The sequence below is a fragment of the Pantherophis guttatus genome, chromosome 17 (genome assembly GCF_059756535.1).
Source record: "Pantherophis guttatus breed Tessera chromosome 17, ASM5975653v1, whole genome shotgun sequence".
In the NCBI taxonomy this organism is placed as follows: domain Eukaryota; kingdom Metazoa; phylum Chordata; class Lepidosauria; order Squamata; family Colubridae; genus Pantherophis; species Pantherophis guttatus.
In genome coordinates, this window is record NC_142079.1 from 8,603,077 (window position 1) to 8,712,500 (window position 109,424).

The window sequence follows — 109,424 nt, forward strand, 5'->3', positions numbered from 1 at the left end:
ATTAGAATCCTTAATAGAATAGAATAGAATAGAATTCTTTATTGGCCAAGTGTGATTGGACACACAAGGAATTTGTCTTTGGTGCATATGCTCTCAGTGTACATAAAAGAACAGATACGTTCATCAAGAATCATAAGGTACAACACTTAATGATAGTCATAGGGTACAAATTAGCAATCAGGAAACAATATCAATATAAATCATAAGGATACAGCAACAAGTTACAGTCATACAGTCATAAGTGGGAGGATTGGGTGATAGGAACGATGAGAAGACTAATAGTAATAGTAATGCAGACTTAGTTTGACAGTGTTGAGGGAATTATTTGTTTAGCAGAGTGATGGCGTTTGGGAAAAAACTGTCCTTGTGTCTAGTTGTTCTGGTGTGCAGTGCTCTATAGCCTCGTTTTGAGGGTAGGAGTTGAAACACTTTATGTCAAGGATGCGAGGAGTCTGTAAATATTTTCACAGCCCTCTTTTTGACTCGTGCAGTATTCAGGTCCTCCATGGAAGGCAGGTAGGTAGCCCTTATTTTTCCTGCAGTTCTAATGATCCTCTGAAGTCTGTGTCTGTCTTGTTGGGTTGCAGAGCCAAACCAGACAGTTATGGAGGTGCAGATGACAGACTCAATAATTCCTCTGTAGAACTGAATCAGCAGCTCCTGGGGCAGTTTGAGCTTTCTGAGTTGGCACAGAAAGAACATTCTTTGTTGTGCTTTTTTTGATGACGTTTTTGATGTTAGGTGTCCATTTTAGGTCTTGCGATATGATATGATAGAACCTAGAAATGTGAAGGTCTCTACTGTTGATACTGGGTTGACTGTTGACTGGGTGACTTCAGCAGAATTATTAGGAGTCAGTGAGTTCTAGTTGTGCCTTAGGCATAAAAAGCTGGCTGGGTGATTTTTGGCCAATCATCAGGAGATGGTGAGTTCTAGTCCCACTATAGGAATGAAAGCCAGCTGTGTGACTTTGGGCCAGTCACTCTCTTTCAACTCACCTCACCTCACCGGGCTGTTGTGGGAAAAATAGGAAGAGGAAAGAGTATTAGATATGTTCACCACCTTGAATTATTTATACAAATAATAAAAGTGAGATATAAATAAACAAACCCAGGATTTTTTTCTCTCTAATAGCTTTTTATGCTTTAGACATGAATTTCCAAAATAAATAATGATGTTTTATGGAATAAATTATAATGCTGTTTCACACAATAAGCCTTACATCTTCATTTGGTTGGATTCGGACAACAAAACTTTGTGCTTTAAGTGGATGCTTCAGTGTAGCCCATGACTGTTCCCTTCAGTTTGGAATAATTGTTTAATAATAAGCCAAGATTTTTTAAAATATGTTGATCTTAGATCATTTACAGTTGGTTGATTGTATTGCACAAAGCTAGGTAAGTAGGATGATGAAGTAAATAACGGCTCACTTAAATCATGGGTAGCATATTATATAATCTGTGGTCACTGGTATCCTTTCCGGAGCCGAGAGAATAAGAGAGAAATTTGTCACCCTGTTTCTTTAGATTAGTCACTAAGATGAATATCTCTGCGGACCTTGTAAGCGGTTAGGCATTTCCTGGAAAATGGCTGCATTCATTTTGCACCCTGAGCAGGCAAATTGGAAGTTTACCAGGATGACTGGAAGAAGAAAAATGTTTGAAAAGCTTCAATGCCATGCCCTCGATTGTTTTTTTGCTTGCAGGATATGGTCTTTTCTCAAGAATTCTGGACCTGACATGTTTTGACAGCTTAGGTAGGAAAGTGCTTGATTTTTCTAGGTAAGAAAAAAGGATATATATATATATATATCTCCCTTTTTCTTAGCTAGAAAAATCAAACACTTATATATATATAAAACACGTGCCAGCCACATGACCAGGGAGATGTCTTCGGACAGGATTTGTAGGATTTGGACACTAGATCGCCGAAAAACAACAGCCGGGGAAATCTCGAGAGAAATAAAATCACCGGCCTCTACTTTGTGTGTTTCAAGCTGGCGCTTCTCAAAAGACTGCTAAAAAGCTGAAAGGTGACATTCTTGAGAGCGTACAGTTTCAGCTGGTCGTCAAGGAGCGATTGTGGACGTCACCGCAATGTCCATTTCGGGAAAACGTGTGTCTTTTGTCACTTAAACGGGGCTGTATTTGCATTGTTCTCTTTCTCTCTCTCTCTGTCTATAAATCAGAAACACCAACAGCTAACCCTCTTGCTTAAAGAGGGTAAAGTAAGATGATATTTATCTAGATGGTTGTGAGAATGCAGCCTGATTCAGAAGAACGGAGGCCAAAATCTTTCGGGGACCAGAAGTTACCCGACTCCTTTTAAATGCAGTGAACCAGATTTCAAAAACGTTGGTTGAGCCAGAAGCGAAGAACTGGTCATTTTTAGGACAAAGAGCTACGTTTGATTTAGTGTGTGTGTCTTCTCTCGGGAACAATTGCAACTTGTCCTCCAGCTGCATATTACCTCCCCCTCAGCTTGGCCTGCTGTTGACACGCTGCTGCTCTGTTTCCCTCTTAACAATGGCTTACTACGTCCGCATTTGCTGGGTTCCTGCATATATTAAGGGAAACCTGGGTGTGCGAACCCTGTCATGTGAGTTCCCACAGCGTGAAGCCTAACCCACACTGTGGCTTCATGCAATCTGGAAACACTTGAGCATTTAGTGATTTTCAGTCATCCCGGACATGGTTGTCCCAAAGGTGCTTTTTTTCCAAAAAGCAACTGGTCTTTATTTTTTTTCCCCCTTTGAAAACGTTTTGTTCCTCATACAAGAAGCTTCTTCGTGGGTTGAGAAGTCCAGCTGCCCTCTGGTAAAAACATCCTTGGGCATTTATTCTCCAGGGCTTCCCAGAGGTTTCAGATCAGCCCTGGTTGAAACCCAACCCTGGATCTGATGAGACTCTCTTACCTGGACTTTTGTGACTTTCTAAATACGGGCGGTACAAGAGGGACGTGGTGGCTCAGTGGCTAAGATGCTGAGCTTCTCGATCGAAAGGTCGGCAGTTCAGCGGTTCGAATCCCTAGTGCCGTGTTACGGGGTGAGCTCCCGTGACTTGTCCCAGCTTCTGCCAACCTAGCAGTTGGAAAGCACATTAAAAAAATGCAAGTAGAAAAATAGGAACCATCTTTGGTGGGAAGGTAACAGCGTTCCGTGCGCCTTCGGTGTTGAGCCATGCCGCCCACATGACCACGGAGACGTCTTTGGACAGCGCTGGCTCTTCGGCTTTGAAACGGAGATGAGCACCGCCCCCTAGAGTCAGGAACGACTAGGACGTATGTGCGAGGGGAACCTTTACCTAAATACAAATAAAAACAAATAATTCCCTCAACACTGTCAAACTATTCACTAAATCTGCACTACTATTAATCTTCTCATCATTCCTATCACCCATCTCCTTCCACTTATGACTGTATGACTGTAACTTTTTTGCTTGTATCCTTACGATTTATATTGATATTGTTCCTGATTGCTTATTTGTACCCTATGACTATCATTAAGTGTTGTACCTTATGATTCTTGATGAACGTATCTTTTCTTTTATGTACATTGAGAGCACATGCATCAAAGACAAATTCCTTGTGTGTCCAATCACACTTGGCCAATAAAAAAATTCTATTCTATTCTATTCTATTCTATTCTATTCTATTCTATTCTATTCCTCAATTTACAACAGCTTGAGTGACCATTCAGAGTTACAAAGGTGGTGAAAAATGTGATTTATGTCCGTTTTCAGTTTTGTCTGTGGTGGCATCCCTATGGTCATGTGATCAAAATGCAGACGCTTGGCATCTGCCTCATATTTATGACGGTTGCAGCATCCATCTGATCCCCTTGTCCGACCTCTGACAAGCAAAGTCAATGGCGAAGCCAGAGTCACTTAACTGCCGTGTGACTAACTAACGTAACAGCTGCAGTGACTCCCTTAACAACTGTGGCAAGCAAGGTCGTAGAACGGGGCAAAACGCGCTTCACAAATGGCTCGTTTAACAACAGAAAGAGGGGGCTGGATTGTGATCGTAAGACGAGGACTACCTGTAAAAGCGAAATCCCCCTCAGTCATTGCTTATTGGTGTCGGCAATCCGCCGCCACCGTTGGCAACGGTCTTGTTTGAAAAACTTTCTTCAAAGTTGATGATCTGTTTGGCTGTAACTCTGCTCAAGCCGCATCTTTTTTTAAAAAAAAAGTAAAAATAATAAATGGGGGAAAGGATATCTGTTGGGTGAGCCAGGAAAACCCTTTGGCCTTTCCTATCAGCTAAATAGCCTATTATGGGGGACAACGATAACAGTCTTTTACTTCCATACAAATAGACTTTGCCCTTATCTCCAAACAGAAGGCAAGGATGAGGGGGGGGAAAAAAAAGAAAAGATAAAAAAGCCTTGCCAAGGGAGATAAGCAATTCCTTCTTGCCAGATTTCCTGCCAATGATTTCCTTGGACGTGTCAGCCAAGATGTGGCCTGCCCAAAATGTAGCGTGCTGAACAGTGGTAGAATTCAATTTTTTTTTTTACTACTGGTTCTATGGGCGTGGCTTGGTGGGCGTGGCAGGGGAAGGATACTGCAAAATCCTCATTCCCGCCCTGGGAGAAGGCTATTGCAAAATGCCCATTCCCTCCCCACTCCTGGGGGAAGGATATTGCAAAATCTCCATTCCTACCCCACTCTGGGGCCAGCCCGAAGTGGTATTTACCGGTTCTCCGAACTACTCAAAATTTCCACTATCGGTTCTGCAGAACCTGTGAGAACCTGCTGAATAGCACCCCTGGTGCTGAAGCTGTTCCTACTCTCAATTTCTGTCCCTTAGACCCAGACCCAGAATAAGAGAATTATTAACAACACTGTCAAATAATTTACTAAGACTGTATTACAATTATTCTTCTCTTCCTTACTAGTATCTATCTCTTCCCATTTATTACTATAACCATGTTGCTTGTATCTTTCGATTATATTGTTTTTTATTTGTTTCCTAGTACGATTTGATAGCTTATTAGTAACCTTGACTATCATTAAGTGTTGTATCTTTTTATTCTTGATGAACGTATTTTATTCTCCTTATGTACACAGAGCTGATGCACCAAAGACAAATTCCTTGTGTGTCCAATCACACTTGGCCAATAAAGAATTCCATTTTATTCTATTCTCTTCTTTTCTCTCTTCTCTTCTCTTCTCTTCTCTTCTCTTCTCTTCTCTTCTCTTCTCTTCTCTTCTCTTCTCTTCTCTTCTCTTCCTTATTTCTCTTCTCTTCTCTTCTCTTCTATTCTATTCTATTCTATTCTATTCTATTGCAAGGGACCTTAGAGGTCTTCTAGACCAACCCCCTATACCCATGATGGTGAACCTATGGCACGTGTGCCACAGCTCAGCTCCAGCGTGCATGTATGCTCTGGCCAGTTAATTTTTGGGCCTTCCGGAAGTTGGGAAATGGGCTGTTTTCGCCCTTCCCAAGTTCCAAGAAAGCCTCTGAAGCCTGGGGACGGCGAAAAAAGAGACTTCCGGGCCCACCAGAAGCCAGGAAATGGGCTGTTTCCAGCCTCCTGGGGGTGGGGAAGGCTGTTTTCGCCCTCCTCAGACTCCAAGAAAGCCTCTAGAGCAGTGATGGCTAACCTTTTTGCCATTGCGTGCCAGGAAGGAGGGGGGCGGGGGAGGTTCGTGCACGCACGTGCCCACACCCATAATTTTATGCACCCCGCTCTGCGCATGCGTACCCAACCTCCCCTCCCCCCTTGCTCCTGGCCCGTTTTTCTTTGTCACCTGGCTCCAGATCCTCTCTATGCATCTGGGGAGGGTGAAAATAGCCTTCCCCACCTATTCCCAGGCCCTCCGGAGGCAGAAGACAGCATGTTTCCCTACTCCTGGTGGTCCCAAAAGGCCTGAAAATCAGGTGGCCGGCACGCACATGCGCGCCAGAGCTGAGCTGGCGTGCCCACTGATATGGCTATGCATGCCACCTGTGGCACGCATGCCATAGGTTCGCCATCACGGCTCTAGTGCCTGGGGAGCGCAAAAAGTGGGCCTACCAGGCCCGCTGGTAACCTTTGTGCCATCGCGTGCCGGGAGCGGGGGAAGCGCGGAGGAGTGTGTGCACATTCGTGGGGTGGCGGGGCGCAGGGGGGGGCATTGAATTATGAGTGTGGGCACACACACGTGTGGACCCCCCTCTGCGTGACCCCCACTTATGGCACACGATGGCAAAAAGGTTCGCCATCACTGCCCTAGACCATATTCCAGACAAATGGCTGTCCAACCTCTTCTTGAAAACCTCCCACGATGGAGCACCCACAACTTCTGGAGGCAGGCAGTTCCACTGGTTCATTGTTCTCACCATCTGGAGATTTCTCCGTATTTCTAGGCTGCTTCTCTCCCGGATTCTAGATGAGAGAAATCCTGCGGTCTTGAATGTAAACTGTCTATTTCTATCCTGCAAACAGTTTCAAGGGCGTTTCTTTGGTAATCACAGTATTTCTGTCCTGAAGGCCACTGGATCCCAGCAAAGGATCTTCCAGGCAGGCTTATAATACCCATCTAACCTCATAGTTAGACTCTGCCTGTCCCCTCTAGTTCCTTAGTCAAATCTTTAATTACAACACAGGGCAATTGCAGCCAGTACATTTTTTGGGGGGGGCAGGTGGATAAATGTCCCCATGGTAACTAGGAAGCTTTTGACGGTTGCTTGGCTACCCAACCCTTGTTAGGCCAGAGAAACCAAGCCTCTGGCAATAAATCAATCCAGGGTTTGCATTATCCCCTGGCATTTTGGGGGAGCTTATTTGCAATCCACACTTTCTCCTCGCCGTTCCCCAAATAGCCTTTATGGTGACCCTTAAGCTGGGCAGAGCAGGGAGGAAATTCAAGGTTTAAACAAGGAAAAGAATAAACGCTTTTCCTGTCATATCTGGGGGGAGGGAAAAACGGCTCTTCAAATCTGCTTTGAGCCCTTGAGGCTTTGTCTGTTTTTATGAGTCAGGAAACTCAGAATTGAAACTGCTTTTAACGCCTTTCTTTCTTTCTTTCTTTCTTTCTTTCTTTCTTTCTTTCTTTCTTTCTTTCTTTCTTTCTTTCTTTTTCTTTCTTTCTTTCTTTTTCTTTTTTTCTCTCTCCTTCCTTCCTGTCTCCTTTCTTCTTTCTTTCTGTCTATCTTCTTTCCCTCCTTTCTTCCTTTCTCTTTTTTCCTTTTTCCTTTTTTCTTCTTTCTTTCTCTGTCTCTTTCATTCATTCTATCTCTCTTTTCTTCTCCTTCCTTTCCTTTTCTTTCCCTTCCCTTCCCATCTTCTTTCTTTCTGTCTGTCTCTATGTCCTGTCCTTTTCTTTCTTTCCTTCCTTCCTCTCTCCCTCCCCCTTTCCTTTCCTTTTCTTTCCCTTTCCATCTTCTTTCTTTCTGTCTGTCTCTATGTCCTGTCCTTTTCTTTCTTTCCTTCCTCCCTCCCCCTTTCCTTTCCTTTCCTTTCCTTTCCTTTCCTTTCCTTTCCTTTCCTTTCCCTTCCCTTCCCTTCCCATCTTTCTTTCTGTCTCTATGTCGTGTCCTTTTCTTTCTTTCCTTCCTCCCTCCCTCCCCCTTTCCTTTCCTTTCCTTTCCTTTCCTTTCCTTTCCTTTCCTTTCCTTTCCTTTCCTTTCCTTTCCCTTCCCCTCTTCTTCCTTCCCTTCCCTTTCCTATACATCAATATAAAATTATGACGAAAATCTATGCGCTCACTAAGAGAGTCAACAACAATTTGATGCCGCATAATCAAACGCAATCCTTTGGGCATCTCAAGAAGGGGCCACAGTCTGGGTCATAATTGCTTTGACATAATTGTCCTATGGATGTACGTGCTTTTCATGGCCTTACAAGTTCCTTTGATTCCTGTTAGGTGATATGGAAAACTCCCTATCCAATTCTTTACATTGCTATATCTCCTAGCAAAACAAAGGGGGCCCTCAGTCGAGGAATGGCAAATACATCAGCATTACGATATAACGGAAGGGGGAAATGCTGTCCTAAACATTCTGTTGAAAAAAAAAATGACCTGCTATTTCCTTTTTCCTTTGCTTGGTGACTGTTGCATTTCCTGGTCAGAGAACAGGCAGGTTTGAGCTGGATTTGCTAGGCTATCCGGAGGATACGGTTAAACCCTTCCATGGATAACTTAACCTTTCATCAATGAAGGCTTTGATTGAAAAGGAAAAAGAAACTGAAAATAACCTGCAAGAAAACCCCCCAACGTTTATCTAGGTCAGCTTAGAGACGGAAACGGGCTGTCACGAGAGTGAAAGCAAGGAACTGGGATTCACTCTAAAATAAATCTATTTTTGCAGGATCCAATCTAGTGTCGGTCACCGGAACCAGAAATTTTGTTCTTCCGAGCTTTCGGACTCATGCTGGAGCCCATCCTAAAGAGAAATTCCCTGAGGATGGGATCCGAAAGCTCGGAAGACAAAACCTCTCGTCCCGATGACCGACCCAGATTGGATCTCGCAACATTATCCTGGGACACGTATATTCGCCTTCCTTCATGAAATCTATTTTTGTTTTAAAAGCAATTTCCAAACGGGAAGTCAAGCCTTGAATTAGATGGACGGAAAACATGTTATAGGCCAGGAGTCTCTAACCTTGGCAACTTTATGTTTTCCCGAACGCCATCACTCTGCTAAACAAATAATTCCCTCAACACAAGGGTGAAATCCAGCAGGTTCTGACAGGTTCTGGAGAACCAGTAGCGGAAATTTTGAGCAGTTCAGAGAACCGACAAATACCACCTCTGGCTGGCCCATGGAGATTTTGCAGTATCCTTCCCCTGCTACGTCCACCAAGCCACGCCCACCAAGCCCAGGAGACTGTGAGTTCTAGTTCCATCGTAGGCATGAAAGCCAGCTGGGTGACTTTGGGCCAGTCACTCTGTTAATCCAACTCACCTTGTTGTTGTGGGGAAAATAGGAGGAGGAAGGTCCGATGGATATGTCCGCCACCTTGACTTATTTGTAAAAAATAATAAAGGCGCAACAAATAAACAAACTTTACTTTTCATCACAGTAGGTACGAATACAACCTTCCCTTACTGACGCCTTCCAGATGTGCTATAACGCATATAAAGTAAAGGTACCCCTTGCACATCTGTGCTAGTCGTTCCCGACTCTAGGGGGCGGTGCTCATCTCCGTTTCAAAGCTGAAGAGCCAGCGCTGTCCGAAGACGTCTCCGTGGTCATGTGGCCGGCATGACTCAACGCCAAAGGCGCACGGAACGCTCTTCCCTTCCCACCAAAGGCGGTCCCTATTTTTCTACTTGCATTTTTCACCTGCTTTCGAACTGCTAGGTTGGCAGAAGCTGGGACAAGTCACGGGAGCTCACCCCGTTACGCGGCACTCGGGATTCGAACCGCTGAAATGCCGACCTTTTGATCAACAAGCTCAGCCTCTTAGCCACTGAGCCACCGCATATAGATAGCACCAATTTGGAGAGCTTGATGTGGGTGCCTTCCCTTTCACTATTCCTCTCCTTAACTTAACAGCCTTCATTCAAAACACAATCTTGTTGAATTTGGCCAGAAAACCATCTATGCCTCCTGCTTCCTTTCCTCCCTCTTTCATCTTTGTGCCCCGTTGCCCTTTTTTTCCTTCTTTTCGCGGTGTTGAAAACATATGGATCCCACTGCGCCAAAGAAGTCCATCCTTAAATCCACCTGCTCCTTTTCCAAATATTCTTGCCTGGGGTTATATATACTCCAACTGAATTTCGAAGGTTATTCTGAGCTGTACGTTTCTTCAACCAGGGCTTGAGATATGAATCGTAACTTCTTGAAGTCCGAAAAAAAACATTCTATCTTAATCCGCAGAGATCGTACTATAGAGCAGGCGTGTTGTGACCCAGGCCCAAGTAGGTAGTATCAGACGCAAACAGTTCCAAAACAAACAGATTTTATTAGAACAGCTGAGAATTAACTCATTCTCAGCGCAGTCCAAACTAAATTAAAACAAACTCTTCGTAACACAAATTCTTCGGTCTAATCACCAACCTTGGTATAATTAGGCAAACTGCCAAAGGCTTTTCTTGGCAAAAGTTCAGAAGCAGAAGACACCGACCAGAGATAAGTGCAGCAAGACAAGAACAAATCTTTTCCAACAAAGAGCCGAAGAGCCATTGCTGATCTTTTAAGCCTTATGGGAGAGGCCAATCATCTCTTGGCCTTATTCCCGAGTTGTCCTCTTTGCTTGAGCTGCTCTTGCCTTCTGGCAGCTCTTCTCCTACGTGCACTAGGAACAGGCTCCTCCTGTTCCTCTGCCTCTCTATTGTCAGCCTCTGGATCTCCGGAGTCCGTGCATCACTCCCCGATGGCCCTGGCCCCATCTCTGCCTCCGACGCAGAGCCCTCATCCGGGCCTTCCCTTGACTCCAGGACTGGCCCATGTTCTTCCTCAGCCTCCTCACTGTCCGACTCCGCTGCCAGCTCCGCAGGCTGCTGGCGAACCACAACATGGGGTGTCAAACTCAAGGCCCGTGAGGTGCTTAGATCTGGCCTGCGGGGCCGCCCTGGAAACAGCAAAGGATTGCCCCGCGGTGCCTCTGCCAGCAAAAATGGAGCTCAGGAGGGCTGTGTGCGGCCCTCCCGAGCTCTGTTTTCACTGGCAGAATGTTGCAGGAGGCCGTCACAGCTGAAAACGGAGCTCAGGACCCCCGTTTTCGCTGGCCTGCACAGGTGCCCCCGACAGGAGTGATGTCGAGCTGGCCACGCCCCCCTCCCCGCCGGCCCCCCCGCGGTCAAACGCAACCCTGATGCGGCCCTCCAATGAAATCGAGTTTGACACCCCTGCTACAGAGAGTTACCATCAGTGGAGGCTCCGCTCACCTGCCTGAATGTCATCACATTGCGTTTTTGATTCTCTGCGCATGCGCGGAGGTGGTCCTACGCGCGCACGCTTACATTTGCAAACCGGTAGCAAAGGTAAGTGAATGTAACCTCTGGTTAGTGTGTTTTCTGGACTTTTATCCAGTTGTCTTGTTTTGTGAAACTTTTGATTCTTTTTTTTTTTTTTTTTTTAAACCTGTTGCTGCTTTGCACCAATGCCGACAATTTCCCCACTTGGCTCTCTACTCTCTCCTCGGCTTCCAACTAAGATAGATTTAGTAACCTGAGATTCTCAGATCCAACTAAAGACAGCCTAGCTCTCAGTTCCATCCCATTTACTATTTCTGGGAATTCTGTGTAAGCAGTTTAAGCCAAACCACTCATTTCCTTCCTTGTTCCTTCTCTCTATCTGGAGATTCCCCGATCGCCTTCACCAAGCCTGGATAATGTCGTTTTCTGCATCTCAATCTACGTTGCCCGGACGATGATCCAAACCAACAAAGCAAAGTTTAATCAAGCGTGGTGGCATCACAGATTATATCTCACTTTGCCTGACCTCTGGGGTCCTATCTTGATTTTATCCATATTCAAAAATTTGATGCCCTAGGAAAGGTTAACCATGTCCTGCAAACGCTCACCTGCCTGAATGTCATCACATTGCGTTTTTGATTCTCTGCGCATGCGCGGAGGTGGTCCTACGCGCGCACGCTTACATTTGCAAACCGGTAGCAAAGGTAAGTGAATGTAACCTCTGGTTAGTGTGTTTTCTGGACTTTTATCCAGTTGTCTTGTTTTGTGAAACTTTTGATTCTTTTTTTTTTTTTTTTTTAAACCTGTTGCTGCTTTGCACCAATGCCGACAATTTCCCCACTTGGCTCTCTACTCTCTCCTCGGCTTCCAACTAAGATAGATTTAGTAACCTGAGATTCTCAGATCCAACTAAAGACAGCCTAGCTCTCAGTTCCATCCCATTTACTATTTCTGGGAATTCTGTGTAAGCAGTTTAAGCCAAACCACTCATTTCCTTCCTTGTTCCTTCTCTCTATCTGGAGATTCCCCGATCGCCTTCACCAAGCCTGGATAATGTCGTTTTCTGCATCTCAATCTACGTTGCCCGGACGATGATCCAAACCAACAAAGCAAAGTTTAATCAAGCGTGGTGGCATCACAGATTATATCTCACTTTGCCTGACCTCTGGGGTCCTATCTTGATTTTATCCATATTCAAAAATTTGATGCCCTAGGAAAGGTTAACCATGTCCTGCAAACGCCAGCACCGGCAAATGTTGCAGGTGGTGCTTGACTTACAACCCCTAGTATAGCAACCGTTCAAACGGCGCTGGAAAAAAATAAGTGGCAACTAGTCCTTGCATTCATGACCGTCGTAGCATCTCTAGGATCACGGGCTCAAAATCCAGGCCTTGAGCATTCGGCATGTATTCAGGACAATTGCCATGTTCCAGGGTCGTGTGATCTTCCCAACTGGCTTCCGACAGAGCAAAGCCTTTGGGAGGTGCCAGATCTGCTTAGCGACCACATGATTCACTAAAGAACGGCAACGATTCGCATTTACGACCACGGCAAAAAAAAAAAAGATTGTAAAATTGGACACGATTCAGTTTAACAACCACTTTGCTTAGATACAAAATTCTGGGGTCTCAATTGTGGTGGTGAGTTGAAGATTACCTGTACAGGTAGTCCTCAATTTACGACAGTCCGTTTAGTGACCGTTCGAAGTTGCAACAGCACTGCAACAAGTGACTGGTGACTATTTTTCCACACTTACGACCGTTGCAGCCTCCCCATGGTCAGTCACATGATCAAAATTCAGACGCTTGGCAACTGGTTCATACTTATGACTGTTTCTGTGTCCCGAGGTCACATGATCTCCCTTTTGTGACATTCTGAGAAGCCAAGTCCATGGGGAAAGCCAGATTCACTTAACAACCGGGTGACTAACCAATCAACGGCAGCGATTCCCTTAACCCCTGAGGCAAGGAATGTCGTAAAAGGGGGCAACATTCACTTAAGAAATGTCTCGCTTAACAACAGAAATGTCGGGCTCTGTTGTGGTCATAAGTCGAGGACTACCTGTAATCTTATTAAGGCTCAGATGCGTTAATATTTTGCTGTAATAGGCCATCTAATTAAAAGAAGGGAGTTGCAAGACCAGAGAGAAATGAAGAGCAGAAATGCAGAAGAACGATTCTTTTTGCATAGAAAGAACTGCTAAGAAGTCCATACCGTGTTTCCCCGAAAATAAGACCCTGTCTTATATTTTTTTGAACCCTGAAATAAGCTCTTGGCCGTATTTTTTGAGTCGGTTCTTATTATTTTGGGGCGCATGCAGCGAGACGGGGATTCTCTTGCCGTCTTACCTGATTTCCAGCTCTGTCTCCCTAACCCTAACCAGAGGAAATGGCGGGGACCGGCTGGGCGTGCATTTAAATATTTTCGGGGAGGGCTTAATTCAATTCAAATCTTTATTGTCAGTGCACAACATATGTACAATGAGATTGAGCTCCCTCAGTGCACACACACCCCAACACAATACAATTCACCGTGAGTTTTTTGGGGGGAGGTCTTATTATGGGGGGGAGGGCTTATTTTCGGGGAAACACACTAGTTATTAAAAGCTAAATGTTAGTTTGATGCTTTTCCTCCCTGGTTTGAACTTATCATCTCATGCAACCATCCAAACTGGAAACCAAACTAATACTTTTTAAGTTCCAGGCTGGAAACATCTGGAAAGAGACAGTGGGCTAAGTAAATATCTCCCACCCACCCTAAATACCTGGCAATTCACAGACTCTTGCCAATCTCGTCTTCCCCAGTTAATCATACTAAGTGTCTTAGTCTTTACAGTGATGGAAGGCTTTAAAAAAAAACAACAAATTAGTCATTTAAAAAAAAAAGTTCAAATAACCTTGAAAATACATACTTCAAAAGCAGGAAGAGCGTAGAGGAAAAAAATATTGTTCACTCTTTTTTTTTTTTTTTGCTAACTGAACAAGTCATGTTCTTTACGGATAACCACACTAACACATAAAAAGGAGACATGTTATCATTTCATATATAATATATATATATATTATAAATATGCAGCTATATAGAATATATACCAAGATCTTTGATTTGAGAACACTGTTGATGAAGACATATTTTCTTAAGTTACAGTGTGAAATAATAATAATCATTATCATAATAAAAAAAAATACAGTACCAGAATTATCCCTGCTCCGAATCCACTGAAGGGAACTAAAAATTGATGGTTACAAACGGAAAAGAGAACCGGGGCAAACTCTGAATCGGAAACTTCGACAAACAGAACATTCTCTGCTGGATTTTTAAAAAAACTCCCAGGGTGGATTTTTATTTGGCACACAAAAAAGAAATCAATATTGAAACGGATATTTGGAAACAAAAACATCCAGTCCAAATTTCACCGAGTTGTCCCATAACTTAAAGATGATAGTTACATCATTTAAAAACAAGGCAGTGCAATGATGGAGCACAGACAAATGGCAAACACCCCCCTAATTTTGAAGTTAGCCTGGTGAAAAACCCAACAAGAAGACAGACATTTTTATTTTCTTGCAATAAAATCTGTTTTAGAGGAGAAACCGTAAAAGAAACGGCCATGAAGTAAGAAATTGCTAGTTAAACTAGGCAGCTCTGAATGCCAAGTCATTTCTAATTTTGTTCAAGGGATCTTTCACCCGGTATTAAAAGAGAGAAGGAAGGGGAGAAAAATAAAAACAAAGTAGTGATAGGAAAAGAAGGGAAGTTTAGAAAGGGAAGAGAACATCCCCACCCCAATAAAATCCCATTAAAAAAAATGGTGCAGGCTCAGGACTTCCTGAAGAAGTAGCCATCTCTCACACCTTCACATTACTCCTAAAACACAATTCCCTCTGGTCATCTCAGTAACAGGGTTGGAAGGGACCTTTGGAGGTCATCTAGTCCAACCCCATCTTGGCAGAATACACCCCAAAGTCAGAAGCCGCCCCCCCTATATTTACAAGATCAGCGTCCCTCCCTCATCCCAAACAAAGCATCCTCCTCTGATATATATTTTTGACCCCCCCTCCCCCGCGTGAAAAATACTTAGGAATCATCTAAAAACTTAACTTTTTTTTTTATTTTTTTACTAAGGGAGAGCTGAAATACCCCCAGGAGCTTCTTCCTCCGAAGAAAAGCCAAGCAGCCGAGGTACTCAATGAGGGCTAGTACAATTCGAAGTCCATACAGAGAAGAATTCTCAAAGCAAAGGAAGAGTCTCGGGTGCGAATTTTCCTCTTTTTTTCTTCTTCTTGTTGTTGTTGTTTTCCCCAAATAGTTTCTCCCTCCCCTCTAAAGTCACAAAAGCGAGGAGTAAGGTCTTCATCCGAGGACCAGCTATCCCTCGCCTCTTCCCCGTCCAGGAAACTCTTCCCTCGGCCCCGCGACGGGGTGGATGGCGCTCTTTTTTAAAAAAAAAAAATTAAAACAAAATCCCTAAAGCGGACGACGCTTTAACAGTAACAAGAGTCGGAAGGTCCCTTGGAGGTCATCTAGTCCAACCCCCTGCTCACTGCAGGAGTACCCCGCGTAGGGATTCGAACCGCCGACCTTTCTGACCGACCTAGCCAGAAGTTTTTTCAGACGTAGTTCTTTTTGTCGTATTCTGCTCCTCCTCCGTTGGAAACCGGGGCGGCGGAACGGCGGGGGGCCGAATATTTAACCGGGAAGCTGCCGCTGTCGTCCTTCCAAGCCGATGCCCCGCAGATGAGCGCGCCGCCCATCAGGAGAAGCGTGGCGGCCGCCCACCCGAGGTACAGCGCGGCTCCCATCTCTCGCTTCTTGGAAGGCTCCACGTTGGGGTCGTAGAAGTTGCTGATGATGGTGTTGGCGAACCAGGAGGGGGGCACCAGCACCAGCAAGCCGCAGAGGAGGAAGAGCCCGCCTCCGATGCCCGCGATCCAGTCCTTGATCTTAGCCCCGCGCAGGCAGGTGGTGCACTGCGCTCCCGTGACCGTCACCAGCAAAGCCACCAAACCCAGCACCGCCCCGATGACCATCAGAGTCCGGCCGGCTTGGATCTGCGGGCTGAGCGCCAGGATGGAATCGAAGACTTTGCATTGCATCTGCCCGGTGCTTTGCACCACGCAAGCCATCCAGAGTCCTTCCCAGGTAGTCTGCGCCACCACCAGGTGACCCTCGATGAAAGCCGAGACTTGCCACATGGGCAGGGCGGCCACTAAGATCGCCCCTGCCCAGCCCAGGATGGACAGGGTCAAACCCAGCAGCTGGATCCCTGTAGACGCCATCCGGGTCAAAAGCAACGCCTTTAGATGCGTGTAGGTGTGTATGTGCGCGCCTTCCTCTCTCGCACTGGCTTTCTCGCCGTCGATCGATCTCCCTCTTTGGGTTAGCAGCGCCCTGAGACGTTCCTTTTCTCCGGCCCGTCGGAGGAAAATCTCCGCTTCTCTCCTCTCCGCTCCCGCTTCACAGGTTCTCTCTTTGGCTTGATGCGCAAAGGATGCCCGGCTCCACTTTATATAGGCGCGATGCAAGCTGCCCGGCTGGGCTCGTTCTGCCCTCCCCGTCGAAGGGAAGGCGAGAGAGACGCGCCCCCTCCCCTCTCTCTTTCTCCACCGGCCAATAGGAAAAAAGGAACGGCTTCCCCCGCACCAATCAGGAGGCTCGGAAGACAGGAGAAAAAAAAAAGTAGCATTACAATCTCCAAAAAAAAAAAAGAAAAGAGGAATATCAAAGGATAAGGCGGGTGAGTCAGGATGGGGGCGCTGGCTGGGGAGAGGGGAACAGGGGAAAGTGTCTGGGGAGAGGGGAGCGGATGCTCCGGTCAGTGACACACCACTGGCCCTTCTTCCCCTTTGTAAAGCCGGGAGAGGTGATGGTGAAGGCGAGGAAGGTACTTCCCGAGTTTGCAAAAAAGCATCGCTGCGCGCGGGCGAGACCAAACGGGGAACAGCAATGCCTCCGTGCGCGACGTGGGTCAGGCAGGGCAGCGGGAAGAGATGGGGCAGGATGCGCGTCTTGCAAAATCTTGTCTCTGCCCCTGATGCCCCTTATGAGAGAGAGTCAGACAGACAGAGAGAGGGGCAGACGGACAGAGAAAGAGAAAGAAAGAGACAGAGAGAGGGGGGAGGGAGGGAGAAAGAGAGAGAGACAGAAGGAGAAAGAGAGAGAGAATGAGAGACAAATTGAGAGATAGAGAGAGAGAGAGACGGAGAAAGAGAGTGACAGATAGAAAGAGGGATGGAGAAAAAGACAGAAAGATAAAGAGATAGAGAGGGGGGAGGGAGAAAGTAGAGAGAAACAGAGAGAGAGATGGAGAGAGAGAGAGAGAAAGACGGAGAAAGAGAAAAAGAGATGGAGAGGGGGAGGGAGAAAGAGAGAGAAAGAGGGAGAGACGGAGAAAGAGAGAGAGAAAGAGTGACGGAGAAAGAGAGAGAGAAAAAGAGAGAAAGAGAGGGGAGGGAGAAAGAGAGAGAAAGAGGGAGAGACAGAGAAAGAGAGAGAAAGAGTGACGGAGAAAGAGAAAGAAAAAAGACAGATGGAGAGGGGGAGGGAGAAAGAGAGAAAGAGGGAGAGACAGAAAGAGAGAGAGAAAGAGTGACGGAGAAAGAGAGAGAGAAAAAGAGAGATAGAGAGAGGGGGAGGGAGAAAGAGAAAGAGGAAGAGACGGAGAAAGAGAGAAAGACACAGAGAGAGAGACAGAAAGAGAGAGAGCGTCAAAATCAGTTCGTTTTATTTTTATTTTTGCAATATTATTTTCCGGCAGTGGATTTTTAAGTGGGAATTTTTGCTACCAAAAGAAAAAAAAATCTGTATCCAACCAGTTGGTGTTTTATTTAAATCACTCTGATAGCTTTGCTTTGCGCTCCCTGTATATATACCCAATAATCAAGATACATTTATTTTTCTAAAAGAAACACAAGGTTGTTACCTGGGCGTAAGCTTCGCCCTCAAAGGGTTGCTAATATTTCTTGTGGATCGGCCACGGTTTTGGGTGGCTTGTTCTATGTTTGAAAAACGTGCCTTATGACCCTTTTTCACACTTACGACCGTTGCAGCATCCCCGTGGTCGCGTGATCAAAATTCAGCAGCTGGGCAACTGACTCATATTTATGACGGTTGCCATGGTGTCCCTGGGGGGGGGTCATACGATCCGCTTTTGCGACCTTCTGACAAGCCAAGTCAATAAGGGAAGCCAGATTCATTTACCAACCGTTTTACTAACGTAACAACTTCAGGGATTCACTTCACTTCAAACTGTGGCAAGGAAGGTCGTAAAAGAAGGCAAAACTCAACTGTCTCACTGAGCAACAGAACTTTGGAGCTCAATCATGGTCGTGATTCGAGGACTACTTGTATTTCGAATAATTCGTTTTGCGTGCGTGTGGTTGGAAAGCACCCACGATCAAAGTTGTTTCTTTCAATTCTCTTTTTTTTTCTTTCCAACTAGGCTTTTGAGGGACGCTTGGTCAGCAAACTCCTTTCTGAGAATTGATGTTGCTATTATTATTATTATTATTATTATTATTATTATTATTATTATTATTATTATTATTATTATTATTATTATAAAAATGATTTATAAGGTTTACAAATCAGCCGGCTCTAAGATTCTAGATAGTTTTTGGATTCATACGATTTCAACCTTCCCAGAGTGCAACTTGTGGAATTAAAGTACAAAAAAAGGCAGATTTCAGATTAATCCAATTAACGTTAGGAGAAAAACTGCTTCACGTTGAGAGAAGCTAGACCGTGGAAAAGGGGAGTTGAGTTTCTTGGCTGGATGTTTTTAAGCAAAAAAATAAAATAAAAATCTTTTGGGGAGGATTTTTTTTTTGTTTTTTGAATAGCAGGAAAGATTTGACAGTTTCAGTGAAAGATTGGACTCTTCCAACTTTATGATTTAAGAATTCTGGGCCATTATTTATTGAATCATTTGGTGTTTAGATCATCTGCCATGCTTCTTCAGAGTTCAGTTCAGTTTTGAAATATCTAGTGTTTATCTGTTGATTTTTCCCCCCACATTGCCTGCTATCCTCGTCTTTTAGCTGTTTATAATAAAACACACACATACACACCCAAAACCAGAAGTACGAAACACAGCGATCAAACAGCAGAGAATATTTGTAGACTCCGGCTTGAATTGTGGAGTCCTTGATAACTTATTTTCTTGTAAATGAAATGTCTGCCAGAAAACAACCAAAGCTCAGAGAGCACCAAGGACTCCACACAAACAATCCAAAAGAATTGAAACCAACAATTAAAAATCTTCTTTTCAAGAGTTGTGTTTTGCAAGTGGCCCCAAAACATTAGAATTGACATGTGTAAGACTGAAATGAAAAAAAACAAATCACCAAACCATAGACCTTCAAAGTGAGTCAAAATATCTCCAGGTCTCAGATATAGTAGAATAATTTAAAAAAAAAACAATTATTCAGACAATCTTCTTGTTGTTGTATTTTTGTCCAAAAAACATCAAGTAGAATTGTTGATGTATTTTTGCAGCCTCTCCCTTTAACCATATCTCACTTCAGGGGTGAAATCCAGCAGGTTCTAACAGTTCTGGAGAACCGGTAGCGGAAATTTTGAGTAGTTCAGAGAACTGGCAAATACCACCTCTGGCTGGCCCCAGAGTGGGGTGGGAATGGAGATTTTGCAATATCCTTCCCTCAGGAGTGGGGTGGAAATGGAGATTTTGCAGTATCCTTCCCCTGCCATGCCCACCAAGCCACACCACGCCCACCAAGCCACGCCCATAGAACCGGTAGTAAAAAATAATTGAATCCACTGATCTCACTTCCCAACTATAGATCTCAACTCAAAATAGAGAGGATAAAAAGATTTTTTGGGGGGAGTGTGTGGGGGAAATGGACTGATTGTTGGAATATTGGATTCCCTTGGGAATATTAAAAGATAGTCGGGATGGGAAAATTTATCATGGTGATATTTGTCCATATATATTTTTTTTGGTGGAAGAATTATACTGATGGCTGTGCCAAAAGCAATTTTCTTCTGTTTAGCTTGTTCGCAAAGGGATATAGTAAATATTTATTAATCCAGCAATGTGCCATCTTGTTATCTTAAGTTTGCAAGGAAGGCTACCCCATAGAAACAGACAACAATGTTGTTTTGAGAACACCTAATTCCTTTTGGCAAAGAAGGATTGGGGAAAGGAATGGGGGGTGGGGGAGGCCGATTTTACAGTTGAAAAGTCTTGGGAGATTTTTCTTTCCCCCTGTTTGTTAGGATTAAAGCATTAGATCTCTCTCTCAAGATATATTGGTTTGTTTCAGGACAAGTCCGCTCTCAATAAAACTACATTTCTTGCATCTAAGCTGCTTTAAAACCCGCTCGAGGCTCAGGAAAGGAACTTTTGCTTGCTAATAATACAATCGCTGGTACAAATACATTCCATTGAGTCTGTCGGTTAATATTCCTCAAATATATTTTTTTTAAAAAAGCAGCATCTTTGAACTAAGGAGTGATCTTAAGTGTCCCTCGTTTCTTGCTCCCAAACTGTTACTGTATTTCCATTCAGAACTGATGAAGCTTCTTGGATGAGGAGTGAAAAGTCTTTTTCTTCCTCAGGGGAGGGAATCCAGAGTGAATAGAACAGCTGAGGCGCGGCAATCCGCTCTACCGCACCTATCAGCTGGGCTTAAAACAAAAATAATATAGGTAGATTAACCGATTCATCAGAGTGAATCGGTTCGTTCTCAGCTGATCGTTAGAGCTACCGGTACACCAGAAACCGGTCAAAACCGGCCGAATCCCACCCCTGGTTAAACGGGGGTGATTTTTCAAACCCATTCCAGCATCTGAATTTTTGATCCCACAACCACGGGGGCACTGCAAGGTCATAAGTGTGAAAAACGGTCCTAAATCCTTTTGTTTCAGTGCCGTTGTAACTTTGAACTGTCCCTAAATGGACTGTTGTAAGTCGAGGACTATCTGTAGTTGAGAGGAGTTTAATTTTTAAAACACACACACACACACACACACACAATCCAACACTTTATGAGTGAACCAGCTTGGATGACAACATGAGACGTGTCCCAGGTTTGACTTATAAGGAAGCCAAACCTGCTCATCATCAGAGGTGGTCTTCAGCCGGTTCGGTGCGCAGAAGCATTTTGATGACGTCGGGATCGGTGGGCGGAGCCTCCCGCCGGTTTTACTACCGGTTCTATAGAACCGGTGCGAACCGGGGGCAACCCACCACTGACCCCAGCGCTATGCCTTCCTATTTAGCCATGTTTTCTTTTTTTTTCCTATTTTTTTAAAAGAAGTTTTTTATTTTTTCCCCCTCATAAACGTATCTTAAATGTACCATTTCTTATTTGACATACATATTTTCTTTTAACTTCATACTAATACAATCTTCATCCTGAACAATTGAATTATATTCAGGGTTGCTCTTGTACCATTTCATCTCCCTTATTTTACAACAAGCCTTCTTCTCCCTCTCCTCTCTTTCCTTTCCCTCCCTTCTTCCATCTACTCTTCTACTTTCTTCTTTCCTCTTCTCCTTCTCCTCCTCTCCTTTCCCTTCCTTTCCCCCACACCTCCCTCTTCCTCCCTTCTAACCTTCTCTCCTACTCTTGTTTCCCCTCTCTTTCTTCCTCTCCTTTTCCCTTTCTTCTTTCCCTCTCTCTCCTTCCTCTCTTCTCACCTCTATCCCCCGCCATTCTCTCTCTATTGTTGCATTCATTTTCAATTTAGTATCTATTTAGCCATGTTTCCTAAACTGCACGCATGCGTGCAAGCCACAAACACGAACAAATAACATGCACGGAAGACTGCATGTATGCATGGAAGGAATGCATGCTCATTTTCGGTGCTGGGGTGAGCCGGTTGTTAAATTATGCGAAGCCATCTCTACTCATCACATCCTTCGATGTGCAATTTTCAAGCATGGACCTCCTGATTTCCGCTGCCAGTTCATGTAATGTGGTCAGCTGGTCATGCCTAAAAAGGAAACACTCCAGAAGGGTGCCCATTTCAACCACAAAAGCTTTGTCATTTGTGCACAGAGGGAATTGACGCAATGCACACACCAATGGTACATGCGAGCAACGATAAGCAGCTGTGTAGAAACAGGATCATAAGGTTGACTTGGTCATCGGAAGTTCCACCTCCAGGTTTTTTTCCCCAGTGTGGAACATCTGCAAATATGGGCTTCTTCTCTTATTCTTCTTCTGTTCTGTCTCCCATTCAAGAACCCAGCGAGCCCAAAAGGGTAGAAGGACTTAATTCGGACCAAAAATGCCAGCTGAGTTGGGGGAAAACAGACCCAAAATGCACAGACGTTTAATGAGAAGTTGATTGCAAAAATATGAATCACGAAGAGATAATATTGTTTTCGGATGTCCATATGGTGAGCAGGATTTGAAGCTCCGCTTGAGGGAAATGTTGCAATTACTACTAATAACAAAAAAAAAAAAGTAGAAAACATGTTTTGTAGAAAGTCGTCTCAACTAACTCACCCTCAAAGATAGATAGATAGATAGATAGATAGATAGATAGATAGATAGATAGATAGATAGTTAGATAGATAGATAATAGGTAGGTAGGTAGATAGATGATAGATAGACAGATAGATAGATGATAGGTAGGTAGATAGATAGATGGATAGATAGATAGATACTAGATGATAGGTAGGTAGGTAGGTAGGTAGATGATAGATAGATAGATAGAAAGATAGATGTAGGTAGGTAGATAGATAGGAAGGTAGGTAGATAGATAGATGATAGGTAGGTAGGTAATAGGTACGTAGGTAGGTAGATGATAGATAGATAGATAGATAGATAGATAGATAGATAGATAGATAGATAGATAGATAGATAGATAGATAGATAGATAGAATAGAATAGAATAGAATTCTTGATTGGCCAAGTGTGATTGGACACACAAGGAATTTGTCTTTGGTGCATATGCTCTCAGTGTACATAAAAAGACAAGATACATTCGACAAGAATCATAAGATACAACACTTAAGGATAGTCATAGGGAACAAATAAGCAATCAAATCATACTAGGAAACGATCAATATAAATTGTAAGGATGCAAGCAACAAGGTTACAGACATACAGTCATAAGTGGGAGGAGGTGGGTGATAGGAACGATGAGAAGATTAATAGTAATGCAGATTTAGTGAATAGTTTGACGGTGTTGAGGGAATTATTTGTTGAGCAGAGTGATGCCGTTCGGGGAAAAATTGTCCTTGCGTCAAGTTGTTCTGGTGTGCAGTGCCCTATAGCGTCATTTTGAGGGTAGGAGATGAAACAATTTATGTCCAGGATGCGAGGGGTCTGTAGATATTTTCACAGCCCTCTTTTTGACTCGTGCAGTATACAAGTCCTCCATGGAAGGCAGGTTGGTAGCCATTGTCTTTTCTGCAGTTCTAATGATCCTCTGAAGTCTGTGTCTCTCTTGTTGGGTTGTAGAGCCGAACCAGACAGTTAAGTGTGAGCAAATGAGCATATATTAAGTGTGAGCAAATGAGAAACTATTAAGTGTAGTTATGAAGCAATTATGGTCGCAAGCAACATAATATCTAGCATAGTCCTGTATGTCAGGAGGAACTGATGATGTTGTACCGTACAGGTAGTCTTCAACTTACGACAGAGAAGGTTGCAAACGATGATCACATGACCTTAGGATGCGAAAACATTGCTGGTTGCCAAGGGCTTGAATTGTGATCATGTGACCATGGAAATGCTACTGTGATGTTTGTAAGTGTGAGGACTAGTTATAAGCCACTTTGCCATTGTAGCCGTCATTAAACGAATGATTGTAAGTCAAGGACCCCCTCTATATTGTAGCCTTTCTCAAACCAACTTCTCATCCCTATTAAGCTTTAAACTGAATATTTTTGCTTTAACCCGATACAAATGATCAACAAAACTATAAACAATCAGCAGAATAAATCAATACTCGAAGTTATAGATCAGATTAAAATATAATTCTATAGGTAAGAAAACCCAGATTTCGGAAAATATTTCTTTGCAGTTATTCTTTTTAAGGCCTCATGACATATCCGCCTAGATGTGACAACCAGTTGAGGAAGGAGCATGACTCCACAAAGTTCTCAATTGCTCAATTTTGTTCCTCTAAAAATAGACATCTGGTATCAAAAATACCCATGTTGTTTCCTAAATTCGTAACTTGTGAAATATCTGTGCAAAACGTTTAAGTGAATTCAAAGCTGCTGATTCTCTTTCATAATTAATCAGAGCCTTTAAAAAGGATTCTTCACATGTTCTACCAACCAGAGGGGGAAAAAAAACTAAATTCATATCATACATTTGCTTCCGTAGAATTCAAAGTAACAGTTTTAGGAGAGGAAATTAAATGATCATTCATTACCAAAGAGAAGCCGATTCCATTTCAGTATAGTATAATATTTCAGTATAGTCAGCATCTGCAAACATTTTTTTTTCCCAAGGGGAAATGGCATAGAATAGAGTGGAGTGGAGTGAAGTAGAGTAGGGTAGGGTTGGATAGGGTAGGGTAGGGTAGGGTAGAATAGGAGTAGGGTAGAATAGAATAGAATAGAATAGAATAGGGTAGGGTAGGGTAGGGTAGAATAGAATAGAATAGAGTAGAATAGAATAGAATAGAATAGAATAGAATAGAATAGAATAGAATAGAATAGAATAGAATAGAATAGAATAGAATAGAATAGAATAGAATAGAATAGAATAGAACAGAAAATGAATAGAAGAGAAGAGAATAGAATAGAACAGAACAGAACAGAACAGAACTAAGGAATAGAATAGAATAGAATGCAATGCAATGGAGTGGAGTGGAGTAGAATAGAATAGAACAGAACAGAACTAAGGAATAGAATAGAATAGAATAGAACAGAACAGAACAGAACAGAACAGAACAGAACAGAACAGAACAGAACAGAACAGAACAGAACAGAACTAAGGAATAGAATAGAATAGAATGCAATGCAATGGAGTGGAGTAGAATAGAATAGAACAGAACAGAGCTAAGGAATAGAATAGAATAGAATAGAATAGAATAGAATAGAATAGAATAGAATAGAATAGAATAGAAGAGGAGTAGGGTAGAAGAGGAGTAGAGTAGAATAGGAATAGGAATAGAATAGAATCTGGAGGGGACCTTGGAGGTCTTGTAGTCCAGCTCAAGCAGGACACCCTATATCAGTGATGGCGAACCTTTTCGGCATCGAGTGCCCAAACCGGAACACGCGTGTGCACACGTATACGCACACTGCAGCCCCAGAAACCCGAAGACCAGCTGACCAGTGTGCATGCAGGCAATAAGACTGTGATGGCGAGCCCTCTCTGTGGGCATGTTCACCGGCCAGCTGGTCTTTGGGTTTCCGGGGCTCTGGCATGCGCAAAAATCAGCTGGCACACCGAAAACCAGAAGAGCAGCTGGCAACAGCGCGCGTGCCCACCGAGAGGGCTCTGCATGCCACTTCTGGCACGCGTGCCATAGGTTCGCCATCACAGCCCTATACCATTTCAGATAAGTGGCTGTCCAGTCTCTTCTTAAAAACCTCCAGTGGATGGAGCACCCACAACTTCTGGTGGCGAGCTGTTCCACTGGTTAATTGTTCTCCCTGTTAGGAAGTTTCTCCTTAATTCCAGGTTGCTTCTCTCCTTGGTTAGTTTCCAACTATTGTTCCTTGTCCTAGCGTCTGGTGCTCTGGAGAATAATTTGACCTCCTCTTCTTTGGGGCAGCCCCTCAAATATTGAAATACTGCTATCATGCCCCCCACTTAGTCCTTCTTTTCTCTAGACTAGCCCACCCCAAATCCTGCAACCGTTCTTCCTATGTTTTAGTCCCCATCGATCATCTGAGTTGCTCTTCTCTGAACTCACAAACTCTGCTCTCAAGGGATATCCGAGGATTATTTCCTCTGACTCAGTAACAACTGCTTTTTTAAGAGCTTCTAAATACCTTTCGGTTTTGGTTGTGGAAACGACACAAATCTTTTTACATGCAGCCTTCCCTTTTGACTTCCAAAATCTCATTTTTAAGGGAAACCCGGGCTTTTCTCTCCGTGCAAAAGGAAGGTAGAATTTATTTTCTGGCTTCACAGATTGGGCTAATAATCCATCATGGGATTGGTTTGCTGTGGTTTGGCTTTGGAAGGGACCTTGGAGGTCATCTAGTCCAACCCCATGCTCATGCAGGAGACCTGTACTAGGGATTCGAACTGCCAAACTGCCGACCTTTCTGATATTGACAAGCTCAGTGTCTTAGCAACTAGTCGTCCAGTTTAGTGCTTAGGGCTGACATCTAACCATCATGATCAGGGTCTGCAACCTTAAACACTCAAAGAGCCATTTAGACCCGTTTCCCACAAAAAGGAAAACACAGGGAGCCACAAAACCCTTTTGACATCTAAAATGAAGATAACTCTTCATATATCGTTTTTTTATCTTTATGCTACGTATAAAAAGACCATAGCGTGTTGCATTTATGAAATCAATGAACTGCTACAGAGAACACCAATTTTTATTTCTGCATGCAACAAAAACATTTTGAACTCCGGAAAAAAAGATACCGTATTTTTCAGAGTATAAAACGCATCTTTCCACCACCCCCCAAAAAAGAGGGTGAAAATCTGGGTGCGTCTTATATTCCAAATGTAGCCTTGCCCAGCCTCTCAAACTGAGGTTTCGGAGGCTGAAAAAAGCCTCAGGAACGAAGCTTCAGAAAAAAAGCCTCCAAACAGAGCTTCAGGAAAAAAAGCCTCTGAAAGGAAGCTTCAGAAAAAAAGCCTCCAAACAGAACTTAAAAAAAAAAAAAAAAGACTGAAAGGAAACTCCAGAAAAGAAGCCCCCAAACAGAGCTTCAGAGGCTTTTTTTCTGAAGCTGTTTCGGAGGCTTTCAGAGGCGGAAATTTTTTTTTTTCCTGAAATGGAGTTTCAGAGGCTGAAAAAAAAGCAAAAAAAAAAAAAAAGCAAGGCACAGAGCTCACAGCCAAGGAACCTGTTGCTCAAATTCACCTCTGGGAACAGCTGATTGGGGGTATTCCAGGAGGCCGATCCACCTGCCAATCAGCTTTTTTCTTATTTTCCTCCCCAAGAACTGAGGTGCGTCTTATACTCCGAAAAATACGGTAGGTCAAAAAGCTCAATAAAGCTCGCGTGCTGGCGGGTGTCACACCTTTGCAGTTGTGACACATATCTTGAGCGACAGGGAGCCGGAGCAGAGGGATGAAAGAGCAACAAGTAGCTCCAGAGCTGCAGGTTGCAGACCCCGATCATGATGATGGTTTTAGCCCAAACCGGGCATTCTCAGCTTCTATGAACCCAGTATTTAATAATGATGGCTTGTTTCAGCTGAAGCAAAATATCAACTCAACTGTTTGCTTGCGAGGGATATTTGTGTCTCAGGTGGACAGATGCAGTTCTTCACTTCACCATTCATTTAGCCATTGTTTAAAGTACCAACTGCACTGAAAAGTGACTTTTTATCACCGGTCCTCGCACTTATGACCGTTACAACATTTACAGTCACATGATCAAAATTTGAACACTTGGCAACCCAGCATAAAGACTCCAACAGTTCAACCCTGAGCTACAAATAGTCTCTTCTATGGGTTTTTTCATATTTATTTTTATTGATTCAAATTTGCTTTTCCGTCAAGAAAGGGAACCAAGAGCCAGTTTGGATTACTGGTTAAGGCACTGGTCTAGACAGCCGGGGATTGAGAGTTCTAGTCCTACCTTAGGCATGAAAGCTGGCTGGGTGACTTTAGGCCAATCATTAGGTGACTGAGAGTTCTAGTCCCATTTTAGGCATGAAAGCCGGCTGGGTGACTTTGAACTAATCACCAGGAGATGGTGAGATCTAGTCCCGCCTTAGGCATGAAAGCTGGCTGGGTGACTTTAGACCAATCTCCCACAAGCATGAAAGCTGGCTGGGTGATTTTGGACCAATCACCAGGAGACAGTGAGATCTAGTCCCACCTTAGGAATGAAAGCCAATTGGATGACTTTGGGCCAGATTTTTCTCAGCCCCACAACCTCACAGGGTTGTTGTTGGGGGGAAACTATAGGACGAGGACATTGTGTTTGCCCCCTTGAGTTATATGTAAAAATAATAAAGGAGGGTTATAAATATAAATAGTGGGACGCGGTGGCTCAGTGGCTAAGATGCTGAGCTTGTCGATCGAAAGGCCGGCAATTCAGCAGTTCGAATCCCTGGTGCTGCGTAACAGGGTGAGCTCCTGTGACTTGTCCCAGCTTCTGCCAACCTAGCAGTTTGAAAGCACGTTAAAAAATGCAAGTAGAAAAACAGGGACCACCTTTGGTGGGAAGGGAACAGCATTCCGTGCGCCTTTGGCATTGAGTCATGCCGGCCACATGACCACGGAGACGTCTTTGGACAGCGCTGGCTCTTCGGCTTTGAAACGGAGATGAGCACCGCCCCCTAGAGTCAGGAACGACTAGCACAGATGTGCAAGGGGAACCTTTACCTTATAAATATAAAGTAAGTAAGTAAGTAAGTAAATAAAATAAGGGATGCTAAGGTGTACCCCTTAGCATCCCTCATTTTAGCTACTTATCCCTTAGCTACTGGCCAATTGCCATCTATCTGAGTGGAGATAGAATTTAACCCAACGGACCTTCCCACCGACGAAAATTCAGCTCCAGTTGCTAGTTCAGAGAAGCAGTCTATAAGTAGCATATTAATTTTCAGAATACTGGAAATAAACATCCTATGACCTTCAGCACCACTTATCTAAACACTATTGTATTAAGAATCTGGTGACAGAGATCAAAAGACAATAGTCTACGCAGACACTTTTTGCAAAAATTAGATTAGAACTTATCTGCATGCAGCCATACCGGTCCAGCCTATTTTTTATTTTATTTTTTCTCTCCAGCTTGCCTAATTTCCCAAGGGAATAGATGAACTTGAGGAAACCTGAAGGAATGCCATCCTTTGAGAAACTCTCTTGCTCAGGGTTTAGGTTACGAAAATGAGCAGAGCTGCTCATGTCTGCATGAAAATTACATTGTAAAGTTTTCCTTCTAATTAGGTTGTTCCGTACGAGATGGGGGAGGGCAATCTGTACAGTTGGTCCTCGGGGTATGACCCCAGTTAAGCCCAAAACATCATCTGTTTTTTTTGAAAAGTTTTTCAGTTTTATTGTCAAGTTTCTGAAAGATGCTCTAATTAATTCATGAGTCATGATCCAAACTTCAAAGGAAATATAGTCATTTATTAGGAGCACCATTCCGGCAATACTGGGATGCAGTTAGGACTGATCCTATGTAGATTTACGTTCCCCTATGACCCTGTCTCTCCCCTCCTCTCTGGCCATGTCATAAATCACATTCTCCAATTAACCACTTTGGCTGGCTGTGAAATCCAACACCCTCCTTCTGATTGCGGTCAGGAAGAATGTATGGAATGCACTTCAGTTAGGGAAATCAATCGGCTCTATCACTTCTCCCTCCCTCCTGCTCATGGCAACTTGAAAGCTTTGCAAGTTGACATTTATTTCTTATACACATAATATAAAATGTACATTTTCTTATTTATTTATTTATTAATACATAATTAATCCTACATATACAGGTTTTCCTTAAAGAAAGCATTAAAATAAGGCATTTTAATTTACATTCGGAGTTGATTTTCTACCTTTCTTTCCTCATTTCACAACAACCCTTCTTCTTCTCCTCCTCTTTCCCTTCCCTCCCTCCTCTCCTCTCCTACTTTCTCCTTCCTCCTCTCCTACCTCATCCTACTTCCCCTTCCTTTCCTCCACTCCTCTCTTCTTTTCCCCCTTTTCACCTTCTCTCCTACTCCTGTCCCTTACTCTTCCTTCCTCTCCTTTTCCCTTCCTTCCATTCCTCTCCCTCCCTCCCCTCTCCCTCCCCTCTTCTCCTCTCTCCTTTCTATCTTCTTTGCTGTGGAATATTCTCCTTGTTTGGTATCCGAGCCCAAAACTTCTATTGTTAAGCAAGATACTTGTTAAGTGAGTTTTGCCCACGGGTGAAATCCAGCAGGTTCTGACAGGTTCTGGAGAACCGGTAGCGGAAATGTTGAGTAGTTCAGAGAACCAGCAAATACCATCTCTGGCTGGCCACAGAGTGGGGTGGGAATGGAGATTCTGCAATATCCTTCCCCCAGGAGTGGGGAGGGAATGGGGATTTTGCAGTATCCTTCCCCTGGAGTGGGGTGGGAATGGAGATTTTGCAGTATCCTTCCCCTGCCATGCCATTTTTTTACTACTGGTTCTGTGGGCATGGCAGGGGAAGGATACTGCAAAATCTCCATTCCCACCCCACTCCAGGGGAAGGATACTGCAAAATCCCCATTCCCTCCCCACTCCTGGGGGAAGGATATTGCAAAATCTCCATTCCCACCCCACTCGCATCCTGGACATAAACTGTTTCAACTCCTACCCTCAAAACGACGCTATAGAGCACTGCACACCAGAACAACTAGACACAAGGACAGTTTTTTCCCGAACGCCATCACTCTGCTAAACAAATAATTCCCTCAACACTGTCAAACTATTCACTAAAACTGTATTGCTATTAATCTTATCATTCCCATCACCCATCTCCTCCCATGTATGACTGTATGTCTGTAACTTTGTTGCTGGTATCCTTATGATTTATATTGATTGTTTCCTAGTATGATTTGATTGCTTATTTGTACCCTATGACTATCATTAAGTGTTGTACCTTATGATTCTTGATGAATGTATTTTGTCTTTTATGTACACCGAGAGCGTATGCACCAAAGACAAATTCCTTGTGTGCCCAATCACACTTGACAAATAAAAGATTTCTTTCTTTCTTTCTTTCTTTCTTTCTTTCTTTCTTTCTTTCTTTCTTTCTTTCTTTCTTTCTTTCTTTCTTTCTTTCTTTCTTTCTTTCTTTCTTTTCCTTCCTTCCTTCCTTCCTTCCTTCCTTCCTTCCTTCCTTCCTTCCTTCCTTCCTTCCTTCCTTCCTTCCTTCCTCTCTCTCTCTCTCTCTCTCTATCTCTGGGCCAATTCTCCGAACTACTCAAAATTTCCGTTACTGGTTCTCCAGAACCTGTCAGAACCTGCCGGATTTCACCCCTGACGTGAACTTAGAAAAGAGCTGAATTCAGCCACTGCATTGTTATGCACACATTGCAAAATAAAAACTAAGAGGAAATTAAATGGCATTGCACTGAAAAGGTAATTAAATCTGGGAGGAGGACACCCAACGCTTGACTCATCCCTGCATTCCCATTCCAAAATGCCACCCTCCTGTTTATTTGTTGTTTTTTTTAAAGAAGAATAGAATAAGAATAGAATAGAATAGAATAGAATAGAATAGAATAGAATAGAATAGAATAGAATAGAATAGAATTCTTTATTGGCCAAATGTGATTGGACACACAAGGAATTTGTCTTTGGTGCATATGCTCTCAGTGTACATAAAATAACAAGGTTATTAATAAGCTATCAAATCACATTAGGAAATAAATTAATATATCTATCTATCTATCTATCTATCTATCTATCTATCTATCTATCTATCTATCTATCTATCTATCTATCTATCTATCTATCTATCTATCTATCTATCTATCTATAATTGAAAGATACAAATTTTTTTAAAGCCCCTCCCCTGATTGGCAAAAGCAAGCAAAGGGGAATCGCCTCCCAGAGTAAAGATGTCCCCGGTAGCTTCGTTAAGGGCAAAAAGGACCGCAGTAAGAACGCCGCTCTAGGCCTCGCTTTCTATGGCTCTTCTTCCCCCCCCCCACCTCCCCGAACCGCTCTCATTCATTTCGAAGCCCGGCTTTCGGACCATAGAGTGGAGAACCCTAGAAGGGCCCGCGAGGGATGTGGGATAGAAGCTGGCTTTGGGAGACCGAATTCTTCGCCTCCTTCCGCATTTCTGGGCCCAGCTGCAGACAGAGCGACGGCTCGGGGCAAGGGGAAGGTAAGGGGATGCTCGGCCCGGCTTTCTGGCCTTTCCCGGGACGGACAAGCGACGGTTTTGCCGTCAATGCACCAGCGGCTGGCAGGAGCAAGGTTGCCCGGGCTGCAAAATCAATGGGTCTGTTTGCCAGCGAAGTTGGGGGTGTGGGTGTGTACGCGTGTGTGAGTGTCAGAAGCAGATATTAGGGGGGTGGGAGGGGTGGGCGTGCAAGAACGCAAAGGGGGGAAGATTGCACAAGGCGTCCTCCGTTGCATTGAGCATCCTTGGAGAATGCTTTCGACTTCTCGTCTTTGCCAAAGAGAGGAGCTCTTTGTTCATTTTATTGATTGATTTATTGGTTGGTTGATTGGTTTAAAATTAGGAAAGCGCTCAAAGGTGCTTTTTTTTCCCCCAAGAGGCAACTGAACAATGAATCAGTGGAACAACTTGCCTGCAGAAGTTGTGAATGCAGGCAATTTTAAAGAAGATGTTGGATAACCATTTGTCTGAAGTGATGTAGGCTTTCCTGCCTGGGCAGGGGGTTGGACTAGAAGACCTCCAGGGTCCCTTCCAACTCTATTATTCTATTCTATTCTATTCTATTCTATTCTATTCTATTCTATTCTATTCTATTCTATTCTATTCTATTCTATTCTATTCTATTCCTTATTCCATTTCATATTCTATTCTATTCTATTCTATTCTATTCTATTCTATTCTATTCTATTCCTTATTCCATTTCATATTCTATTCTATTCTATTCTATTCTATTCTATTCTATTCCTTATTCCATTTCATATTCTATTCTATTCTATTCTATTCTATTCTATCCCTATCCCTATCCCTATCCCTATCCCTATCCCTATCCCTATCCCTATCCCTATCCCTATCTTGGAAGACCTCTTTCACTTCTCATCCAAGAAGCTGCTTCAGAGCCGGTTGGGATTTAATTCGGTGGTTGGATTAGAAAATCTGATTTGGCGAATTAATCTGATCGTTTTCAGAGGAATCACTGAATCCTGCTTATATTCGCTATTACTCTGTTGAAGTAATTGTAGCCTTCGTGCGACATCTGCCCGTATTGGCTTAGTTTTTAAGCTAGTGTAAGCCAACATTATGAGGAATTCTGCCTTAATGGTGACTGCATAACTGTAACCTTGTTCTTGTATCCTTATGATTTATATTGATTGTTTCCTAGTATGAGTTGATTGCTTACTTGTTCCCTATGACTATCATTAAGTGTTGCACCTTATGATTCTTGATGAATGTATCTTGTCTTTTTACGTACATTGAGAGCATATGCACCAAAGACAAATTCCTTGTGTGTCCAATCACACTTGGCCAATTAAGAATTCTATTTTATTCTATCTATTCTATAGGGCCTCCTGCTTGAACAGGGGGTGGGACTAGAAGACCTCCAAAGTCCCTTCCGACTTTGTTATTCTGTTAATGTCCACAAGTTGCGTGACTGCCCCTAATGCCAGAAACAACTCTAAACCATAAAGCACCTTTGTAAGTTTACAAATAAACCACAAACAAACAAACGAAGCTTAAAGCAAACCATAGTTTTGATTCTGGCTTCTTACAAGGGTGCCCGTTTAAAGCCCCTGTGTCTTATCTCCATAATTTGCTGAACTAATGCCATTTGATGTGAAAAAACCAAATGAAGGCACTTAAGGATGGGCCAATCAGAATTTTGGATCACCTCTACCATGCAAACACAATTACTGATGACCAAAAAAAAAAAAAATGCTTTTGAAGTCTGGCTGTCCAGCTAGCTATTCTGAATTTTTTGAACCTTCTTAACTCTCTTCTCTCCTTCACTTTTCCTCACCAGCTCCCAATCTATGCTCCCTTTTGCAATTCCAAAAGCATTTAAGGAATGCCACATCCATTCAGAACTTCCTGCTTCGGTCCCCGCCCACTTCTAAACTTTGGGATATACAGCCTTTAAAGGTTTTTGCAGCTCTTTGCCAAATAAATGAATCTTTGACTTTTGCAGAGATCCTTGCTGTTGTTTGAGAAATAATTTTAAATCAAAAGGAGCTAACATTTTCTTTTGTCTTGCCTTTAATGGCGTCTCCCTTCCAGTTTCATGTCAAATGTCTGATTTAGACATTAAGATAAAGATGTTGAATTAGGCAACCAGGTTTTGAAAACATCAGGATAGTTGGTTATCTGTGTTAAATGTTAAATCCAGGGGTGAAATCCAGCAGGATCTGTCAGGTTCTGGAGAACCGGTAGCGGAAATTTTGAGTAGTTTGGAGAACCGGCAAATACCACCTCTGGCTGGCCCCTGAGTGGGGTGGGAATGGGGATTTTGCAGTATCCTTCCCCTGCCACGCCCACCAAGCCACACCATGCCCACCAAGCCACGCCCACAGAACCGGTAGTAAAAAAATTTGGATTTCACCATTGGTTAAATCCCTTCCTAATTGCAGATGCTTGAAGCCATTATCTAGTGACTGTGACTCCTACAATAGAATAACAGAGTTGGAAGGGACTTTGGAGGTCTTCTAGTCCAACCCCCTGCTTAGGCAGGAAACCTTACACCACTTCAGACAAAAGAGCCGAGGTGGCGCAGTGGTTAGAGTGCAGTACTGCAGCTACTTCAGCTGACTGTTAGTTCAGCAGATCAGCGGATCAAATCTCACCGGCTCAAGGTTGACTCAGCCTTTCATCCTTCCGAGGTGGGTAAAATGAGGACCCAGATCGTTGGGGGCAATATGCTATTTAGTATACTGTCTTTGGTATAAGCCGCCCAGAGTCCTCGGAGAGTGGGCGGCATAGAAATATGACTAATAAAATAAAATGGTTACCCAATATCTTCTTAAAAACTTCAAGTGTTGGAGCATCCACAACTTCTGGAGGCAATAACAGGCACTATTTTCCTAAGTCTGTTTACTACTAAACTCGGGCTTGAAAATTGTATTCGTTTATCAGAATACAAAATGCAAAGGAAATGAACACAATGGGGAAGCTAAGGGAGGAAAAAGGGAGAAGGGAAAAGTGGGGGGGGGGAGTAAAGAAGAAGGAAAAAAGGCATTTACTTCTGACTTACTTTAGCACAGAAGAAGACAAAAGCATTACAAACTCAAGTCTTTACTTTTACACAATAATATAAATTAATATAAATATAAACCCGGAGGCTGCAGCCATCATAAACTCGGAAGGCACATTAATAAAATTTAACAGATTTAACAGGTTAACAGAGTTGGAAGGGACGTTATAGGTCATCTAGTCGAACCCCCCCCCGCCCCCGCTCAAGCAGGAAACCCTACACCCGTGATGGCGAACCTATGGCACGCGTGCCACAGGTGGCACGTGTAGCTATATCAGTGGGCATGCAAACTCAGCTCTGGGGCGCATGTGCTGGCCAGCTGATTTTCAGGCCTTCTGGGCCCACCAGAAGTAGGGAAACAGGCTGTTTACTGACTCCAGAGGGCCTGGGGCGGGTGGGGAAGGCTGTTTTTGCCCTCCCCAGGCTCCTGGAGAAGCTCTGGAGCCTGGGGAGAGCAAAAAACGGGCCTTCCAGTCCCACTGGAAGACGGCAAATGGGCCATTTCTGGCCTCCGAAGGCTGGGGACGGCCATTTTCACCTTCCCCAGGCTCCTAGAGAGGCTTTGGAGCCTGGGGAGAGCAAAAAAACGGGCCTACCATGCCATCGCGTGCCAAAAGCACGGGGAGCTCAGGGTGGTCACACGTGCATGCGCGGGGGGTGGGGCACATAGAATTATGGGTGCGACCCCCCCCCTGTGCTCCCCCTGCTTTTGGCACGTGATGGCAAAAAGGTTAGCCATCCCTGCCCTACACCATTTCTGACAAATGGTAGTTCAATCTTTTCTTGAAAGCCTCCAGTGATGAAGCTCCCACAACTTCTGAAGGCAACTTCTGTTCCATCGGTTGATTGTTCTCCCTGTCAGAAAATTCCTCCTTATTTCCAGGTTGAATCTCTCCTTGATCAGTTTCTATCCATTATTCCTTGTCTGGCCTTCAGGTGCTTTGGAGAATAGGTTGACCCTTTCCTCTCTGTGGCAGCCCCTCAAATATTGGAAGGCTGCTATCCTGTCTCCCCTGGTCCTTCTTTTCATTAAACTAGATATACCCAGTTCCTGCAACCGTTCTTCATATGTTTTAGCCTCCAGTCCCCTAATCATCCTGGTTGCTCTCCTCTGCACTCTTTCTAGAATCTCAACATCTTTTTGATAGTGTGGTGACCAAAACTGAATGGGTGGTTCCAAAAATATGAAAAATAAATAATAATAATAGGATGTTGGATCAAAAGCAGGTCTCCCTACATGGAATCTTGTTTCTTTTAGAACAACCCCTGGTTCATGGACGAGCACTAGGCCGTGACATGCCAGAAACCGAAGCGCCATCCGCGGGATGCTGGCAGCACGGAAAACCACGGCCCCTCCAGTCCACGGAAAAATCTCTCTCCACGGAACCGATCCCGGGTGCCCAAAAGGCTGGGGGCTGCTGTTTTAGAGTGTAGGAAGTTAGCACTCACCCATCTTTTAGAAGAATGAAATATTTCAGGAAATATTAAAAGGGCAGAATATTTCCCCTAAAAGGGAGGCAGAAACTCAGCCCCCCCCCCTTTGTCAATGGGCCAGTCTACATAACAAAGATCTACCTCCTTCAGGCAGAGCCATTTAATTGCGCTTCATTGCATCACCCAACTAGATTCAACCAAACTTAGCACGCAGACAACCTACAAAGCTAGCCATGACCTCTGACAGCAACCAATCAGGATACTCTTCCTGTGACCCAGGAAGTTCAAAGCCAGAGGGGGTATAAAACCCAGCATCTCTTCCCTTTTTTCGCCCAAGATCTCCAAGGCATGTGATCCTGTTCATCAATAAACCTTCTTTCCAAGCAACTTCCATAAATCCAGTGTCTTTTCCCCCCACTTGGAACGGAACCCAGAAGGATATTTCTTCCAACAAGAGTAGAGACAAAAATCAGATGTTGCTAAACTACAAATCTTACTATAGCCAGTTGTAGCTGATGAGATAAGAGGTGCTGGGAATTGTAGTTTCAACAGCAACTGGAAAGTTCCGGGCTCTCCACCCTGTCCAAGAACATTCATGGGAAATGTTTTGAGCACAACAATATTCTTGCTGAGTCCATTGTTCAAAGAGAAGCGTGAGTCTTGTTACAGAACCAACAACGTTGTAAATATTTGAGTTGCTGGCAGAAAAGCTTCAGTAGCTAATACCAGGGTACCCAGCCAAATACGGAGTCATGTTTCTTTTCTTTTTTTTTTAAATCAAGGTTTTATTATTATTTTTTAAAATTTATACATATCATTGTGTGAATGGCGCTGATATTTGAGTATCATACATTTCAATACATATAAACATATTCCTAATGATTACATTTATTTCATATTATTCACTCCTACCTTTTACACAAAATTTTAATTTTCATATAAATATCAACTAGTATGCAATAACATCTAAACCAATGTACTTTAGCATCCGTCTTATCTTCCGTGATGGTTTCAATAGTATAACCCTCAAGGAAAAAAAAACGAAATTATCCGGCTGTTTTCTTTTCTCCTGTACACCATATTTCATCCCTCTCCTTTCTCCTCCCTCTCTTCTCTTCTCTCCTCTCCTTCTCTCTCCTTCCCTTTCTCCTTCTCCTGTCCCCTCTCTTATTTCCCTTCTCTCATGTTTCTGAGACAGGCAGGCATATACATTCATTGATACATTAAGATTTAGTAGCTGCAATTTTTGGCTTCTGACATTTTCTTTTGACTGCAAACTTAACCTGCAACATCATTTCAGTTTCCTGGTTTTTAGAATTTTGCTAAGGTGTAATGAAAAAAGGGATGCGGTGGCTCAGTGGCTAAGACGCTGAGTTTGTCAATCGAAAGGTCGGCAGATCAGCGGTTCGAATCCCTAGTGCCGCGTAACGGGGTGAGCTCCCGTGACTTGTCCCAGCTTCTGCCAACCTAGCAGTTCGAAAGCATGTAAAAAAATGCAAGTAGAAAAATAGGGACCCCCTTTGGTGGGAAGGGAACAGCGTTCCGTGCGCCTTTGGCGTTGAGTCATGCCGGCCACATGACCACGGAGACGTCTTCGGACAACGCTGGCTCTTCGTCTTTGAAACAGAGATGAGCACCGCCCCCTAGAGTCAGGAACGAGGGGAAGCTTTACCTTTTCCTTTTTAAGGTGTAATGAAGGAGTTGGACCACATAATGTCTTATGGAAAAGATGAGTTTGAAGGACTGGGGGAATAAACCATGGTTTATTCTGACACAGATGCCTGCTTTTTTTCCCTAGGTCCATACGGCATTTGTCCGAGGCATTTTTATTTTTTATTTTTTTTAATGCTGTGAACTTGAACACTTTATATAATATTTCATTTTGCTGCGGTCAGAGAGGGAAATCCTCAGATGCCAGCTGGTATATTTATTTTTTTGGTATCCTGGAGTTACAGAGGAAATGAGTTGGCTTCCTTCCTGCAGGAGGAGGCCACCATCTCATACTGGGATTCTGGCATGACGGCATCTTCCAGGGGGCTCGAGTTGGGCTGAATAAGAGACAGGCTGCCCTTGATCTTTGACCTTTTTTTAGTCTCTCAACACTCAAAAAGGCTTTTCCTGCCAAAGTCCAGAAGCCTCTTGGTACAAAACATTCAGTTCATATGTTCCAATATCTCAGGGGCTGCCACAAAGAAGAGGGAGTCAAGCTATTCTCCAAAGCATCTGAGGGCAGGACAAGAAGCAAGGGATGGAAGCTAATCAAGGAGAGAAGCAACTTAGAACTAAGGAGGAATTTCCTGACAGTGAGAACGATTAACCAGTGGAACAACTTGCCTCCAGAAGTTGTGAATGCTCCAACACTAGAAGATTTTAAGAAGATGTTGGATAACCATTTGTCTAAAGTGATGTAGGGTTTCCTGCCTGGATAGGGGGTTGGACTAGAAGACCTCCAAAGTCCCTTCCAACTCTGTTATTCTATTCTATTCTATTCTATTCTATTCTACTCTACTCTACTCTACTCTACTCTACTCTACTCTACTCTACTCTACTCTACTCTACTCTACTCTACTCTACTCTACTCTACTCTATTCTATTCTATTCTATTCTATTCTATTCTATTCTATTCTATTCTATTCTATTCCATTTCATTCCATTCCATTCCATTCCATTCTATTGTATTCTATTGGCCAAGTGTGATTGGACACACACAGAATTTGTCTTTGATGCATAAGCTCTCAGTGTACATAAAAAGAAAAGATACATTAGTCAAGAATCATAAGGTACAACAATTAATGATAGTCGTAGGGTACAAATAAGGAATCAAATCATATAAGAAATAATCAACAAGTTACAGTCATGCAGTCATAAGGGAGGAGATGGATGATAGGAATGATGAGAAGATTAATAGTAATGCAGACTTAGTGAATAGTTTGACAGTGTTGAGGGAATTATTTGTTGAGCAGAGTGATGGCATTTGGGAAAAAACTGTCCTTGTGTCTAGTTGTTTTGGTGTTCAGTGCTCTGTAGCATCGTTTTGAAACAATTTGTGTCCAGGATGCGAGGGGTCTGTAGATATTTTCCCAGCCCTCTTTTTGACTCGTGCAGTATACAGGTCCTCCATGGAAAGTAAAAAAAACCCAAAACTCCTTTAATTTTCTTGCTGGTCTTTTCCTTGATTAAATTACAAATATTTTACTTCAACTCACAGTGCCGAGTGTCAGAACTTTTGGAAGCAAAAGGCTTCAGGTTGGCTCGCATTCAGGGCTTAAGCAAATCTGATTTAACTATCCAGCTGACCTCCGGGAAAAATATCTGGGAATTAATCCAAAGACTACTGAAAGCTGTGTTTGTTCAGCTGCGGTACTTTGCTGCGTGTGTGTGTTTGTGGGTGGGGGGGTCAGGGATAAAGCGACAATCGAAAATGCGTTGGGGCTAAAATAATTGTCTTAATCGATCCAAACAAGATGCTGGAACGGGTTTGGAAAAAATAAGCCCCGTTTAATTGCTTGTTTGCTTTCGAAGGAAACTGTATCAAAGCGTTTTGTTCCAAAAGAAGAGTAGTTGATACAGAAATGGAAGCGTTTGATACAAAAGTATTGGCTACAAAGCAGTGGTGAAATTCTATTTTTTTTTAACTACCTGTTCTGTGGGCGTGGCTTGGTGGGCGTGGCTTGGTGGGCATGGCAGGGGAAGGATACTGCAAAATCTCCATTCCCACACCACTGGTTAATTGTTCTAAATGGCAGGAAATTTCTCTTTGGATCTAGGGTGCTGAAGAATGGAATAGAGTAGAATTTAGAGTAGAGAGTAGAGGAACGGGACGTGGTGGCTCAGTGGCTAAGATGCTGAGCTTGTCGATCAAAAGGTCGGCAGTTCAGCGGTTCGAATCCCTAGCGCCGCATAACGGGGTGAGCTCCCGTGACTTGTCCCAGCTTCTGCCAACCTAGCAGTTCGAAAGCAGGTAAAAAATGCAAGTAGAAAAAATAGGGACCACCTTTGGTGGGAAGGGAACAGCGTTCTGTGCGCCTTTGGCATTGAGTCATGCCGGCCACATGACCACGGAGACGTCTTCGGACAGCGCTGGGCTCTTTGGTTTTGAAATGGAGATGAGCACCGCCCCCTAGAGTCGGGAACGACTAGCACAGATGTGCGAGGGGAACCTTTACCTTTTTCAAGAGGCGAGTAGAGTAGAAGAGAAAAGAGGAGAGAAGTTGGGAGGGACCTTGTAGGTCATCTAGTCCAACCCCCCGCCCAAGCAGGAGATCCTACCCCATTTTTGACAGATGGCAGTCCAGTCTGTTTTTGAAAGCTTCCAGGGATGAAGCTCCCACAACTTCCGAAGTTCCATCGGTTGATTGTTCTCACCGTCAGAAAGTTTCTCCTTATTTCCAGGTGGAATCTCTCCTTGATCAGTTGTCACTGTTGATGGTGTGTATGTGTGTGTAAAGACTCGCACTGCTTGGCAATAGGCGAAGCTGAAAAAAAAGTGCAAAACACATGCCATTTAACCATTTTCCTGGAGTGCGAGCAGTTCCCTGACCTGTTGGGTCTTTTCCCCACCCACCCACCCCCTCTACAGCTTTGCGTTGCATCCTGCCTTCTCCTTGGAACAGGAAAACATCTGTGTTGAGCCTCGCAGGTGTCTTTCTATAGGTCACTTCCTCCTTTTCAGGCTGAGGGACGTGTGACAAAACCCCGGAGCGCTGACATGTCTTGTGCCTTTCCTCTTCAGCGGCTTTAGGTAGTCTAAATAAAGAAACAATCCATTTCGTATATTAAAAAAAAAAAAAAAAGCCCAGGCACGTCCTTAATGCACGTCTACGCCTAAACAGTCGCTAACTCCCATCCAAAATTAGCATTCGCCTGGACCATTCAGATGTTAGTGGCGTTCCCTTGGTTTGAAAGTTTCGTGCCTGTAAATTTGAATTTTTGCAATCCGGGATTCCAAACATGGCAGATAGCCCGCAAGTTACGACTGGCTGCTTAGCGGCCATTCGAAGTTCTGACCCAGGGATGTCAAACTGGATTTCTTTGAGGGCTGGATCAACATTGTAGTTCTCCTTTGTGTGCCAGGGAGTGGGGTTATGGGGCGGACGCCTCTGTTCTGACCTAGGCCTCCTGAGTCAGTAAAACACACAAGGAATCCCAAAAACCTCTTTTATTGCAAATTCTGTTCATTCACAGATGAGTCCCCAATAGCTGTAAAGAGTCCTTCGGGATAAGGCTGATAATCACCCACCTTTATCTCCCTTGACATGCTGCCAAAGACCTAATTGGCAAAGCCACACAGAGTCCAGAATCAAACAGAGCTTCAGACTTTAAACTGCACAGAATTAATAATGTTGCTTCCTGCAAAAGCCCATGTGCCTTTGGTCCTCTTTTAAGTCTTATGGGAGGGGCCAATCATCTCCAAGCCTTACTCCTGAGTTGTCCCTTTTGTTTTAACTGTTTTTGCCTTCTGGCAGCTCTGCGCATGCGCGCACTGGGAACAGGCTCCCCCTGTTATTCTGCCTCTCTGAGGTCTGACTCTGGAGGCTCCGGAGGCAGCATGTACCTCCCAGATGGCCCTTTCACTGCCTCTGACGCAGAGCCCTCGTCCGAGCCTTCCCCAGACTCCAGGACTGGCCCATGTTCCTCCCCAGCCTCCTCACTGTCCGACTCTGCTGCCAGCTTTGCGGGCTGCTGGTGGACCATAACAAGCTGGAATATGTCAGCGAAGCTTGTTATCCTTGCTTTGCTTCTTAAAAAATATGAACAATCGAATTTTTAATCAATAGGGAACCAAACTGAATTGGTTTCTCTTTACTCTCGCTATGAAAGGAGATGCGATTGTCTCTTTCATGGCTTATGAAACAGAATTGTATGATTCTCTGCATATGAACTGAAGTGCCCTCTCTGCCCAAATGGATTAAGTAATTCGCATCCTGTGTGTAGCCAGCCTCTGTGATGTTACCAAAGAGTGTTCAATTTGTACTTTGTTATTACTAAAACACAAACATGACCCATTCTCTGGAATTAACACCCTCTTGGGCAGGCTCGGATGAAAAACTTAAATATTTGTCATTTAATGATGTATTTCCATGTGACTCATCCCTGAATATTTAGCCTTCTGTTTTTTAATAGCTCACTTTTATTTGAGTTCCGGAAAACACACATTCAGTGTAGATGAATAGGTTGGTCTCTCTGTATTCCAAGAATCATAAAATGGAAACATTAATAAATAGGATTCGGATTTAACATCTAAATGTTCTGTGTTTTTTTCTCTCTCTCCCCTCCCCTCCCCTCCCCCCCAGCTTTAGAAATTTGGTGTGCAGGAACATGTCTCAGTCGGCTGAAAAAGTAAAGGTGAGTTAGAAGTTGGGACAATAGCCCATCGAAACAATTCTTAGCTTTCAACTTTTTTATTTGGGGTTTTAGGGTTTAAGTCAGTGGTGAAATCCAAATTTTTTTACTACCGGTTCTGTGGGCGAGGCTTGGTGGGCGTGGTGTGGCTTGGTGGGCGTGGCAGGGGAAGGATACTGCAAAATCCCCATTCCCACCCCACTCCAGGGGAAAGATACTGCAAAATTCCCATTCCCTCCCCATCCATAGGAATATCCACATTTCCCCTTCTCCCACAGCCCGATACTTTAGCTATAATTTCTCATTGTGAGTTTCCAAGCAAAAGGATAGTTAACCAAAGATTTTTCTCGGTTTTCTCCACTTGTTATCTGGCAATGAAGGAGTAGGAACAGCAGCATGTTGTAGATGGCAGTGGCTGTTGTGCAGCCAATCCAGTTTGATTTTTAAGTGGGTTTTGGTTGCAAAAAAAGCTCTTTTGGGGACAGCATCGACTGATCGTCGCACAGGAATAGCTTTTTTCCCAAATGCCTTATTTCCTTGGAGAACCTTGGGAGTTCTAGGCAGAATTTGGAAGGCGCTTGCTTTTTAAAAAGAGAAGAAGAAGAAGCTTCTACGCAAAACATCTGGGATGGATAAACGTAATTGTGGACCGACAAAATGGAAAAGGCTGCCATTTTCTGGACCCTCATTTGGTATTTAAACTCTTCCTGTAATTGGAGAAAAAAATGGTTTGGTACTCTCGTGACTGCGCCCCCTCGCAGCAAAGGTTGTCTGATGCCCCCTATATTATGCACGAATAGTCCTTGACTTACAACCATACATTTAGTGGCCATTCGAAGTTACAATGACACTGAAAAAAGTAATTTACAACCAGTCCTCACAGTTACCCAATGGAACAGAAGTTGCCTTCAGAAGTTGTGGGAGCTTCATCCCTGGAAGCTTTCAAGAAGCTATTGGACTGCCATCTGTCAAAAATGGTTTAGGGTCTCCTGCTTGGGTGGCGGGTTGGACGAGATGACCTACAAGGTCCCTTCCAACTCTTAATCTGTATCTGAGTAGAAAGCTGAGGCCTTTGAACTCTGGTGCTGGAGAAGACTCCTGTGAGTCCCTTGGACTGCAAGGCGATCCAACCGGTCAGTCCTAGAGGAGATCCACCCTGACTGCTCTTTAGAACGCCAGATCCTGAAGAGGAAACTCAAATACTTTGGCCACCTAATGAAGGACTCCCTGGAGAAGAGCCTAATGCTGGGAACGTTTGAGGGCAAAAGAAGAAGGGGACGGCAGAGAACAAGATGGCTGGATGGAGTCACTGAAGCAGTCGGCGTGAGCTTGAATGGACTCCAGAGGATGGTAGAGGACAGGAAGTCTTGGAGGAACATTGTCCATGGGGTCGCGATGGGTCGGACACGACTTCGCAACTAACAACAACAAATTCTCAAGAAGTAGTAAGAGAGGAAGTAAAACTAACCCCCTACTTCCTTACAATGAGAGTCCACAGAGACCTTGTATAATTGTTACAAAGAGATCTTCTCCTAAATCATGTTCCTCATCCTTTCCCACTTGCATATCAGACAGGAAAAAGGAACGGGAATCACATGACTTCTGTTGTAACAACGGTCTGGAGTGTTTCTCAACCGTGGCCGTTTTAAGAGGTGTGAGACTTCATCTCCCAGAATCCCCCAGCCAGCATAGCCACACATGAAGTCCATACCTCTTAAGAAGTCGCCCATGGTTGAGGAACACTGGTCTAAAGGCTTTGGTTGAGCATGCTCTCCTTAGTTGTCCTTGTATGTGAAAATATCTGTGAAAATAATTCAGCCGGTTTGGGCGAATCAGTAGTTAAATTGCTGGCTGGCCCCTTTCTGCCCTGCCCCTTCCAGGAGTCCCCACGCTCCCCATTTTGCCTCCCAGGTAAGTGCAGGGAGGCCTCCTAGGCCCAAAATGAGGCATTGGGGGGGAGCGGTCCCCCCTCCGTGGCCCGTTTTCACTCCCAGGGGGGGTGCAGGAGGCCGAGTGCTGCCTATCACACCCCCTGGCCACGCCCACCATGGCCACACCCACCCAGCCGGTCATTAGGGCAGAGGACCGGTTGTTAAATTATTTGAATCCCACCACTGCTACAGACCCCTCACATCTTGGACATAAATTGTTTCAACCTCTACCCTCAAAATGACGCTATAGGGCATTGCACACCAGAACAACTAGACACAAGGACAGTTTTTTCCCGAATGCCATCACTATGCTAAACAAATAATTCCCACAACACTGTTAAACTATTTACTAAGGCTGTATTACTATTCTTCTTCTCATCCTTCCTATGACTTTTTCTATTTATGATTATAATTTTATTGGTTGTATCTTTACGATTTAGATTGTTTTATTTAGTTTCTTAGTACAATTGATGTTGATTCTATCACTAAGTGTTGTATCTTATGATTTACGATGAATGTATTTTTCTGATGACTATGATCATTGATTTATCACTGAGAGCTTATGCACCCAAGACAAATTCCTTTTGTGTCCAATCACACTTGGCCAATAAAGAATTTCCTAATTCTATTCTATTCTATTCTATTCTATTCTATTCTATTCTATTCTATTCTATTCTATTCTATTCTATTCTATTCTATTCTATTCTATTCTATTCTACCCTACCCTACCCTACCCTACCCTACCCTACCCTACCCTACCCTACTCTACTCTAATTCTATTCTAATTCTATTCTTATTAATTCTATTCTATTCTGTTCTATTCTATTCTTCATTCCTCTGTTGTATTCTATTGTATTCTATTAATTCTATTCTATTCTTATTCTAATTCTTATTCTATTCTAATTCTAATTCTAATCCTCTTTGAAGAAACTGCTCTCAAGCTTGCAACTTTCCAATGTTGGTGCGTTTTCATGAATTCCGCCTCCCAATTTGCTGCTTTCATTCTTGATTTCTCATTCCAGTTTTCTGACTCGGCTGGATATGTGGGGTTTGCCAACCTCCCCAACCAAGTCCACCGGAAGTCGGTCAAGAAAGGGTTTGAATTCACTCTCATGGTTGTCGGTATGTGGATTTGATTTTCCAGATCATGCAGGTTTGACAATTAAACCGTGGCAGTTTAACTATTGAATACAGGTAGTCCTTAACTTACAATAGTCCATTTAGTGACCAAAGTTACAACGGCACTGAAAAAAAGTGACCTATGGCTGTTTTTCACACTTATGACTGTTGGGCATCCCCATGGTCACATGATCAAAATCTAGACACTTGGTAACTGACTCATAGTTATGACGGTTCATAAGCAAGAGACGCTGACAAGAAACCAATGTAGTAACGTTGCTTTCCTACAAAGATCCCAGGAGCCGTTGCTGCTCTTTTAAGCCTTCTGGGAGGGGCCAATCATCTCTTGGCCTTACTCCCGAGTTGTCCTTTTTGCTTTAGCTGCTCTTGCCTTCTGGCAGCTCTTCGCATGCGTGCGCTAGGAACAGGCTCCTCCTGTTCCTCTGCCTCTCTGCTGTCTGCTTCTGGAAGCTCTGGAGTCAGTGCATTGCTCCCAGATGGCCCTGGCCCCATCTCTGCCTCCAACGCAGAGCCCTCGTCCGGGCCTTCCCCTGACTCCAGGGCTGGCCCATTGTCCTCCCCAGCCTCATCGCTGTCCGACTCCGCTGCCAGCTCCGCAGGCTGCTGGTGGAACAAAACAGTATCAGAGAAGTAGTGTGGTTAACAATTATGGACTCGTAACCTGGATTAATATAAATCGAACCAATAAATAAATAAATAAATAATCAATCAATCAATCAATCCCTTTGTGACTTTGAGATGGTCCTTAGCATCCAGGATCAAATTGATCTCTTCCCCCTAAGATGATTTGACTTTTCCTTTATTTCTAAATGAAGAAGAAGAAGAAAGAGAATTCTTGGTCAGTGGAGAAGCTGTTCTCTTCTGTTTTGGGCTGTTTTCCAGCTGTTTCTCAACAGCTTCTGCTTTTCAGATAGCGCAGAAGTTTATATAAAAATGGTTCTAATCTGAGTCAATTTCACAAGAATGTCCAAAGGAGACGCGAGCCAGCGCCTGTGCCAAGAGGGACATCATTACTTTTGCTCATTCCTTCCTGTTTTAGAGAAATGACTCAAATCTTTTTGGGTCAGAAGCAGTGCATCGAAACAGCCATGTGACAAAAAGAAGCCACTGAGTTCACAGTCCTGTTTTTGGCACAGGGTTTAGAAAGAAGGGGGGGGGGTGTTAGAAAAGGGACTTTGGTGGGTATGATTCTGACTTCACCAGTGGTGGGTTCGGCCCGGTTCTCCCGAGCCGGTAGCGGTGACGATATGACGTCACCGAACCAGTTCTGCCCCGCGCCCCCACCCCCACTCCCTGCGTTATTCTTACCTTTTATTTGGCCCCACCCCCAATCTATTGCTGCCTCCTGAGTCCCAGCTGATGGCTAGAGGGAAAAAAAACTGTTTAAACTCTTGCCCTGGTGCTTCAAAGGGCCGCCCTACAGCTGATCAGTGTTAAAAGAAAACAAATGAGTAGACCGGTGCCTGCAAAAATAAATGGGTAGACCAGTGCCTGCAAAAATACGTGAGTAGATCAGTGCCTGCAAAAATACATGAGTAGATCAGTGCCTGCAAAAATACATGAGTAGATCAGTGCCTGCAAAAATAAATGGGTAGATCAGTGCCTGCAAAAAATAAATGGGTAGATCGGTACAGCTCTGCAAGCAGTTAAAAACCTGGTAGACCAGTACCTCTGCTAAATCCTAAAGAATTGTCACATGACCATCAAGCCACGCCCACAAAATAAGCCACGCCCACAGAACCGGTAGTAAAAAAATTTAGAACCCACCCCTGGACTTCACTCTTCCTGGGTTGCAGCTATCTTAGGCTGCCATATGAAGTTTTTCCCATGATGCATTAGAGCCGTGATGGCGAACTTATGGCACGCGTGCCACAGGTGGCACACGGAGCCATATCTGTGGGCACGCTAGTGTTACCCTAACTCAGCTCAGATGATTTTCGGGCCTACTGGAAGTTGGGAAATGGGCTGTTGCCGGCCTCCAGAGGGCTTCCGGGGGAGGGGAGGCTGTTTTCGCCCTCCCCAGGCTCCTAGAAAGCCTCTGGCGCCTGGGGAGGGTGAAAAACAGGCCTACTGGGCCCACCGTGCCAAAAGCGTGGGGAACGTGGGGGGAGGGTGTTGCGTGCATGCACGGGGGGGCGGGGTGCATTGAATTATGGGTGTGGGCACGTACACGCGCAACCCCCCCACGCTCCCCCTGCTTTTGGCGCATGACGGCAAAAAGGCTAGCCATCACTGCATTAGAGGGATAAGAAGTGACATTAGGTGATTGAAATAATTGTGGCACAAGCAGTCCTTGACTTACAACAGTTCATTTAGTGCCGTTAACAACGGCATTGGAAAAAAGTGACTTTTGAATACTTTTCACACTGATCAAACGGTTGCGACATCCCAAAAGTCAGTGATCAAAATTCAGACGCTTGGCAATGGGTTCGTGTTTATGACCGTTGCAGCATCCTGACCAGCAATAGGTCAATAGGGAAGCCAGATTCACTTAACAACCATGTGGCTAACTTAACAACTACAGGGATTCACTTAACAGCGGTGGCAAAGAAAGGCTGTAAAATGGGGCCAAACTCATTTCATAAATGTCTCACTTAGCAACAGAAATTCTGGGCTCAGTTGCGGTCGTAAGTCGAGGACTACCTGTATTTCCTAGAAATCAGTTGACCAGATTTAAAACGTGAACAAAAGCCTGCATTTCTAGGTTACTTTTAAAAGACTAATATAATAAGACCTTTTGATAATGCTGTCTTGTAAAACAAAGGGAAAAAAGGGGAAATTTGATCATTTGACAAATATGCCCTTTACATGGAACGATAAAAAGATTATCCCGGTAATTAAAATATTCCCTCTTGTTTACAGGAGAATCTGGTTTGGGCAAATCCACTTTAATCAACAGTTTATTCCTGACGGATCTGTATCCTGAACGTTACATCCCTGGAGCTGGAGGTAATTTCGGGGTTTTTTTTTTTTTCTTTTCTAAATCGGAGTTTCTCCATCTCAGCAATTTTAAAGATGCCTGGGCTTTATCTCCTAGAGCCAGACATATGTGACTGGGGAATTCTGGGAGTTGAAGGCCTCACTTCTTAAAATTGCCAAGATTGAGAAACAAGAATAGAATAGAATGGAATGGAATAGAATAGAGTAGAGTAGAGTAGAATAGAAGAGAGGCTATAGAACAGAACAGAAGTAGGAGAGGAGAGGAGAGGAGAGGAGAGGAGAGGAGAGGAGAGAAAGAGGAGAGAAGAAAGAAGGATGTAAAGAGAGAAGGAGAAGGAAGGAAGGAAGGAAAGAATGAAAGAAGGAGGAAGGAAGGGGAGGAGGGAGGAGCGGGGAGAAAGAAGAGAGGAGAGAAAGAAGAGAGGAGAGAGAGAGAAAGGAGAGAAGGAAGAAGGAAGTAAAGAGAAGGAGAGGGGAAGGAAGGAAAGGAGGAGGAAGGAAGGGGAGGAGGAAGGGAGGGAAGGAGAGAGGAGAGGGAGGGAGGAGGGGAGGGGAGGGGAGAGGAGAGCCATGATGGCGAACCTATGGCAGGTGTCCCAGAGGTGACATGCAGAGCCCTCTCTCTGGCCACGTGCACCATTGCCAGCTGCTTTTCTGATTTCTGGCACACCAGCCAGCTGCTCTTCATGGGTGCCAGAGGTCCGGAAAACGGCCTGAAAAACAGGCACGGAAAAATGCCCAAAAAACGGTCTGAAAACAGCCCGAAAAGCGGCCTGAAAACGGCCCCCAAAATGCCCCCAAAACAGGCATGGGTGCGCCAGTCAGCTGGACTTTGGTTTTCCGGCGTGTGCACATGCATACACGCACGTTTTGGTTTGGGCACTCAGTGCCGAAAAGGTTTGCCATCACTGGAATAGAGAATAGAAAATAGAATAGAACAGAATGGAAATGGAATAGGAAGAGGAAGAGAATAGAATAGAACAGAAGATAGAATAGAAATAGAAATAATAGAAATAGAATAGAATAGAATAATGGAATGAAGAAATAATAGAAATAGGAATAGGAATAGGAATAGGAATAGAATAGAATAGAATAGAATAGAATAGAATAGAATAGAATAGAATAGAATAGAATAGAATAGAATAGAATAGAATAGAATTAGAGTAGAGTAAAATAGAATAGAATAGAGTAGAGTAGAGTAGAATTAGAGTAGAATAGAATAATGGAATGAAGAAACAATAGAAGAGAACAGAACAACAGAACAGCATAGTTGGAAGGGACTCTTCTTCTAGTCTTCTAGTCCAACCTTTCTAAATGATTTCACATGATTCCAGTTTCACCTTCCTTCCTTTAAGTTGAAAGGGCCAACCCTCAACCTTGCTGAGGTCCCAAGTCCCTTTCCGTAGCCTTTTCCAACCGGGTTTCCCAACCTCGGCCACTTCTAGATGTGTGTGTGGCCCTTTTTAAATCCCCCCCTCCCCAGAATTCTAACGAATTCTAACATCCAGAACTCTGGGAATTCTGGGGTTTTAACCTCGATGGAGATTCTCAATCCTCCGGGCTCACGGTTGTCCCAAAGGTGCTTTTTTCAAAAGGCAACTGGACTTCGGGGGGAGTTTTTTAACATTTCCTCTCTCTCTCTCTCAGAAAAAATCGAAAGGACAGTTCAGATCGAAGCTTCGACCGTCGAAATCGAAGAGCGAGGGGTCAAGCTGCGTTTGACGGTGGTGGATACTCCCGGCTACGGAGATGCCATCAACAGCCAAAACTGGTAGGTGTTGCTCTGGTTTTCAAAGTTAAAAATAAAATAAAATAAAATTGACCGATATCTGGGCTTCCTTGTGTTCTGACCTAGGCTTCCATGAAGCCGAGTCCTCACCCTGACAAACCCCTTTTATTTAATTGACAGTGAATTAATCTCCAGCAAAGTCTTTCCTCTTCCCACAGTCTTTCAAGATAGTTCACAATTACCGACCTTGATCAGGCTTGGAGAGTGGCCAGGCTGATATCTTTCAGATGCCCGCAATATTTAAGAGCCTTGATAGTACAGTGGTCTAAGCACCCTGTTATTAACACAGCTGCCTGCAATTTACTGCTGGTTCGAATCTCTCCAAGGCTCAAGGTTGACTCAGCCTTCCATCCTTTCTAAGGTAGGTGAAATGAGGACCCAGTTTGTGGGGGCAATAAGCTGACTTTGTATAAATATACAAAAGTATGAAGGCTATTGCTTAATGCATTGTAAGCCTCCCTGAGTCTCCGGAGAAGGGCGGCATATAAATCAAATTAAAAATATATATATATATTTGGCAAGGATGCAGGAATAGACTAATTGTCTCCTGAAAACTCCACTCCCCTTTCGCTCCTCTTTTATTCCCTCCGGGAGGGGCCCTTCACTGTCCACCTGTGGCTTTACTCCTGAGTTGACCCTTGTTCTTTAGCTGTTCCCTTCGTCTGGCAACTCTGCGCATGCACACACTAGGAACAGGCTCCAGCTGTTTGTCTGCCTCACTGATGTCCAACTCCGAAGGCAGCTGATAACTGTCAGACGGCCCTGGCCCCCTCTCTGCCTCTGACGCAGAGCCCTCATCAGAGCCTTCCCCAGACTCCAGGGCTGGTCCATGTTCCTCCCCCACCTCCTCACTGTACGAATCTGCTGCCAGCTCTGCTGGCGGGCCAGAACACCTTGTGCCATTCTCCGCTCTGCCCATCCTTCCAATGACGTCGCCTTCTCGTTGCCAGTAAATCTCGCTTGACCCTTTCCTTTAAATCTCTGAATGGCTGGACCTCGGCCATTGTGTGGCCAGAAGAATTTCCTGTTGATTGTATTCCGCTGCTTGTGTTTATTCTTTGGAAAGATTTCTTGAAGTCCTGCAGATCTGAAAATTCTGCTTTTCTTTTCTTTTTCTTTTTTTTGGGGGGGGTGTCTGGGAGGGAGACGCTAAACATTGGGTGGGAGCAACCAGACATTCTAAGGCCCTGCCGTTAACGTCGCACGGTTGAACTTGCTACAGAGAAATTCAAAGGCTTAGAGGAACAATCATTTATTTTTTTTAAAAAAAAAAATTCCCTGTCTGCTGGAGTCTTCCTTTTCCCTTTCTCTCCCCAGCCAATAGGAAGGCGGTGTTTCTTTTCTATTCATCACCTTGGAAGGTTTCTCACGGCATTGAGGATGACGCAGGACCCAATCTGGGTCGGTCGCCGGGACCAAAAGTTTGGTCTTCTCAAACTTTCGGGACTCGTGCTGGGGCCTCATCCTCAGGGAGCTTTTCTCCCCCACCGGAATGTGTCGTGAGGAATGGGCTCCAGCGTGAATCCAAAAATTTGGAAAAATAAAACTCCGGTCCCAGTGACCGACCTTGATTGGATCGTGCAACATTATTATCCTGGGATACGTATATCAGTAGTCCTCGATTTATGACCGCAACTGAGCCCCCAAATTTCTGTTGTTAAGTGAGACCGTTGTTAAATGAATTTTGCCCCATTTTACGACCTCCCTTGCCACAGTCGTTAAGTGAATCACTGCTGTTGTTGGTAGTATGGTGGTTAAGCGAATCTGGTTTCCCCATTGACTTTTGCTTGTCAGAGGGTCGCAAAAGGGGGTCACGTGACCCCGGAATACTGCAACCCGCCATAAATACGAGTCAATTGCCAAGCTGGGCTGAATTTTGATCACATGATCACTGGGATCCTGGAGTTGAGCCCGGCTGAAGCCATCTTGGAGGCTTCCGGGTTGCACACAACAGAGGGAGCGGGGAAATAGTTAGATGGGGTTTTGTAGCCAAAACAATAACGTTTTCCTGTGGGAACCAAGGTCATTCTCACAGGTGGCTGGCCAGAGGAGGAGCCGGTAACCCAGCAACGAGCCAGCACCTGGATTGGACACCGTGACCAGTGACTTGGGGGGAAAAGGGAAAAGTTTTACTTTTAATTAGGTGAAAGCCGCGGGAAACCTCAGAGTCGGCTTTCACCGGTTTGTGCCAATATGATGTATCCAATAAACTGTTCTTTGAGGCACTCGAGTGCCTTGGCGTTTGTTTTCTATGGGTTACTTGGAACGCTGACAGATAGACTGTAATTGCCATCATTCGTTCAGAATGAATTGCACATTCATAAAAATCTCTCTCTTGCAAAGCGGTTTTGAGCATGAATGTGTTCCCCGAACTTCCTTTGGTGCGGAAGAGTTGATCTATCTCCCTGATGTTAGATGCGTGCCGATTTTTTCCCCCCAAGTAAAAAAACGAAACTCGGCTCCCTTCGCTGTTGTAATGCAGAGAACAGGATATGGCCTCATCTCATGAAGGCTGGTGTCTCATTTAAAGACAGGTGCTTCCCCCAGTCACAAAGCCAGGTACCGTTTAAGAGGAACAATGGACGATTCCTTGAAAATTACTTTTCCCCCGAATTTCGGAGCGCAAGAGAAGCTCTTAAACAAAACTGGTCATCTGTGTGTCAGCTTTGATTTTCTTTTGTATCCAAATTTTATTTCATTTCAAAACATGAAAATGCAAACTCCCCAAAAAAGGGGGGAAGAAGAAAAAGCAACACAAAAGCAAAAGGCTAGATAAGCTTACATACAAAAAAATGTGCATTTAAAAAACAACAACCAATATATACATCAATTATCTCCCCTGTTTGAATACTGATCAATATATTTTGAAGATAATACCTCCTCTCCCCTTCTAAAGCAGGCACACATTTCTACAACACTGTTTACCCAACCCACTTAGCCTGGCAGCTATCTACTATATGGAAACATAAGTTAACTGGTAAAACCAGGGGTGGAATTCAGCCAGTTCGGACCGGTTCAGACCGGTTCGGGAAAACCGGATGCTAATTTTACATCTGATTCGCCGAACCGGTAGTTGCAAGGACTGACTGGTCCCGCTCACCCCTCCCGTCCCCTCCCAAGAGTCTCCATGCGGCCCATTTTAGGTGCCAGGTAAGTGCAGCATCCATGTGGAAGCTCTGGGAAGTTGAAAAACAGGCCTCCTGGAAGGACCAGAAGTCTGGAAACGGGTCCGTTTCCGGCCTCTAGAGGGCTTCTGGAGCCCATGGGAGGCCGTTTTTGCTCTCCTGGAGGCTGAAGAAAAGCCTCTGGAGCCTGGGGAGGGTGAAAACCATTGGTGAAATGTAAAATTTGTTACTACCGGTTCTGTGGGTGTGGCTTGGTGTGGGGGTTTAATATGACTGGGTGGGCGTGGCCACTTTTTTTTTTTACTTTTAAAAGCATTTTTTTCTACAACCTCTTCAGCCGAAGCAGTTGCAGAAAAAAATGCTTTTAAAAGGTTCTGACGATCCCAGCTGAGCCACACCATCATCAGAACCTTTTTTTTTGTTTTTTTTAACTTTTAAAAGTATTTTTTTCGGCCGAAGAGGTTGTAGAAAAAATGCTTTTAAAAGTAAAAAAAATGATTGCGTGTCTCAGCTGGGCATGGTGGGGTGGGGGGCAGGGATTTTTGCTACCGGTTCTCCGAATCACCTGACGCCATCACTACCGGATCGGGTGATCCGGTCCGAACCGGGAGCATTTCACCCCTGGTGAAAACGTCCCTCCTCGCCATGGTGCAGGAAGCCGAGTAGGCCACACCCCCATGGCCCTCCTACCCAGCAACTGGGCAGAGAACCGGTTGCTAAAATTTTTCAATCCCACCCCTGGATAAAACCAACAGCCAAATTAAACTTCAAAGCAGTTAGCAGTCTGTGGTTATATTTCACTCGCAGAGAGTCCACGGCGGCTTGTGGTTTCCCACACGTCACCACAATTGCCTTACGTGTCATCTTATGAGAGGTAGTTCGGACTAGAAGTACACCCAAAGTAATAGCCTTGTAAAAATTGTGTCTTCCCCCCCCCCCTCTCTCTCTCTCCTTGGCCCAGTTTCAAAACCATCATCCATTATATCGACAATCAGTTTGAACGATACCTTCACGATGAGAGTGGCTTGAATCGGCGCCATATTGTAGACAATCGGGTGCATTGCTGTTTTTATTTCATTTCTCCTTTTGGACACGGGTAAGTATTAAGGTGGTTTTGGGTTTTTTTTAATATCCCAGGATAAAAGTTTCACTCCTAAGCCGCTCTGAATAACTTTTTGCAAGAAGGCCTTAATCGCCGCTTTTCGTATTGTTAGCCAATTCAATTAAAATCCTCTTTGGATGTATTTTTTTTTTTTCCATCTTGGTTTTGCCTCTGTTTCAGAAGGGATTTATGCAGAAACTTCCCAGGGGTACGTCCTAAAATTGATGACGAGCAAGAATATGCAACCATCTATTCCTTAATACGGGAAATTAAATCACTTTATACAGCCCAGGCTTTTAAAGCACGTTGAGTTTTTGTACAATAGAATAGAATAGAATTCTTTCTTGGCCATTCTTTTGATATGGATTTTAAATTGATAAATTTTAAACTATGGGCCAAATTTAATTATTTTAAATCTATTTTTAATCGTATTTATGTATAAATGTTTTTATTTTGGCTGTTCACCGCCCTGAGTCCGAAAGGAGAAGGGCGGTATAGAAATTCGAATAATAAATAAATAAATAAATAAGTGTGATTGGACACACAAAGGATTTGTCTTTGGTGCATATGCTCTCAGTGTACATAAAAAGACAAGATACATTCGTTAAGAATCATCAGGTACGACACTTAATAGTCATAGGGAACAAATAAGCAATCAAATCATATTAGAAAACAATATAATTTATAACAATATAAATTGTAGGGATACCAGCAATAAGGTTACAGTCATACAGTCATAAGTAGGAGGAGATGGGTGATGGGAACGATGAGAAGATGAGAAGATTAATAGTAGTGCAGACTTAGTAAATAGTTTGACAGTGTTGAGGGAATTATTTGTTGAGCAGAGTGATGGCGTTCGGGGAAAAAACTGCCCTTGTGTCTAGTTGTTCTGGTGTGCAGTGCTCTATAGCCTCGTTTTGAGGGTAGGAGTTGAAACAGTTGATGTCCAGGATGCGAGGGGTCTGTAGATATTTTCCCAGCCCTCTTTTTGACTCGTGCAGTACACAGGTCCTCAATGGAAGGCAGGTTGGTAGCCATTGTTTTTTCTGCCGTTCTAATTATCCTCTGAAGTCTGTGTCTGTCTTGTTCGGTTGCAGAGCCAAACAAGACAGTTACAGACATTTTATAGAGTTATAAAAATTATATATTTATCGATATAAAACGTAACTTTCCTGAGTTCGTCAAGAAATGCCTTAGTGGAGTTTTAAATTTTGCAGGACCCCTTCCCGTTGAAGTGCTGATTTTTCAGTATCCTTCCCCTGGAGTGGGGAGGGAATGGAGTTTTTGCAGTATCCTTCCTCTGGAGTGGGGAGGGAATGTGGATTTGGCAGTATCCCTCCTGGAGACTCCAGGAAAGCCTCCGGAGCCTGGGGAGGGTGAAAACACCCCCCCACCCATGGTGCAGGAGGCTGAGTAGGCCACGCCCCCATGGCCATGCCCACCCACCAACGGGCAATGAACCGGTTGCTGAAATTTTTCAATCCCACCCCTGTCGATTAGGTTTCCTAAATATATGTGATCCAGGTAGTGTGGCATTTCGGACAATCCATAAATAGATCCTGGCTTGATGTTACGTGAAAGCAGCCGGTGCATTTTGTTGTTGTTGTTGTAAAACTTTTTTTTTTTTAAAAAAAATTCATTATTTTCCAGACTGAAACCTTTGGATGTGGAATTCATGAAGGCAATTCATGGAAAAGTGAATATTGTTCCTGTCATAGCGAAGGCAGACACTTTAACTTTGAAGGAAAGGGAGAGACTGAAGAGAAGGGTAATGTGTCAGTTTTTCTGGGGAATTCTGGGAGTTGAAATCCACCCATCTTAAACTACACTGACTAGGGAATTCTGGGAGTTGAAATCCACCCATCTTAAAGCACGCTGACTAGGGGATTCTGGGAGTTGAAATCCACCCATCTTAAAGCACGCTGACTAGGGGATTCTGGGAGTTGAAATTCACTCATGTTAAAGCATGCTGGTTGGGGAATTCTGGAATTTGAAGTCCACCCATTTTACAGCACGCTGACTGGGGAATTCTGGGAGTTGAAGTCCACCCATTTTACAGCACGCTGACTGGGGAATTCTGGGAGTTGAAGTCCACTCATCTTAAAGCATGCTGGCTGGAGAATTCTGGGAGTCGAAGTCCACCCATCTTAAAGCATGCTGACTGGAGAATTCTGGGAGTTGAAGTCCACACAATGTTGCTAAGGTTAATGAAAAACACTGAATTAAGTCGTCTTCTTTACATTTAAAGAAATGGAGAGTTTTAAAACTCTTTTCTTTGAGCATCTTGCCCTCCAGAAAACCCACAGTTGCTCAGTTAGTTTCACCTCCTTTCGCCTCGGCGTTACCAGCTTGTAAATCCTTCGGTGCTTATTTTTGCATTAAATGTTCACGGATAGTTTAACAAAAGCCTCGGCCCTATATAGAGCAGCAAAAGGGCAAATAAACATCTAAACCATTGTTTGAATTTTGGTCCATTTGAATCAGCCTTTTTTTTAAAAAAAATAAAATAAAATTCCCCCTACAAACTGGCTTTATAAAGCAGAATGTTTCATGTTGATCCAAAGCTTTGAAATTTCAGCTACTGTATATTTTTCTTCCTGCAAACATCTCTTTAGTGCAAAATCTCTAATCAAAGCAGGGGATCAAAATTTGCCTTTCTTGGCACAGCTTCGAAGGTTTTTGGGTTGGCTTTTTTTATTTTATTTTAGATGTTTCTGCCATTTGGCAATCCATCTAAAGTAAGGATTAGGGGTTTTTTTCTTTCCCCCACCCCTTTCTGTTTTTTTTTTTTTTTAAATATTTGAATAAGCAGAAACCTGAATGGTGGGTCTTTCAGTTAAGGAAACCCATCCTGAAGGAATTCCTGTTTTGACTTCGCGGAATCGAATCTTCATTTTCTTCCCTTTTTCTTTAAAAAAATAAAAAAATTGAGCCTCTCGAGTGGGAAGCAATGCGTGCCCGATTCACAAGTCACACAGTGGCGTTTTTTTTTTGAGGAAGTTCAAAAAAAAAGAATTATTCTGTGTGAAGGGAAACTTTACATTTTGACTTCTTTTTATTCTTTTTCTTTTTTTTTTTTCCTGGGAAGCCTAATCTTTAAGACGCACGGAGCCTCTAGGGACCCATTAAACCGAGGTCTGAAGAAACAAAATGCAGTTTTATTGTTGGGGAGTATGAAATGCAGTTTGTTTTCCTTGCGATTCTTCCTTTCTTTTTTTTCTTTTTTTTTCTTTTTTCCTTTCAGGAAAGCACTCGGCTGAACAGCTGCGATATATTATTCGGGCACCCTTGCTGGTTTTCCCGCCATTGTTTCGGTTTTACAGTTTATCGCCAAGATCTCTGCCCGGAGAAACTGGGCTTTCTTAATCCCCATCATTGACAAACAGCAAACCGATGTTGGCCTGTCCCGTCATATTAGGCTGTTCCTGGGAGGGTCTTTGTCTCTTGCAACCTATGATTAAAACTACTGTGTGCTGTTTGCTAATTCTTTTAAGTCCCGCCTTTGGAAAATAGCCTGCCAGATTGGCAAAAATGTTGTGTACGTTTGTTTGGATGGATTAGGTCTGGATGTTCTGTTCTGTTGATCTTTATTCAAGGGGGGGGCAGGGGGGCCTTTTATCAGGTTCGCCTGATTTGCCAGTTGCAGCCCTTTCTGGACCGGGACGCCCTGCACACGGTCACTCACGCCCTTGTTACCTCCCGGCTGGACTATTGTAATGCTCTCTACATGGGGCTCCCCTTGAAGAGCACTCGGAGGCTCCAACTGGTCCAGAATGCGGCCGCGCGGGTGGTTATGGGCGCAACTCATTGTGCCCGCGTGACGCCCCTCCTGCGCGAGCTGCACTGGCTCCCAGTGGTCTTCCGGGTGCGATTCAAGGTGCTGGTTACCACCTTTAAAGCACTCCATGGCATAGGACCCGGGTACCTTCGAGACCGTCTTCTGCCACAAATAGCCTCCCACCGACCAGTCCGCTCCCACAGAGAGGGTCTCCTCCGGGTGCCATCGGCCAAGTTATGTTGGCTGGCGACACCCAGGGGGAGGGCCTTCTCTGTGGGAGCCCCAGCCCTGTGGAATGAACTGCCCCCGGAAATACGTAAGATCTCTGATCTCCGTGTATTTCGCTGTGCCCTCAAAACCTTGTTGTTCTGCCAGGCTGAGCTATCAACATAATAATTTTAAATTGGGGTATTTTAAATTAGTGGGGTTTTAAATTGAGCCAAATCTATTTAATCATTTTAAATTTTAATTGCTGTTTTGTCTTGTGTTTTTAAATAGGCTGTACACCGCCCTGAGTCCTTCGGGAGAAGGGCGGTATAGAAATAAAATTATTATTATTATTATTTTGCGGAGAGCTATATTTTCCTCTAAGAGAATGGGTAAAGCTTGAGTGGAGACAATGATCCCATTTGGAGTGGGGATATGTCTTGTTATGAAATCCCGGGCAAATGAATCTGGAAACCGTACAGTGATGGGAAATTAAGAAGGATTTGTGGTTTGACTTTAAGGTTTGAAATTTCCTGACAGTTAGAACAATTAATCAGGGAAACAACTTGCCTCCAGAAGTTATAAATGCTCCAGCTCTGGAAGTTTGAAAGAAGAGATTGGATAACCGTTTGTCTGAAATGGTATTTCAGGGTTTCCTGCCTGAACGGGGTTGGACTAGAAGGCCTCCAAGGTCCCTTCCAACTCTGTTATTCTAAATTCTAAATAGGGCAGAAACTCAAGCAGCCATTGTGCAAATACAATTAAAGGCTGAGGACACTTTGTATAGAATGGAAAATGATGGCTCTCTTTTCTTTCTTTCTTTCTTTCTTTCTTTCTTTCTTTCTTTCTTTCTTTCTTTTCTTTTCTTTTCTTTTCTTTTTTTCTCTCTCCTTTCCTTTCCTTTTCCTTCCTTTCCCCCTTTCTCTTCTCCCTTCCCTTCCCTTCCCTTCCCTTCCCTTCCCTTCCCTTCCCTTCCTTTCCCTCCCCTCCCCTTTCCTCCTATTTTGCTTCCTTTCCTTTCCTTCTTTCCTTTCCTTTCCTTTCCTTTCCTTTCCTTTCATTTCATTTCCTGTCCTGTCCTGTCCTGTCCTGTCCTGTCTGTATGTCTCTTTCTTCCCTTCCCTTCCCTTCCCTTCCCGTCCCATCCCATCCCTTCCCTTCCCTTCCCTTCCCTTGGCTTTCCTTTCCCTTCCCTTCCCTTCCCTTCCCTTCCCTTCCCTTCCCTTCCCTTCCCTTTCCTTTCCTTCCCTTCCCTTCCCTTCCTTTCCTTCCCTTCCCTTCCCTTCCCTTCCCTTCCCTTCCCTTCCCTTCCCTTCCCTTGGCTTTCCTTTCCCTTCCCTTCCCTTCCCTTCCCTTCCCTTCCCTTCCTTTCCCTTCCCTTCCCTTGGCTTTCCTTTCCCTTCCCTTCCCTTCCCTTCCCTTCCTTTCCTTTCCTTTCCTTTCCTTTCCTTTCCTTTCCTTTTGACATTGGCAGGTGTTAGACGAAATATCTGAGCACGGCATCCGGATTTACCAGCTGCCCGATGCCGACTCCGACGAGGACGAAGAGTTCAAAGAACAGACGAGGGTCCTGAAGGTGAGTGGATGCAACCGTGTCATTGCCGACAGTCCTTGACTTACGACCCTTCGTTTAAACAACAGTTGAAAGTTGGAACGCTGCGCAGAAGCGAGGACCAGTTGTAAGTCCCAAAGGTGCTTTTTTTCAAGAGGCAACTGGACTTTCTTGTTTTTCTGCGAAGACCTTGAAAACAAGATTAAGTCCAGTTGCCTCTTGAAAAAAATAGAATAGAATAGAATAGAATAGAATAGAATAGAATAGAATAGAATAGAATAGAATAGAATAGAATAGAATAGAATAGAATAGAATTTTTTATTGGCCAAGTGTGATTGGACACACAAGGAATTTTTCTTGTGCATAAGCTCTTAGTGTACATAAAAGAAAAGATACGTTCATCAAGAATCATAAGGTACAACACTTAATGATAGTCCTAGGGTACAAATGATACAAGCAACAAAATTACAGTCATACAGTCATAAATGGAAGGAGATGGGTGGTGGGAACGATGAGAAGATTAATAGCAGTGCAGACTTAGTAAATAGTTTGACAGTGTTGAGGGAATTATTTGTTTAGCAGGGTGATGGCATTCGGGGAAAAAAGCATCTTTGGGACAACTATGACCTGGATGACTGAGAATCTCCATAGACACCAGTCATAAGTCCCCCCCTTTTTTTTTTCTCCCAGCGCCATGGTAACTTAGAAAGGGAGTGGTGTGGTGGCCTAGCGGTGGAGCTCTCCCCTCACAATCGGGAGGCTGTGAGTTCAATCCTAGGTAGAGGCAGATATTTCTCTCTCTGGGCACAATGAGAATATATCTGCCGAACAAAACTCCGCACTGGCGACAGGAAGGGCATCCGGCCAGTAAACACTCAACTCCATTCAGTTCAGACTCCACCCCGCAAGGGATTATGGGGTCGAATTAAGAAACTTAGAAAAGTTGCGTAATGAATTAACCTTTCAGTGTTTACGCCCTTGGATTCTTTCTAGAAAATCTGCATCTTAAGAACGTTAGTTCCTGGATGCTTTTCCCCAAAAGGAAAGGATGCATTTCTGAAGGGGGAGCAAATTTTTTGTTGTTTGTGGGGAGTCAAATCATGGGCTTTTGGAAGTATGAGTTGTAGTTTTTCAAACCTGCGACAAGGGCTTCTAAATCTGCCAGCTTTCAGCCTGTGTATTTATGTATTTTATTATTTATTTGTCAAATTTATTTGCTGCTTATCTCGCCATGGGGCTACTCTAGATGGCTTCCAATATAGGAAAATCCTCGACATATGATCAGAACGCAGCCTGGCATTTCTGTAGCTAAGCAAGACAGTGCCTAAATTGAGTTTTGCCCCATTTTATGACCTTTTCTTGCCACCGGGACACCGCAACCCGTCATAAATACGAGTCGGTTGCCAAGTGTCCAAATTTTGATCACGCGAAACGCGGAGATGCTGCAACGGTCGTTAAGTGTGAAAAAATGGTCCTAAATCACTTCTTTTCCAGTACCGTTGTAACTTTGAACGGTCGCTGAGCGAATGCTTGTAAGTTGAGGACTGTCTGTGAAACAAAGGAAGAAAAGGAAAGGAGTGTAAATGCAACAGAAGTAAAACAACAGCACAATAAAAGACCAAGGAACACAACGAGAATAATAACGTCAATAGGATCATCGATGGTCTCTCTCAGCTTTCCGATTTGGTGTGTGACATGGATTTTCTTCCTGCTCTTGACTCATCCAGGCCAGTGTTCCTTTTGCTGTCATCGGGTCCAACCAGCTGATCGAAGTGAAGGGGAAAAAGATCCGAGGTCGCCTCTACCCCTGGGGTGTGGTGGAAGTAGAGAACCCTGAACACAACGATTTCCTCAAGTTACGCACGATGCTAGTGTAAGTCCTGTGCCTTCTTTGGCCTCTGTCTGTAGGCAAGTCCTGTGGATTATGTCAGCTAGCAAAATCTCACGGATATCACAAGAGAGAGAGAGAGGGAGAAATGGATAAATAAGGATGGATGGAGGGATGGATAGACAGATGGACAGACAGACAGGCAGACAAGGATGACAGATAAGATAGATAAAACACATAAGAGATGAGATACTAGATGGACGGACGGACGGATGATAGAGATGGATGATAAGCTATAGATGATAGATAGATAGATAGATAGATAGATAGATAGATAGATAGATAGATAGATAGATAGATAGATAGATAGAGATAGATATGTATAGATCGGGATGTATATAGGTAGGTAGATGATGGGGGGATGCATGGATGAATAGATAGATAGGGATTTATAACTGCATGTATATAGGTAGGTAGAGGGTGGCTCAGTGGCTAAGACACTGAGCTTGTTGATCGAAAGGTCGGCAATTCAGCGGTTCGAATCCCTACTGCTGTGTAACTGGGTGAGCTCCCGTGACTTGTCCCAGCTTCTGCCAATCTAGCAGTTCGAAAGCACGTGAAAAAAAAAGCAAGTAGAAAAATAGGGACCCCCTTTGGTGGGAAGGTAACAGCGTTCCGTGCGCCTTTGGCGTTGAGTCATGCCGGCCACATGACCACGGAGACGTCTTCAGACAGCGCTGGCTCTTCGGCTTTGAAATGGAGATGAACACCTGCCCCCTAGAGTCGGGAACGACTAGCACATATGTACGAGGGGAACCATATACCTTTAGGTAGGTAGATGATGGGTGGATGGATGGATAGATAGATAGATGGATAGATAGATAGATGGATAGATAGATAGATGGATGGATAGATAGATAGATAGATAGATAGATAGATAGATAGATATGGATAAATAGATATGGGTAAATATGGATAGATGGGTAGGTAGATATAAATATAGATATAGATATGGATGATAGATATAGATGGAAAGAAAGAAAGGAATGGATAGACTGATAGATATGGATAGATAGAGATGGATGGATGGATGGAGAGAGAGAGAGAGGCAGAGAGGTAGAGCGAGCAATTCCTGGTTGTTTATTCTTAAATTCCACTTTGCATTTTTGGAAAGAATAAATTCTGGTCCAAGCGTTCCCTCTACTGGACAATTTTCATGCTACACTTGAAGATTTTGTCCTGTTTGTTGCTAACAGTTGTCCAGGCTGCAGAAGCCTTTTTTAAACAAGCCATTGGCTTAATATCCCATTCTGATCAGCCCCTATTGTGTTTCTCCTTTAAGGACGCACATGCAAGACCTCCAGGAGGTAACCCAGGATTTGCATTACGAAAATTTCCGGTCGGAGAGATTAAAAAGGACTGGCAAGTAAGTTCTTTCTTTGGGTCTCGTTTGCTTTCCTACGTTGGCTGCAGCTTCGAATCTCTCTTACAAAGTTTCCTAACCTTGCCGTTCAGATCTCCAAGAGTCACCACCTCCAGTATACACTACATAAACACTGACTAAAGAAATAAATACAAAATTACGCATATGCCCACATATATGACACAGAGAAACAACACCGCCTAGTTTGGATGTACACACGTACTTGGCTAGAAAAACGGATCTTGCATTTTCAGTAGTTCTCTTTTTTTTTATTATTATTGAAAAGTTTTACAAAAAAAGAATTTTTTCCCCCAATATTCCCCCCACCCTTTTTCCCTCCCCCCCACCCCTTCCCCCCATCCCCCCAGACTTCCCAGAGCAAAATACAGGGTATTTCAATAACAATCATAAGCTAAATTAACCTATCTATCCTTAAACTACCAAATCCCCCCCTGAAACCTTAACTCCACTATAGATAACATAATACTTCTAAAATTTAACATCCATTCATAAGCTATTTATTTATTTATTTATTTATTTATTTAATTTGATTTGATTTGATTTATATGCCGCCCTTCTCCGGAGACTCAGGGCGGCTTACAATGCGTTAAGCAATAGCCTTCATACTTTTGTATATATTTATACAGTCAGCTTATTGCCCCCACAAACTGGGTCCTCATTTCACCTACCTTAGAAAGGATGGAAGGCTGAGTCAACCCTGAGCCTGATAAGATTCGAACCTGCAGTAATTGCAGGCAGCTGTGTTAATAACAGGGTGCTTTAGACCACTGTACTACCAAGGCTATTTGATATTTTCTTGTCTGATACTTATTTTGAATATAATCAATCCATCTTCTCCATTCCGATACGTATCTTTCTTGTGTATAGTCCTTCAAGTACGCTGAAATTTTCGCCATTTCCTCTAGGTTGGCTACTTTCAATGTCCAGTAGTTTTCAGTAGTTCTCTTGATGTACTTACAAGACCGCCTTCTGCCACCAGTAGCCTCCCACCGACCAGTACGCTCCCATAGAGAGGGGCTCCTCAGGGTACCGTCGACTGGCGGCCCCCAGGGGGAGAGTCTTCTCTGTGGGGGCACCTGCCATTTGGAACGAGCTCCCCCCGGAGATACGGAGGATCCCGGATTTACGTACTTTCCGCCGGGCCCTCAAGACCTTTTTATTTCAACAGGCTGGCCTGGCCTAACTTCCTTTTAATTGTTAATTTTAAATTTGTTTTAAAACAATAGGGGTGTTTTAACTTGTATGGGCCAAATTATTTAATGTGCTTTTACATTGTTTTTTTAAATTTTGTATTATGTGTGTTTTATCCTGTTGGCTGTTCACCGCCCTGAGTCCTTTGGGAGTAGGGCGGTATATATAAATCCAAAATAAAGTAAAAAAATAAAGTAAAGATGTTGAATTTGGCTTTCCCTGCCAGTTTTTTACAGGGAGGGAAAAAGTCTACAATAAAAGCCTCCAACTCTGTTCCAACTGAGATAAGGCCCGTTCTTTGCCTCTAATTCTCTGGTCCATCTTATATTTCACAGGCCTGCGGAAGAAGAAGTCATGGACAAAGACAGAATCCTTCAGCAGAAGGAGGCTGAGGTAAGGACTTCAAAGCCAAGCCAGAGGTTTCCTGAGGTTGAGTTCAAATTTAGATAGTGTTGATAATAATAATAACCTTTATTGTCACTGCACAACATATGTACAAGCAGGGATCTCCAACAGTGGTGAAAATCTATTTTTTTTTTTACTACCAGTTCTGTGGGCGTGACTTGGTGGGCGTGGCGTGGCAGGGGAAGGATCCTGCAAAATCTCCATTCCCACCCCACTGCAGGGGAAGGATCCTGCAAAATCTCCATTTCCACCCTATTCCAGGGGGAAGAATACTGCAAAATCCCCATTCCCACACCACTCCAGGGGAAAGATACTGCAAAATCTCCATTCCCACCCCACTCCAGGGGAAGGATACTGCAAAATCCCTATTCCCTTCCTGGGGGAAGGATATTGCAAAATTCCCGTTCCAACCCCAATCCAGGGGAAGGATACTGCAAAATCCGCATTTCCTTCCCACTCCTGGAGGAAGGATATTGCAAAATCCCCATTCCCACCCCACTCCAGGGAAAGGATGCTGCAAAATCCCTATTCACCCCATTCCAGGGGAAGGATACTGCAAAATCCCCATTCTCTCCCCACTCCTGGGGGAAGGATATTGCAAAATCTCCATTCCCACCCCACTCCAGGGGAAGGATACTGCAAAATCTCCATTCCCACCCCACTCTGGGGCCAGTTAGAAGTGGTATTTGCCAATTCTCTGAACTGCTCAAAATTTCCGCTACCTGTTCTCCAGAACCTGTCAGAACCTGCTGGATTTCACCCCTGGTCTCCAACCTTGGCAATTTTTAACCTAGAGGACTTCAACTCCCAGAATTCCTCAGCCAGCTTTGCCAGAATTCTGGGAGTTGAAGTCCTCCAGGCTTAAAGTTGCCAAGGTTGGAGACCCCTGTTTTAAAGGATGCACATTTAACCATGGTTATAGAGCCAAGAAAAAAAACAAACAGTAAAGAGGCAACAGATGCCCTCCAAACTTAGTGATTAAATTTGTTCTGTACCATATCTCCATTTATTTATTTATTGGGAATTTTATTTAAGAATTGCAGAGTTCTTCAAGGATTTAAGAGTCCTCTTTTGAAAATCTGGTAGGGAAAAAAAGATTACCCAGATCTCTTTCTTGGGTTTCTCATTTGTAATTTCCCTTTTACATTTGGAGAATCTGAGCCAGTTTCTTTTGCCGATCCAGTGAAACATTCTTTTCTAAGTCATTCTCCTGGCCCTTCTGACGTAAATCCATTTTCAGTACCATCTCTAGTGAAATAAAATTTCTTCTACATCCTCCATGACATCTTTTAGACGTAATCTATCCATAGAAGCAGCAGGGATGCAGTGGCTAAGACGCTGAGCTTGTTGATCAAAAGGTCGGCAGTTCAATCGTTCGAATCCCTGGTGCTGCGTAACGGGGTGAGCTCCCGTGACTTGCCCCAGCTTCTGCCAACCTAGCAGTTCGAAAGCACATTAAAAAAATGCAAGTAGAAAAACAGGGACCACCTTTGGTGGGAAGGGAACAGCGTTCCGTGCGCCTTTGGCGTTGAGTCATGCCGGCCACATGACCACGGAGACGTCTTCCGACAGCGCTGGCTCTTTGGCTTTGAAACGGAGATGAGCACCGCCCCCTAGAGTCGGGAACGACTAGCACATATGTGTGAGGGGAACCTTTACCTTTACCTTATCCACAGAAGCAGACCTCACTACTGAATTTGTTGATATTGTGGCTACTGATTCCGTTCTTCAAAAACGTCCTTCGGTATTTTTTTTTTAGTGTTGTAACCCTCTTGCAAGCCAGTTTATCCTTCCTCTTACCTAAGAAACTGCCAGTTCTCTAAAGCAGTATTTATAATGCTCGAGGAAGATGGAAAAGCAGGACTAAAAAAGACACAGGAAATGGGTTTACATTCCTTGGACTTTGTTGGGAGCGCAAGCATCAATTTCCCTTTTAGTGATTTACATTCTGAGCAGTAACAGTGCTTGAAATTCTGTTTACAAATCTGGATAGTTTATATAACCTTCTGAGCTTGTGTCTCTGTGCATGTGTATAAATGTGCGTGTACATATGTGAGAGAGAGAGAGACAGACAGACCTTGGAGAGTGCCAGATTCACCAGGATCAAGATATCAACTCCTGCTCAATAGTCATTCTGGATTTTATCAAAGGATAAAAATCCTTGACTTTTGAGAACAATTAAATCTTTTCCATGCTTTGTTTCAGCTGCCAAACTGGCCTTTATCCTTACCGGCCTTCGTTTAGTGTTTTGTCTCCTGGATTTTCGCTTCCTGAACTGCCTTTAAATACCTTCTTCCAAATATAAAGCTAACTACTTTTTTCAAAAAAAACCAAACGAGTCTTGAGACAGGAAAGTTCTCCAGAAACAAAAAGCATGTTTTTGTTGTGACCCAGGCCCAAGTAGGTATTATCAGACGCAAACAGTTCCAAAACAAACAGACTTTATTAGAACAGCTGAGAATTAACTCATTCTCAGCGTAGTCCAAGCTAAATCAAAACGAACTCTTCATAACACAGATTCTTCAGTCTGATCACCAACCTGGGTATAATTAGGCAAACTGCCAAAGGCTTCTCTTGGCAAAAGTTCAGAAGCAGAAGACACCGACAAGAAATAAGTGCAGCAAGACAAGAGCGAGTCTATCAACGTTGTTTTCCAACAAAGAGGCCAAGAGCCGTTGCTGGTCTTTTAAGCCTTCTGGGAGGGGCCAATCATCTCTTGGCCTTACTCCTGAGTTGTCCTCTCTGCTTTAGCTGCTCTTGCCTTCTGGCAGCTCTTCTCCTACGTGCACTAGGAACAGGCTCCTCCTGTTCCTCTGCCTCTCTACTGTCAGCCTCTGGAGGCTCCGGAGTCCGCACATCACTCCCCGATGGCCCTGGCCCCATCTCTGCCTCCAACACAGAGCCCTCATCTGGGCCTTCCCCAGCTTCCAGGACTGGCCCATGTTCTTCCTCAGCCTCATCGCTGTCCGACTCCGCTGCCAGCTCCGCAGGCTGCTGGCAGACCCCAACAGTTTTGAGTCTCTCAGGTCTCAAAAAGTCTACCGGTTTTTAATCTTGGTCTCCGAAATGGGAAAAGATGCATTCTCCTCCTTTAACTCAGCATCCTCCGATAACTTTTCTCTGTTCATTTGGTTCAAATAATTCCGATCGAAAAATTCACTGGGACTCGAAAGAAAGCCAGGGCAAAAAAGTAATTTGCACTTGAGCACTGAGCTGATGCCGATATTGGCTACAGATCAGGAGTGAGATTCAAAAATTTTAGCAACCTCTTCTCTGCCCGGTTGCTGGGTGGGCGTGGCCTCACTCGGCCTCCTGCACCACGGCGGTGGGGGGGGGATTTTCGCCCTCCCCAAACTTCGGAGGCTTTCCTTGAGCCTCCATGAGGGCGAAAATGGCCTCCCCTGCGCTCTGGAGGCCCTCCAGAGGCTGTAAATGGGCCTGTTTCCGGACTTTTGGGAGGCCTGTTTTCGCCCTCCCCAAGCTCCGGAGGCTTTCCTCAAGCCTCCGGGAGAGTGAAAATGGCCTCCCCCGGGCTCCAGAGGCCCCACGGAGGCCACAAACGGGCCCGTTTCCAGACTTCCAGAACTTCCGGGTGGCCTGTTTTTTACCCTCATAGAGCCTCCGTGCGGGTGCTGCAATTACCTGGCATCCAAAACGGGCCACGTGGAGAGTCCTCTGAGGGGTGGGCTGAGTTGGGCCAGCCAGTCCTTGTAACTACTGGTTCGGTGAACCAGATGTAAAATTAGCATCCGATTTGCCCGAACCGGTCCGAACCGGCTGAATCCCACTCCTGCTACAGATAGTCCTTGATTTACGACTACAATTGAGCCCCCAAATTTCTGTTGCTAAGGGAGACATTTATTAAGTGAGTTTTGCCCACAATTTGATGTCTTTTCTTGCCACCGTTGCTAAGTGAATCGCTGCAGTTGTTCAGTTAGCAAGACGGCTGTTAAGTGAATCTGGCTTCTCCATTGATTTTGCTTGTTGCAAAAGGGGAAATCACATTGATCCTGGGAACCCTGCAGCTGTCTTGCATACGAACCAGTTGCCAAGCGTCTGGATGATGCGAGAGTTATAAAGCCACAAGAGAGCAGGATGTTGTACAAAGTTGGTGGCTGCTAAAATCCCTGGGCCTCTTAAATATGTAGAGAATGCAGGAATTTGGAGAAGATAGTGCTGATGATAATGAATAAACCAGAAAGTGAAGTAGGAACGAGAATAGAGATGTTTAATCTGCGCTGAAATTACTGTTCATGCTTGGATATAGGAATAGCCCTTAGATCAGGGGTCAGCAACCTGTGGCTCTGGAGCCACATGTGGCTCTTTTCTTCTCTCTGCTGCGGCTCCTTGTCGCTGGTCAGCTCCACAATTGATAGGGCTTTCAGTTAGGACAGGTAGAGGGAAAAGGATGCTGCGATAGGAGGAGACTCTACGGTGGGGGAACCAGACTTCTGGTCTGCTCCAGAATTGAACCGGGGGGGGGAGGGGGGGAGGGAGGGCTTCCGGTTAGGACCTTTGTGGCTCTTTGAGTGTTTAAGGTTGCCGACCCCTGCCTTAGACTTATATACCGCTTCACAGTGCTTTACGGCGCTCTCTAAGCGGTTTATAGAGTCAGCCTCTTGCCCCCAACAATCTGGCTCCTCATTTTACCGACCTCAGAAGGGTGTCTAGTCTGATGAAGAGAAGAACTCGGGGTGACAGGAAAGCAGTCTTCCAATATCTCAGGGGCTGCCCCAAAGAAAAAGGAGTCAAGCTCTTCTCCAAAGCACCTGAGGGTAGGACAAGAAGCAATGGATGGAAACTAACCAAGGAGAGAAGCAACTTAGAACTAAGGAGAAATTTCCTGACAATGAGAACAATTAATCAGTGGAACAATTTGCCTCCAGAAGTTGTGAATGCTCCAACACTGGAAGTTTTTAAGAAGATGTTGGATAACCATTTGTCTGAAGTGGCGTAGGGTTTCCTGCCTAAGCAGGGGGTTGGACTAGAAGGCCTCCAAGGTCCCTTCCAACTCTGTTATTCTATTCTATATGGAAGGCTTGAGCTGGTGAGACTCAAAATATATTCCCATTTACGAAGCCACTAGGAAGTAGATTTTTTTTTTAAATGTTTTTATAGTAACACAGACATGCTCTCGGCTGAATTCTTCGTCGTCCCTCCGCCCCCTTCCTGCCGCGGTTATTTTTATTAAAAAATTCTTCTAGTCTTTTCTTGTTCGGCTTTTACCGTAAATGCCAGAATGGACGGGAAAAAAGAAAAATTGCAGTCCATAAATAGCATGGAGTGAGCAGTGGGTCATACTTGAAAAATGTGGCTTCTGCAATACCCAAAGAGGTCCCACGGGAGAAAATGATTCCCACGGGAGAATCGAAGAAAATAATAATTGCAAGCAGCCTGTATGTTTTGGCTGTATGCCTCCAGATTAGTGGCTAGTTAAAACATACCTTGAATACCAAACAGCCTGTTAACAGCATCGTGGGAACGTCTTCCCTGTTATTGGTGGTTTTCTGAATGGGAATTCTTGGGTTCTTCACTCTGTAGAATCCAGTTGATTGAGGGGTGAAATTCAGCAGGTTCTGACAGGTTCTGGTGAACCGATAGCGGACAATTTTGAGTAGTTCGGAGAACCGGCAAATACTACCTCTGGCTGGCCCCAGAGTGGGAAGGGAATGGGGATTTTGCAGTATCCTTCCTCCAGGAGTGGGGAGGGAATGGGGATTTTGCAGTATCCTTCCCCCAGGACTGGGGTGAGAATGGAGATTTTGCAGTATCCTTCCGCTGGAGTGGGGTGGGAATGGAGATTTTGCAATATCCTTTCCCCAGGAGTGGGGAAGGAATGGGGATTTTAAAGTATCCTTCCCCCAGGAGTGGGGAGGGAATGGGAATTTTGCAGTATCCTTCCCCCAGGACTGGGGTGAGAATGGAGATTTTGCAGTATCCTTCCGCTGGAGTGGGGTGGGAATGGAGATTTTGCAATATCCTTTCCCCAGGAGTGGGGAAAGAATGGGGATTTTAAAGTATCCTTCCTCCAGGAGTGGGGAGGGAATGGGGATTTTGCAGTATCCTTCCCTCAGGAGTGGGGAGAGAATGGGGATTTTGCAGTATCCTTCCGCTGGAGTGGGGTGGGAATGGAGATTTTGCAATATCCTTCCCCCAGGAGTGGGGAAGGAATGGGGATTTTAAAGTATCCTTCCTCCAGGAGTGGGGAGGGAATGGAGATTTTGCAGTATCCTTCCCCCAGGACTGGGGTGAGAATGGAGATTTTGCAGTATCCTTCCGCTGGAGTGGGGTGGGAATGGAGATTTTGCAATATCCTTTCCCCAGGAGTGGGGAAGGAATGGGGATTTTAAAGTATCCTTCCCCCAGGAGTGGGGAGGGAATGGGAATTTTGCAGTATCCTTCCCCCAGGACTGGGGTGAGAATGGAGATTTTGCAGTATCCTTCCGCTGGAGTGGGGTGGGAATGGAGATTTTGCAGTATCCTTCCGCTGGAGTGGGGTGGGAATGGAGATTTTGCAATATCCTTTCCCCAGGAGTGGGGAAAGAATGGGGATTTTAAAGTATCCTTCCTCCAGGAGTGGGGAGGGAATGGGGATTTTGCAGTATCCTTCCCTCAGGAGTGGGGAGAGAATGGGGATTTTGCAGTATCCTTCCGCTGGAGTGGGGTGGGAATGGAGATTTTGCAATATCCTTCCCCCAGGAGTGGGGAAGGAATGGGGATTTTAAAGTATCCTTCCTCCAGGAGTGGGGAGGGAATGGAGATTTTGCAGTATCCTTCCCCTGCCACGCCCACCAAGCCACACCCACACAACCGGTAGTAAAAAAATTTGAATTTCACCATGGAGTGGATTTTTTTTAAATACAGGTAATCCTCAACTTAGGACCATAACGGAACCCAGAATTTTACTTGTAAGTCGCTGCGGCCGTAAGTCGATTTGTCATCACGTGACAAATTCGATGTTACAACCATTTTGATAATGGTCATTAAGCAAGTCGCCACGGACATGAACTCTGTAGAGCTTGCTTAGAGAGGGCTGTAAAGCACTGTGAAGCACTATATAAGTCTATTGGCTATTGCTATTAAACAATTCACATGGTCAATAAGTCCAAATCGATTTTATCCAATGGGCACTTTTTGGCCAAAAACATAGTAAAATGTGATCAAGTGATCCCAGGACCGTAGGGGGTGATGTGGCATTCGTAACTTTGAGGACCGGTCATAAGTAATATTTTCAAGTCCCTTTGTAACGGTCGTTAAGTAACTGGTTTTAAGTCAAGGACTACAATGCATTAACATTTTCATATTGCATTGCATTGCCTTACATCACATATACTCCCTGGGGCGCAGTGGTTAGAATGCAGTATTGCAAGCTAACTCTGCCCACTGCCAGGAGTTCGACCCTGACTGGCTCAAGGCTGACTCAGCCTTCCATCCTTCAAAGGTCACTAAAATGAGGACCCAGATTGTTGGGGGCAAGAGGCTGACACTGTAAACCGCTTAGAGAGGGCGGGGAAACACTGTGAAGTGGTATATAAGTAAGTGCTATTGCTATTGCTCTGTCATTCCTTCCTTCCTTCTTTCCTTCCTTCCTTCCTTCCTTCCATCCATCCATCCATCCATCCATCCATCCATCCATGGTACACAGTGGTTAGAATGCAGTATTGCAGGCTAACTCTGCTGACTGCCAGGAGTTCAATCCTGACTGGCTCAAGGTTGACTCAGCCTTCCATCCTTCTAAGGTCACTAAAATGAGGACCCAGATTGTTGGGGGCAAGAGGCTGACACTGTAAACCGCTTAGAGAGGGCGGGGAAACACTGTGAAGTGGTATATAAGTAAGTGCTATTGCTATTGCTGTGTCATTCCTTCCTTCCTTCCTTCCTTCCTTCCTTCCTTCCTTCCTTCCTTCCTTCCTTCCTTCCTTCCTTCCTTCCATCCATCCATCCATCCATCCATCCATGGTCCACAGTGGTTAGAATGCAATATTGCAGGCTAACTCTGCTGACTGCCAGGAGTTCGATCCTGACCGGCTCACAGTTGACTCAGCCTTCCATCCTTCTGAGGTCGCTAAAATGAGGACCCAGATTGTTGGGGTTTGCAAGATGCTGACTCTTTAAACCACTTAGAGAGCACTGGAAAGCATCGTGAAGCGGTATATAAGTCTAAGGGCTATTGCTAATTGGACTCACCGCATTTTCTCTCTTTTTCTTCCCCATCCAGTTGCGTCGTATGCAGGAGATGATCGCCCAAATGCAAGCCCAGATGAGGATGAAACCTGCGGACGAGTAAGGAGGTATCCTAAGACTTTTGACGGTAAGCACGGCTTTACATTCCTTCAGAGATGCACACCGGTTTATTTTCTTGGGAGTTGATGCAGAGACGAACAGAGATCAGGTTCCCATCCCTCGAAGTACGGAGAGCAACAGCCGTCAGCAAGGGAGGCTGAGGGTAGCCGAATAACCCCCTGATGGGTGAGATCAAAGGTCTCATCAACCCTTTGCACAGCAGTCGAAGAATCTGCTGGGAATCAGAATACAAATACCTGATTGTACACGGTACACAAAAGATGCCGAGACCCTAGAAATGAGTGCAAGAGAAGAGCCACAAAGATGATGGAGGATCTGGAGGCTAAACTGTATGATGAACAGTTGAGGGAGCTGGGTATGTCTAGCCCCGTGATGACAAACCTATGGCACACGTGCCCAAAGTGGCACACGGAGCCATGTCGCCTGGCTGTTGTGACCTAGGCTTACTGAGTCATTACAATACACAATTAGTCCCCAAAAAACCTATTTTGTTGTAACAGCTGAGAATTACTTTCATTCCCAGCTGAGTCCCAATTAGTTGCAACAAAAGTCCTTCGGAAGAAGTCCTTCGGGATAATCACTAACCTTTGTCGTCTTTGACACCCTGCCAAACTTGGCAGAGCCCCACGGAGTTCAGAAACAAACAAGAGACGCCGACTGGAAACAGAGTTAGCAACGTTGCTTTCCTGCAAAAGGCCCAAGTGCCTTTGTTTCTCTTTTAAGCCTTCTGAGAGGGGCTAATCATCTCCCAGCCTTACTCCCGAGTTGTCCCTTTTGCTTTAGCTGCTCTTGCCTTCTGGCAGCTCTGCATATGTGTGCACTTGGAACAGGCTCCTCCTGTTCCTCTGCCTCTCTTATCGGGGGGTTCTGGAGTCCGCGCATCACTCCCCGATGGCCCTGGCTCCATCTCTGCCTCCGATACAGAGCCCTCATCCGGGCCTTCCCCTGATTCCAGGACTGGCCCATGTTCCTCCCCAGCCTCCTCACTGTCCGACTCCGCTGCCAGCTCTGCAGGCTGCTGGCAGACCACAACACTGGCATGCGTGGCGTCGCCTGTTCCTCCTCTGGGTTTCTGGCACACATGCGCGTGCGACGATCAGCTGGCCTTTTTACATGCGGCAGTGCCGGAAACTAGAAAAGCTGGTTTTCCGTTTTCCTGCATGTACGCCGGCCAGCTGATCGTCAGGCGCGTATGCATGCCAGAAACCCAGAAGAGTAGCTGGCTGAAACCGGAAGTTCAGTAGTTGAAACCGGAAGTTCAGTAGTTGAAACCGGAAGTTCATTTTCGGGTGCGCGCATGCACCCTGGGCAGCTCCTCTTCCGGGCTACGGCCCAGAGGGCAGGGTAAGAAGTAACAGATGGAAGATTATCAAAGAGAGATCCAACCTAGAATTAAGGAGAAATTTCCCCGACAGTGAGAACAATTCACCAGTGGAATAGCTTGCCTCCTGAAGCTGTGGGCGCTCCATCACTGGAGGTTTTCAAGAAAAGGCTGGACAACCATTTGAGTGTGAGATGGTATAAGGACGACAGGAGCCGTGTTGGCACAGTGGTTAGAATGCAGTATTGCAGGCTAATTCTGCTGACTGCCTGCTGCCAGCAGTTCGAGTCTCACCGGCTCAAGGTTGACTCAGGCTTCCATCCTTCCGAGGTCAATAAAATGAGGACCCAGATTGTTGGGGGGGGCAAGAGGCAGACTCTATAAACCGCTTAAGGGACGCGGTGGCTCTGGCTAAGACACTGATCTTGTCGATCGAAAGGTCGGCAGTTCAGCAGTTCGAATCCATAGTGCCATGTAATGGGGTGAGCTCCCGTGACTTGTCCCAGCTTCTGCCAACCTAGCAGTTCGAAAGCAGGTAAAAAAAATGCAAGTAGAAAAACAGGGACCACCTTTGGTGGGAAGGGAACAGCGTTCCGTGCGCCTTTGGCATTGAGTCATGCCGGCCACATGACCGCGGAGACGTCTTCGGACAGCGCTGGCTCTTCGGCTTTGAAACGGAGATGAGCACCGCCCCCTAGAGTCGGGAACGACTAGCACATATGTGCTCACCTTTACTTTTACCTTTTAGTAGGTTGGGTGCTGTTTAAATGGTCAATTTTGAGCACCAGCTGGGTTTTGCTGACCTGTTAAAATGTTAAAACCTTAAAACAACGTGACTTGTATTCTTCCTACCTTAAGGGTTTGTAACAGTTTCCACATGGAAGGGAGTTTATTTATTTTTTTCTTTCGTTGCTTTTTTGCTTTCCTTGTTTGAAGTAAATACGAACTCAAAATATTTGTGTGGTTGGGAGAACGTAACATTCATGTCAAGCATTTCCCGCAACTTGGAAAGTTATTGCAACGATTGAAGTTTAAAAGCTTAGATTTTTCTTCCGATGATTTTATTCCAGTCATTATGGCATCTGCACAACTTATTCAGGAGCAGAGGTACAGGATTTCCTGGAACTAATAACTGAGGTTTATACATTTCTTTTAACCATGTTGCTTTTTAACATAGTTTGCTGATTTAGCTGCCACAATGCTGGATGGAACCAACACGCTGACCAGAACCAAGAAACATCCCTTATCATGTCTTTTATTTTCATAAAGATTGTATAAAAATATAATATAAATCATGAATAAAAATAAAGATAGCAGGGAAATGGAAAAGGGAAAGGAAGGAAAAGAAGGAAAGGAAGGTGAAAGAAAAGAAAAAAAGAGAAAAAGAAAGAAAGAAAGAAAGAGAAAGAAACAAATAAAGAGAAAGAAAGAAAGAGAAAAAGAAAGAGAGGAAGAAAGGAAGGAACTATAAGATAAAGAGAAGAAAGAAAGAGTTGACTTCTAACTTTTTTCAGCGCAGTAGAATAAAAAAATAAAATTATAGCCTCAACTTTTTACTTTTACATACTTGGTGAACCCTAGCCTTTCTATAACCACAAACTAATCAGCAGATCCCCGAGTCAAGATTTCATTTTTGTTTTCTGCCTTGAGCACAAAGTCTAGAAATGGTTTCCAAGGAGAAACCAAACTCAATATATCCTGTAACATCCATTGTTAGTCTGAAGATAATAGATTAGAGTCAGAATCAGAATAGAGTTGGAAGGAACCTTGGAGGTCTTCTAGTCCAGCCCCCTCTTCAAGCAGGAGATCCTATACCATTTCAAACAAGTGACTATCCCGTCTGTTCTTAAAAACCTCCAGTGATGGAGCACCCACAACTTCCTGGTGGCAAGCTGTTCCACTGGTTAATTGTCCTCACTGTTAGGAAGTTTCCCCTTAATTCTCCTTAATTGCTTCTCTCCGTGAACCTCGACACAGAACAGCCAGGATGGAGAAGACGACTTTCGGCTTTCGATTGGGAGACTTTTGGCTTCAACCAAAATGGGAACAGGTTTCCCCCCCACCCACCCTCCATGCCAGAGGTGGGGTTTCAGCAGGTTCTGACCAGTTCTGGAGAACCGGTAGCGGAAATTTTGTGTAGTTCCGAGAACCGGTAGTAAAAATTCTAACTGGCCCCGCCCCCATCTATTCTCTGCCTCCCGAGTCCCAGCTGATTGGGAGGAAATGGGGATTTTGCAGTACCCTTCCCCTGCCACGCCCACCAAGCCATGCCATGCCACGCCCACCAAGCCACACCCACAGAACCGGTAGTAAAAAAAAATTGAAACCCACCACTGCTCCACGCCCTGGAAGAATAGAAAATTAAAATTTGGGAAAGCAAGCTCCTCCCCACACTTATAGCTCCTCCCCACTTATAGCTCCTCCCAGGAAGTTGTTGCCGATTGGCTGGCCATCCATTTCAAATTGATGATGGGCAGAAGCATTCTGAAAGAGGCCATTGAATCTTCATTTTGCTTCCTGAAGAGGCCTGTTTCCTAACAGAGAGAGAAAGAGGGAGGGACGGAGGGTGGGAGGGAGGGAGGGAGGAAGGAAGGACGGAAGAAAAGAAGAAAGAAAGAAAGAAAGAAAGAAAGAAAGAAAGAAAGAAAGAAAGAAAGAAAGACAACCCTGCTTTTCCAAAAACAGATTTTTGAAAACCGGCTTCATGTAACCGTTCCCAGTCTAGACACAGCAATGAGCCAGAATTCTGTGGGATCCACATTTTTGGGGAATGAGATATCCACATGGTCTGGGGTTTTTTTGTCCCCCCCCCCCGGCTCGGCTGCTCCTGCAAAAAAACAAAACAAGGAAGAAAAGAAAATTGTTCAGTCGCTTCTTAAAACTTCATAACTGGAGCGATCGGAATGGAAACTTTTCCTGGGAAAGAGGAAGTGTCATAACTAAACTTGGCTTGAGTCAGCGTCAAAGAGGGCAGCCAAGTTTTCCCGCATGGTTGCAGCCAGGAAGGGGTATCTGTCCGCTGCTGGGAGAGCGAGGAAATAGCCCAATTTTGTTGGCTACAAAAATTGGAAATAATAGGGCTTCTTTTAAAAAAAAAAAAAAGCAGGAGTTTTCAATAGGCAACGGAATTTATTGCATCGATTCCCTACTTCTGATTCCAGAACAACTTCTATTGCAAAGCTACCCCTGTTTCCCCCAAAATAAGACATCCCCTGATAATAAGCCCAATTGGGCTTTTGAGCGCATGGCAATAAGGCCAAGCGCTTATTTCAGGGTTCAAAAAAATAAATAAAACAGGGTCTTATTTCGGGGAAACACGGTACATGGATGAATCTTGCAAGTTTTAAAATTTCAGGTGGTCCTCAACATATGATCACAATTGGGCCACAATTGCAACTGTCATAAGTATGAACCAGTTGGCAGGCATCTGAATTTTGGTCCCGTGACTGTGGTTGTAAGAGTGAAAAAATGTCATAAGTCGCTTTTTTCAGTGCTGCTCTAAGTTTGAAAAGTCACTAAATGTTGTAAGTCGAGGACTACCTGTACTTTGTGTCTCTTCCCCCCCTCCCCAATATCTCTTTTACAACTTGAGAAACTAGGGAGGGTCTCTTCTGAGCCTCTTGTCCTACTTATTGTCTAGCTGCTGGATAAGCGGTCCATTATCTAATCATTCCCTAGGCAGCAACTCATCTCTCCGTCTCCCAAGGTCTTTCCCACCTGCCATTATAGCCGACTCCTTTAAGCCAAAGAAACTAGGGAGGGTCCCTTCTTGAGTCTCTTTCTCCACCCATTAGGAAGCTGAGGGCTATGCTGTCCATTATCTAATCATTCCCTAGGTAGCATCTTATCTCCCTGGCTCCCAAGATTTTTCCCACATAGCATTACAGCCATATCCTTTACAGCCAAAGAAACTAGGGAGGGTCCCTTCTTGAGTCTCTTTCCCCACCTATTTCAGCTGTGGGCTATGCCGGCTTTTATCGGATTGCTCCCTAGGCAGCCTCTCTCCTCTCCTTTTCTGCCCCAACTCCCAAGGTCTTTCCCACATACCATTATAGCCGTCTCCTTTGCAGCCTGAGAAACTAGGGAGGGTCCCTTCTTGAGTCTCTTTCTCCGCCCATTAGGAAGCTGAGGGCTATGCTGTCCATTATCTAATCATTCCCTAGGCAGCATCTCATCTCCCTGGCTGCCAAGGTTTTTCCCACATACCATTATGGCCTTCTCCTTTACATTCCAAAAAACTAGGGAGGGTCCCTTCTGAGCATCTTTCTCCACCCATTATGCAGCTAAGGACTGTGCCATCTCTTATCAGTTTGTCTCCCAAGGTTTTTTTCCCTAACTATGCCATTCCATTAGCCTTGGAAGTTCTTGTAGGAATTAAATGGGAGGAGGTATATTAACCAGGCTGCCCTGGGCTGCCAGAAAGAAGAACAGACCAGAAACGCAACAACACAGAAAGTTCTTTATGCCTAATTTGTCTGTGATAGCAGATTTTTTTTGTAAAGGAGTCTCGCATTCTTTCTCCACCCTTTTGCTTAAGATTGCAAAAATCTGACCAAGGTTTATCTTTCCCCCCATGGATCACAGCTTCTGAATCTGCCAGAGTTGCAGAAATAGCTCCTAAAAATGATGGGATGTCATTTTTTTGTTTTGCTTTCTGGAAAGAGAGGAACACGTCCCATAAATCCTGATTTTTCCAAAAAACGCCAAAAAAAAAAAAAAAAGAATTTAAAGGAGACCAGTCCTTTAAATTCCCTTTATCTTCAGTTCGTTACAGATAACATCTGGAGCAGCTCTGGAGTGTAAGTCATTTTTAAATCCCTCCAGATGCTTAATAACTCATTTATTTCGCTTAGGCTTAATCGCGGAAGAACATTTTAAAACGAGGAAAAAGAAAGATGGGGAAGGAAGCCTTCTTGAAAAAACGTTTACATAATTTTCCTCTGTTATCTCAAGTTGCTTTTTTGCAAATGCCTCTTGGTCTGGTTCCTGCCAAGCATATTTTTGCAAAAGGTTGAAAAATAACCCTCCGTTCCTTGCGATAACGGATATGTGGGGTTTTTAAAATCGGTCTGGCATCGCCATAGCAGTCAGACTACCATCGTGGTCTGATGGTGCCAAAGTGAGGTGATGAGGGACATCATCTGGGGGAGAAGGTTGCAGAATGAGCCCAGGTCTTCTTTTAGGTTGGATGTTGGAAACTTAATCAGGAGTTCAGACCAGTGTCTAAACCGGAGTAACCATCACTTTGGAAGTTTCCAGTAACCATGGTTAATGGTGGTTTAGTGAATTGCCCTACTGTTTGAGTAGATCCTTGTGAGTCATGTTGGCTTATCACTTTCTCTGTGTGAGCTGAGATCCCTTCCCTTTCCCTTTTCTCCTTTCCTTTCTCTCTTCCTTTCCTTTCCTTTCCCTTTCCCTCTTCCTTTCCTTTCTCTCTTCCTTTCCCTCTTCTTTCCTTTCCTTTCCTTTTTCTTTTCCTTTCTTTTCCTTTCCCTCTTCCTTTCGTTTCCCTCTTTCTTTCCTTTCCTTTTTCTTTTCCTTTCTTTTCCTTTCCCTCTTCCTTTCCTTCCCCTCTTCCTTTCTCTCTTCCTTTCCTTTCCCTCTTCTTTTCCTTTCCTTTCCTTTCCCTCTTTCTTTCCTTTCCTTTTTCTTTCTTTTCCTTTCCCTCTTCCTTTCCTTCCCCTCTTCCTTTCCTTTCCTTTCCTTTCCTCTTTCCCTCTTCCTTTCCCTCTTCCTTTCCTTTCCTTTCCTTTTCTTTCCTTATTTCCTTTCCTTCTCTATTTCCTTTCCTCCCTTTCCTTTTTCGCTTTCCATTCATTTCCTCTCTCTGTTTCCTTTCCCCTTTCATCTCTTTTCCTTTCCCCTTTCCTTTTCTCTTCCTTTCTCTTCCTTTCCCTCTTCCTTTCTCACTTCCTTTCCTTTCCCTTTCCTTTCCCTTTCCTCATTTCTTTTCATTTCTCCTTTCTTTTCCCCTCCCCTCCCCTAACTCTGATCCAAAGCGGAGGACATCCTTCACTTGAATTATTAGACCCAAGATAACCATTTGCTAGAAAAACCTTCACTGCCTCACCCTCGCCTGTGCGATAGCCACGTCCCTGCTCTGCAAGCAGCACAATAGATCTTGTGCAAACCTCTTACACGTTAACTGCTGAATTTTTAATAGGCCTACGGCGTTTAAAACCTGCCGTTTTGGACTGTGATCTGTGCGAGCATCAAGCCACAGTAGTTCTGTCACTTCACAGGGTACCGCACGACCGTCGTATTTACTTCTTGGCACTTCCTGTCTCCGTTCAGGTAGCCTTTCTGAATTTCGTCTCTCTCCCCCATGCCTTCGCTCGGCCACTTCCAGTTTTTCTGATCTGGCTGGAAACCTCCAAAATTACACACTTTATAAATGGACCCTGGCAAAAAAAACTCACACAGACCACAATAGCAGTCTCTCTCTCTCTCTCATGCCCTCAGTTGAACCCGGCCTTGCCTATGTGCCTCAAGGCAGGCAAACTGTTTTGGTATTCGTAAAATCCCTGCCGTGTGTGTGTGTGTGTGTGTGCGCGAAGAAGGCAGTGCTTAATTTAAAAGCACAGGAATTGTTTATTAGGCAAAAAAAGGGTTTTTTAAAAAAATTCTGCCGAGCATTTAAAAGGTAAGACAATGCAACAAAATCTTTTTATTTCCAGCCCAGCAAAAAAAAAAAAAAAAAAAAAAGGGGGAGCTCCTCTGCTTACGGCCACCATTGAGCCCCAATGTTTCTACTGTCAAAAGAGAGTTTTGCCCCATTTTACGGCCTTCCTTTGCCACCGCTGTTAAGCGAATCACCGCGGCGGTTAAATTTATTTATTTATTTATTTATTTATTTATTAAATTTTTATACCGCCCCCTCTCCTGAAGGACTCGGGGCGGTGAACAGCCAGAATTAAAAACACACAATACAAATATTAAAATACATTAAAACGAAATTAAATTATCTTTGGCTTCTCCAATTCAAAACCCCTTACCCATAAAATTCCCCAATTAAAATTTTTTTAACCCAGCCCGGCTTGCTGAAATAAAAAAGTCTTCAGGGCCCGGCGGAAGGTCCGGAGGTCCGGGATTAGTCGTATCCCTGGGGGTAGCTCGTTCCAGAGGGCGGGTGCCCCCACAGAGAAGGCTCTTCCCCGGGGGGTCGCCAGCCGATACAAGTTGACTAACATGGTTGTTGAGCGAATCTGGCTCCCCCCCTCTTCGACTTTGCTTCTCAGGTGGTGTTCTGCCTCAGCTATGGATCCTAAAGAACACAGCACACACAAAGTTTGTACAAAACTTAATTTACTAAAATAACTCAGTCTTTTTCAAAACAAAGGCTGTTAATAAACTGTCTTAACAGCCTACAAGAATTCTGAGATAAGGTAATCACAATCTTACTATGGTTGGCAGAAAGCCCAGAAGCAATTTGCAGAGAATCCAGACGTGAAGGAGAGTGAACTAAAGTTGTTCCTTGCAAATTGCTTCAGTCGGCGTTCCTCCTTAAATAGGCTAAGGGAATGGCCAATTAGCCCCAAGCCTTACTTTCGAGGAGACCTTCTCCTGAGGAGCCACTCCTGCCTTTTGGCAGCTCTGCGCGTCCGTGCATCGAGAAGAGGCTCCTCCTCTTCTTCCTCTTCACTTAAAGGAGCTTCTGGAGGTTCTGAAGGCCCTGGCTGAATCCCCGCCTCTGGCACCACATCTTCTCCAGCCTCCTCATTGTCTGACTCGAGTGCCAGCTGCACAGGCTGCTGGCGCAGCACCACACCAGCCTCCTCGCTCTCAGAATCAGCTACAATCAGCACAGGCCGCTGACGGGCAACAACAGGTGGTCGCAAAAAGTGGATCACATGACACCCCCCCCCCCAAGACGCTGCAACAGTCATAAGTACCTGCCAGTTGCCAAGCGTCTGAATTTTGATCGCCTGAGCGTAGGGATGATGCTGCCACGGACGGGAGTGTGAAAACCGGTCATAAGGTTCCTTTTTTTCCCAGTGCTGTTGTCCCTTTGGTTACTAAATGAGGGGGTCGTAAGTCGAGGACTACCTGTACGCCAGCCATCCTTCTAAACTCTTGCCTTGTGCTTTTCCTTGCAGCGGGGACTCGATGGTCTTAAGGCAAAGGGGCCATGAATTGAAATTGAATTTCAATGATGACACTAATGGATTGGAGAGGTTCATGCTTGGATGCCGGACCAGGATATATGACCCAGTGCAGCTAAAAAAAAAACCCTTGAAGTTCACATTGGAAAATCGAACCCACCTGTCTGCGTATACGTATAATAACATCGCTTATATCTACTTTCGCGTCTTGCTATGCATGAATGTAGCATCACAATATGGCACCTATTATTTTTGCTCCCTCCTTTGCATCCTTCGATGTGTGTCTCTTGCATTGTTTAAAACCCCCAATTTAACATGGCACGTTTATATCTGCTAAACTTTATAGAAGCAGGACTTATTCCGTTTTTCTCTTCTGCCCCGGTGGCTCTGGATATGTTTCTTTCTTTCTTTCTTTTGTTAAGCAAATTCCTGAATCTTTACTCCTAAACGTGCCCTGTCGGGATTATATTTTAGTTAAGTCTTGCCTGATTCTTCAGAACCTTGTGAGCTGTATATATACGTTTATTTGCAGCCCCTAGGTGAGTTTATAGCATTCTTCTCTCTGCTTCGTAAAAAAAAAAACATTTGCAGGTCACATGGGATCAAATTCTCATATGTATGTAAAGAAAGAAGCAGACATTCTGCGAGCTCCATAACTTAAAATTTTAAGTTCCGAAGCTCGCAGAATGTCTGCTTCTTTCTTTACTTAATATACCTGGAACTCGTACGGTACAGAACATATAACTTGCCAAGGATGTGAAAAATTTGGAGAGTTTCACCCACAATGCCTTAAAAAATCATGGGTAGAACATTACACACCCATCTTTTCTAAAAGAGATTTCTAAATTTCTTTCTTAAAAAAATCGGTCATGGGGTTTTTGGGGGAGATATGAGGTTCTCACCACGTTTTCTATCCAATTTAAGCTCTGCTCAGTTGAGAGAACAATGATATAAATCCTCAAAGGATTTGGTAGGCATCATGACACTAATTTTCTGGACCTTTTTTTTTTTTTGTAATAAACGGAATCAAATTGACAAAATTGTGTGGGTTTTCCTGTCTGGTTTTTTTTGTGGGGGGGTGTGTGTGTATGGGAGAACTTGTGGGCGAAATCTCTAGAGTCATGATGGCAAACCTATGGCATGCGTGCCAGAGGTGGCACGGAGAGTCGTCTCTGTGGGCACATGAGCCGTCGTCAACTACTCTTCTGGTTTCTGATGCGCCAGCCAGCTGGTCTTCGCGGGCACTGGAGTGCAGAAAAACAGCCTGAAAACGGCCTGAAAAATGGTAAAACCAGCCAAAAAAACCAGGCTGTTTTTCAGACCGTTTTTTTGTCGTTTTCGGGCTGTTTTTTTTTTTTTTGGTCGTTTTCGGGCCGATTTTTGGTCGTTTTCAGGCCAGCGTACGCATGCACGCTGGCCAGCTGGTCTTAGGTTTCCGGCGCACACACATGGACGTGCGTTCTGGTTTGGGCACTCGGTGCCGAAAACATTCACCATCACTACCCTAGAGCTTTGAACAACGGTGGGAAGGTAAGTAGATGGAAGTGTCTTTTCTTGAAATCCATTGGAATTTTGGAAAAAGAAATCGGGACCCAAAAAATGAGAGTTGGAAGGGACCTTGGAGGTCATCTAGTCCAGCCCCCTGCTCAAGCAAGAGACACTATTCCATTCCGGACAAATCTCTTCTCGAAAACCTCCAGTGAAGGAGCACCCACAACTTCCCACAATCAAAACTTCCGTCGCATCCCAAGTCATGACTTTGATAGGTTTATACCTTTTTTCCCACTTAAGCAGATTCCTGAATGTGCCCTATCACAACTATATTCAGTTAGGCTTGCCAAATTCGATGCAGAAAAAAGCCATTAAAATCATGAATGCGGTCACGACTTGCCACCAAATGTCCGGCTCAGTTATGGTCATAAGTTGAGGACTACCTGAATTTTTTTTAAGACTGGCTGGGCACATCTGGATTATTTGGAGCGCATGGATAAAACTGATGCGCAAGTGGCTTCTTCAGATGTTACGTTGGTGGACGTGGCAAATCGACCAATATCCCTGTTTGAGCTGGAAATAATCGCAGCTGTCGGCTAAATGGAGAATAGGTGGAATAACCTTATAGTAACCTACTCCTCAAATTAAAATCAAATTTTACTTTTTGCTTTTCTTTATTGTCATTGCACCTCGTACAACAAAATGAAATGCCATCTTCAGTGTACATTATACATAAAAAATATTTTTTTATTTTAATTAGACATGGGCCAAATTATTTAATATTTCTTAAATTGTTTTTAAATTTTATATCCCTGAGTCCTTCTGGGAGAAGGGCGGTATGTGTGTGTGTGTGTGTGTGTGTGTGTGTGTGTGTATGTGTGTGTGTATATATATATATATATATATATATATATATATATATATATATATAAAAATTAAAATAAACAACACCTTCACATTCTATACAATCGAATTCAAAACCCCTGATATTGCATTCATACTGCACTATGCAGTAGAATTCAATATAGTTACTGCTCTGGGATAGAAGCTGTTTAACCAATGGTACATGGATTTATTTGGTGCCTCTCTTAAAGCAGGGGCCCAAATATCTTAAAGCATCGGACCCAAAGACATCACCCTTACAGATCAATTCAGTAAATTCCCTTACACCCAATGTATATTAACGCTCAAACATTCAGTTCAATAAGGCATTTAAATGAAATGCCCAAGGATAGGACTGGATGTCTAGACAACCATCATAATGAGACATCTTAACCTGCAGCTGTCAGCAAAATGAAGAATAGGTGGAGTAACACAACCTTATAGTAACCTACTAATCAAATTAAAATCTCCATCACCCAGTCTTCTTCTGCCCTCTCCGGTGTGCCCTTTTTAATGGACATTTTAATGGACTTTTATCGCTACAAAGCTCTGAGTTGTCATTCTCCATTGTGGTTATTTCTTAAAGGGGGCTTGATGGACCTTGATGGAGCCTTGGTAGTACAGGGGTTTAAGGCACCCTGTTATTAAGCTTATTAAGACCAGCTGCCTGCAATTACTGCAGGGTTCGAATCTCGCCAAGGCTCAAGGTTGACTCAGCCTTCCATCCTTTCTAAGGTAGGTGAATTGAGGACCCAGTTTGTGGGGGCAATAAGCTGACTTTGTATAAATATATACAAAAAGGATGAAGGCTATTGCTGAGCACATTGTAAGCCGCCCTGAGTCTCCGGAGAAGGGCGGCATATAAATCAAATTAAAAAAAAAAAAAAAAGGCAGAGTAGACCTTGGGTATCTGGGAGACTGAGGCCTTGTCTTATATTATGTCAGTTTCCTGGCACTCGTATACCCTCACATGCCACAGAGTGGTTGCCAGCAGGCAAGACCTGATCAAGGTTTACTTGCTTCCAGCACCAGGTGACTTTGAAAAGGTGGGTGGAATAAATCATTTGGGGGGAGGAGAAGAAGCTGTAGTAGAAGAGAATATTGGTAGCTCAGGGTTTACTTGGTGCTCTCTGAGCTTGGTTTTCTTGCTGATGTTTCGTGACCCAACTAGATAACATCATCAGTGCGAAAGGGAGTAGGGCAGGGATATCAAACTCGCAGGCTGGATGCGTTCAGGTGCTGGCCACGCCCACCCCTGGTTGACCGAAGGAAAAAAATCATGATATGTCACGTGACAACAAAGTGAGTTTTGACACCCCTGGAGTAGGGTGTGCAGAGAGGACGGAGGAGTAAGAAGAGAAGTGAAGGGGTCCTCGATGCTATCTGAGCTTGGTGGTTTTCTCGCAGACCTTTCATGACCCAACTAGGTAACATCATCAGTTCTAAAACAATACAACGTTGCCGGAAATTTTAGGTGTAGGAAAACAAAATGGGGACGGTTATGCTGATGTTTTAAAAAATTGAGGTGAGACCGTGGGAGACTTTTCCTGTTTTTAGAGGCTGGGGGCTGCAGCAAAAAAGAACAGGAGACTGTACCCCAATCATAGCCCCCCCCCCCAAACTCCCAAAATACCCAGTGGCTACCCTGCCACAAATTCTGGCTAATAGGATCACCCTAGCTGCTAAATAATAATAATAATAATAATAATAATAATAATAATAATAATAATAATAATAATAATAATAATAATAATAATAATAATAATAATAATAATAATGATGAGGAGGAGGAGGAGGAGGAGGAGGAGGAGGAGGAGGAGGAGGAGGTGGAGGAGGAGGAGGAGGAGGAGGAATGGTTCATTGACATTGCAATACCTGGTGATGCACGGATTGAAGATAAGTAGCAAGAAAAAATCACAAAGTACCGGGACTTGCAAATTGAAGTTGAGCGACTGTGGAAAAAGAAATCGTGTGTTGTCCCAATTGTAATTGGAGCCCTTGGAGCAATACCCAAAGGGCTACCCCGCTATTTAGAAATTCTAAATTTGCCGGACTTGAACATTTTGACTCTACAAAAAACCACCTTACTCGGAACAGCTTACAACCTCCGACGATACCTTAACAGTTCCTAGGTCCTTGGTTAGGACTCGAGCTGCTGAGCTATTAACCAGCCTCAAAGGCTGTGAATCTCACTAAAGATTAACCAATAATAATAATAATAATAATAATAATAATAATAATAATAATAATAATAATAATAATAATAATAATAATAATAATAAACAAATATAAACATAAACATAAACATGTAACAGTGATACCCATTGTCATCGGGGCACTTGGTACCATGTCCAAGAATTTTATAAGATACATCAGCAAATTGCAGCTTCCTGCAATAACATCAGCGGAACTGCAAAAAACTGTGCTACTCGGAACATCGTACATCTTAAGAAAGTACTTGGTTGATACCTAGGACGCTGGCAGCAACCCGTATCAACCAATAGCACCGGTCCATGGTATTTGTGATGCATTTTTGAATGTTCAGTTGACGGAGTTTCATGTTTAATGAATAAAGATCATCATCATCATTTATTGTCACTGCACAACATATGTACAATGAGATTGGTGGAGCTCCCTCAGTGCACCCCCACCCCCCCAAACAATGTGTAACATGTTCACACTGGTGCAATAGGACTGGGTGTTTTGTTAATATGATTTATTGGGTTAGGGATTTTCTGTCTTCCCTGCGAGTTGTATTGTGTTAGGGGGGTGCACTGAGGGAGCTCCAGCAATCTCATTGTACATACCTTGTGCAGTGACAACAAAGGTGGTGGCTATTACTATTACTATTATTATTATTATTATTATTATTATTATCATCATCATCATTATCATTATTATTATCATCATTATTATTATCATTATTATTATTTACTTTATTCATTAAACATGAAACTCAGTCAACTGAACATTCAAAAATGCATCACAAATACCATTGACTGGTGCTAATGGTTGATACCGGCTGCTGCCAGCATCCTAGGTATCAACCAAGTTGTTCTTTATTTTTATTATCATCATCATCATCATCATCATTTTCATTATTATTATTTACTTTATTCATTAAGCATGAAACTCAGTCAACTGAACATTCAAAAATGCATCACAAATGCCATTGACTGGTGCTAATGGTTGATACCGGCTGCTGCCAGCATCCTAGGTATCAACCAAGTTTGTTTTTTATTTTTATTTTTATTTTTTTTATTATCATCATCATCATCATCATCATCTCTGACGGGAACGAGAAGATGCTTCTTTACCTTACTGGTTCCGGAGGCGCTCTTAGCTTTCCACCAAATCATGAGGACTAGCGCCTGGAATGACCTGGCTTCACCGCGAGGATGCAGTTTTCATCCTCGGGGAGCAAGAAAAAGACTCTTATGTTGGGAACTGGAGGGAAAGTGGGGTGGGGGCACAGATCGGCCGGCTCGGGGCTTGGGGTTTTGATTGGCTGCCGGCGACAGATTGGGCGGGGCCAGACCTCCTTCGGCTCCGCCTCCCTCTTCTAATTACAACCCCTCCCTCCCCTCCCCTCTCTCTCTTCCCTTGGATCTCCGTTTCTCCGATGCTGCTGCAGCCTCCGCAGCCGGAGTCGCTTTTGCAAAGCCGGGAGGGCGGTGTGGGGCAGGGGGCTCGCTGCTGGGTGGGTGGGCAGGCAGGCAACCCGGGCCTGGATTGCAAGGGCGGGGGCCGGGAGTGAGGCGGGGGGGGGGGAGGAGGCAGCTGCCACCCCTAATCCAGGAAGCCCCAATACCCTCTGTTGAGGGGTGGGGGGCAAGGGGGGGTCTTCGAGATGAGCACAGCCCTGCGGTACAAGAGCAAGCTAGTCAACCCAGGTGAGCATTTTTTTGGGGGGTGGGGTGTCTCTTATTTTATAAGACACGTTTTGACAATCTGCCTGCCTGCCATGTATTGGGGGGGGGGTGTTGAGTCTCAGGCGGTTTATTGGGGAGGGGGTCTTGAGTCTCAGGCGGTTTATTGGGGAGGGGTTCTTGAATCTCAGGCGGTTTATTGGGGAGGGGGGTCTTGAGTCTCAGGCGGTTTATTGGGGAGGGGGGTCTTGAATCTCAGGTGGTTTATTGGGGAGGGGGGTCTTGAATCTCAGGTGGTTTATTGGGGAGGGGGGTCTTGAGTCTCAGGCGGTTTATTGGGGAGGGGGGTCTTGAGTCTCAGGCGGTTTATTGGGGAGGGGGGTCTTGAGTCTCAGGCAGTTTATTGGGGAGGGGGGTCTTGAGTCCCAGGCGGTTGTGGTTTTTTTTTCCTTCTTCTAATTTTGGCTTTCTTTTCTTTTTTTTCTCCTCCTCTCTCTCATCCGCCTGGCATCTGCCCGTTCCTGCTTTCTCTCCCATAGAAGAAAAACAGGTAAGGTTGACTCCCTTATTTTTTTCTCTCTCTCTCTCTCTCTCTCTCTCTTTTTTTTTTTCTCCTTCTTCTTCTTCCCTTTGGCATCTCCCAGATGATGCTAAAGAAGGAGAGAAGAGTGGGGAGGGGGGAGGCACTTCCATTTTTCTCGCCTGCCTCAAGGGAGGACAAGCGGAACCTTTCCCTCCCTTCTTCCCTCCTCCCCTCCACCTTTCCCCAGCCAGCCACCCAATTTTACAGAGAGACCCTGGCTGGGTTGAGTAAGGAGAAAGGCGAGTAAATTCCCCAGCTTTCCTGGAAGATTAATAAAGCAAAAACACCCATGTTACAGATACACGCACTTAAGAATATTGGTTTCGGCTGTCTGGGCTACTGCTGCAGGAAAGCAGGATTTTTAAAAGGGGGGGGGGTTTGCAAATCCTAAACCCAGCCCTTTGATTGACAGCTAGCGACCCTGCTGGGTACTCCTTGGCCATGTGCTGGGGCCAAAAACCATATTCTGACCATTTCTCTCTTTCTCTCTTCTGGAGTGCCAGTTTGTGAGATTTCAAAGCTGGCTTCCTCCTTACGCCGCCGGTTTGAGGCTTTCCCCCCCCCCCCTCCTCTTCAGCATCCTTTCGGCTGTGCCCCTGGAGGGATGCTAAGGGTGTGTGTTTGTGCAGGGATGGGGTGGGGTGGGGTGGGGGGAGAAGCTAGCTAGGGTGATGTAATTCCGTGGCAGGGAGGAAGGTTGTTTATCTGCAATTTGGCTGGCTGGCTTGAGCTTTGTGCAGCCCGATCCGTTTGCAGGGATGGAGAGAGAGAGAGAGAGAGGGAGGGAGGGAGAGAAAGATGGAGAGAGAGAGAAAGAGGGATGGAGAAAGCGAGAGGGAGGGAGAGAAGGAGAAAGAGAGGAAGGGAGAGAGAGGGGGGAGGGATGGAAAGAGAGAGGGAGGGAGAGAAGGGGAAAGAGAGGGAGGGAGACGGAGGGAGAGAGAGGGAGGGATGGAGAGAGAGAGAAGGAGGGAGAGAAGGAGAAAGGGAGGGAGAGAGGGAGAGAGAGGGAGGGAGGGAGAGAAAAATGGAGAGAGACAGAAAGAGGGATGGAGAGAGGGAGGGAGGGAGAGAAGGAGAAAGAGGAAGGGAGAGAGAGGGATGGAGAGAGAGGGAAAGAAGGAGAAAGTGAGGGAGAGAGGGATGGAGAGAGAGGGATGGAGAGAGAGGGAGAGAAGGAGAAAGGGAGGGGGACAGAGGGAGAGAGGGATGGAGAGAGAAAGAGAGGGAGAAGGAGAAGAAGGGAGAGAGGGATGGAGAGAGAGGGAGAGAGAGAGGGAGGGAGAGAAGGAGAAAGAGGGAGGGAGAGAGAGGGGGGAGAGAAAGAGAGGGAGAGATGCAGAATTAGGGTATTATTATTATTATTATTATAGGCTGACAGAAGGGCAGACTGGATTCCAGACTCTATCCAGATGATTTGTGTCCTCCCCCCCCCTTTTTTAAAAAAAATAATAATAAGTGTTTGCACGCCATCAATTTTGAAATCATGGCTTGAGTGCCATTTGGGAGCCTAAAGGGGGGCTGTGGCTTTTTGGTCTGAGAGGGTTAGTTGCAGCACGAATTAAAATCCGTGCGTTTTGGGGCTTGGCTGTTTAGCCGGTTTGAGCGGGAGAGAATACAGATGCTGAAGGCTGTGAGGTAAAAAAGGGTGGGAGGAGTAAATTGGCCGTCTCCGGTCTGAGTAAGTTCCCTGACATTTCCTCAATCTGGCAAAGGAGGAAGGAGAGTTTTCAGATGGAAGGAGAGAACGGTTTAGGGCAGAGGTCTCCAACCTTGTGCAACTTGACGACTTGTGGACTTCCATTCCCAGAATTCCTCAGCCGGCTGTCTGAGGAATTCTGGGAATGGAAGTCCACAAGTCGTCAAGTTGCACAAGGTTGGGGACCTCTGGTTTAGGGAGTGAATTGAATCGTGTTCAAACATGGCGACCGTGGCTCTTCCTTCTGCTGGATTTATATGTTATTCATTTGTTTATTTTATTTCCTGTCTTTTTACTATTTTTTTACAAATAACTCAAGGCGGCAAACATATCCGACACACTTTTTCCTCCTCTCTGTTTTCACAACAACAGTCCTGTGAGGTGGTTTGGGGCTGAGAGGGAGGGACTGGGCCAAGGTCGCCCAGCTGGATTTCACGGCTAAGGCGGGACTAGAACTCGCTGTCTCCTGGTGATTGGCCCAAAGTCACTCAAGCTGGATTTCACGGCTAAGGCGGGACTAGAACTCACTGTCTCCCTGTGATTGGCCCAAAGTCACCCAGCTGGATTTCATGGCTAAGGTGGGACTAGAACTCGCTGTCTCCTGGTGATTGGCCCAAAGTCACTCAAGCTGGATTTCACGGCTAAGGCGGGACTAGAACTCACTGTCTCCCTGTGATTGGCCCAAAGTCACCCAGCTGGATTTCATGGCTAAGGTGGGACTAGAACTCGCTGTCTCCCTGTGATTGGCCCAAAATCACCCATCTGGCTTTCATGGCTAAGACGGGACTAGAATTCACTATCCCCTGGTGATTGGCCCAAAGTCACTCAGCTGATTTTCCAGCCTAAGGCAGGACTAGAACTCACAACCTCCCGCTTTTTAGCCTGATGCCTTAACCACCAGACCAAACTGGCTTGTTTTCTTCCCCCATCCCTGTCTGATTCACCTTTTTTCCCCCCTCCTCTTTAATGGCGAACCTCAAAGACGTTCAGCTTTTCCCTCTGTCCTCCCTAAGCCAATCTACAATGCCTTTATTTGAAGATGTGGTGGTGTGTTTTTTTTGTAATATAACTTTATGTAGATAGAAGGTACCATTAATTATGTGCCCCCAAGTCCATGTCATCTTTCAGTGACCATATAAATAATTCTTCTCCTAACTTGGTCCTTCAGATCATCCAAAATATATACCCATCATTGTTGTAATTAAATCGGAGTGGTGATGGCCTAGAGGTAGAGTTCTTGCCTCACAGTCAGGGGGCTGTGAGTTCGATCCTAGGTAGAGGCAGATATTTCTCTCTCTGGGCACGGTGAGAATATATCAGCTGAACAAAAACTCCGCACTGGCGACAGGAAAGGCATCTGGCCATGAAAACATTCTGCTAGCTCCATTCAGTTGCCCAGACTCCACCCCACAAGGGATTATAGAGTCGTTAAAAGATGATGATGATTGTTGAAATTAAATCCATTATGGACTTCTCAAAAGGTTATTATTGTATAAAGTGTCCAAAATTGGATAAATTTGAATCTGTTCTTTTGTGCCTCAAAAGTGAGAAAGCTGGTTTGATTTGTTCAATATTTGTGGACTTTCTTCTCGTGGTATTTTCAGCGATCTTCCCCAAGGCTAAAATTCAACAATATTCTTCCTTTCCTGCTTTTTTTTTGGATATCATTATCGGATCTGAATAAGCTTGTTTAAACGCCGGCGGATGTTTGAGAAGATAATGGTCATAACTGGATCTTAATTGCATAAAGCTCGACGAAGTAAGGTTGGGCTCAGGTAAAACCATAGATGGCTTTGATGCCTTTAATCTTATTAGACTGGTGATTATCTAGAACCAGGCATCATACTAAGCCGTGAGTCAGGGTTTACAAATTGCTGGGGAAGCGTTCTCATCCCCACAAACTAAATTTCAGATTAATGCAAAGTGTGAATCCAGCCTCTCGTCTGCTTAACCAAACATCTCTGCGGTCAGTTGGCAACTTATTACATGTTGCAAGACCAGAGAGAAATGAAGAGGGAGAAATGCAGAAGAACGATTCCTTTTGCATAGAAAGAACTGCTAAGAAGTCCATACCGTGTTTCCCCGAAAATAAGATCTTGTCTTATATTTTTTTGAAACCTGAAATAAGTGCTTGGCCTTATTTTCGGGGAGGTCTTATTATTTTCGGGCGCATGGAGCGAGACGGGGCTCCTCTTGCCGTCTTACCTGATTTCCAGCTCTGTCTCCCTAACCCTAACCAGAGGAAATGGCAGGGACCAGCTGTGCATGGGGTTAAATACCCTGTTTCCCCCAAAATAAGACATCCCCTGATAATAAGCCCAATTGGGCTTTTGAGTGCATGGCAATAAGGCCAAGCGCTTATTTCAGGGTTCAAAAACAGATATAAGACAGGGTCTTATTTTCGGGAAAACATGGTATTTTCAGGGAGGGCTTATTTTCAGGGGAGGTCTTATTTTTGGGGAAACACAGTACAGGTAGGCCTCGGCTTACGACAGTTCATTTAGTGACCATTCAAAGTTACGACGGTGCTGAAAAAAGTGACTGATGACCATTTTTCACACTTACGACCTTTGACTTACGACAGTCCATTTAGTGACCATTCAAAGTTGCGACGGCGCTGAAAAAAAGTGACTTACGGCCATTTTCCACACTTAACGACCTTCGTAGCATCCCCGTGATCATGGGATATAAAATTCAAAGGCTTGGCAACCGGTTCATACTTAACAACCGTTGCTGCATCGCACGATCATACTTTTGCGAGACCTTCTGACAAGCAGATTCACTTAACAACCGTGTTACTAATTTAACAGCTGCAGTGTTTCACTTAACAACAACGCCAAGGAAGGTCGTAAAATGGGGCAAAGCTCACTGAACAAATGTCTCACTTAGCAACAGAAAGGTTGGGCTCCATTGGGGTCGTAAGTTGATGTTGTAGCCCGCCAGCGGCCTGCGCGGATTGTGGCTGATCCCGACGACGAGGAGGCTGGTGTGGTGTCGTGCATGCAGCCTGCATAGCCGGTGCTCGCGTCGGACAGCGAGGAGGCTGAAGAGGATGTGGTGCCAGAGGCAGAGACTCAGCCAGGGCCTTCAGAACCTCCAGAGGCTCCTTCAAGTGGAGAGAGCGAAGTGGAGGAGCCTCTCCTCAATGCTCGAGCACGCAGGGCTGCCAAGAGGCAGGAGTGGCTACTCAGGAGGAGGAGGTCTACTCGAGAGTAGGGCTTGAGGATAATTGGCCACTCCCTTAGCCTATTTAAATCGCACGCAGCTAGTGCTTTCTTGCTGGAAACAACTAGTATTTATTATCAGAGTATTTTGGTTTATCGTATCTTGTTTTCTGGGCTGGTTGCCAACCTTTGCCGGGCTTGTTTATTCTTGCTACTTAATAAATTTGATAAGGACCGTTGGTGTGTGTCAATATCCTTGGAAATCCGGAGCTGGGGCAGAACAGTCGAGGACTTACCTGTATCCATCCAGTCTCGTGGGAAATTCAGAGCCCAGGAACTTAAAAGAGCTTTATTTCACGTTGCCTTGTTGGGTTGAATTAATGGTTGCCTTCTCTGACATTTGGGTCACTTCCAAATCTCGCTGAGACACGTGCCATGGGAAGACTCCCTGAACCACTCGTGGAAACCATAGCGGGGTCTAAGAATAGTCCGAAGGAAGATTGCTGGGAGCGAAACGGTTCCTGTGTCTCCATCCAGTCTTGTTGCTAAGCAACGGGAGGCATCCACACACTCCTGCAAAGTCACGCTAGCTGTGCACGCTAGCAATATTAAATGGGGGACCGTCAGTGCAGATGTGCGTACGGGGAAGAGAAAGGACGGTATTGTTCCAAACAGCTGCCTGAATTCCGTCAGCTGTGATTGAACTCGATGGGGGAAGGCGCTCAGGCGGTTGGATCTCATTCGTTGGCAAGATTAAAGATCTGGTCTCAAATCTACGTGGGTGAGAGCTTCTTAATAGGTGGTCCTTCAGTTACGACCATCATTGAGCCTGGAACCGTGGCCGTGAGTCCAGCTGTGATTGAACTCACTGGGGGAAGGTTCTCAGGCGGTTGGATCTCATTCGTTGGCAAGATTAAAGATCTGGTCTGAAATCTACGTGGGTGAGAGCTTCTTAATAGGTGGTCCTTCAGTTACGATCATCATTGAGCCTGGAATCGTGGTCATGAGCCATGCTGTTGAATTGGTGTCTGATTTGACGACCGTTTTTTGCTGTGTTTTTTTTTTTTTATTTGATTTATATGCCGCCCTTCTCCGGAGACTCAGGGCGGCTTACAATGCGTTAAGCAATAGCCTTCATTCTTTTGTATATCTTATACAAAGTCAGCTTATTGCCCCCACAAACTGGGTCCTCATTTCACCTACCTTAGAAAGGATGGAAGGCTGAGTCAACCTTGAGCCTTGGAGAGATTCGAACCAGCAGAAATTGCAGGCAGCTGTGTTAATAACAGGGTGCACTAAACCACTGTACTATCAATATTAACAGATTAACAGAGTTGGGAAGGACCTTGGAGGTCTTCTAGTCCAGACCCCTGCAGAAGCAGGAGATCCTATACCATTCTTGATCAATGGCTGTCCATCTCTTCTTAAACACCTCCAGTGATGAAGCACCCACAACTTTTGGAGGCTGATTTCTTTTGCTGATTAATTGTGCTCACTGTTGGGAAATTCCTCCTTAATTCTAGATTGCTTCTCTCCTTAATTAGTTTGCATCCATTGCTTCTTCTTCTGCCTTCAGGTGCTTTGGAGAAGAGCTTGACCCCTTCTTCTTTGTGGCAGCCCCACAAATATCGAAACACTGCTATCATGTCACCCCTTGTCCTTCTTTTCACCAGACTAGACATACCTATTTCTCTCAACTGTTCAGCTTCCACACCGCTGATCCTCTTTGTTGTTCTTCTCTTGGGGATCTTCTCTGCATCTTCTTTGAATCATGTACAACAGTGTACCCAGGAGTAGGCTGTTGGGGGTTCGCAGGGGTTCGGGAGAACCTCTAGCTAAGATTCTGTGCCCCAAATCCCACTTCTGGCTGTCTCTGCCCACCCTTCCCCCGCCCCTCCCAGGAGTCCCCACATGGCCTGTTTTGGATGCAGGTAAGTGCAGGGCGCGCGCAGAGGCTCGGGGAGGGCGAAAAACGGGCCTACTGGAAGTTCGGGAAGGCCAGAAACGGGCCCATTTCCGGCCTCCAGAGGGCCTTTGGAGCCTGGGGAGGCCGTTTCCGCTCTCCTGGAGGCTCCAGGAAAGCCTCCGGAGCCTGGGGAGGGCAAACTCTTTCTCTTTCTCTTTATTAGATTTGTATACTGCCCTACTCCCGAAGGACTCAGGGCGGTGAACAGGCACAGAATAAAATACATAGATACAAAAGTTAGAAACATAATTAAAACCAAAATTAAATAATTTAGCCCGAGACAATTAAAAATCCCAATAATTTAAAACAGATTAAAATTTCAATTTAAAAATTTAAAAGAAGGGGAGAAAATTAGGTTAGGCCGGCTTGCTGGAATAAGAGGGTCTTAAGAGCACGGCGGGAAGTGCGCAGATCCGGGATCCTCCGTATCTCCGGGGGGAGCTCGTTCCAGATAGTAGGTGCCCCCACAGAGAAGGCCCTCCCCCTGGGGGCCGCCAGTCGACATTGTTTGGCTGACGGCACCCGGAGGAGCCCCTCTCTATGGGAGCGTACCGGCCGGTGGGAGGCTGCTTGTGGTAGTAGGCAGTCCCGTAAATAACCAGGTCCTAAGCCATGGAGCGCTCTAAAGGTGGTGACCAAAACCTTGAAGCGCACCCGGAAGACCACCGGGAGCCAGTGCAGCTCGCGCAGGAGAGGTGTCACACGGGAGCGCCCTGTTGCTCCCATAACTGCCCCCCCCCACTGTGGTGCAGGAGGTTGACTAGGCCATGCCCAACCGGCCAGAGAACCCCTTGCTAAAATGTTTGAAGCCCACCCCTGAATGTACCGTAAAAGAAATTTTGATTTTGATTCCCCTTCGCGCATCTCTTGGACTGTCCCAAAGGTGCTTTTTCAGGAGGGCAACCATGAAATGTTGGATGACTGAGAATCTCTACAGACTCTTAACTCCCATCTCTTGGACTGCTGTGAACAGGGATGATGAAACCTTTGATCCCAGCCAGCAGGGCGTTGTTAGGCCATCCTCAGTCCCTCCCCCCCCCCCGGGAGCAGAACAAGAGTCGGCAGCTACCAATTTCCGTCAATATTTTCCCAATATACATCGGTCCCCTTTCCCTTCCCTTCCTTCCACGTCTGTGCTTCTGCAGCCCGTTTCAAAAACCGCCCTATGCAAATGTCTGCCGGAACGCAATCCCTGGAGATTTGCTCTAGCAGAGCTTTACTGCCGATGAAAAACACACCGCCTGGGCATCCCTAGCATTTCTTTTCATTTGGGCGGAGTGCAAGGAACACATCCTTCAATGGGATTTAAAAAAAAAAAATGATTTATCCGCCTCGTGAGTTATGCAGAAAAAATAAAATAAAAGATTGCTGAAAAGACTTGCGGAAACGGAAGGCTCGCCTGTCCGTTTTTGCAGGAACTTTTGAATGTTTGTCTCCCTGACGGCTCCCGAGCAGAATTCGCAAAGCCAGCGTGGGGCTCCCCGTGGTTTCAAAGACCAGCCTTCTTATGCCAAAGCTGGCTAGGCGAGTTTCTGTCTTGCAGAAATTCTGCTTTGGAGAAGCAGCAGATCCAGTTTTATTTGCTAATTGGTTTGGACTCCTCCTGTATTGCAGGGTGTCCTGATTTTTCTCTTCCTGGTGAAGGAAGAGGCAAGGGACAGCAGCATCTAAAAAATTTGGAGCGGTTTCTCTTCCTGTACCGCCCTGGAAAATATCCACCCACATCACGATAGAAACTGCAGTGGTGCAATAGAACCGGAGCTCTCGTCTCAAAATCAGGAGGCTGTCAGTTCGATCCTAGGTGGAAGCAGATAATTTCTCTCTCTGGGGGCACTGAGAATGTATCAGCTGAACAGAACTCCGCACTGGCGACAGGAAAGGCATCCGGGCATGAAAACACTCTGCTAGCTTCATTCAGTTGCCCAGACTGCACCCTGCAAGGAATTATGGGGTCGTTAAATGAAGATGATGATGATCTACAATGTGCTACCGAAGGAGTGGTGCGGTGGCCTAGAGGTGGAGCTCTCGCCTCACAGTCAGGAGGCTGTGAGTTCGATCCTAGGTAGAGGCAGATAATTTGTCTTTCTGGGCACACTGAGAATATATCAAACTCTCATCCAAGAAGCTTCTTCGGCTCTGACTGGATGATGGTGGGGAATGGATGGATTGACACTCCTTTGCAGACAGCTGGTCATTTGCATCCTTTTAGAGAGTCCGTTGAGGCCACTTGGATGTTTTCCTCAGGGTCACCCGAGTGGTGCAAATGGTGTGGAGCCTTCTTGGCTGCAGGATGTCTTCTGCTCTGGGTCCCTTCCCTGTTGAAGACAGGCGCAGGCCGTCTGGGATGGGTCTGTGCTATCCGCACCTCAAACTGAAGCGCAAACGGTTCCTGCAGTCTGCAGTTTTATTCATTGCCATTGTAACTTCGAACTGCTGCTAAAGGAATGGGTGTGAAGTCAAGGACGGCCTGTCTAGGATCAGGGGATTGTTTTCATGTGCAATTTCCGTGAAATAACTTCCGAGGTGGTTTTACCTGTAGGATAAATTGCTGTTGTGGCCTGCCAGTGGATCTGGCAGCAGATTCGGACAGTGAGGAGGTTGTTGAGGAACATGGACCAGCCCTGGAGCCTGGGGAAGGCTCTGATGAGGGCTCTGCGTCAGAGGCAGAGAGGGGGTCAAGGCCGTCTGACAGTTGTCAGCTGCCTTCGGAGTCGGACATCAGTGAGGCAGACGAACAGCTGGAGCCTGTTCCCAGTGTGCGCATGCACAGAGTTGCCAGACGAAAGGAACAGCTAAAGAACAAGGGTCGACTCAGGAGTAAAGCCACAGGTGGACAGTGAATGGCCCCTCCCAGAGGAATAAAAGAGGAGCAAAAGGGGAGTGGAGTTTGCAGGAGACAATTAGTTCATTCCTGTATTCTTGCTAAGTATTGCAGGAGTCTGAAAGATATCGGCCTGGCCACTCTCCAAGCCTGATCAAGGTCGGTAATTGTGAACTATCTTGAAAGACTGTGGGAGAGGAAAGACTTTGCCGGAGAGGAATTCACTGTCAATTAAATAAAAGGGGTTTATCGGGACGAGGACTCAAGCTTCGTGCTGCTGGGGGAAGCCTAGGTCAGAACAATTGCTTTCCCTGCCTAAAAGACTGTTCAGCAATCCCGAATCACTTTATTCCGACCCACAGATTGTGAATGTGAATGGTAGTTAAACTGTCATTAATCCAGCTGTGGCTGGATTAAGTTTAAACTGCCGGATAAGCTGTTTTCGGATTTCTGCCGATCGCCAAGACTCTTCGTCACGTTTTAATCCGTTGCCGGATGGAGTGTTTTAAAAAAAAAAAAAAAAGTTAATACCATTTCCCTCTAAATGAAAAGAATACGTTCACCCCAACTAGCCTTCATTAAAGAAAAGCGACCGGATGTCCTGGCTTAAATCGCTGAGTTAGAACCTCGAGCAGGAATCAAAAGTATTTCTGTCGTAACTCGAGCAGTGTTTCTCAACAAATAAGGTGGTTTTAAGATGGGTCAACTGGATCAACTCCCAGCATTCCCCAGCCAGCCGTGCAGTAGAAGAGTGGTTCTGGGGAGGCATCCGGATCGGATCAAAAGGGCTGCAAGTCTCCCACGACCCCAGCTTCGTTTGAGTTAAAGCTGGGCTTGACTCCCCCAAATGTAACTCTTGCTTTTCACTGTTAATAGAAAGCAGTGCTTTGATCCTACGAAGATTGTAGTTTGTTGGTACCCTTGTACAGTTAGATTAGTGATGGCTAACCTTTTTGCCGTCGCGTGCCAAAAGCTGGGGAAGCACGGGGGGTGGGGTCATGCGTGCCCATACCTATAATTCAATGCCCACCCGTGCCCCACCACGCATGCACGCGTGACCCCCCCGTGCTCCCCAAGCATGCACGCGTGACCCCCCCATGCCCCATTTTGGGCCTAGCAGGCCTCCCTGAAGCCTCCGGAGGCTGGAAACAGCCCGTTTCCAGACTTCCGGTAGGCCCATTTTTCACCCTCCCAAGGCTCCAGAGGCTTTCTTGGAGCCTGGGGAGGGCGAAAACGGTCTTCCCTCCCCCGGAGGCACTCCGGAGGCCGAAAACACCCTCCCAGAGCCTCCACGTGAGCCCTGTATTTACTTGGCATCCAAAACGGGCCGCATGGAGACTCCTGGGAGAGGAGCCGAAAATCAGCTGGCCGGCACACACATGTGCGCTGGAGCTGAACTAGGGCAACGACTCGCGTGCTTGCAGATATGCCATAGGTTCGCCATCACGGAGTTAGATTATTGGTCACATGGGGGTCAGCTGTTGTTAAACCCTTGCCCCTGTTGCTTTGCAAGAGACACATGGCCAATGCCACTAGAAAACAGCTTGTGCCAACCTAACATCTATTTAGATAGGGTAGGTTCTCTGCTACACCAGGTAACATCCCTCAAACAAGGTAGAATTTCTGCAATACAGGTAGTTCTCGATTTATAATCATTGGTTTAGTGTTCTTTCAAATTTACAAACGTCGTCTTTTAACAACCCCATAATCTCTTGCGGGGCGGAGTCTGGGCAACTGAATGGAGCTGAGTGTTTACAGGCCAGATGCCCTTCCTGTTGCCAATGCAGAGTTTTGTTTCAGCAGATAGAATTCTCATTGTGCCCAGAGAGAGAGAAATATCTTCCTCTACCTAGGATCGAACTCACAGCCTCCTGATTTGTGAGGTGGGAGCTCTACCTCTAGGCCACCGCACCACTCCATCTTTCAAATTTACAATGGCACCGGAAAAATTAGTTATGACAATTTTTCACACAATTGTTGCGGTATCCCCGTGATCAGGAATTCAGACGCTTGTCAACTGGCATGTACTTATGACAGTTTCAGTGTCCCGGGGTCATGTGTTCCCCTTTTGCGACCTTCTGCAAAGCAAAAAGTCAGTGGGGAAGCCGGATTCGCTAACTTAGTAAGAACGGCAGAGATTCACTGAACATTTGCGGCAAAAAAAAGGTCATAAAAATGGCAACATTCACTTAACGACTGTCTCACTTAGCAGCCTAAATTTTGGGATCAATGGGATTGTAAGTCAAGGAAAACCTGTAGATTCTTCATCGGATTGTGGGGGGGGGGCGGAAGCCAGCTGATTGTTTACCCATTGCCGTCTTGCCTTGCAAGAGACACATCTCCGACTTCACTAAAAATACTGTGTTTCCCCGAAAATAAGACCTGGTCTTATTTTCTTTCGACCCCCGAAATAAGCGCTTGGCCTTATTTTTGGGGAGGTCTTATTTTTTCCCCATGTACTGGGAGGTGCTGCCCCTCTTACCAGCAGCACCTCCCGGTAACTAATCAGCTGTTACTGCGGAACAGCTGATCAGCAGGTGAGCTCCTGCTGCCGCCTCGAAGAATCCCGACCGATTGACAAGGGGCCCTCGGCTGCGAGGTTGCCTGGTACTGCGCCAGGGCCGGGGCTGGCGAAAGTGTGCAAGAAACACCTCCAGGTGCCCAGAGAGCTGGAATGAGAGGCAGCTCCTGATCAGCTCAGCTGATCCGTGGATCGCGATTAAGGGGCCCAGCTGCCATTAGCTGCCTGGGGAAGGGAAGGGCTGCCTCCTGTGCTGGCCACGCCCACCCCTTCACTAGGGCTTACTTACGGTGTATATTAGGCCCACCCCCCAAAAAATCAAGCTAGGACTTATTTTCTGAATAGGTCGTATTTTCGGGGAAACACGGTAGTTCTCGCCAAGCTGATGCCTGTTTAGATATAGGATAGGCTCTCTGCCGTCCCAGGTGACCCTCCCTAAAAAAGATATTTCTGCAATATACCGTGTTTCCCCGAAAATAAGACGCTGTCTTATATTTTTTTGAGCCCCAAAATAAGCGCTTGGCCTTGTTTTCCGGGAGGTCTTATTATTTTGGGGCGCATGGAGCGAGACGGGGATCCTCTTACCATCTTATCTGATTTCCAGCTCTGTCTCTCTAATCCTAACCAGAGGAAATGGCGGGGACCGGCTGCACATTCGTTTAAATATTTTTGGGGGAGGTCTTATTTTCAGGGGAGGTCTTATTTTTGGGGAAACACTACCGGTTTCCTTTTGGTTTGACAAATGACATAATTGAGAGCGGTGCATACAATATACACCCCAGCAGATGGAAATCTGTCTTCGGAAGCTGTCTGGATTCTTGAGCGAGGTTTCCCTCTCCTAAATAATTCATGCTCCAAGCAGACAAATGCATCAGATAATCTCTCTGCATATGTTAGGTCTAGTCACAGCAGGATTTAACCCTTTCGGGAATAAAAAATGGAAGTCTCTTTTTTTAAAAAAAAAAAATGCAATCTTTTCTTGTTCTTCTTGAATTTTTTTTTTTTTTATTCCCTGGAAAGAAATGTTTCATGATCTTGTCTTTCTAGGGTGTCTAAAGCTTTCTAGGATGGACTGCAGTGGTTAGAATGCAGCAGGGTGGATTTGATTTCAATCGAGTTGATTTAAATCACAATTTAAATCACGATTTAAATCACTAGTAAAAAGGCTTGATTTAAATCAACTCCATTTAAATCATAATTTTGAAAGAGCAACTGTCATCTCTGCTACTCCTTTGACCCGCTGTTGACTCACCGATAGTCCCAGTGTTGCAGAATATACAGCCTCCTGCTACATAACTAAGCTCCATTTCATGCTGAATAAACTAAATTATTTATGTATCTTAAATAGAAAACTATCTTACGATAGATTTTTACCCCAAAAGTTTTTTATTAAAATAAATTCGATAAAAATAAAAAAAAAATCCGATTTAAATCAAAAAAATCTGATTTTTTTGATTTTTTTAAAAAAAATCATTGATTTTTATCCACCCTGGAATGCAGTATTGCAGTCTAACTCACTGCTCACTGCCAGGAGTTTGATCCCGGCTGGCTCAAGGTTGACTCAGCCTTCCCATCCTTCCGAGGTTGGTAAAACGAGGATCTAAATTGTTGGGGGCAAGAGGCTGACTCTGTAAGACACTTAGCGAGGGCTGTAAAGCAGTATGAAGTGGTATATAAGTCTAATTGCTAGTGCTACCCACCCCCGGGTGAAAAGAGCCATTTCTTCCTAATATTTCAAGCACAGAGGAACCTGAACACAGTGTGCAGGTGGCATAAAAAAATATTTCTAAGGTGTATAATTAGGAAGATGGGGTGTGCCTTAGAGTCTGCTCTCATTTTTTTTCCTGCCTCCCTATTTTAAAGAAAGTGGGGCATGGTGGCTCGGTGGCTAAGACGCTGAGCTTGTCAATCGAAACGTCGGCAGTTCAGCGGTTCGAATCCCTAGTGCCGCGTAACGGGGTGAGCTCCCATGACTTGTCCCAGCTTCTGCCAACCTAGCAGTTCGAAAACACGTATAAACAAAAATGCAAGTAGGAAAATAGGGACCCCCTTTGGTGGGAAGGGAAGAGCGTTCCGTGTGCCTTTGGCGTTGAGTCATGCCGGCCACATGACCACGGAGACGTCTTCGGACAGCGCTGGCTCTTCGGCTTTGAAACGGAGATGAGCATCGTCCCCTAGAGTCAGGAACGACTAGCACGTATGTGCGAGGGGAACATTTACCTTTACCTTTTAGTCATAGATTAGTAATCATAGATAAGTAATGGCTAATCATAATCACAAGAACTAATGGCTAATCATAGATCAATGGGACATGCTGGCTCGGTGGCTAAGACACTGAGCTTGTCGATGGAAAGGTCGGCAGTTCAGCGGTTCGAATCCCTGGTGCCGCGTAACAGGGTGAGCTCCCGTGACTTGTCCCAGCTTCTGCCAACCTAGCAGTTCGAAAGCACATAAAAAAAATGCAAGTAAGAAAAATAGGGACCCCCTTTGGTGGGAAGGGAACAGCGTTCCGTGCGCCTTTGGCGTTGAGTCATGCCGGCCACATGACCACGGAGACGTCTTCGGACAGCGCTTCGGCTTTGAAACGGAGATGAGCACCTGCCCCTTAGAGTCGGGAACGACTAGCACAATATGTGCGAGGGGAACCTTTACCTTTACCTTTATTTTAAAGAAAATAAAATAAAATGGTGGAACAGCAAAGGAAAGACTGCTGGGTTGTTGTTATTTTTTTTAAAGAGGAAGCAAACTTCTCGGCACAATTTTTGACGGATCTTTCATACTGCTAAGGCTTTGTGTCCCAGGGATGGCTTAGAGCTCCAGAGTGAAGCTGGAGTCCTGTTCAAAAGCTCCGTAGGAACAGATCTCAAAGTTCCCCTTTTCTCAATTTCTTTGTTCTGCAAATGTTTGGGTACTTGGAAGAAGACAGCGGGGTGCCTTCGAAGCAGTGGGGCCTGTGTTCTTTCAGGCCGGCTTTTGTTGTTGGCTCACACAAAAGCTCTCCTGTTTGGGAACCGCACGCCCCGTTGGTACATTCTTGGCTGGTGCCAGGCAGTGCTGCGACATGGCTGCAAATTGACCATGAGACCAAGTTGTGTCTCTACGTTCAGGAGGACAGAAGGCAGGGGATGGGATGTGGGGTGCCTCTGGAGGGGTGTTTTTTTTTTTATCCATCTCTGCAACTTCGACTCCCAGGATTCCCCAGGCCAGCATTGGCGGGGCATTCTGGGAGTTGAAGTCCCCGCATCTTAAAAGTCGCCATGGTTGAAAAACACCGTTAGTAGGTGCTCGTCTTTGTGTATTTGGGAGGTTTGCTCTCTGCAAGCAAGCTGTTTGTATATGAAAACGGAGATTTAAACGCCACTCCTTTCAAGCTCTGATGATGTTCCCTAGTTGGGTCGTGAAATGTCTGCAAGAAAAACAGCCAAGCTCAGAGACACGAAGGAACTCAGCCTTCCTCCTCCTCCTCCTCCTCCCTGCAAACCCAACTCCCTTATAGCACTGATGATGTTACCCAGTTTGGGTCATGAAACGTCTTCAAGAAGACCACCAAGCTCAGAGAGAACCAAGGAACTCACAGCCTTCCTCCTCTACCTCCTCCTCCTCCTCCTCCTCCTCCTTCCTGCAAACCCAACTCCCTTATAGCACTGATGATGTTACCCAGTTTGGGTTATGAAACGTCTTCAAGAAGACCACCAAGCTCAGAGAGAACCAAGGAACTCACAGCCTTCCTCCTCTACCTCCTCCTCCTCCTTGCAAACCCAACTCCCTTATAGCATTGATGATGTTACCAAGTTTGGGTCATGAAACATCTTCAAGAAGACCACCAAGCTCAGAGAGAACCAAGGAACTCACAGCCTTTCTCCTCCTCCTCCTCCCCCTCCTCTCCCTCCTCCTCCTCCTCCTTGCAAACCCAACTCCCTTATAGCACTGATGATGTTACCCAGTTTAGGTCATGAAACGTCTTCAAGAAGACCACCAAGCTCAGAGAGAACCAAGGAACTCACAGCCTTCCTCCTCCTCCTCCTCCCCCTCCTTCTCCCTGCAAACCCAACCGCCTTCTAGCACTGATGATGTTACCCAGTTTGGGTCATGAAACATCTTCAAGAAGACCACCAAGCTCACAGAGCATCAAGGAACTCACAGCCTTCCTCCTCCTCTTCCTCCTCCTGCTCGCATTGATGATGTTAAATAGTTTGTTAAATACTTAGTTAAATAGTCACGAAACGTCTGCAAGAAAACCACCAAGCTCAGAGAGCACCAAGGACCTCTAAAAAATGCCTTTTCATAAAGAAGGCAAAGCAAATAGCATTTCAAAAGTTGCAGCCACTGAACTTTCCTTGCTGTCTGAATGCCTTCATTGACAGCTCAGGGCGGGAATCGCCATTCCGGTGCCAAGGAATATAGTAATATAGTGGGTGTGGTATTTTTTTTTTTTTTTTTTTTTTGTGAGCTTGCCAAGGTGGACTCGGGCGGACGCCTCCTTTGCCAAAAGCCAGCTCTGTTGTACGCAGTCAAACGAAACTTTTTAACACCTTTTCCCACCAATGCCGGATCTTTTCACAGTTTGTTCTCTCTGGGCCCTCAAGTTCAAGAAGCGTTTTATTCCTCGCTGGGTTGGAGGCGAAGAGACGCAGAAGCAAGATTTAATTTCTTTTTCTGTCGATATCCGGCAGGAATTCCCCATCTTGGAGCACATGAAAAATCTTGGGAGTACTCATTTCTAAAGATCTAAGAGCCAAAGCTCACCGTAACAACATTGCCAAAAAGGCATGAAGAGTTGTTAACCTAATCTTGCGTAGCTTCTTCTCTGGTGTACTATTAACTAGGGCATACAAAACCTTTGCTAGACCAATTCTCGAATACAGCTCATCTGTCTGGAACCCACACTGCATATCGGACATCAATACAATCGAGAGAGTCCAGAGATATTTCACGAGAAGAGTCCTCCATTCCTCTACCCGCAATAAAATACCTTATGCCACCAGACTTCAAATTTTGGGCTTAGACAACTTAAAACCACGCCAACTTCGGTCTGACCTAAGGGTAGTATATAAAATTATATTAAAGGATATTAAAGGAGCCTGAGTGGCGTAGGAGGCTAATGCCTCCTAAAGGCAGCATTTAACATCCAGCTGCCTGCAATTACTGCGAGTTTAATTCTCCCCAGGCTCAAGGTTGACTCAGCCTTCCATCCTTTCTAAGGTGGGTAAATTGAGGACCCAGTTTGTGGGGGCAGTAAACTGACTTTGTAAAATATACAAAAGTATGAAGGCTTTTGCTTAGCGCATTGTAAGCCTCCCTGAGTCTCTGGAGAAGGGCGGCATATAAATCAAATTAAAAAAAAATAATCATCTGCTACAACGTCCTGCCTGTCAATGACTACTTCAGCTTCAACCACAACAATACACGAGCAAATAATAGGTACAAACTCAAGGTAAACCGCTCCAAACTCGATTGCAGAAAATACGACTTCAGCAACAGAGGGGTCCACGCCTGGAATGCTCTACCTGACTCTGTTGTTACATCCTCAAACCCCCAAAACTTTAACCTTAAACTGTCTACTGTTGACCTCCCCCCGTTCCTAAGAGGTCTGTAAGGGGCATTCATAAGTGCACCAGCGTGCCTACCATCCCTGTCCTAATATTCCTTTTCACTTACTCTTTTCATGTATTCAAATTATGTTTATACTTTTGCCTGTTATCTTATATATGCTTGACAAAATAAAAATAAAATAAATAAGTGAGGGGCACTTTAAACACTTCGATTCTTATTTCCTCAAAACTATTTGTACCCAGACAACACACCCTGTTTAAACTGAAAATGGAATTTTTATATGTTATAAAATAAAATAAAAACATTTAAAAAAAAAATAGCGGGAGGTTTCTGCTCTTTTATGTGTCTTTAGATGTGGGCTCTGTCCCATTTTGATTCTAAGATAGGTAGTCCTCGACTTACGACAGTTCGTTTACTGACCGTTCAAAGTGTACGACGGCACTGAAAAAAGTGACTTAGGACCGTTTTTCACACTTAACGACCGTTGCAAGCATCCCTCGTGGCCACGTGATCAAAATTCAGATTGCTTGGCAACGGACTCATATTTATGACGGTTGCAGTGTCACCTGGATCCCCTTTTGCGGCCTTTTGGCAAACGGGAAAGCCAGATTCACTTCACAACTGTTCTACTAACATATTGATCTTAAACCGGAGCTGTTCCTGTTGGGTTTCTTACCTGAGAAATTTAGTAAAGAAAATATATATTTGATTATACATGTAATAACGGAAGCAAAAATGGTATTTGGACAAGATTGGAAAGCAGAAAAAAATCCTACAAAGGGAGAGCTAATTGAGAAAATATTAGAATGTGCAGAAATGAATAACCTTACCAATTAGAGGGAAGGAAAAATCGGAATATTAAACGAGGGATTTGAATGCAGGTATTATATTTCGATAACCTAAGGGTAGGATTCAAGATATTTTTTTCAACCTTGGCAGCTTTAAGATGTGAGGACTTCAACTCCCAGAATTCCCCAGCCGGCATGTTTAACATGGATGGACTTCAACTCCCAGAATTCTCTGGTCAGCATGGCTGATTGTTTAGCTGTCTTAAAGCATGCTGGCTGGGGAATTCTGGGTGTTGAAGTCCAACCGTCTTAAAGCATGCTGGCTGGGGAATTCTGGGAGTTGAAGTCCAACCGTCTTAAAGCATGCTGGCTGGGGAATTCTGGGAGTTGAAGTCCATCTGTCTTAAAGCATGCTGGCTGGGGAATTCTGGATATTGAAGTCCAACTGTCTTAAAGCATTGCTGGCTGGGGAATTCTGGATATTGAAGTCCACCTGTCTTAAAGCATGTTGGCTGGGGAATCCTGGGAGTTGAAGTCCACCCGTCTTAAAGCATGCTGACTGGGGAATTCTGGGAGTTGAAGTCCACCCGTCTTAAAGCATGTTGGCTGGGGAATTCTGGGAGTTGAAGTCCACCCATCTTAAAGCATGTTGGCTGGGGAATTCTGGGAGTTGATGTCCACCAATCTTAAAACATGAGGACTAGAGTAACATTACTAACATTAGGACATGAGTAACATTAGCAATTAGAGAGAAGGAAAAATCGGAGTATTACAACATATGGGGGCAATTTTATCAATGGATAGAGACTGAATATGGACAATAGGCAATGTAAAAAGAAATATGGGGAAAATATGTTGTAATACATTAAATGTAAGAGGAAAGATAAATATGTACTAATAAAATGATGATAAATGTTGAATGTGATGACACAAAAACATTTTGTACCCAGATGTTACACCGATTGATTAATGATGAATTTTGTTTAAAAATAAAAATATTTCCCCCCCCCCAAAAAAAATTAATAATAATAATTCAGCTACGCAATATGAACTGGACACAATTCATACTTGGCTTGCTGCGAACTGAACTGACCTCGCGAAATCAGTTTACGGAAAATCGGCGTAATAGGTAGACCTTGTGAGTTTTTCCGTCTCCTCCAGTATTTTTCTTTTCCTTGGCCCCAAATGAGCAAAAAGGCGCTGTGTAACTGCAAAGAACTTTGGGTAGGCTTGGAGAAAAAGACACGTGTGTGTGTGTGTGTGTGTGTGTGTGTGTTTAATCCTTCTGGATTGAGATTCTTCACACTGGGCCGATGTAACAGAAGGGAGTTTGT

The 109,424-nt window shown here is 44.8% G+C and overlaps 2 protein-coding genes across 3 annotated transcripts; one reads left to right on the forward strand and one right to left on the reverse strand.

The window, feature by feature from the left end:
• Positions 1-15,306: 15,306 nt before the first annotated feature.
• Positions 15,307-16,387, reverse strand: CLDN5 (claudin 5). Its single transcript, XM_034435792.2, has one exon. The coding sequence runs from the start codon at positions 16,133-16,135 to the stop codon at positions 15,467-15,469; it is 669 nt and encodes a 222-aa protein (XP_034291683.1). The 5' UTR covers positions 16,136-16,387; the 3' UTR covers positions 15,307-15,466.
• Positions 16,388-31,639: 15,252 nt separating this feature from the next.
• LOC117676398 (septin-2) lies at positions 31,640-83,793 on the forward strand. Of its 2 annotated transcripts, XM_060683796.2 has the most exons (13): positions 31,640-31,778; positions 42,546-42,597; positions 45,548-45,647; positions 48,528-48,614; positions 50,253-50,376; positions 54,481-54,615; positions 56,272-56,389; positions 60,081-60,182; positions 61,886-62,031; positions 63,329-63,412; positions 64,957-65,014; positions 73,245-73,337; positions 82,748-83,793. In XM_060683796.2, exons 2-12 carry the CDS (start codon positions 42,571-42,573, stop codon positions 73,311-73,313), a joined length of 1,050 nt encoding a protein of 349 aa, XP_060539779.1. In that variant the 5' UTR covers positions 31,640-31,778; positions 42,546-42,570; the 3' UTR covers positions 73,314-73,337; positions 82,748-83,793. The 2 variants fall into 2 exon arrangements, with proteins under 2 accessions (XP_060539779.1, XP_087736354.1); XM_087880228.1 differs by lacking the exon at positions 42,546-42,597 and having other exon boundaries at positions 31,701-31,778.
• The last annotated feature ends 25,631 nt before the right edge of the window (positions 83,794-109,424 follow it).

Bases quoted from the DNA above. Each gene is read 5' to 3' on its own strand.
- CLDN5 (XM_034435792.2), bottom strand. From the start codon at position 16,135: ATGGCGTCTACAGGGATCCAGCTGCTGGGTTTGACCCTGTCCATCCTG.
- LOC117676398 (XM_060683796.2), top strand. From the start codon at position 42,571: ATGTCTCAGTCGGCTGAAAAAGTAAAG. The intron at 48,615-50,252 runs GTAATTTCGGGG...TCTCTCTCTCAG, and splicing joins TTACATCCCTGGAGCTGGAG to AAAAAATCGAAAGGACAGTT. The intron at 62,032-63,328 runs GTAAGTCCTGTG...TTCTCCTTTAAG, and splicing joins AAGTTACGCACGATGCTAGT to GACGCACATGCAAGACCTCC.